This window comes from Mus musculus, chromosome 1 (genome assembly GCF_000001635.26).
Source record: "Mus musculus strain C57BL/6J chromosome 1, GRCm38.p6 C57BL/6J".
NCBI classification, from domain to species: Eukaryota; Metazoa; Chordata; class Mammalia; order Rodentia; family Muridae; genus Mus; species Mus musculus.
Genome location: NC_000067.6, coordinates 96,600,516 through 96,744,694, shown reverse-complemented (window position 1 = coordinate 96,744,694; position 144,179 = coordinate 96,600,516). Strand labels below are relative to the sequence as shown.

Here is a 144,179-nt window from a genome sequence, read left to right as displayed (position 1 = left end):
TGTGTAGATGTACCACATTTTCTGTATCCATTCCTCTGTTGAGGGGCATCTGGGTTCTTTCCAGCTTCTGGCTATTATAAATAAGGCTGCTATGAACATAGTGGAGTATGTGTCCTTCTTACCAGTTGGCGCATCTTCTGGATATATGCCCAGGAGAGGTATTGCTGGATCCTCCGGTAGTACTATGTCCAATTTTCTGAGGAACCGCCAGACGGATTTCCAGAGTGGTTGTACAAGCCTGCAATCCCACCAACAATGGAGGAGTGTTCCTCTTTCTCCACATCCTCGCCAGCATCTGCTGTCACCTGAATTTTTGATCTTAGACATTCTGACTGGTGTGAGGTGGAATCTCAGGGTTGTTTTGATTTGCATTTCCCTGATGATTAAGGATGTTGAACATTTTTTCAGGTGCTTCTCTGCCATTCGGTATTCCTCAGGTGAGAATTCTTTGTTCAGTTCTGAGCCCCATTTTTTAATGGGGTTATTTGATTTTCTGAAGTCCACCTTCTTGAGTTCTTTATATATGTTGGATATTAGTCCCCTATCTGATTTAGGATAGGTAAAGGTCCTTTCCCAATCTGTTGGTGGTCTCTTTGTCTTATTGACGGTGTCTTTTGCCTTGCAGAAACTTTGGAGTTTCATGAGGTCCCATTTGTCAATTCTTGATCTTACAGCACAAGCCATTGCTGTTCTGTTCAGGAATTTTTCCCCTGTGCCCATATCTTCAAGGCTTTTCCCCACTTTCTCCTCTATAAGTTTCAGTGTCTCTGGTTTTATGTGAAGTTCTTTGATCCATTTAGATTTGACCTTAGTACAAGGAGATAAATATGGATCGGTTCGCATTCTTCTACACGATAACAACCAGTTGTGCCAGCACCAATTGTTGAAAATGCTGTCTTTCTTCCACTGGATGGTTTTAGCTCCCTTGTCGAAGATCAAGTGACCATAGGTGTGTGGGTTCATTTCTGGGTCTTCAATTCTATTCCATTGGTCTACTTGTCTGTCTCTATACCAGTACCATGCAGTTTTTACCACAATTGCTCTGTAGTAAAGCTTTAGGTCAGGCATGGTGATTCCACCAGAGGTTCTTTTATCCTTGAGAAGAGTTTTTGCTATCCTAGGTTTTTTGTTATTCCAGATGAATTTGCAAATTGCTCCTTCGAATTCGTTGAAGAATTGAGTTGGAATTTTGATGGGGATTGCATTGAATCTGTAGATTGCTTTTGGCAAGATAGCCATTTTTACAATGTTGATCCTGCCAATCCATGAGCATGGGAGTTCTTTCCATCTTCTGAGATCTTCTTTAATTTCTTTCTTCAGAGACTTGAAGTTTTTATCATACAGATCTTTCACTTCCTTAGTTAGAGTCACACCGAGATATTTTATATTATTTGTGACTATTGAGAAGGGTGTTGTTTCCCTAATTTCTTTCTCAGCCTGTTTATTCTTTGTGTAGAGAAAGGCCATTGACTTGTTTGAGTTAATTTTATATCCAGCTACTTCACTGAAACTGTTTATCAGGTTTAGGAGTTCTCTGGTGGAATTTTTAGGGTCACTTATATATACTATCATATCATCTGCAAAAAGTGATATTTTGACTTCCTCCTTTCCAATTTGTATCCCCTTGATCTCCTTTTGTTGTCGAATTGCTCTGGCAATTCAAGTACTATGTTGAAAAGGTAGGGAGAAAGTGGGCAGCCTTGTCTAGTCCCTGATTTTAGTGGCATTGCTTCCAGCTTCTCTCCATTTACTTTGATGTTGGCTCCTGGTTTGCTGTAGATTGCTTTTATCATGTTTAGGTATGGGCCTTGAATTCCTGATCTTTCCAGAACTTTTATCATGAATGGGTGTTGGATCTTGTCAAATGCTTTTTCTGCATCTAACGAGATGATCATGTGGTTTTTGTCTTTGAGTTTGTTTATATAGTGGATTACATTGATGGATTTTCGTATATTAAACCATCCCTGCATCCCTGGAATAAAACCTACTTGGTCAGGATGGATGATTGCTTTAATGTGTTCTTGGATTCGGTTAGCGAGAATTTTATTGAGGATTTTTGCATCGATATTCATAAGAGAAATTGGTCTGAAGTTCTCTATCTTTGTTGGATCTTTCTGTGGTTTAGGTATCAGAGTAATAGTGGCTTCATAAAATGAGCTGGGTAGAGTACTTTCTACTTCTATCTTGTGAAAAAGTTTGTGCAGAACTGGAATTAGATCTTCTTTGAAGGTCTGATAGAACTCTGCACTAAACCCGTCTGGTCCTGGGCTTTTTTGGCTGGGAGACTATTTATAACTGCTTCTATTTCTTTAGGGGATATGGGACTGTTTAGAAGGTCAACTTGATCCTGATTCAACTTTGGTACCTGGTATCTGTCCAGAAATTTGTCCATTTCGTCCAGGTTTTCCAGTTTTGTTGAGTATAGCCTTTTGTAGAAGGATCTGATGGTGTTTTGGATTTCTTCAGGATCTGTTCTTATGTCTCCCTTTTCAGTTCTGATTTTGTTAATTAGGATTTTGTCTCTGTGCCCTCTAGTGAGTCTAGCTAAGGGTTTATCTATCTTGTTGATTTTCTCAAAGAACCAACTCCTCGTTTGGTTTATTCTTTGAATAGTTCTTCTTGTTTCCACTTGGTTGATTTCACCCCTGAGTTTGATTATTTCCTGCCGTCTACTCCTCTTGGGTGAATTTGCTTCCTTTTTTTCTAGAGCTTTTAGTTGTGTTGTCAAGCTGCTAGTATGTGCTCTCTCCCGATTCTTCATGGAGGCACTCAGAGCTATGAGTTTCCCTCTTAGAAATGCTTTCATTGTGTCCCAAAGGTTTGGGTACGTTGTGGCTTCATTTTCATTAAACTCTAAAAAGTCTTTAATTTCTTTCTTTTTTCCTTCCTTGACCAAGGTATCATTGAGAAGAGTGTTGCTCAGTTTCCATGTGAGTGTTGGCTTTCTGTTATTTTTTTGTTATTGAAGATCAGCCTTAGTCAATGGTGATCTGATAGGATACATGGGACATTTTCTATATTTTTGAATCTGTTGAGGCCTGTTTTGTGACCAATGTGGTCAATTTTGGAGAAGGTACCATGAGGTGCTGAGAAGAAGGTATATCCTTTTGTTTTAGGATAAAATGGTCTGTAGATATCTGTCAGATCCATTTGTTTCATTACTTCTGTTAGTTTCAGTGTGTCCCTGTTTAGTTTCTGTTTCCATGATCTGTCCATTGGTGAAAGTGGTGTGTTGAGGTCTCCCACTATTATTGTGTGAGGTGCAATGTGTGCTTTGAGCTTTACTATAGTTTCTTTAATGAATGTGGCTGCCCTTGTATTTGGAGCATAGATATTCAGAATTGAGAGTTCCTCTTGGAGGATTTTACCTTTGATGAGAACGAAGTGCCCCTCCTTGTCTTTTTTGATGACTTTGGGTTGGAAGTCAATCTTATCAGATATTAGGATGGCTACTCCAGCTTGTTTCTTCATACCATTTGCTTGGAAAATTGTTTTCCAGCCTTTTATTCTGAGGTAGTGTCTATCTTTTTCTCTGAGATGTGTCTCCTGTAAACAGCAAAATGTTGGGTCTTGTTTGTGTAGCCAGTTTGTTAGTCTATGTCTTTTTATTGGGGAGTTGAGACCATTGATGTTAAGAGATATTAAGGAAAAGTAATTGTTGCTTCCTGTTATTTTTGTTGTTAAAGTTGTTACCTCACTCAGGATGATATCCTCCAGATCCATCCATTTGCCTAAGAATTTTATATTCCTGGGCATATACCCAGAAGATGTTCCAACTTATAATAAGGACACATGCTCCATTATGTTCATAGCAGCCTTATTTATAGTAGCCTGAAGCTGGAAAGAACTCAGATGTCACTCAACAGAGGAATGGATACAGAAAATGTGGTACATTTACACAATGGAGTACTACCTAATCAACTCTTAATGGTATAATTAAACAATAATGTATCACGTTATATTAGTGCTCTGAGGCAAATACTAATAGAACTGTAAGAAGAAGCCTGTCTGACTTTTTGTCTTCTCTCTCTCTCTCTCTCTCTCTCTCTCTCATGTATAATCTATCAATCATCTATCTGTCATCTACTATCTATCTATGTGGGGAATTGCAGGCTGGTATCCACTTTAGCTGAGGTCTGAACCCTGATGGTCATAATTCACCTACATGACACGGTAGGCATTCCCTCATGCTCCTGGAACTCCTGCCCCTGCCTAAGGTAGCACCTCCCACAGCCTCCACAAGAGAAGCATTGTCAGTAGTCACTAAGCAATGGCCCAAGCTCCTGACCTTCAGGCTAAACTCCTGCCCAGTTACCTAGCAACAGTGAAGACCATAAAAAGGGGTGCTCAGCCCCCACCTTGCTCTCTTACTCCTTTGTCCTCTTACCACTCACTTCTCTCACTTCTCTCTCCTCTTCCCTTTCTCTTTGTCTTCTCCTCTCCTCTCTTCTTTCTCTTTCTCTCTAGCCTCACCCCACACCTTCTCTCTTTCCCCTGCATTTCTATAATAAAGCTCTTAAATCATAGACAGTTTCTGCTCCTTCAAGTTCCACTGCACACTCTGGTCAGTGTTGGGAACCTCTTCTCTTATTCCCGCTCTCCTTCAACCTTGGAGTGCTAGCAAGGTAGCTCCGGGAGGGGGGGGGGGTGCCAGGTCGTGGGCTGCCCCTTTTCCACCCCTACCGCATGGGTCAGGCATGCTCACCATGGGCCCTGTGGAAAAGCATCTGGCAGCTCTGCCTGTGTCCACCTGCCCAGAGTACAGGAACTCTGGCCAGAAGTTAGGCAACTTTTCCTCCCCTATTTTTCCCCAGGGCCCCCAGGCCCTCCAGGCCCCCCTTTATTTTGTTCCCAACATATTATCTATCTATCTATCTATCTATCTATCTATCTATCTATCTATCTATCTATCCATCTATCTATCTACCTGTCCTCTATTTATCATCCATTGATCTATTATATATTTTTCTATTTTCATCATTATCTCCCCTCCTGTGTGTATGAGCATGTATATTAGTGTGTGTATATGTGTTTGTGTGTGTGTGTGTGTGTGTGTGTGTGTGTGTGTGAGAGAGAGTGAGAGAGAGAGAGAGAGAGAGAAAGAGAGAGAGAGAGTCATTCAGGTGATAACCTGATATCAGTCCCGAGTCTCCACATAGTAGATGGAGAGAACTACTTTCTACAAGTTGTTCTCTGACCTCCACATGTGTATGAGTGTGTGGCCTGCCCCAAATAAAAAGCATGAGAAAAATATAAGTTTCTTGGCTAAAAATACTTTGTTATAGTAAGAGAAACATGTTGATATAGACTATATATTGACTTATATAAATGCATTTTTGTATCTATATACATACATGATTAATTATATATGCATATCATACATCATAATACATATGTACACACATACATATATCCTCTATGCTCTCTTACAATCTTCCCTGAGAGAGCATGGGAACATATTCATAACTACCAGCAAATAACAATGAGATGATATTAACTTCCAAACATCTATCACCACTAAAGGGACCTACAATTCCATTAAAAAAATGTAAGATTTGATATTGAGAATGCAGAAGATGTGGCTAGAGGCACAAAAGAAAGTGTTGAAGAAAAAGTGTTAAGTATGTTAAAAGAGTGTTCATGAGGTTTCCAAGGTGCATATCTGGAAAGTTTGAGCCTTAAATTCAGGAACTTTAACAATAATTATGATACACTGAATAAGCCATGTATTTTTATATTCAAGCAAAATGAATATTTGATTAGAAAAGGCATTTTAAGTCAGTATATTTGTCTTTACTGCCTTTTTTAATCTTGTCAACATAGTACTGAGTCATCTCTCTGAGAAGAGCAGTTGCTAGGCCCTACATCATGTGGCTGAGATTCCACAGAGTCTCTCTGTCTCAATGCCAAGCTGAAGTAATGGTACTCTTCCTTTTGAGACCTAGATCCTTAAAGGATCAAGCAGAATCAAGTGAATCTCTGTAAGTTTGAGAACAGACAGGTCTGTGTAATAAGTTTGGGGCCAGACTGGTCTATGTAGAGTGACTCTTTGTGTGTGTGTGTGTGTGTGTGTGTGTGTGTGTGTGTTTGAGAGAGAGAGAGAGGGAGAGGGAGAGAGAGCGAGAGAGAGAGAGAGAGAGAATGAGAATATGGGCAATTAGTATAAATACTGATTACTTTTTTAGAGCTGTTTTCATAAAGCTGGTTTGTTTTTAATTAACAAAAGAGGAATTTTATGCTAAGCACAGTGATTTATTTTCAAGTTACAACAATAAGCATGTGCAGATTAAAAAAGAAACTCTTTTAAGAAGAGATTATTTTGCCTAAAGAGATCATAACTGGAGACCTTAATACTAATAAAACGTCCCACAAAATGTGTTTATACATATTATTTGTCTTCACTTGGAACAGCAGGCTCAGGAAATACAATTGCTATAGTGAGTGTTTCTTCACAATAATCAGAAAGAGCCACATCATTGTAGCTAATGACAGCCCACCTTTTTGTCTGGATAGTGTAAGTGAATCAGATTAATGGTGCAAACCTGAGGAAAGAGAAATGGCTAATCAATGTTCTTGTGCATATCGAAATGCTTCCTGTTCTCCATGGTTTCAAATTTGTACACAATTAGCAAGCAGTTACTGTCTTAGTTACTTTATCACTGTTGTGACTAAACACCATGACCAAGGGAACTTAGAAAATAAAGTATTTAATTTGGGGTTCACAGTGTAATGGGGTACCTGAAGAGGAGAATGCTCAAGATCCCTGAATAAGTCATAGAGTCTTTATTTATGGCAGGCTAGGCTGTCTAAGGAAGAAGCAACATGCAACTCCAATCTTGAATTTGAGTTATTAAAGGCAAAAACAACAATTGTGACATGTATACAGAAAGGCATCTCTGGACACATGCATTCTGTAAGCAAGCATTGTTTACAGAATTGGAGAGACGGCAGTTAAGTGCTCAGGCAGTTATTACAACCTTGAGGTCAGGGACACACTGTAGAGAAATTTATGGCTGGTCCAGATACCAGTTTATTCTAGGAATTTATGATGACTTTATGGCTAGGCTATGTGAGTAGGCACTAGCATTACCCAAGATAGTTTTAACAATTAAAATATAGCCCACTTGAACAGGTGCAGAAGGATTGAGTCCATGACCATCAATGGCAGGAAACATGGCATCAGGCAAGCAGGCAGACATGACAATAGAGCAATGGCTATGAACTTAAACTTGATCTACAATCCAGAGACAGAAAGAGAGCTAACTGGGAATACCATGGGCTCTTGAAATTTCTAAACTCACCTACAGTGACATATAGTTTGTAACAAGACTACCCCTCCCAATACTTCCCAAATAGTTCCAACTAGAGACCAAGATTTCAGCTACATGAGCCTATAGCACCCATTTTCATTCAAACCACTATATTCAATAACCCAGGCCATTATAAGCTAGTGTCATATTATAATGCAAAACTTCTTTAGTCTAAATTTAAAGGTCTCCTGCTGGGAGCCATGGCTGAGGCCATGGCCTTGTGGATATTTTCTAGCTTACATAAACAATCTTGAGAGAACATTCGTGGTCATAACAGTTAAGAATGTTTGTGTGTAAAGAAGCCACTGTGACCGTTGGTTCAAGGATCTGAAGATTGCCACCTGACCTTCATAGAGCCCCTGGGCTCTTCCCCCCACCCTTGGAGCCTTCTCTTACTTATGCTTATATTGCCACTCCTGAATAAAGTTTTCAGAGCTTGATCAGTATGATTGACTTGCTCTCATTCTTTGTGTCTCTCTCTCTCTCTCCCTCTCCCTCTCCCTCTCCCTCTCCCTCTCCCTCTCCCTCTCCCTCTCCCTCTCCCTCTCCCTCTCTCTCCTGCCCTGGGTCCCCTGCTGATTATCCCTGCAGGTCGGGGCTGTCTCCAAAGATCCTCATAATCTCAACATTGTTTAAATTTCCCAAACCTCTTCTCAGACTCAAGGCATGTTCCTTATTGTAATCCCCTGCAAAATCAAAATAGAAATTACATACACCCAGTATTAAATGGAACAGAATAACAGAACATTACCATTGCAAATGTGAGGGGAGGAGTAGTGAGAAAATTCTGGACCAAAGCATTATTAAAACCCGCCAGGGTGAACTCCAAATCCTGTAGCTTTACATTCACTGTCAGAGGGTTAGGTGGGTCCATCATTCAAGATTGGCTGACTGCAACACACTTCTGTCTCTTGGGATCATTCCACTCCTCATCTGCAGCTCTCCTTGGTAGGTGGTGTGGATAGCCCTGTGGCTGATTATATTTGATGTTAATTCCATTCTCCTGTGAGAGGCTGCAAACAAGGAATGAGTCAGCACTCAGGTGATTTCCTGTAAACCTGCTTCACCCTTAATTTGTAAAATAAAGGAGAGGTGATGAGTGGGCAGATAAAGTGAAGGTGGAGAGAGAGAAGAAGGAGAAAATGGAAAAGGGAGAGGATGCAGAGGAGGAGGAAGAAGAAGAAAAACAGAGCAGACGCACATGGCCTGGAGAAACCGCAAGTTGTAAGGGTTCTCATAGATGGAGAAGATGGTAGTGTATTGGCAGATCTGGCCAATGTAGGCACACAACATGTATTCATATTAATTGTGCTGTGTTTTCATTGCTGGGGCATATTTAGGATGGAGAGATTTACCGCTACAGGTAGGTAGTCTGTTGTGGCATCTCCAACATCTATGGTTCTCTAGTGCAATCTGGTTTTCACTTTCACAGTTTCACATAATGGCCACCCAGGGCCTTTGTGCAGATAGTACCATCCCACATGCCTGGCCTTAATGGCTTTCCTTAATCTTGGATGAAGATTCCATACCACCTTTACTTCTGTATTCAGATGGCTGATGCTGCCAAGTTCTGCTGCCTCCTTAGGATATAACCTGGACCCCTGCTTGAATTACATTTGCATAAATTTGATTTACTATTTGTCTATAGGAAAATCATTCCATAGGCTTTTTCTTTTCACTAATTCCAGGATTAGCTGGGTGGGTTTTTCTCTGAGGGTATCACTCTTTCTATTATACTTAGCATCTAGCTTTTGTGTGAACATCTAGTATCTTAAGCATAAAACATGGCTCCAATATTGCATTTCCTGATGCTCTTTTCCTCATAAGTTTGTACATTTTATGTTTGTTTTTACATGACTGCTCTGAGGTATGGTTGAAGAATAGGTTTATTGTAGATATGAAAGAGAAAACAGGTAAAGGCTGGAAGTCTTTAGACTAAAAGTGGCCAACCCACTGAATCAGGCATCAAGAGGAGAAGGGTTATAGGAGAAGACAGAAGAAATAGAACTAGCCAGGTAGCAAGAGCCAAATTGAATCTGTGTCCAAAATGGCTGAGTTATATAGGGCTGGGGGGAAGAGATGCCCCCTGGCTGAGTTACATAGGGATCAGAGTCTAGGGGAAGAGAAGCCCTCTGGGCAAAAGAAGTTTAGGGTAGGGAATGTGGGTGAGAAGTACAGGAAGAGTCACAGGGGCCGAGTCAGACTTATCCCAGGTTTCTTTGAGACCTAATGGATCTGTTTAAGAGTAATCGCTAATATCCATGAGGCTTCCTAACCATAATAAAAGCAATATACAGCAAACCAGAAGCCAACATCAAACTAAATGGAGAGTGGCTTGAGATAATCCCACTAATATCAGGGACTAGACAAGGCTGCCCACTCTCTCCCTACCAATTCAATATAGTACTTGAAGTCCTAGCCAGAGCAATTAGAAAATGAAAGGAGATCAAAGGGGTACAAATTGGAAAGGAAGGAGTCAAAATATCACTATTTGCAGATGATATGATAGTATATGTAAGTGACCCCAAAAATTCCACCAGAGAACTCCTAAACCTGGTAATCAACTTCAGTGAGGTAGCTGGATATAAAATTAACTCAAACAAATCAGTGGCATTTCTCTATACAAAGGATAAACAGGCTGAGAAGGAAATTAGGGAAACAACACCCTTCACAATAGTCACAAATAATATAAAATATATTGGTGTGACTCTAACTAAGCAAGTGAAAGATCTGTATGATGAGAACTTCAAGTCTCTGAAGAACGAAATCAAAAAGGATCTCAGAAGAGGCTATCTTGAAATCACCCTGGCCAATGAAATTAGTGCAAAACTTTTCAATTTACTCTCCAGCAGATTAGTAGAACAAAGGGGAAACTAGCCGGTCTGCAAAATATCACAAAATTGATTCTCTTTCAGTTTCTAATATTGTTTCCCTCTGAAATTGCTTCAGCCAGGCATCCATAGTCACTACTCCTCTCAGCTTGTCTTCCAAGCTCCTACTAGAATGACCAGCTAAGCACCTACATTCAACCACTTTGCTAGTCCAAAGCCACAAAGTCTTCCATATTCCTCTAAAACCAGAATGGACTGGTTGGTTAAAGCAATCGTCTAGTCCCTGAAATTAAATTCTATCTTAGTTACTTTTCTATAGCTATGATAAAACACCATGCTAAAAATAACTTATAAAAGATTTGGGGGGTCACAGCATCTTTTAGTTTGGGTTTTATTGCTGTGAAGAGACACCACAACTAAGCACTCTTATGATGGCAAACATTTAATTGGTGCTCACTTATGATTTCAGAGGTTCAGTCCATTATTATTATCATGGTGGGAAGCATGACAGCAGGCAGGCAGATGTTGTGTTAGCAGAGCAGAGAGTTCTACAACTTGATCCAAAGGCAGCCAGGAAAAAAACTTTTCTTCTGCAAGTAGCCAAAAGGAGAGACTCTTCGACACTGGGTGGAACTTAAGCATAGGATCTTCAAAGCCCAACACCAGCGACACACTTCTCCCAACAAGGCTGCAATTACTCCAATAGACCACACTTCTTAATAGTGCCACTTCTTGCATGTTCAGACCACCACACAGTTCCACAATGTTAGAGGGTTAGATAGTGAATTGTGGACGCCCGACTCGCCAGCAAGGAAGACGCCACAACAGGATTCTTCTGCACACGTTTATTGGAAGAGCATGATAGCGAAGGCGAAAGACCCAGAGCCCCAAAACTGGCGCTGCTTATAAGCACTCAGCCCCCATCTACTCACGGCAGGCCACGCCACCTCACCAGGCACGCAGCTTCTTCCAATCAGGGCGGCAGGGGCATGTCTCCACCAAATATGGACTTGTTTATTCCGCCAACATCATGGTGCACCTGCGCAGCTCTCACGATGGTCGTGGCTTATTTTCAGGTGTATGAGGAAGTCAGGTGCAAGTCATAAGACTTAGCTGCAGTCCCGGGCACCATCTTGGGACTGCTGCCACACCCGCTCCTCACAGTGAATCAGACAGGCATGGTGATGGAGCAGCATCTGGAACTTCCATCTATGTGCTCCACAAGAAAGAAATGGATAAGTAGTTAACTGGGAATGGCATGATATTTTGCGTTTCCAAGTCATCCTTCAGTGAAGTACATCCTCCTGCCATCGACACCTCTAATTCTTCCATAACCAACTCTAACTGAGAATCAAACATTCAAATATACAAGCTTATGGGTATCATTCCCATTCAAACCACCGCAGATGCTCAAATTAGTTTAAAATGAAGATTGGTCTTTATTATTTAATTATATATTATATATAAATTATATATAATTTTGTTTTATCATTTAATATTTAATAAATATCTTTGCATATAATGGACTTGGATCAAATTTGGCCAAGGCTCCTCTCCTCTCCTCTCCTCTCCTCTCCTCTCCTCTCCTCTCCTCTCCTCTCCTCTCCTCTCCTCTCCTCTCCTCTCCTCTCCATTCCTCTCCTCTCCTCTCCTCTCCTCTCCTCTCCTCTCCTCTCCTCTCCTCTCCTCTCCTCTCCTCTCCTCTCCTCTCCCCTCCCCTATCTCCTCCCCTCCCCTCCCCTCCCCTCCCCTCCCCTCCCCTCCCCTCTCTCTGTCAGTGTGAGAGAGAGGGGGTAAGGCACCTGTGTACATGCATGTCAGGCACCTTTCATATCATTTTCCACTTTGTTTTTGAAACAGTGTTTGTCACTAAATCTAGAGTTTCCAATTCATCTAGACTGGGTGGCAAATGAGCTTCAGGGGACTATCTCCTTGTCTGGGCTCCATGCCAGCTCTGAGATTATGTGGTGTTACATTTTTCTGAAAGTATCTTTTGATCCAAAGAGGCTGAACTTTGCTGTAAAGTTAGTAATCTGCCTAAAGACTTTTTCATCCTATGTATTAAACCGGTTATCCTACTGTGTACTCAGCTTTTTAAATTTCACTTGACTTTAAGGAAACAATGTAAGCAACCTGACAACACATTTTATTTCCCACATAATCAACTTTTAATTACAAAGCTAAATGCATTGTGTTAATCTTAAATAATGTACCCTTCTATTTATCTACATGCATTGTGATAATCATTTTTTGAAATCAGCTAACAGTATGGAAACAACTTTAAACAAAAGAAATATCTGTCATAAATCTTAAGAATGACATGTGGAAAAGATCAATAAAATTTATTTGCTGCTTTTTATTATTCTGGATCAGCTGGGGTCACTCAAATAACTTCTTTGTTACAAAACTGCTAAAGAGTTCTATAAACAATCTCTCTTTTCCATATCATATTTTCTGTGCCATTAAATAAATATAAAGACCTTTGTTATGTTACAGACAGACCCAACTCAAAGACTCATGCACACACACACACACACACACACACACACACACACACCAGTCAGATTATATCTAGGCCAGTAACCATAAGCTATAGACAGAAGGTACAGAACAAAGTAGAAAATTCAAATCTGTGCTCACTCTTAGTAAAAGTAATCCAAGAGGAAATTGCTGTTTTCTCTCTGTAGTGTGACATTGACACACCCTCTGAGGTTTAGTATATCAACCAACACACAGTTATAAGTACATCTTGATTTTCTTAATGGTTTCATTTCAAACTAATTTATTTGTGTTTTTGAAAACACCCTTTTGTAGTTTGTCATGGTCATATCCATCCTCCACTTCTTTTTTTACAGTTCCCCTAGACTCCCTCTAACATGTTGATCATCTCTCTCCAGCACAAAACTTTTTTGTTTGCTTGTTTACTCAGTTGTTATTTCAGGTGCAAGAATTTTTTCATTAATTATTTAATTTATTTACATTTAAAATATTGTCCTCCTTCCTGGTACCCCTTCCTGCAGCCTGCCACCCTATCTCCTTCCCCTAAAGCTAAACTATTAAGCTCATTTAGTGTTGCCCATTTATGCATGGCTATGAAGCATTCAACGAGACATAAACAAATGTCTCAGGGTTTTATTGCTATGAAGAGACACTATGACCACAGCAACTCTTACAAAGGAAATCATGGAATTGGCCTTGTCTTAAGGTTCCGAGGTTTAGTCCATTGTCATCAAGGGAAACATGGTGCTCGAGAAAGCTGAGAGTCTACAACTGGATCTGAAGACAGCAGAAAATGACTGAGACACAGTTCCTCCAACAAGGCCACACCTGTTTTATATTGATAGTTTTCTACTTCAAATTTATGTGACTTACAAACAAGTGTTTATTTGATTCTAATCTGGTAAGCCAAGTTACAACTATTTTTAAATTAGAAAGGTCCTTACTTTGATGAGTTCTAGCAATAATCATGGCCTTCTTCTTAATAGGATAGTACTATAGGATAAATCACTCAAAGAAACTTTGGATTAAATTTAATGCCACACAAGATTGTGACAATTAAATTTCTAAGCTTCGATCTCTTATCACATAAAGACAGCATTCGGAGATCATGAAATTCAGACTTAAGATAGTTAAATAACCTAGAAAATGGCTTATGTTTGCTACAGAGATGCATGATAAAAGGTAAAAGACTCAGATTATACTAAATATTGCTAAGCTAAGAATCATCTGTCTCTGAATACTGTCTTTAGGTGATCAAACCTCACCTCTTAATAGTACCAATCCTTATGGGCTATGGGGACCATTTTTGTTCAAACAACCATAGCAACTGTTGACAACACCAAAGCAAAGTAACTTTCCTCTCTCAAAAGCTATAAACTCTCATCACTTCTCAGCAAGGGAATCCTCTTTCTGAACATTTTCACTGTCTTGATCTCATGGAAATCTTTTTTTAGGTGACAACAGCTGTTGTGTATATTCCTGCATGTGGTAGCTACATCATGTCCATAGGTCCTGTTTTCTACGCTTCCCATCTTCTGGCTCTTATATTCTTTCATTCCCATTTCCTTGATGTTCCCAGAGCTTGAGGGCATGGGTTGATATGTCTTACTTATTGTTGGACATTTACTTCCTTATTCTAAGCATTTTGAATAATCATGAGTGTCTGCAGTAACCACTGGCCTCTGCAACAACACACTTCTTTTACTAAGGATAAGAACATCTCAGGTCTGTGGATATAAACACAAATATTTAGAGGGTAGTTTGATGACGTAATTATTTAGAAAAACAGCATCAAATCAAGAGATCCTCTTTTAGGGGATGTGGCTTCTCTGTGGTTATGACTAAGTACCAGGATATATTTATTTCCATATAGCAGACCTCAGCTATAATCAAGAAAGCAACTGTTATCCCCATAAACTATGTAAACTCTACTGCATATGTGATAATATCTTTCTTGTAAGGTCATTAATGTAGCATGCAATATCCAGTACTGTTTAAGAACACTGAATTTTCATCTCCAGTGCTATGAAAAATAGTCATTGGGAAGAGAATGTCCTGATTCGTTCATAATGCTTTATCTATATCCTGTAGGCAAAGGGTGATGTCTTCAACAACAGGGTCTTACCATGTAATTAGGCCAATAACAGTGGTCCTGGTTTTGGGTGCCTCTGAGTCCTCGCAGGCAAACAGTTCCTAAGAAGGTAACCTATGCCTGGCCTTGAGATTTTCCTTTAATAACTCATATCTTCTGGGAGCTGCATTGTTCACTAATATGGTGTACCTTTATTCAAACTCCGGTTTTGTTAGTTTTTAAAATTATGTTCTACATAGTATACGAGGGTTTCATAAGGATTTATCATACCTATTTGTTTTAGTTAACCTATCCCTTACCTCTCATTTCTTTCCATCCCATGATCCCCATTCTTGTTTAAATATTTACCTCAGAGTATTATTTTTCTCTCTATTCTTTTATATCATGCGTTTCTACTATTCCAATTGAATGTTCAATTTTGTCAGAAAATTACATGTCCCTATGTTGGCTACTCTAGCACACTTCATTTTGATTAACCCTTTCCCTGCTTCCTCATTTTCTTATCTTTTAACACCACAGCCTGACTGAACATTGTCTCTTGTATTACTCCAACTCTATTTTAAATCTAGCCTATTATCTACTATCTTTACTCCTTAAATGAATCCGTCACCCCCTGGACTGTGGCTAGTTTCACAATTTCTACGTGTGACCCTGAGTAAATAACCCAAATAGAAGATTAGAGATAGCATGCGACATTTTGGAGCTTGGGTGATCTCATTATGCATATTTTCCAAATTCCACCCATTTACTGAAAACTTCATAATCTCATTTTCTTTGCATCTGAGTAATAGTCTAATCTGCTTATGTATGACATGTCCATTAATCATTCATAAGTTGACAGATGTCTGGGTTGATTCCATTTCCTAACTACTCTGAATAGAATGACAATGAACATACCTGGATATCTATGTAAAATGATATCATTTCCTTTGGATATATGTCCAGTGGTATAGCTGAGTCACTTGGAAAATCTATTTGTATGCATTGTGATAAACTTCCAGACTGATTTCCTAAGTGGCTGCACTCCTATAATAATTAGAGAGGAGTGCTTCTTTCATCATATGCATGCCAGAATTGTTGCCATTTTTTCCCCTGTGATATGCATTTTGATTGGGATGAAATGTAATTTTAAAGTAGTTTTAATCTTCATTTTCTTAATAGCTAAGAATATTGGGTACTTAAAAAGTGTCTGCTGGCCACTCATATTTATTCTTTTGCAAACTTTCTGTCCAGATCTGTAGATCTTTTAATTGAGTTGTTTTCTCAGTGTTTGAGTTGTTGGTTCTTTGTGTGTTCTCAACACTAATACTATGACAAATATTCAGTTGACCAAATTTTTCTCCCATTCTGTTGGCTGCTCCCTTGCCTGATTGACATCCTCACCAGAGAATATAAGTGAAAGCATTTTTAGTATATCATGTCTTAAGTTAAAGTCCTTGATCCAATTGCTGCTGAATTTTCAGCAGATATAGATTTCAAGATTTAGCTTCATTTTCTACATGATGAAACATATTTTACCACCATAATTTATTGTAGTTGTATTTTTCAAATGTATATTTTGGCATCCTTTTCAAAGATTATGTTGGCTTCACTTTTTATATGTGTGTTGGTGATTCATGTTTAGGTCTTCATTCTTGTGGGAGAGACATGTTACCCATGGGGTTATCTTTCTAGTCCCTGCTTCTGGACTGTAATTTGACAGATGTTTATATACTTGGAAGACAATAATTGAATATTTTCCAATGAAATAAAATAGCTAATGCATATTATGAAGCTAGTTAACAACTACAATCAAGAACAATGAAAGCACAAATAGAGATGATGCTTTCTTAATTTTTACTGGACTACAACTGATACTGACTTAGGTATGTTAAAGGTAAGTTTAAAAATCCAAGAACTTTTCTCTAAGATTAGTTTACATAGTATTTGAACTCAGAATTATATTCTTTTATCAGTTCCATTCTGGGGCTGAAGAGATAGCTCCTTGTGTAAGAAAACATGCTGTTCTAAGAGAAGACCAAAGTTTATTTTCAGAACCCATGTTTGGTGGTTTCCAACTGCCTGCAAATTGACCTCTGATATCCTGTTATAGCTTAGTAGATTACTCCCATATACGTTTTCATACACACATAGACATACAATTAAATAAAAGTAATGAAATAATTAAAGATGACTTTTTTATTTTTGAAGATTATAATCTTCATTATTGTTCCTTTCCATTTCCTTGATCTCCCAAGTCTCTTATGTACTGGTCTTGCTTTCTTTCAAATTTGTGACCTCTATTTCTGTAATTGTTGCTACATCTATAAATACAACCCCTTCCACTGTATAGTGTTACTTGTAAATATGTGTTCAAGAATGACTAACTGGACAACTAATTGATATGATCTTCTCTGAGAAAGATGGTTTCTTGCACTCACAGTGTTTGTTAGTTATCTATATTTCTTTGTCTAGCATTAAGGCTTTCTGAACACTTCCCTCCACTTCATTATGTCTATTGCTGTTGTCCATGTTGAAGTCATGCTTAGGGAGGCATGTTGGTGAAACTTTATGGCTGTAGTTTGACATTTTTTTTTTTTTTCAGATGACACTGCTGCTCTTTTTTTTTTCCTGTTTTTCTTTTTATTAGATATTTTCATTATTGAAATTTCAAATTTTATCCCCCTTTCTGGTTTCACCTCCCCAAGCCCCCTATCCCTTCTCCCCTTACCCTGCTCACCAACTCCTCACTCCCACTACCTGGCCCTGGCATTCCCCTATACTGGGGCATAGAGCCTTCACAGGACCAAAGCCTTCTCCTCCCATTGATGACCTACTAGTCCATCCTCTGCTACATATGCAGCTGGAGCCATGTCTCCCACCATGTGTTTTTATTTGTTGGTGGTTAAGTCCCTGGGAGCTCTGGGAATACTGGTTAGTTCATATTGTTGTTCCTCCTATGGGGCTGCAAACTCCTTCAGCTCCTTGAGTCCTTTCTCTGACTCCTTCATTGGGAACCCTGTGCTCCATTCAATGGATGGCTGTGAGCATCCACTTCTGTATTTGTCAGGCACTGGCAGAGCCTCTCAGGGGACAGCTATATTAGGCTCCTATCAGCAAGCTCTTGTTGGCATCCACAATTATGTCTGGTTTTGGTGGTTGTTTATGGGATGGATCCCTAGGTGTGGCAGTCTCTGGATGGTCATTCCTCCAGTCTCTGCTTCACACTTTGTCTCTGTAACTCCTTCCATGGGTATTTTGTTCCTCTTTATAAGAAGGATCAAAGTACCCACATTTTGGTCTTCCTTCTTCTTGAGTTTCATGTGTATTGTGAATTGTATCTTGGGAATTCTGTGCATCTGGGCTAATATCTACTTATCCGTGAGTGCATATCATGTGTGTTCTTTTGTGGTTGAGTTATCTCAAGATTATTTCCTCCAGATCCATCCATTTGTCTAAGAATTTCATAAATTCATTGGTTTTAATAGCTGCATAGTACTCCTTTGTGTAAATGTACCACATTTTCTATATAGAGAAGAAAGTGGGAAAAATTCCTGAACAGAACAACAATGGCTTGTACTCTAAGATCAAGAATTAACAAATGGGACCTCATAAAATTGCAAAGCTTCCAAAAGGCAAGGGACACTCAATAAGACAAAAAGGGAATTAACAGATTGGGAATAATTAGTATAATTAGTATATGTATATATGTGTGTGTGTGTGTGTGTGTGTTCTCTATTTAAGCTAAATTAAAATGAAAGTCAAAGAAAGACAAAGAAATAAGTTATTGACTGCCCAGAATGCTGGCTACAGAACTAGGGAGTGTGGGCCCTGCACCTTGCCTGGACATCACGATAGAGCTGGCTCTGGTGGTGAAGGCATGGGTGAGCCTGTCCCAAGGACAAGGGTAAAGGGAAACTGGTCCTACCGCTCCTCTGCTGTAAGGTGGAATGAGCACAGTGATGCCCTTCTCATGTTCTGCCCCTTGCAATCTGTGGTACTCAGGAGAGCTGGGCCCAAGTTCAGGTAAGTGGAAGAGGTATCCCTGCCATTCACTGTAACACTCTGGAGAACAGGTATGGTATTTCTTCTGGGTAAACAGTGGAGCTGGCTCTGATGGCAAAGGCATAAAGGAGCAAGTCCCAATGGTGTGAAAAAAGGAGAGCTGGTTCACCCACCTACCATCTGTAGCACTTGTGAAAGTGGGACCAGTGCCTCAACTGAGTAGCACAGTGGAACTGACACTGGAGGCATGGATGCGAGTGACTTGCCTCAAGGGCATGACAGCCAGAGAATTGACACTGCCTCCTGCCTTTGGTGGCATTGGATGGCCTAGATTGAGCAGTGCTAGAGATCTTGCCCTGGTAGTGTGTGTTGGGAGAGACTGATGGGCTGGCCAGCTCAGATACCACCGAGGCCCAGATTCAGGGCTCAGAGTTGGCCCACTCCAACACCTAGCTCATCTGTGAACTGTTGGGGCATATGAAAGGGCAGCTAGTGCTGATCTGAAGCTGCAGGACCGCCCTGACAGAAGGAAACAACAGGATAAACCAGGTGGAGTTCTGGTGTGGATCCAATATTGATGGTGTCACAGAAACCAGCTACCTCAAGCCAGACAAATGACTCATTGCAATGAACATTTCCAAGTGAAGCTATATGGACAGAAGGATATACTGTAGGACACAATGTGATATTCTGTAGCTTCTAGGGCAGGACGCTTTCTATGCTTTATTTTGTTTTGTTCATTGTTTGTTTCTTTGCTGTGTGTGTGTGTGTGTGTGTGTGTGTGTGTGTGTGTGTGTGTGTTTTATTTGGTTGGGGATGGAAGTTGCAAGGGCAAAGAATGGATAAGAGGGGATGGAAAGATGAATAGGACTGAGGTGCATGATGTGAAACTCACAAAGAATGAATAAAGTGTTTTGTTTTATTTCTAAAAGAGATGGAGAAAAAGCAACAAAGTAAGAATTCCAATTAGAAGAACTGTTTTCTCCCTTTGACCAGAGATACTATGGAGTCCTTAAGAGAACAGTCAATTAATTGTCTTCAGCTAATAGATATGTCTGAAAACCAACATTATAGAAAGTGGGAAGAATATATTATTGGAGAAATTTCTGTAAGGCTACTAATCATATTTCATTTATTTCATATAATGATGCAGGTAGATTTGTACCTTGTTGGCTCATTATTTTATTTATCTTTTTGTGGACATCAGGTTTTATTAAACATCTTTAGGATATAACCTTATCTCTAATCCACCTTTTATGATCATGCTAATTATGTAAAACTGAGTCCACTCTTTATAAGATGCAAGAGACACCATCCCTCTATTATTTCAATATTACTTTACTTCTATATTTAGATCTCTGTCAATCACTCAAATTCTTGATTTCGGTCTACAGGATAATATTGTGAAGTTGGCATGAGTGGCACCTCTTACTTGGTATTTTGACACTTTTCTGAAAATCCAAAGTTATTCATACATGAATGAAGTAATTAAAATGGAGTGGTAATTATTATTATACTATTTTTATTGTTATATTTACATAGATTAAAGGTTTTATGTATAAGAATTCTTTAACATGCATACTCTGTAATTACCTTGCATATAATGAACTGTAATTTATACTAGCCTTATGTTTGAATTTCTTATATTTTAATTATTCTCTTGAATATTACATCCCAACCACAGATTCCCCTCCCACCTCTCCTCTCAATCCCTCCTCCCAATATCCTCCCTCCCCATCCTGTCAAATTCCCTTCAGTGGACTATCCGTGATAGCCTGGAACTGAGAAGTGGTGGAAGCATGCCTACAACCATGGATTTCCTTATCCTGAGAGCATTAGCAGTTTGCCTGCTCCCCTGAGGGATGATAATGGCCCAGGATTATGGAGAAAGTGTTGCAGGAACTTCAACCCCAGATACCTCCAACTTAAGGACAACAGTAGTTGGCTACTTCCCTCCTCCTAGCTCAACACCATGAAGCCCAATGGTGTGAAAAACGGAGAGCTGGTTCACCCACCTACCATCTGTAGCACTTGTGAAAGTGGGACCAGTACCTCACCATCTTCCCTAGCAGTATTTTATCACCTTGACAGCTGTTAGGTCTAACTCTTTGTTAGGCCTTATAGGTTCCTACTTTTACAGTCCCTGAGTTTGTAAATGAAGCATCTTCCAACACCCCTGACCAGGCCAATGGTACATGGCCACAGAAACCTTATCTTCAGAGACTCTGGCCACCTCTCCAGCGGCATAAATACCCATTTCCCCCCTAAAAAACCAAACCAGGTCCCCAAACCTGTTTCTGTATGTGATCTTTCCCCATTTACTCATCACCCACCGAGGTCATGCGCTGAACCCATCTGTGGCCAGCTATACTTCACTCCCTCCAGTCTACATTGTTGCTCAATTGCTACCCCTAGAGAGAAGCAGGTTTGGGGTAGCACTCCCCCATTTGCTCTGGCATCAAGAGTCCTCAGCAGATAGGCTTCTTTTGGTGAAAGCATGCCCCTGTGAATGTAGTAATGAATAAGGTCCTAAGTGCAGGGTTATCATGGCTGGTTGTCACTGGATCTGAAATATCTCAGGCTGGGCTACCTTTCCATATGCCCTTAAAAGGTTCTGTCCCTTGGTTCCTGCTGCTCCTGAATATGCAAATGAATCATCCTGAATGGTCTTTCCCCAGCCAGTAACATATGATCATATAGCCCAACAGGCTATTCTCCCTACAGTATAAATTCCCCTTGCACCCTCCTAAGAAATGAGCTGTTTTCTGACACAGTCTCCCTGGTGTTCTTTCCTGGCATATTCAGCACCACTCAGGATTCTTAGGTTCCCCTTCAGACCCTGCCATGCCTGGGCCCATTTTCTCCCCAGGACTGGGCTAGTGCTTAACAGTCTGATCATCTCAGAAAACAGCTGAACTTAAACGTCCAGCACTTGAAAAAAGAGCAGGCCTCCTAGGTATATTAACCAAACATGGCATATCAAGTTGCAATAACATTTCAATCTCCTTTAATATTAAGACGGGAAAAGGCAACCCAGTAAGAGGACAAGGGTCTGAAAAGCAGGCAAAAGTATCAAAAACAGCCCCTTCTCCCTCTGGTAGGAGTCTCACTAAAACATCAAACTGCACAATTATAGCATATATGCAGAGGTCAGACCCTTGCAGGCTTCCTGATTGTTAATTCAATCTCAGTGAGTTCATATAGGTCCAGGTTTGTTGAGTCTATTTGTTTTATTGTGGTGGTTTTGACCCCTCTGGTTCCTGCTCCTCTTCATCAGAATTCCCAGAACTCTACCTAATGTTTGGCTGTGCATCTCTGCATGTTTCCATCAGATACTGGATGCAGCCTCTCTGATGAAAATTGGGTTAGGCACCAATCTATGAGTATAGCAGTATATTACTAGACATCATTTCATTGATTTATTTTTAAAAGAAAGTAGTACAGAAAACAAGTTACCACTTGTCTAAGGACTAAACATTTCTTGATTCTTTTATTTTACATAAGCTGTAGGATACTTTCACATTAAGCAAAAACAAAGGCTGATAATGGTAAATGTAGAAAATGAAATCGAACTCCATTTTGTCTGAAGAAAATAAAACCATTTGTCACACACATTCTTATACCAAAAAAAGTATAGCTGGCTCCCAAATGTACTTCCTATCAAGAAGAAATATGACGGATTTAAGTGAGAGTATGAGTCTGTGGCCCTTCAGTCACTCAGTCTGAGATTGTGAGAAGACGGTTGAGAAAAGAAAACAGAAATTGACAGACGGCAATGAGGGAGCTTGTGTGTGTGTGTGTGTGTGTGTGTGTGTGTTTGTGTGTGTGTGTGTGTGTGTTTGTGCAGTCTCCAGCATTGAATTTCTATTTGCCTGTTATGTGCTCTGATTATCACGTGCTTCTCTTTATCACTCCACTCTATTACAACTAAACATGGTACTTCTACTTGACCAGATGAAGTAGTTATATGCAAGTGTGTAGTAGACCACACTAATCTTATTCCGGGGCATTTTCTATCTATCTAAGATGAATAACTAGGCACATGCCTAAAAATTAGAAACAGAAATTTGTATAAAATATTTATTTAATAGAATAGGTTGTTAAGTCAATTTTCTTTTGCATCTTTTGAAACATATATCTTTAACCATTACTAGAGGTGATATAATATTTGTATTGTGTAAAATGTCATGCTCCTGAATTAAGAGCTACTATGTTTATCTGAGCTATACAATACAATGTGTTTGGAAAAATAATTTTTCTGTGCTTTGCCCCCCCCCAATTATCTTCTGTCTTCATTATTTCTTAATACAGACAGTCCTCAGCTCCTCTTCTGTGAGCCTTTTAGCAGAAGGCATTAGAATCTAAATCACCTATTTTTTGTCTCCCTAGAGCCTGTAGCAAGAATTTCATTACTCCTATAGATGGTTATTAACTAGGATTAGTACTTAAATATTGTAGAATTATTATGAGTTTCATTGGAACAAACTTAAGTAATACTGAAATTTAGCCTTTCCTTTAAAGGAAGGGGTATATATCAGTGTCCTGTGTGTTCATTTTCCTCCAGTTTCAGTCTCTCAAGTGCTGGGATTAAGGACATGTACCACCACACCTAACTCAGACTTTTCATTCTTAATCACTTTACATTTCATTAATATCTGTGTTTCTTTCCTGTTATTCATGATTCTTACATTCACATGTTTGAAATAGAGTGAAGTGGTACACTGTATACTGTGGGGCAATGGGCTGCACACAGACAACCTGGTGTCCAGTCGAACGTGGGTCTTGAACCCCAGTAGGACCAGCTATAAGTCACATAGGAGCAGCACCAAGCCTTCCCACATGCAAATAAGGTTTCCCCAAACTCTCAGTCCAAGCCAATGAGAGGTACCTGCTGTTGAACCCTTAATCACCCCCAGAACTGTATATAAAATCTATCCAGGGAATTAAAGGTGAGCGAGAACTACTCCTTCGTCTGAGATTTTTGTTCCAAGAGCTGTATGTAACACTTGGAAAGAGATCTTCTCTCCCGAAGAGCCACCTGAGGTCCCGCCACACTCCTCATTGAATAGGGCTTGGAGATACCAAGCAACCTGGAAGGCATGGCAGAGACTTTGTCTCCCTGTCTGCACTCGCTTCCCTTCGCTGGAACCCTCACTCCAGGCCTGAACAGAGATCCCCGTGGAAAACCTCTGGTACCCAGGCCCACAGTGTACCATCTATTAATTTCTCATTTGTTGTAAGTCATTGTGAGTGGTAAGTTCATGGTGAGAATATTGATCCCATGGAAATTGGGCAATGCTATTTATTATTCAATAGTTCTAGCACAGACTACACGTAGTGTTTAAAAAGCCAATTTTCTTTAAGACGGAAAGCTGTTTGCTTTATCAACATAAAGGTTAGAAACAGATATTTTATATTCTTACAATTTTTATTGCTTCAGATTTGGAAAAAAGTATTTGATGAGGAAGCAGTGTAAAGTCCTTCAAACATTGTTAGGGTATTTGAATGACCTATTCTTCTAGTCTAAGCTGCTTTCTCACAGATATCAAGCTGGCACTGACCAGCAAGTCGGTTTCCTTGCAGGGGTGCCAGTGCAGGCTGCTGAGAAAGGAAAGTAATGAATAGTTTTACTCAGACATGAACTCTGTCTGTTGTAATAAAGAACAGCACAGCAAAATAGTCCACAGAGGCACAAATGTTTTTAGAGCAACTAAGTTGTTTCTGATTGGATTTCAGGTCTGTTCCACAGGAGGGAATGCACATCAACTCCTGTAAATATGACCAAGAACTCATGGCATGGAGGCTTATAGGCCCCAGGCATGAACCTCCTATGACCACTTGTCTGAATGGACTTAGTATCAAACAGCCCTCTGAAGACCTCTGCAAGTTAGTGAAGCTTTCAGACCTCAACAGAGAAGCTTCCTTGTGCAGTGGATGGTGGCTAATACAGAAACTCCTAACCAGTCAAAGTTCAGAGAATGAGTGTCTGTTGAGTACTCAGCCCTGCATGGAATGTCTATACTGCAAAGCTCCCACTTATGCTTAGTGAACACCTAGGAAGAGGGCAGTGAAAGGTTAGAAAACACAGAGGTCAGAGAGGACCAGGGCAAAACAAAGCAGGACTGACGTCCTCATGAATTCAGCTGTGCTTGACTGCACAAAACCTTAACAAAATCAAGGCAGTAAATATTTCAGCATGGGGAGAGGAGTTCAGAAGCCTATCTGAACTTCTAGTGGGAGCTGATGGCAGCTAGGGGAGGAAGAGTGAATTTTCTTTAGAGGTATGGTTCCTAGTAGAACAACCATAATCTTGTCAATGGCTCCTCAGCCATGCACGGAGAGCAGTACAAATTTGAAGCAGTAGGGCATAAGCACACAAGCACACAAGCACACAAGCACACAAACACAAATACACACACACAGAGTGTCAAACACACAACATAAAATTGGGTGGATAGGTTAATAGGGGGCTGGTTAGATCTGGGAGGAGTTCAGAAAAGACTAAGCGTTAATGTGATAAAAATACATTGTATGTACAAATGAAATCCTCAAAAATTAATAAAAATGTTTTAGAAAGTAGTCAATAAAATAGTTTTAGTGACATTCTCCTATATTCATAGATAGCTCAATTGTCATTGGGCAGGGGCATCTTCCAGCACCTGATGGGAGCAGATGCAGAGACACAACAGCCAAACCTAAGGTGAAGCCACAGGAACTTCTCAAAAGAGAGGAAGACTTGTCAGAGCCAGAGAAGTCAGGGACACCCCAGAATCCACAGAATCAACTAAGTAGGGCTCATAGGGGCTGAAAGAGGCTGAAATGACAATCACGGACCTTATTTGGTTCTGAGCTAGGAGCTTTGCATATAAGTAATTCAGGTGACAGCAGATGCTGGCGAGGATGTGGAGAAAGAGGAACACTCCTCCATTGTTGGTCGGATTGCAGGCTTGTACAACCACTCTGGAAATCCGTCTGGCGGTTCCTCAGAAAATTGGACATAGTACTACCAGAGGATCCAGCAATACCTCTCCTGGGCATATATCCAGAAGATGCCCCAAATGGTAAGAAGGACACATGCTCCACTATGTTCATAGCAGCCTTATTTATAATAGCCAGAAGCTGGAAAGAACCCAGATGCCCCTCAACAGAGGAATGGATACAGAAAATGTGGTACATCTATACAATGGAGTACTACTCAGCTATTAAAAAGAATGAATTTATGAAATTCCTAGCCAAATGGATGGACCTGGAGGGCATCATCCTGAGTGAGGTAACACATTCACAAAGGAACTCACACAATATGTACTCACTGATAAGTGGATATTAGCCCAAAACCTAGGATACCCAAGATATAAGATACAATTTCCTAAACACATGAAACTCAAGAAAAATGAAGACTGAAGTGTGGACACTATGCCCCTCCTTAGAAATGGGAACAAAACACCCTTGGAAGGAGTTACAGAGACAAAGTTTGGAGCTGAGATGAAAGGATGGACCATGTAGAGACTGCCTTATCCAGGGATCCACCCCATAATCAGCATCCAAACGCTGACACCATTGCATACACTAGCAAGATTTTATCGAAAGGACCCAGATGTAGCTGTCTCTTGTGAGACTATGCCGGGGCCTAGCAAACACAGAAGTGGATGCCCACAGTCAGCTAATGGATGGATCACAGGGCTCCCAATGGAGGAGCTAGAGAAAGTACCCAAGGAGCTAAAGGGATCTGCAACCCTATAGGTGGGTCAACATTATGAACTAACCAGTACCCCGGAGCTCTTGACTCTAGCTGCATATGTATCAAAAGATGGCCTAGTCGGCCATCACTGGAAAGAGATGCCCATTGGACACACAAACTTTATATGCCCCAGAACAGGGGAACGCCAGGGCCAAAAAGGGGGAGTGGGCGGTTAGGGGAGTGGGGGTGGGTGGGTATGGGGGACTTTTGGTATAGCATTGGAAATGTAAATGAGCTAAATACCTAATAAAAAATGGAAAGAAAAAAAAAAGTAATGTTTGGTGTTCTTGTGGGACTCATAAGAGTGGGTATGGGAGCATTCGTGACTCTTCTCTGCACTTGGAAACTTTTCACTCTTACTGGGTTACCACATCCAGCCTTAATGAGAATGTTTGTGCCTAGTTCTTATTGTAATATGTTAATTTGTGTTTTGTTGATATTCTTGGAATGCCTGCTCTTTCTATTTTGAAGGACAAAGGAGGAAGAGTGGCTCTTGGGGAGAGACGATGTTGGGCAGAACTGGGAGAAGTGGAGGTAGCAGAAGCTGCAGTTGGGATTTAATGAATGAAAAAAAAGAAAGAAAGAAAGAAAGAAAGAAGAAAAGAAAAGGAAGAAAAAAAGAAAAATAGCTTTGCATAGACAAAGCAGAATTAATTAATTTTCTCCTGCTATAATGAATCTAATGAGATCTTTCTTCAAAATTCTACTGAGATTTTAGGGTTTATTATAAATTACTCTAGGCCACAGCATTTCAGATGAAGTTATTCATTTTCAAAGAATCTCCAAAATATCTATTGTGTGATATTTTCTGGAGACATAATTATTTAACTATACTTGAATTCTTAGCTCTTTAATAAAATACCTTTATACCTAGTACTTTCAGTTAAAATTGAATATGCGGGTAGATGTATATTTTACTCAATGTGAAACCTTCTAAACCTTGTAATCATCACCCTGGTATTTTTCTACCATCTCCACAACTTTGTCATATGAAACAGATACAGAGCAAATGACTACATTTAAACTGATCATTTTTTCCCTACAACTTGTATTGATAGTACTTGCATTTAAAACCCAGCTTCAAAATGAGCTACGGAGATAATAGCTCAACAAGTATGTAGAGTGCACAGGTAAGTGTACCTCTCAGCCCAGCCAATGAAGCTTCTTTTGCAGCAAACAGACTATCACAAAAATCATCAACTGCTCAAATGCCGAGAACAACTGATCTACGAGTGCTTAGCCCCAACTGATACCTTTTAAATACAACTTCTATATGTCTAAGACACAGAGAACACTGTAGAAGAATGGACAAAAAGACTGTAAGAACCAGAAGGCCAGGTCATCTTCTGCTATCTGTTTCCATCTTCCAGTCTTCTATATATAACAAGGGACTTGCATCTATGAAATCCTAACAACATGGTCTCCTAAACAAGACATGCAGAATTAATTACCTGTAGCCTTCAGGGCAGGGCTTAGGGCAGCACCTTGTGAGATTTCTTATATTCACATTAAACAACAGTACCTAATATAGATGTAGAGAAATCTCACAAGGCCTTGCCCTAGAGGAAGTTCTAAAAGCAATTAATGGCTGCTATGAGAGGAAGAATCACTCTTCTCCAGAGGCAAGTGTCATGATAGGCTACCTAGTCTCAAGTGGAAATCTCTCAAGACATATAACATATACACAACACTAAATAAACTTATTTTGTTAGACGTACACATATGCACACATACACAATCAGATATATGTAAAAATAATAGTTAAAGAAGAGGAGGTCAGGAATATGAGAGAAAGAGAGGAGGGTAGAGGCTGAGGTGAAACCAATAAAATACATTACTCATGCATGAAATTAAAAAAATTGTGGAAGAAAAGAAAACATTTCAAGTAACAAAGAAACAAAACTAAACAAAAAGTAGAGATAAAATACTTGTCCTGGGAAGCAGTTTAGAGAGGTAGTCTTCAATGTGAAGAGTTGGCACTGAATGTTGCATCATTAAATTGCTTTGCACAGGAATTATGTTAACACAATTTTAAAGCAATTTTCCATTAGGAAACCAATTTCCACTTAAGTGAGGAAATCAAGCCCCAGCTTGATTGTTATAGAGAGAAGGATTAGGCTGTCAAATCAGATGGATCTTTGTGAACGTGGTATTTTTGCTCAGCCAAATACTGAAATTATTGGAGTGTAAAAGATCCCCACAATAATAAAGTTGTATTCTCAAAGAAGCATCAAAGGAGACTTGGCTTTCCTCTTTTGTCAAAATAGAGTTTGCAATGATTGTCTTAATCCGCTTTAGAAAACACTATCTAAGAGCATCTAATTCACCCTGTCAACTTGAAAATTACCTTTTGATTATACTGAATGAACAACAACCACTTATTGTCTATGTTGGCTTGTATAGATTGTCTTTCATACTGCATGTCCACACCTTTCAGTATTACATGGGTTTATCTCCACAGTCTTAGATGTAGAGAAATGATACTTTGATTTGATACTTTCATAGTTTGATTTGATACTTTCATAGTTTGTAGATAATTTGAGGAAAACAGTTGTACTCAGAAGGTATGGTTTTGTTCTTGGATTGTTTTCATAAACACAGCTCACTTCTCAAGCCTCTTATTTCCTATATTAGTCTTTAGCTCTGTGGCAAAGTAAATATTCAATACCTGTCTGCAAAGTTGGTGAATGGCTTTTGGTCTATGAAGTTTAAAATTTTCCTATTTGTGAACTGTACAGATGAGAACATAATAATTTAATGTCTGAATATAACAGTTCATTGAAATTGAAGTATTCAGTGGTTAGGTAGGTAATTTGAAAGGAGTATGGTAATGGGACTATTACCTGACTTCCTAGATAAGGAAATTTTGTATTACCAGTATGAGGTGTTTTGTATTTAGATGACATAGTGTGGCAATTCTTAAAGCCTAGAGAGTTTAACTAAACATCGAGGGCATGGAAATACATTGAGGTTAATAACACTGATATATGTATATATTATGTCACTGACATATGTGTATATATGACTCTGTGATATTGTTACTAGCACTCAAATATCATAAGACAAATCTATATTATATTAAATTGTTATCTTGAGTGCTGTGGGATAAAAGCCCATGCCCCTTCAGCTCCAGAATATCTCGCAGTAGGGCCTTTGGTGTTAATTAGACTATAAAGTAGGGCCCTTATGGAACAAATTAATGCCCTCATTAAAGGAGGCTGAAACATGAGGTCCATTTGACATGAGAGAGATAGCCACTTATAAATTAGAAAGTAGAGCTTTGTCTGTCTAATCTAAAACATTTGTTTCAGAGCAGCCAGAACTAGCAAAGACTAGAATGAGCTCCTTGCAGGCCTTCTGCAGGTTCACTTGGAATCTCACATGTCTGGTACCTGTACTTCAGAAACCGTGTTTCACTATAGACTCAGCGCCAGCAGTTTGGTATAACTTTAAAAGTGAAGTGCACTGAAGACAGGGCTCTGGTTCTCAAATATCCAGCTTTCCTGCCATGCCTATAGAATTGTTAGCATTCAATACATGATTGTGTCAGAGACAGATATTTTACCTTCTCTATGGTGCTGGTTATTTCATGCCCCCTTTCTCAGTCCGTTTCTGTTTCTCTCTGTCTCTCCATTTCTCTCTCTCCCCAACCAAACCCCTGATGTCTGTCTGTGTGTGTGTGTGTGTGTGTGTGTGTGTGTGTGTGAGTAACAGCAGCCATATCTACCTCTAGGAATGATTGTATAGATTATAGATGCCACATTTTATTCCTTTGAGCTCAGTAAGAAACATCATTTCTTTTTCCTTTGCAGGGATTTTCAAGATTGAATTCTTAGTACAGTATAAAGCCTAGGAAGCAAAACCTACAATTTTAAAAATGAATAAGTATAAGCATCAAAATAATCTTTGTATGGTTGAGTAGGTAAATTTTCAAAGAAATATATTATCATAATAAAAAGCAAGAGTTAGAGATCAGGAAACTTCAGCTGTAATACCAGAACTGCTGATTGCTAGTAATTTGACTCTTTAGACTGAGTTTGTTCATCAGGACAATAAAACTCTTAGAAAACTAAAGACCACTGCAGTCACACATTGTATAATTCTTCCATGTCCTTCACCACTCTGGTGTTTAAAAGAGGGAACTGTCCACCTTTAGTATTGTACTTGCTTTAATATGTATTTTGCCAATACTTTAGAAATGAAGTATAGTGTATGCATACCTTCCTACAGCCACAATACTTTATATCAACTTACTCTTGATAGTGTTATGCCCAAAGTACCACATATATCAAAGGGACGGGCCTCTCTGTAACTCTTGACATATTTTACACTATCACAGCAATGCATTTTCAATTACTTATGCCAAAACTAAGGTGTTAGCCTAGGCTTTAAAGAGTCCTTGGTTTGCTTAAGTGAAATGGTGTTTTCTGTACCTTTAAGCATGTATTAGAAAATAATATATATTTTACAATAAATTTGTGGGTAGATGACCCCAGTCAGTAATGAGATGTGTCTCTTTCTGAAGGTCATTGAAATCAGGAACCTAACTGTGTCTCTTTAAGTACAATTAATTAAAAGCTTTTAAAGGTTTTTGTTTCTCAGTAGCAAAGGCAGACCAATGCTTGGCACTGTATAGATGCTGCAGTGGTTTATTGTAATACACAGCAGAACATTAATGAACCTTGCTAATGATTACTAATTAAAGGATATACTGAAGTATGAATGCTTTATGAACTGTAGTTTGAATTGCACACTCTCAGTGCCAGTACATGTGCTATTCCTATAGTAACATTGTTTCTCCTGAAGTGATTAATAAACTTTGCTGGTACCTAGTTAGTCAAATACAAATATGTCTGTTTTATTATGAAAGAATAACTTATGATCTTGGCAAGAAGTATTTATTGTTCTTTGAGTAGCAACCTCAAGTGCATGTTCTCAATAATCAATGAAAACAGTTAAGCACTGAAGTGTAGCTGCAGTGAAATGTATGCAACAACTTAGCAAATCCTGAAAACATTATGTACACAAATGAAGGAAATTCTATGTTGTGCCTTGTCAGTGGATGTAAATAAGGATTGTAGTCTGTAAAAGGACGGAAGCAATGGGGAATGGATTATTTCAAGGGGGCAGGAACTAGAATTTTCAGGGGGTTAGCAGCGATTTGCATCTCCTTTTGTATCCTTGATGTAGAGATGCATTGTAATTGTCAAAACTCAATGATTGTTCAATTTATTTTATAGAAATTGCACTTTAATATAATGTGAACAGAGCATCCTGAAGGTTTACATTCATGATCAAAAACAATTGATAGACATTATGTTAAAATGATACGAACATCAGTGTTTAGGATGAGATCTTAAAGAACTCCTTGTACCATATTCCTAATGATTTGATGAAAACAAACAATACCATCTGGGAAACCAATGTTATCCAGATCACAATCATTGCTACCTAAAAATAAAAAAGCATGGAGAGAATACGTCAATGGTTCAGTACAATGGCTGCTCTTCCAGAGGACAATGCTTCAACCATTCCCAGCAATCCAGAGTACCACACAGATATACATGCATAAAAATATTAATTTACATAAAATAGAATCCTTTAAAAAGATAAACAAATGAAGTACCACTTTTTATTATTTTTTAGTACCTGCCATCACTCACAGAACTATTCCTCTCTAGAAACGGCATCAGGCTCAATAAATGTCATTAGCATTGTTACTTTGCCAAAAATTGGTGATTTTCTAAATTTTGTTTCCTTAAAAAATTTGTTTGGTGCAATGGAATATCATGGTGGTATGTTTTATTATCATATACCTTGAGTGCTAGATTTTGAAGTAATCTGAACAATGTATTTTCTTTTGAGTTTCTGAGAATTTTTTGGGCATTTTACTTATTTACATTTCAAATGTTATCCCTTTTTCTGGTTTCCCCCCTGAAAAGCCCCTATCCCATCCCCTTCTCCCCTGTGTCTATGTGGGTGCTCCTCCTCTCACCCACCCACTCCCACATCACCACATTAGCATTCCCCTACACTGGGGCATAGAGCCTCAACAGGACCAAGGGCCTCCCCTCACATTGAAGCCAGATAAGGCCATCCTCTGATACATATGCAGCTGGACCCATGGGTCTCTCCATGTGTACTCTTTGGTTGGTAGTTTAATCCCTGGGAGTTTTTGGGTGGTCTGGTGGCTAGTATTGTTGTTCTTCCTATGGGGTTACAAACCATTTCAGCTCTTTCATTCCTTCCACTAATTACTCCATTGGGGCCTCTGTGCTCAGTCTGATGGTTGGCTGTGAGCACCCATCCACATTTGTAGTGGTCAAGCTCTGGCAGAGTCTCTCAGGGGAATTGACAAGCTTTGTGATTCTAGCAAAGAGTTGTATTTTCTACAAAAAATAACCCAAATAGTAAAGTGTTGGATTGAAGTTTCATAACTATACAAAATACACTGCTGAGTGAAACTTATCAAATGGTGCATGACAAGAACTGTTTGCAACAAGAAAAAACCTCCAGTTTTAAACTTTAGCAAAAGCTGGTATTCATAAACACAAAACTTCAAAAACACAAAAACTTCATGCACATGTATACTATAAATGGCATAACTTTTGTTGAACTGATTCTATGAAAAGACCCCATAAAATAATTTGTTTAACCCTTAAGCTCCCAATTAAATTCTTCTGGCTTTTCAACAGCTTATATTAATCAAATTTTCTATTTTAATGTTCATTACTTGAAGTGTTTCATGCTCAGGCATGCTTTAAATGTCCATATAAAGATAATAAATTTGTTGTTGGTATTAGTATGATAGATAAAAAAAATCAGGGTCTCCTTAGGTCAGACTGGTGATGGAGACTTCCCACTTATAAATCTTAGCAGTAGTATTGCACAGATATTTTTGTAAAACTTCTGTTTTGTTAAGGTGTCTTAAGAAGAATTAACAACAAAACATTGCTTGATCTAAAACAGGTAGAATGTCTCAGTGTACAGTGGCAGAGAGGGACACTGCTGTCCTTAGTATGTGTTTTGTTGATTTGTCTTCTTCCTGTCCCTGATAATTCCATAACACCATTATCCCTATCTTAAGTCTTACTAAACAATTGGAATTTATTATGATCCTAACATCCCAAGTTCAGGGATAAGCAGCAAACACAAGAATCAGTTGTGGGGAGTTTAAAAACTCCTTGTGAAGGATTTAACTTAGCATATATACACAGGAATTTGCTCAGCTAGTGGAAAATTGTGAATATAACTAATGTCTATAATACCTCCTATACTATGCCAAAAAGATACTAATATGCTTGGAATAGAGTAAGTTTTTCTCATGGATTTTTCTGTCTTCCATCCTAGAAAATCATTCATTTGCCATTTACTTGTAAAAATCAAATGCAATGACTCCTCTAGGCATATATTTTTGCAACCCACTTTTTTGTTTTGTTTTGTTTGTTTGTTTGTTTGTTTTGAGACAGGGCTTTTCTGTATAGCCCTGTCTGTCCTGGAACTCATTCTGTGGACCAGAACTCAGAAATCCACCTGCCTCTGCTTCCTAAGTGCTGGGATTAAAGGCATGCACCACCACTGCCCAGTTTCAATCCACTTTTAATAAGTGTTCAATCCATCCTCTTGCTCATCACTCAGCAGAGGTAGTAGAAGAGAAAAGATTTTAGGACATGGGGGAAGTGGACCTGTCCGGCAATAGTTCTTTTGGGGAAAGCTTGATCTTTTTTAGCAGCAGTCCAATCTCAGAGCAAACACCAAATACAATTCAGCACCTGCAAAACAATCCTCTAGGCAAGCAGACACCAGGCATGAACCAGCAGCAACAGTCCAGTCCTTTCAGCAAGCAGACACCATGTAGCTGTAGTTCAAGCCTGAAGAAACCGCCATGTTGGCCAACAGGCCTTAGGCAAGGCCCCAGAAGAAACAAGCTACTGCAGAAATCTCAAAAGTAGATCTTGGGAGGGATTCTTTCAATGTCAGTTTTACCACAAGTTGAGCTCAACAACTATGCAAAGCAAACCAATACATGTATGCCATTAGTGAAGAATAGTGAGGCTGAGCAAACCAAACCAATGCTCAATGCTCATCTCCCACTGTCTGTAGGGTATATTTATATTCCTTCATCAAGTGTCTGCTATACCCAAACATTCTTTCACCTGTGTTTTCTTCAGGAAAACAGTCTTTCACGTGTGTGCTTTAGTAAGATATCCTTTCACCTCTGTGCCCCAGCAACACATCATTTGGCATAACTAACATTCCAAACAACTAGAACTTTCCACTTCAGATTCCAATGTTGTAAGAGCAAATAGGTAAAAAGGTAAAAAGCAAATACTTTAAAATCCAATTTAGAATAATGAGATTTTAAAAAATATTTTTAATTTTTATAGAACCATCTTTTTATTTCAGTTTTTGGATATCTTTCATGTGTCATACTTGTGTATCAAAAACTTAATTTTTCTATTTGAAGAGCTTCTGTGACTAGATCTGTGGATGGCAGGTGTGTATGACATTTGAAGTCAAGGACTTGATGGAGATTCACACTCACTGTGAGGTTCAAGCCAATCCATTCCTCAAATGAGTATGTGTTGTGATTACAATCTCTACAACTGATGACATCCTGATTTTGTTATTCTTATGGAGGAAGAAATTACATGGTATGTCCCCAAGAAGCAGGGGTCAGAGTGAAATTAAAAAAAAAAAGAAAGAAATATGAAGGGAAAGAGGAAGGGAGACCAAGAGTAAGGAAGGGAGAAAATGAGGATGTCTAGAAATTCATCTGGCAACATGAACTGGATCCTAAAATCAATATGCTCATAAATATCATAAGGATATATCACATTATTAATGCATCAACCAAAGGTTTTGCTATTATTTACAATACCATAGGCAGTAAATAACAGACATATTGTTTTTGGGTGAATACAGAGTACTTATATTTTATCACAGTGCTCAATACTATACAGAACAGCTCTAGTTCTGATTCATTTGTGCCAAGGCTTCCTATATGTGACTTGCCTTAACATGGAATATATCATTTATTTTAATTATTTTATGCTTCATAGTTAATACCATTTGATCTTTGACCAAAGACCTTTGGTTAAAGATTCTCAAGGTCTAAATTAATGCCTTTCATAAAGTCACATAGCAACTGGGAATTTTCAAGGTCTAGGTTGCTATTAATGGATTCAGCGTATTCATGGGGGAAGTTTTTCATTATAGTAACTTTTCCCCTTAGAATTTCTTTACTTCAGCCCTGTCTTGGAAATCTGATCAGAGTTTAGAAAATCTCAAGAGTATGGAAGGAAAACCATGAGTTGCTGAATGAAATTACTGAGGCCAAACACTTTATGTTTGTTGTGTGAAAATATGTGAAATCAAATGTGAACAATCTCAGAGTTAACCATTTGGAGTACTGGATACTATGATGAAGCCAGTGAGTCCTTGATGAATTTATTTCTAGAGTCTAGAGGAAAACGTGTCATGATTTAGTGACCACTATTATCCAGCCATATTATATCAATATGTTCTGAATTTTATTTAGAATGTTTTTACATATTGGGGTGCACACAAGTTATTTATATGTCTATGTGTTTAGGGAACATTTCTTCAAATAAAATGCTTGCAGTAACAAAGACTTTGTGGGGTATCAGTGAAGCAAACCTTTTCATACTGGAATTCAATGATAATAATATCAGAATGTGTTAAATTTGAGTGCTCTCTGAGTTTTTTTCATTTTTTTCTTTTATTGAAAATAGTGTTCTTTCTCATATACAGTATGTCCTGATTGCAGTTTCCTCTCCTTCTACTTCTGCAAGTTCCTTCTCTCTGCTTCTCCCCTCCAAATCTACTCCCTTTCTGTCTCTCATTAGAAAAGAACAGGTTACTAACAGAAAAGAATAAAACATGACAAAACAGAATATAATAAGATAAAGTAAAAACTGTCACGTTGAGGTTGGACAAAACAACTCATCAGGAGGAAACCAGTCCCAAGAGCAGTCACAAGAATCAAGAGACCTTCTGTCTCTGACAGTTCATATGAGTCTTGCTTAGATGATTCAATGGGCCCTGTTCAACACTTAAGTAGTTTTATATTTTCCTTACTGTCAGTATTCTTTGTTTACCTGAAATCCAACAAGAAGATCCAGTGCTATATGAGATTAGAGAGTGATAAATACCATTTAAAACGATCACACCTGATACTTATACACTTATTCCTAAAATTGTTACAAGTATAGCTGCTTATGCTGGCAGATCCTATGGTTACATCATGGAGAAGCTGGAATAGAAGTTGTGTGAGCTTGAAGCTAACTTGTGTTGTATAATAATACTTTGTATCAAAACAAAATGGAACAGAACAAAACAAACCTACAGCCAGATAAACAACTCATGAACAAAAAGATTGCATAAATGCTTACATAAATCATGATAAGAAAGATTCTAATTTGATTATAGTTTATAATGGAAAAACACATTGCTTTAATTAATTGAACAACTGAGTGAAGATGGGATAAAATATATACTTATTTTTCAAGTAATGAGCATCAAAGCCTTATTATGATATAAATACTTCATTTAGACTTATACTAGAATGAGGTTATTTATATGCTATTACAATTTAGGTAATAAATGTTTGAGTTTTTATAGAGTTATATTGGTGGCTGTAGATTGATAATACTTTTTTCAGAGGGAAAGCTAAAGCTGAAACATTTTTTTCATGGTTCTAGTTTTAATTATGTGAGGCAATGGTAATTTTATGAAAGTAGTATAAGAAATTAAATTTGGTTTTGTATTTTCTATTTAAAAGCTTTTGATACAGAGTGTTCTGGATTCTCTTCCAAGCATAGTGACACTTTTAGGACAGAGAGGCAGAGAACATGCTCTACATGTGGTTTGCAGCTCCTGATGATTCACATGTTACCTTTATATTTCCATTGACCATTAATTTAAAATTTCAACACTAATTAGCAAAAGATAAAACCATTTAATCAAAATATCTTTATGCTATAACTCTCATTTATCATTTCATTTTATCCTATACCAAGGTAATTAATCTGATACACCTTGGTTATATTCAACAAGAGGAAAATATTTTATCCACAAATATCTGAAAATATCACAGATATTTTATTTTTTTATTTTTTTATAATTTTTATTAGGTTTTTTTCCTCATTTACGTTTCCAATGCTATCCCAAAAGTCCCCCATACCCTCATCCCCCCACTCCCCTACACACCCACTCCCACTTTTTTTGCCCTGGCGTTCCCCTATACTGGGGCATATAAAGTTTGCATGTCCAATGGGCCTATCTTTTCAGTGATGGCCAACTAGGCCATCTTTTGATACATATGCAGCTAGAGACAAGAGCTCTGGGGTACTGGTTAGTTCATAATGTTGTTCCACTTACAGGGTTGCAGATCCCTTTAGTTCCTTGGGTACTTTCTCTAGCTCCTCCATTGGGAGCCCTGTGATCCATCCAATAGCTGAGGGTGAGCATCCACTTATGTGTTTGCTAGGCCCTGGCATAGTCTCACAAGAGACAGCTATATCAGGGTCCTTTCAGCAAAATCTTGCTAGTGTATGCAATGGTGTCAGTGTTTGTAGGATGATTATGGGATGGATCTCTGGATATGGCAGTCTCTAGATGGTCCATCCTTTTGTCTCAGCTCCAAACTTTGTCCTTCCATGGATGTTTTATTCCTAATTCTAAGAAAGGGCAAAGTGTCCACACTTTGATCTTCATCTTCTTGAGTTTCATGTGTTTTACAAATTGTAACTTATATCTTGGGTAATCTAAGTTTCTGGGCTAATATCCACTTATCAGTGAGTACATATCATTTGAGTTCTTTTGTGATTGGGTTACCTCACTCGGCATAATGCCCTCCAGGTCCAAATATTTGCCTAGGAATTTCATAAATTCATTCCTTTTAATAGCTGAGTAGTACTTCATTGTGTAAATGTACCACAATTTTTGTATCCATTCCTCTGTTGAGGGGCATCTCGGTACTTTCTAGCTTCTGGCTATTATAGATAAGGCTGCTATGAACATAGTGGAGCATGTGTCTTTCTTACTAGTTGGAACATCTTCTGGATATATGCCTAGGAGAGGTATTGCTGGATCCTCTGGTAGTACTATGTCCAATTGTCTGAGGAATCGCCAGACTGATTTCCAGAGTGGTTGTACAAGCTTACAATCCCACCAACAATGGAGGAGTGTTCCTCTTTCTCCACATCCTCACCAGCATCTGCTGTCACCTGAATTTTTGATATTAGCCATTCTGATGGTGTGAGGTGGAATCTCAGGGTTGCTTTGATTTGCATTTCCCTGATGATTAAGGATGCTGAACATTTTTTCAGGTGCTTCTCAGCCATTTGGTATTCCTCAGGTGAGAATTCTTTGTTTACCTCTGAGCCCCATTTTTTAATGGGGTTATTTGATTTTTCTGGAGTCCACCTTCTTGAGTTCTTCATATATATTGGATATTAGTCCCCTATCTGATTTACAATAGGTAAAGATGCTTTCCAATCTTTTGGTGGCCTTTTTGTCTTATTGACGGTGTCTTTTTGACTTGCAGAAGCTTTGCAATTTTTTTAGGTCCCATTTATCAATTCTTGATCTTACAGTACAAGTCATTGCTGTTCTATTCAGGAATTTTTCCCCTGTTCCCATATCTTCGAGGCTTTTCCGTACTTTCTCCTCAATAAGTTTCAGTGTCTCTGGTTTTATGTGGAGTTCCTTAATCCACTTAGATTTGACCTTAGTGCAAGGAGATTGGAATGGATCAACTCGCATTCTTCTACATGATAGCCACCAGTTGTGCCAGCACAATTTTCTGAAGATGCTGTCTTTTTTCCACTGGATGGTTTTTGCTCCCTTGTCAAAGATCAAGTGAACATAGGTGTGTGGGTTCATTTCTGGGTCTACAATTCTTTTTTTTTTAAATATTTTTTATAACATATTTTTCTCAATTACATTTCCAATGCTATCCCAAAAGTTCCCCATACCCTCATCCCCCCACTCCCCTTCCCAACCACTCCCACTTTTTTGCCCTGGCGTTCCCCTATAATGGGGCATATAAAGTTTGCATGTCCAATGGGCCTCTCTTTTCAGTGATGGCCAACTAGGCAATCTTTTGATACATATGCAGCTAGAGACAAGAGCTCTGGGGTACTGGTTAGTTCATAATGTTGTTGCACCTACAGGGTTGCAGATCTCTTTAGCTCCTTGGGTACTTTCTCTAGCCCCTCCATTGGGAGCCCTGTGATCCATCCAATAGCTGATGGTGAGCATCCACTTATGTGTTTGCTAGGCCCCGGCATAGTCTCACAAGAGACAGCTATATCAGGGTCCTTTCAGCAAAATCTTGCTAGTGTATACAATGGTGTCAGTGTTTGGAGGATGATTATGGGATGGATCCCTGGATATAGCAGTCTCTAGATGGTCCATCCTTTTGTCTCAGCTCCAAACTTTGTCTCTGTAATTCCTTCCATGGGTGTTTTGTTCCCAATTCAATGAAGGAGCACAGTGTCCACACTTTGGTCTTCATTCTTCTTGAGTTTCATGCGTTTAGCAAATTGTATCTTATATCTTGGGTATCCTAAGTTTTGGACTAATATCCACTTATCGGTGAGTACATATTGTGTGAGTTCCTTTGTGATTGTATTACCTCACTCAGGATGATGCCCTCCAGGTCCATCCATTTGGCTAGGAATTTCATAAATTCATTCTTTTTAATAGCTGAATAGTACTCCATTGTGTAAATGTACCACATTTTTTGTATCCATTCCTCTGTTGAGGGGCATCTGGGTTCTTTCCAGCTTCTGACTATTATAAATGAGACTGCTATGAACATAGTGGAGCATGTGTCCTTACCAGTTGGGACATCTTTTGGATATATGCCCTGGAGAGGTATTGCTGGATCCTCTGGTAGTATTGTCTTCAATTTTCTAAGGAACCTCCAAACTGATTTCCAGAGTGGTCATACAAGCTTGTAATCCCACCAACAATGGAGGAGTGTTTCTCTTTCTCCACATCCTCACCAGCATCTGCTGTCACCTGAGTTTTTGATATTAGCCATTATGACTGGTTTCAGATGGATTCTCAGGGTTGTTTTGATTTTCACTTCCCTGATGATTAAGGATGTTGAACATTTTTTCAGGTGCTTCTCTGCCATTCGGTATTCCTCATGTGAGAATTCTTTGTTCAGTTCTGAGCCCCATTTTTTAATGGGGTTATTTGATTTTCTGGAGTCCACCTTCTTCAGTTCTTTATATATATTGGATATTAGTCCCCTATCTGATTTAGGATAGGTAAAGAACCTTTCCCAATCTGTTGGTGGTCTTTTTGTCTTATTGACAGTGTCTTTTGCCTTGCATAAGCTTTGCAGTTTCATGAGGTCCCATTTGTCAATTCACAATCTTACAGCACAAGCCATTGCTGTTCTATTCAGGAATTTTTCCCCTGTGCCCATATCTTCAAGACTTTTCCCCACTTTCTCGTCTATAAGTTTCAGTGTCTCTGGTATTATGTGAAGTACCTTAATGCTCTTAGATTTGACCTTAGTTCAAGGAGATAGGAATGGATGGATTCGCATTCTTCTACAGGATAACAACCAGTTGTGCCAGCACCAATTGTTGAAAATGCTGTCTTTCTTCCACTGGATGGTTTTAGCACTGTTGTCGAAGATCAAGTGACCATAGGTGTGTGGGTTCATTTCTGGGTCTTCAATTCTATTCCATTGGTCTACTTGTCTGTCATTATACCAGTTCCATCCAGTTTTTATCACAATTGCTCTGTAGTTAAGCTTTAGATCAGGCATGGTGATTCCACCAGTGGTTCTTTATCCTTGAGAATAGTTTTTGCTATCCTAGGTTTTTTGTTATTCCAGATGAATTTGCAGATTGACCTTTTGTATTTCGTTGAAGAATTGTGTTGGAATTTTGATGGGGATTGCATTGAATCTTTAGATTATTTTTGGCAAGATAGCCATTTTTACTATATTGATCCTGCCAATCCATCAGCATGGGAGATCTTTCCATCTTCTGAGATCTTCTTTAATTTCTTTCTTCAGAGACTTGAAGTTCTTATCATACAGATCTTTCACTTCCTTAGTTAGAATCACGCCAAAATATTTTATATTGTTTGTGACTATTGAGAAGGGTGTTGTTTCCCTAATTTCTTCCTCAGCCTGTTTATTCTTTGTGTACAGAAAGACCATTGACTTGTTTGATCTAATTTTATATCCAGCTACTTCATTGAAGCTCTTTATCAGGCTTAGGAGTTCTCTGGTGGAATTTTTAGGGTCACTTATATATACTATCATATCATCTCCAAAAAGTGATACTTTGACTTCTTTCTTTCCAATTTGTAGCCCCTTGATATCCTTTTGTTGTCCAATAGCTCTGGCTCGGACTTCAAGTATAATGTTGAATAGGTAGGGAGAAAGTGGTCAGCCTTGTCTAGTCCCTTATTTTAGTGGGATTGCTTCCAGCTTCTCACCATTTACTTTGATGTTGTCTACTGGTTTCCTGTAGATTGCCTTTATCATGTTTAGGTATCTGCCTTGAATTCCTGATCTTTCCAAGACTTTTATCATGAATGGATGTTGGATTTTGTCAAATGCTTTCTCCACAGCTAAAAAGATGATCATTGTCTTTGAGTTTGTTTATATAATGGATTCCATTGATGGATTTCCATATATTAAACCATCCCTGCATCCCTGGAATAAAACCTACTTGCTCAGGATGGATGATTGTTTTAATGTCTTCTTGGATTTTGTTAGCGAGAATTTTATTGAGTATTTTTACATCGATATTCATAAGGGAAATTGGTCTGAAATTCTCTATGTTTGTTGGATCTTTCTGTGGTTTAGATATCAGAGTACTTGTGGCTTCATAGAATGAGTTGGGTAGAGTAACTTCTACCTCTATTTTGTTGAATAGTTTGTGCAGAATTGGCATTAGATCTTTGAATGTCTGATAGAACTCTGCACTAAGCCCATCTGGTCCTGGGCTTTTTTTGTTTGGGGGACTATTAACGACTGATTCTATTTCTTTAGGGGATATGGGACTGTTTAGATCATTAACTTGATCTTGATTTAACTTTGGTACCTGGTATCTGTATAGAAATTTTTCCATTTCGTCCAGGTTTTCCAGTTTTGTTGAGTATAGCCTTTTGTAGAAGGATCTGATGGTGTTTTGGATTTCTTCAGGATCTGTTGTTATGTCTCCCTTTTCATTTCTGATTTTGTTAATTAGGATGATGTCCCTGTGCCCTGTAGAGAGTCTGGCTAATGGTTTATCTATCTTGTTGATCTTCTCAAATAACCAGCTCCTCGTTTGGTTGATTCTTTGAATAGTTCTTCTTGTTTCCACTTGGTTGATTTCGCCCATGAGTTTGATTATTTCCTGCCGTCTACTCCTCTTCGGTGAATTTGCATCCTTTTTTTCTAGAGCTTTTAGGTGTATTGTCAAGCTGCTAGTGTGTGCTCTCTCTAGTTTCTTTTTGGAAGCCCTCGGAGCTGTGAGTTTCCCTCCTAGAAATGGTTTCATTGTGTATCATTAGTTTTGGTATGTTGTGGCTTCATTTTCATTAAACTCTAAAAAGTCTTTAATTTCTTTCTTTATTCCTTTCTTGACCAAGGTATCATTGAGAAGAATGTTGTTCAGTTTCCACATAAATTTTGGCTTTCCATGATTTATGTTGTTACTGAAGATCAGCCTTAGTCCATGGTGGTCTGATAGGATGCATGGGACAATTTCAATATTTTTGTATCTGTTGAGGCCTGTTGGAGAAGGTACCATGAGGTGCTGAGAAGAAGGTATATCCTTTTGTTTTAGTATAAAATGTTCTGTAGATATCTGCTAGATCCATTTGTTTCATAACTTCTGTTAGTTTCACTGTGTCACTGTTTAGTTTCTGTTTCTATGATCTGTCCATTGATGAAAGTGGTGTGTTGAAGTCTCCCAATATTATTGTGTGAGGTGCAATGTGTGCTTATGTTTTACTAAAGTTTCTCTAATGAATGTGGCTGCCCTTGTATTTGGAGCATAGATATTCAGAATTGAGAGTTCCTCTTGGAGCATTTTACCTTTGATGAGTATGAAGTGTCACGCCTTGTCTTTTTTGATAACTTTGGGTTGGAAGTCGATTTTATCCGATATTAGAATGGCTACTCCAGCTTGTTTCTTCAGATCATTTGCTTCGAAAATTGTTTTCCAGCCTTTCCCTCTGAGGTGGTGTCTTTCTTTTTCCCTGAGATGGGTTTCCTGTAAGCAGCAGAATATTGGGTCCTGTTTGTGTAGCCAGTCTGTTAGTCTATGTCTTTTTATTGGGGAATTGAGTCCATTGATATTAAGAGATATTAAGGAAAAGTAATTGTTGCTTCCTTTTATTTTTGTTGTTAGAGTTGGCATTCTATTCTTGTGGCTGTCTTCTTTTTGGTTTGTTGAGGGATTACTTTCTTGCTTGTTCTAGGGCGTGATTTCTGTCCTTTTATTGCTTCTTTTCTGTTATTATCCTTTGATGGGCTGGATTCGTGGAAAGATATTGTGTGAATTTGGTTTTGTCGTGGAATATTTTGGTTTCTCCATCTACGGTAATTGAGAATTTGGCTGGGTATAGTAGCCTGGGCTGGCATTTGTGTTCTCTTATTGTCTGTATAACATCTGTCCATGACTTTCTGGCTTTCATAGTCTGTGGTGAAAAGTCTGGTGTAACTCTGCTAGGCCTGCGTTTATATGTTACTTGACCTTTTTCCCTTACTGCTTTTAATATTCTATCTTTATTTACTGCATTTGTTGTTCTCATTATTATGTGTCTGGAGCAATTTCTTTTTTGGTCCAGTCTATTTGGAGTTCTGTAGGCTTCTTGTATGTTCTTGGGCATGTCTTCCTATAGGTTTGGGAAGTTTTCTTGTATAATTTTGTTGAAGATATTTGCTGGCCCTTTAAGTTGAAAATCTTCATTCTCATCCACTCCTATTATCCGTAGGTTTGGTCTTCTCATTGTGTCCTGGATTTCCTGGATGTTTTGAGTTAGGATCTTTTTGCATTTTGTATTTTCTTTGATTGTTGTGCCGATGTTCTCTATGGAATCTTCTGCACCTGTGATTCTCTCTTCCATCTCGTGTATTCTGTTGCTGATGCTCACATCTATGGTTCCAGATTTCTTTCCTAGGGTTTCTATCTCCAGCGTTGCCTCACTTTGGGTTTTCTTTATTGTGTCTACTTTCCATTTTAGGTCTTGGATGGTTTTATTCAATTTCATCTCCTGTTTGGTCGTGTTTTTCTGCAATTATTTAAGGGATTTTTGTGCTTCCTCTTTAAGGTCTTCTACCTGTTTAGCAGTGTTCTCCTGTATTTCTTTAAGTGAGTTTTAAAAGTCCTTCTTTATGTCCTCTACCATCATCATGAGATCTGCTTTTAAATCTGGGTCTATCTTTTCGGGTGTGTTGGGGTGCCCAGGACTGAGTGGGGTAGGAGTGCTGCGTTTTGATGATGGTGAGTGGTCTTGTTTTGTGTTAGTAAGATTTTTAGGTTTGCCTTTCGCCATCTGGTAATCTCTGGAGTTAGTTGTTATAGTTGTCTTTGGTTAGAGCTTGTTACTCAGGTGATTATGTTAGCCTCTATCAGTAGACCTGGGAGACTAGGTCTCTCCTGAGTTTCAGTGTTCAGAGTACTCTCTGCAGGAAAGCTCTCCTCTTGCAGGTAAGGTGCTCAGATATCTGGTGTTGGAATTTGCCTCCTGGCAGAAGTTGTGATCCACTCACCAGAGGTCCTAAGATCCGGTGGAGAGTCCTGTGAGGACCTTGGGGGTTTCTAAAGACTCCGTGCCCAAGTTGCCCCGGTGCTGGTGTGAACTGGAAGGGACTTGTGACCCTGGTCAGGCCGGGTTTTCTGCTTCCCTAATAAATGCAGTCTCAGGTCTCGTGAGATTGGATTGGAGCAGAAGCTGTGTTCCACTCACCAGATGTCTTCAGATCCTGTGGTAGGTCCTGTGGGTACCTTGCAGGTGTCTGCAGACTCCATGCCTAAAATACCCAGGTGCTGGTGTGGACTGGAAGGGACAGTATATTTTCTTTATAATTTTTTCTCAAATAAATTTACAGAGACTATAATTAAAAAGAAAATATTACATGAACTATAGATGCCATATCACATGATAGAACTGCTTTCTGATCCCCATGGTGTATTAGAATCCACAAGATGTGCTTGTGATTTTTTTTGTTGTTGCTTTTGATATTTGAGAGAGCTTTTTACTTCAAGCTTATCTTTAAAAGTCACTAGTAGCCCTGGCTAGCTTTCAATAGCCAGCAATCCTTCATCATCAGCCTCTCAAATGTCCTGTTCCCTCTGAAAACTAGATGTCTGGTAATTAAGATGTAAGAACACCATTTTCTTGGACTCACTCATTTTTTTTGGAGGAAGAATGGAAATTCTAATTCTATATTATGGTATATTTCTTTAATAAGCTAAATCTTCCTTCACTTTTAATTTAGTTCCTGTTAATTTTCTTTTATGAAGCATATACAAATCATATATGCATCATATACATATACATCATATATATGTACAGGCTAGTACTTTCAATGATGTACTTAAATAAGTTACTGAACTGTCAAGCAAAAAATGTATTTTATACATTTCCTTCGGTTATTAATATATTTGCAGTACTAGCAAAGTTTATAGAACAAAATGCACAATAACAATGCCTTCCTCCTTGAATGTCATTCATTATTTTTTCATTTTTTTTTAACTTTTTTATTTTTAGAGACACAGTACTCACTTACAGTACTGGCCTGGAACTTACAATATAGACCAGGTTGGTCTTGAACTCACAAAGATCCAACTATCTATGCTCAAGATTACTGTTATTGAGATCATGTGCCACCATGTCTAGTCTGTCACTCAAAATTCTTATGTAAAGATTGCAGAATATTTATAATCCTTAAGTCCTTCGGATGGTCTATGAAATAATTTTGGATATCTTGTCTTATGATCAGCCTGAATAACACCTTCTAGAACCATGAAAGCTAGCTGCAGGGAGAAAGTTTCCAAGATGGTTTCTGTCTCATTTTCTCCATGTCCTGTTGCCAATGTGTGTAGTATCTATATCAGTCTGGTCTTTACAGTATGTACATCCTGTCCATCTCATTAGTATTGCTGCAGACAGTGACTGTCACTGAGGAAAATCATTGATATGTTCAAATTAAGTAGGAATAGGGACAGGGTGATTGAGGAGAAGAGGGAGTAAGGAGTGGGTTACCAAACCTAAGGAGCATGAAAATACCTCATGGAAACCTAGTAACTAATGGGCTGGTTTCAAAATATAATTAAAAAAACAAGGAACACAAAGACAGTTCAAAAGTTAAGAGCACTTGCTATTCTTATGGAGGATATGGTTTTGATTCACAGAGCCCATGTCAGGAGGATCATAACTATCTGCATTTCTAGCTCCAAAGATTTGACACCTATGATCTCCAAGGGCAGGCACCTGCACTCACATTTACACACTAGCATGCGTACACACACACACACACACACACACACACAGCTACACATAATTAAAAATAATATTTGATTCTTTAACAACAATTTATAATGACTTATTCTGCAGGAATGGGCAGTTTTGTTCCCTCAGGTCTTTGTTTAATTATAATCACAGTGGAGGGTATGCAAAACTTCCTGAAGAGTTATTGGTTACGGAGGCCCAAGATGTCTCCAAAACAACACAGGCTATTTCTATTGTCCTTTGTTATCAACCATAACCTTATCTTAATAATAATAATAATAATAATAATCTTCTTCTTCTTCTTCTTCTTCTTCTTCTTCTTCTTCTTCTTCTTCTTCTTTTTCTTCTTCTTCTTCCTCCTCCTCCTCCTCTCTTCATAATCAAAATAAACTAAAAGCCATTAGATAGATGTAGTAGTATTATCAGAATTTTTGACCAAGTTCTATGGGGCAAATGGTTGCAAAAGATTTTTACAACTAAATCATAAAAAAATAGGACCCTAGTCATATAAAACCCACCAATTTCTAGTACACTGCCAATTGGGGGATAAAAAGTAATGGATTTTCCAAATATAAAATGAATCAGAATTTTTACTATGTATGATTAATAATGTCCATTGTACAATAAAATTAAAGTATATTTAAGAAACTACAAAATTTGTTAAAGTGTGAGAAAAAGTAGGTCAAAACCAAACTCTGAAATGGTCTGCATTTGAAATTAATAATCAGAAATTATAAAATGGCTATTTAAAAACTGCTCAATGATTTGAATTAGAAATGGGGTATGGAGTTAATGGATGGAATCTAAAGCAGCAATAAAATTATAGCAAATAGACTACGAAGAAAAGCAGCAGTTGTAAAAGTATGATAAACGGATCTAAAAAGTTACAGGATTAGCTTAATAGGATATTGAAGATAGAAGCAAACTAGCCAGTCAATTTGAAGTCAGATGGAGAGGGTTTTTTTTTAATCACAAATAAAAAGGGAAACTTTGATATTAAAATATAGGGGTGAAGGCTCTAAGCTGGAACCAGCTTGACATCTTTATGTTCACTGAGCTGAGTAAAGATGTTCCTGCTCATAGTGAAGGATCAGGTCCAACTGCCTGACTGTCTGTCCTAGAACCAGTCTGGGTTGTTTAGAGATCTTCATGGGACCTTCTTGGTCAACAACTCAACCAAATGTTAGCCAGTACTACCACCAGAAGCCCTGCCTGGCTATAAAAGATGACCAGTTCAGACTCTATCCCCATTACTAAGAGTCTTCTCTAGAATCACCCTCATACATTCTAGAAAGTTTCCACTGCAGTAGATTTCCACATCTCCCACTCCCAATTCTAGTTGTCTCTCTCTTAACTGTCTTTCTCCATTCCTCCCCCAACACATTCCTCCCACTTCTATCTCCACCCACTCCCAGTCTAGCCTCAGAATATATTCTGTTTTTCCTTCCCAGGAAGTTGTTCCATGATTCCCACATGGTTGCTATCCCCCTGCTTTTCTAACCTCCCTGTGTCTATGGATTAGAGCGTAATTATCATTTACTTAACCACTAATATTCACTACTTTATTTTTCTTTTTTATTGGTTATTTTATTTATTTATATTTCAAAGGTTATTACCCCTTTCCAGTTGCATGCTGAAAATCCTCAATCCCATCCCCTTTCCCCCTGCTTCTATGAGGGTGCTCCCCCAACTCCTGCCTCACCATCCTAGCATTTCTCTATACTGGAGCATTGAGCCTCCACAGGAACAAGGATCTCTCCTCCCATTGATGCCCAACAAGGCCATCCTCTGCTACCTATGTGGCTGAAGCCATGTGTCCCTCCATGTGTACTCTTTGGTTGGTGGTTTAGTCCCTGGAAGCTTTAGAGGGTCTGTTTCATAGATATTGTTGTTATTCACTTATAAATGAATATGGAGAACATTTGCCTTTCTGAGTCCATGTTACCTCACTCAGTCAGAATGATTTTTTTCTAGTTACTTCAATTTGCCTGTAAACTCACAGTATAATTTTTAATCACAGAATAATATTCCATTGTATAAATAAATGTACCATAGTCTTTATCCACTATTCAGTTGAGGGATATCTATATTTTTCCAGTATCTGTTTACAGTGAATAAAGCTACCACAAACAGTTGAGCAAGTGTCCTTGTGATAGGATGGAGCATGGTACATTCTAGTCTCATTGGTGTTAGAAGGAACTCTGCAGGCTATGGAAAGAGAAACCTGGACACCAACCCAGCTACAAAACCCTCCACCTTCAATCTGTCCCACCTGAAAAATATTTTGAGGCAATGGTAGCACAGAATATGTGGGAGTGATCAAAAATATTTGGTTTAACTGGAGCCCATGTCATAATAGGAACCACATGTCTTACACTGCTTAGATGACCAGGAACTTGAGGCTGGATATCCCAAATACCTAGAGTAGAATTAAACATGATAGGAAAAAAAAATCAATGAAATGGTGGCAACATATTTTGAATAACAGAAAGGGATCAGAATGCATTTTGAGGCCTGGATATGAAATATCCCCCCATAGCTCATGTGTTTGAACAATTGATCCTCAGGCAGTGGTGCTATTTAAAAGGTTGTGAATTGTTTTGGAAGTGGAACCTTGGTGGAAGAAGTGAGTCAATTTGTATCAGACCTTGAGGTTTCTTAGCCCCGCCTTTCCTGTTCACTCTGTTTCCTAAGTGTGGAACAACATGCCCTGGTCCTATCACTCTGCTTTCCAAATCACAATGCACTGGGTTCCCATGAACTGTAAGCCAAAACAGTCCTCTCTTCCCTTAGCTGACTTCTTGTCAGGCATTTTATTATTTTTTTTCCATTTTTTATTAGGTATTTAGCTCATTTACATTTCCAATGCTATACCAAAAGTCCCCCATACCCACCCACCCCAACTCCCCTACCCACCCACTCCCCCTTTTTGGCTCTGGCGTTCCCCTGTACTGGGGCAATAAAGTTTGCGTGTCCAATCAGGCATTTTATAATAGCAATGAGGAAAGAAATCAATACTACACTGTGTAAAATGTTAAAGGTGGTTCTTCATATGAAAGAGAATGATATTATATAATAACCTGGCTTCACTGGGTTAATTGAAACAAATCCATCCATATAAAAGTAGAATGTTGATTTTCATAATTTGTTTGGAAGACAAATAACAAGCTGGCATTTATAACATTATATGTGGAAATAAAAGCCAGGACTGAAACTGTATCACATAAGTGCCTGTGTTATTCATCTTCACAGTTAAGATGAAAAGTATGTCATGAAGACAGGACCATCAAGTAGAAATTAATGAAATGAAGATGTTATATAAACCTTGCTGAGAAAACTGATACAATACTGGACAACAGTTCGTTCTTCCAGAGAGAAATGAAAGAGGATACATGGAGAATATACAAGTGGAGGGTGCATTACACAATAGTAGACACAAACCCTCATCATATAGTTACTCAAACTTTACATAGGAGGTTGTCAGGGTAGACATAAGGCAAAGTACAAATACTATAAAGGATGTTCTTTCACATATAAAGACACAATAGATTGAAATTACAAATACTATAAAAGATGTTCTTTCACATATAAAGACACAATAGATTGAAATTGAGGGTAGAGAATATGCAGTTCAGGGCACACATTTGGGTAAGTCAGAGTCGCTGAATTACCATTAGGACAAATTGACTACAAATGATAACCGATCACATGTCACAATGAAAAAAGGTACAATTTATTAAGGAGATTAAAAAAGTTCTGTATTAACTGATGTTATCTTCAAAGACTATAGATTTAAAAATCGCAAGAATAAAGGAGACTGAGTAGAAAGTAATAACATAATGTTTATCTTGCAAAAGAACCATAGTGGAAATCTAATTGAAGTTTTTCTACATCAAAAAATTAAGAACAAATGAGCACAATACTTCAAGATATCTCTAAGAACTTTGTAGAAGTTATGTGATGTCCACAATATCAGACTTTGAGATGCTTCATAAACATATGGTACTTTTACATTTCCCTTGTTCCTTGCTCTGGAGGCTTGAAGGTTAACATTCAGGATGTTTTCTCTCTGAGTAGTTCACATGGAGATAATGAGGCCAATGCAATGAAGATTTTCCTTATTGTTCCTCAGGCAGCCTGTCTCATTTGGAAGATTTACTTATTTGTTTTTATCACTAAATCCTATTTAGTTCTAACAAAAGTACATTCTAAATGTGTTTGCTTGGAATACTCGTTTTTCTTGTAAGATCATAAGGCGATAATCATGCTGACAGGAAATTTTAGGTTTGCTGCTAAGAGCTTTGATTCAGGGAGACAATGAGCATTTAATTCTAGAAGAAATTGGAAAATAAAATAGCCTAGTGCATTTAAGATATTTTTGGATGTCCTACTGTTGTTGTGCTATCATAGATAGGCATGCCCTCACCGCAAGGTGAGTTCTCAGAGGGTTTTTCTATGCATTGAGAAGTAGATGGAGCTCTTGTTTGGCTGTAAAAATTTCTAAGTGCTTTTTTGCAAATTCCAAAACCATTTTCTAAAGAGCTTTTAGTAACCAAACACTGATTTAAAGGTTAGAAGGAGTGACTGTTATTATGCTCATTTTGAGCCTCTCTAAAAGTACAGCTAAGGGTACCTAATTTGTGGGTGTAAATCATGAAGAATGACTAACGACTCTGCTCTTCAACATCCCTGATTGGAAGCAGGCCTGTAACATTGACAGATGCCTGATTTTACCACAGTGGAACAAAGTCATAACTCATATATTCTGTCAAAATTACGTTCCAGCTGCTAATTGTTTTCTTTTTCATGTGATTATATGACTGATCTTATGTGTAGCAGAATTGGTGAGAATATTTAAGAAGCAATAGATCTAATCGCTATTCAGTGGCAATATTACATTTCCCTAGACACATAATGACTACACATTAAAATTGTGTTGCTAACTTTGATTTTACTTTCAAACTAAATTGAAAAAGAAACTTAAAGAAAGCTGCAGAACTTTTTGTTTTTATTATTATTTTATTTATTTACATTCCAAATGTTGCCCCCTTCTGGGTCCCCCTTTCTGGAGTTCTCCCCATAAATCCCTCACCCCCCCACCTCTGAGAGGGTGTTCTCTTACCTGCCCACCCATCCCCACCTCACTCCCACCAGCACTCCTCTTTCATGGGGAACCCGGTTTCCACAGGATTAAGCATATTCTCTCCCACTGAAGCCAGGCAAGGTAGTCCTCTGCTACACATGTTCCAGGGGCCATGTTTGCTCATTGGATTTTGGTTTAGTCTCTGGGAGCTCTGAGTGGTCCAGGTTAGTTGACACTGCTGGTCTTCTTATAGGCTCGCCATCCCCTTCAGCTCTTTCAATCCTTCCCCTAACTCTTCCATAGGGGTTTCCAATCTCAATCCAATGGTTGGCTGTAAGTATCTGCATTTGTCTCAGTCAGTTGCTGGTAGAGCCTCTCCAAGACACCCTTTCCAGGCTCCTGTGTACATACACAATATGGTCTCAGTAATCGTATCGGGATTTGGTCTTCATGCATCAGATGAATCCCAAGTTGGGCTAGTTGGGTGGCCTTTCTTTCAGTCTCTGCACTATTTTTGTCCCTGCATTTCCATTATTCAGGAACAATTCTGGGTTAAAAGTTTTGAAGATGGGTGGGTAGGCCCCTGCCTCAACTAAGACTCTGTATATCTATTGGAAGTGGTCTCTTCAGATTCCATGTCCCCAGTGTTGGACACTTCAGCTAATGTCATCCCTATTGAATCCTGGTAGCTTCTTACATCCCAGGTCTCTGGGACTTTCTAGTAGTTCCCTCTACTGCATATTTGTTTGTTTGATTTTTGAGACAGTGTTTCTCTATGTAGGCCTGGCTGTCCTAGAACTTGCTTTGTAGACCAGGTAGGCCTTGAATGTTCATAGAGATCTGCCTAACTCTGCCTTCTGAGTTCTGGTATTAAAGGTATGTACAACCACACCTGCCAATAACAACAACAACAACAAAATCAAAAGTGTCTAGTACATAAGCAATTCTAATCTATCTTTAAAGCCCAATCTCTTATTTTATTATTCCTCTGTTGCCAAATAAACTAAAATGCTCCTTTCTTTTTATAAATATTTCTTTATTCCTTTATTTTTCTTTGTGCCTGTGTGGTCTATATGCATCACATGCATTCAGAAACATGCATTGGCCAAAGAGGCTTCTAGATCTAGAACTACTAGAAGTGGTCATGCACCTTCTGATATGCATGTTGGAACTGAACCTGAGTTCTTTGTAAGTACAGAAATACGCTATCTCGCTGTACATATTCTTTTTTTTTGACTTTCATCCAACTAATACACAGACTTGAGGTAAGGCATATCAATTTTATCAACCTTACAGTCCTTAAGTAACTTGGCATTCATGCTTTCTGTTCCTTTTAGAAAAGAGAAGAGGACATGCATTGGCTGAGGAAATGAATTGAGAACAAAATTGCTCACAGAATGGACTTGAACACACCAGATGACTGAGGCTTTCCTAACTATAGGACTTGCATATATGACATGCACAGTGACACTGGAGAAAGAGTGTAAGGAAAGATATCAGTAAGTACTGAGATAATTGTTTAGGAGGGAAGGTCACAGAGACAACTTAGGCATTCTTGGTCCCATGACCAAGAAAAAAAAAATCATGGTCTTGTGCCATAACAGTCAAATGAGTTAGCAGCAGCAATGGAATTTGAGCAACCAATGAAGCAGCAGAGCAGGGGGGTAAACATCAGAGTAGGCTCTATTCTCTTGCTGCTCATATCTATAAAGTGCAAGCAAGAAAAAAAATGTTGTTGTTGTTGTCAAGGAATCGCCCCACAAATGACTCAGACACCAACAAGTATTTTTTTATTGAATGCCATGCTTCAAGAATGATCATTTAAGGACCCAGGTCAGATTTGGGAGCTGACTATGATGTTGAGTCAAGATCTGATAGGGCTTTTTTAAATCTGAGATCTACAAATATCTGTGCCAAGTTTATTCTACCAATCAGGATTTAGATAGGGGGATTTCCTTAGGAATATGTCTTTGATGTACATTTATCTTGTTGCCATTGCTTGGGGTACTCAACAGTGGCAGGGGACTTGTCTTTTTTAACATTCATATCTTAATTTTCAAACATGATGGGAGATATGTCTAACATTCAAATCTAAACTTACCAACTAGGGTGTCAGTTACCTTGTACATGTCTCTTCCTGCCAAGTCAGTTCCCAGGGAGGTCTTGGGACTCAAACTTTACTTGAATTTTCCTACATACAATGGAAGTCTCATTCCAAATAGTAATGTATATATGTACAGTTGTCTCTCTTATGTTGGGGTCCATTGCAGGGACCTCTTGTTACAAGGATGTTTTGTGCTTTGGTGTTCTTGGAACCCAATCACAACAGTAGACAGTTAGAACAGCTTTGTATAGTTAGAAGGTTGGATCTGAACCAACTATCCAGTGATGCTTCCTGCACCTGTGTATAAACTTTTTTGGCAATTGCTTTTATAAGAGGTCCCTGCAGTGGACCCCAACATAAGAGAGAAAACTGTACATATATATATAAAACTATAACTATAACTATATATATATATATATATATATATAAAACAGTAACAATGTATGGGACAGTTTCTTTTTAATATTAGTAACATCCTAAAATGTAAGGCTAGCCAGTCACAGTTACTGTAACATTTACCTGGATAGTTCCATTTCATCTAGGCCTTAATATTTTACCTATGCCTTATCAGTTTGATACTGAGGAACATTCCATTGAATATTATGTGAATATTTTATGATCTGACTAAATTATAGCGAAAGTATAACAAGGTATTCATTTTTTTGGTAGTAGATTGCACTATTTTGACCAGATGTCATTGTCTTCCATCTATCTGTCTTACCTCTATCATATATTCTTGTAGGGAATGCAGAGGATATTTGAATACTGTTTTCAGACCAGGCCAGTTTTTTTCTGTCTACAACAGAAGCATATTTAGGAGGAAATGGTGCACGTGATTGTGGCATTGCTTTATTGTCTTTGTTTCTTGCCTTTGTGAAAGATTGATCAATATCAAGAAGAAAGGGGTTACCTTTTTACCTAATTCCTGAAAGGAGAAGGCACAACAGGGCCTATGTTTTCTCTCCACCTCAGAGTTGTATCTAGTTTGCAGCCCCATGAGAAACAAATTTCATGGTCATGAAGCTCAAAGCTTCATGTGACTGGAGTCAAAGCGGAGAAAGCCAGAAAGCCAGACAATAATCAAATCAGTTCTAGAGAATTAGCAAATCTCCTTCAGAGAAATCAGATTATAATGAGAAACTATGAGCAATCTTTTAAAATGAGAAAAATCATAAGGATTCTCATCTCAGGGAAGATAAAAGGGTAACAAGGTTTGGATGGCATGATGGAGAACCATTAATAAATCACGCACTGCCTCCTGCATTGAAAAAAGAAATAGAATTTACAGTGTGTGTGTGTGTGTGTGTGTGTGTGTGTGTGTGTGTGTGTGTGTGTAGTGAGGGTAGTGAGGGGAGAGGTAGATGCTACATGTATTCCTCATCTTTTCATCTTATATTTTGAGACAGAGTTGCTCACTAAATCTGGCCTTGGAAACTGGTTATGCTGGCAGGCCTTCAATCCCCAGAGATGCTCTCCTTTCACATTCTCCTTAATGTTATGACATAGGTAGTCCCCTGCTTCACGTTTTCTAACTATGATGGGTGTGAATAATCAAAGCAAAACCAGGATGTGTACTTGTAATCAAACTCAGGTTCTCACGCTTATGCAGCAGGTACTTTTCTGATGGAGCCAACATTCCAGTTCCATACAGTGGCTACTTTTATTAAATTTACAATCTATTAAATGGAGTACAGGGCTACAACTGGAAGTTCTCTCATAAATATGCAGAAGTATCAAAGGAAATACAGATGAGAACAGAATCAAATTTGTCTGAGGACTTTTGGAAGGCTTCATTAGGAAGGTAATATCTGGTCTGGGTTTTCAAAGAAGAGTAATAAACTGGCAGGAGAAAGGATGGTGGAAATGTATTCTAGACACACATAAGAATATAGATTATTTAGAACAAACTATAGACCCATTTGGCTGGAGTATTAAATGTTAGGAATGGTTGGTCAGATTAGATGAAAATGATCTGCCAAAGGTGAAATCAAGGAGAGATTTTTATGTCAAACCAAATAACTTGGCATTTACTCCAGGCAATAAAATTTCATTGGGATGGTTTTTAATCAGGCCAGACAGATGATCCGATTTTCATTTTAGAAATATCACTTTGATAGTTCTTAAAGGGTCAGTGGTAAAGAGCCAAGGTTAGGATGGTTGGGGGGGGGGAGATACTGGTTAGGAAGTTCTTCATGAAGTTTTCAGAATCATTCAGGATAATGGGTGTGGGATCACATTTTAGATGCAATTTAAATTTTAAAGGGAGGATGGTGTAATTCAAATCGGAGAAACATGCTCTAGAAAATTGTTTAGATCCACTGTGTTTGCAACACACAGTCCAACAGAAATAAACCTTTTATTTGACCCTAGCTTTGGATAGACTCTTTGTTCTTCCAGTGAACATCGGATAAAAAGATGCCTTAAGCATCTGAAACACTTTGAATATTGCTTCTGGTGCTATGCTCACACAGGGAAAACTCCACTTGAATTTAGAACAAATGAGAATCACAGTTTTATTTTTCTTGTGTTTGCAATGGAGGGTTTGTTCATTGAGAGTCTCAAAGTTTACTTCCTTTCCCAACTCTTACATTTTGTTGAATTCTGTTTATTATGTTTCTCTAAAGTTCAGTGAGGTCAGTACATATTGGACAAGATCCTGCCACTTGTAATGTAGCCTGCAACATTCTAGCATTAAATTATTGCCTTAGAGGTCAGGGCATCAAAGATATAAGGGAAAAGTCAAGATTCCATCAACTTACACAGGTTCTGCTCATGAGAGGAAACAGTTCATAGACAAAGAGACATATACAGCATGGGAGACAGAGTTTGCCAATTATGTTTCTAAAATGGTATTAAGATGTTGAACATACATGAAACCCAAACATCTCTGTAGTTTAAAAATCTTGTTCAACTTCACAAAATATCACAAGAGAAATTTCTCAAGAAAGATACATTAGTAAACAACAGGAAGATGAAAGTCTTCAATATGAGATAATTAGAGATATTGAATTCAAAACTGAGATGATATAGAATCTTATGCTGAAAACAATATATATTACCAAACATAGAGTAAATGCTGGGTGCTGCTAAGGAGACAGATGCATTCCTATCCATTGTTGGTGAAAATATAGATTAGTTCATCTATAATGGAACACACTTCAGATGTTTCTGAAGAAACTATAAATAGAATCATCATATGACTCAGTAATCTTGGTACTGCGCATATATCCACAGGGGAGAAAAAAGTGAAATTTTGACATATCTGCATTTCAAGCTTGTTTTACCATTTGGAATATGTGAGTCCAATAAATGGCGAATAAATGAAGAAAATATGATGCCTATGATGTGTGTGTGTGTGTGTGTAACAGATGATACTCCGTATGAAATGATAAAAATCTTGCCTTTTGTGAATAGATTTTGAGGAAGTCATAGAAAGTGAATAAAACAAGACACTGAAATATTTAAAAGAGAGAAACCGAGGGAAGAGTTAAATTGATGTGGAGGAGAGGTGCGCAGGATAGAAGAATGAACATAGGTAGGGATAAATAACACTAAATACCCCTTTAAAAGGCTATATGGAAACTTACTGCTGTAGACTCTTAAACACACACACACACACACACACACACACACACACACACACACACACACACAAATTTAACTGGAGTTAGACAATAATGGGACAATAATGTCTGGGCATTGACACCACAAGGTAACAAAGAGCAACCCAGGTACCAGGAATGGGTATTTTATTTTGAAGTTATGGACTAATGATATTTCATAGGACCCCACCATTACAGTCAATGCTACTGATTACCCTTCAGAACTTGATGGTAAGAACTTATTAGCAAAGATACCATGAATTTGAGTCACAGATCATGTGGATATCATGTAAGTAATAACCTTTCCTACTGTCTAGCTTTCATAATATTGGATGGGATGTGTCTGCCTCATAGGAAAAGAATAGTCACCAACATTACTCAGCTGTGAGTCTTGCAAGCTCCAATAATAACCTGTCTTATGAGACATACCACTGCAACTGTGACATGAATGCTGTGGGAGAAACCACTCTCTGACTGGATTTAAGTCACATTACAGAAGATAAAACACATACCTGGCACCGTTAACAATTCAAGAACATCTTGATAGACAGAGCATAGGCCCTATAAGATAATCTATTACTATTATTCTGTTAAATAAATAAAATATCAAACTGACTCCTAATGACTTATTATACCTATAGATAAAAGCATCTCTCAACCATCATCAAGGAAGCTTTTATTTGCAGGAGATTGTGATTAATATAGAGAATCACATTGGGCTAAAGAGGAGAGAATAAATGATTGCAAAATATCCAACCCTATATGGAACATGTGAACTGGACTCCTTTCATGCAAGGCTCAGAGACCATTGTGGAAGAGGGGAAGGAAGAATGTAAAAGTTAGAGAGCAGTGTCTACAAAGAACAAGCATCTTCAGGACACAACAGGCAACTGCATACATGAATTCATAGTACTTGAGACAGCACAAACAAAAGCCTTTGCAAGTGCAAGACTGACTGAATCCCAGCATCGAGATTTTATGAGGACATTAAATCCACTTCTAGCAAGAGAGCTATTGGGAATAATTAGTGGTTAGGAGACAGAAACATTTTCTCTAAGAGTGTAGCCTCTGATAACTTTACTCTGCTCCAGAAGAAGGCCACGTATCCAAGAATCCATGAACAATGGAAACAAGATTTGATGTGTCCAGTTTAAAACTAGAGAAATGGAGCTGGAAGCAGAACTAGATCTTGGAGAGTTGCCAGTGAATATGATCAAGATATATTCTACAAAATTCTCAAAGAAAAAATATAAATACACAAATATAAATATGCATAACACACACACACACGAAAATGTCTCGATGGCTGAATGTCTGAATCTTTTTTTTTAAAAGACAGTTATGTTTAACACACTTTGGAGTTCAATTCTTCTGTAAATCATTATCCTTCATTTTCTGCCAACACATTTCTATGAACCTCTGTTTTCACTGGACAGATTTCTGCTCTTTTCAAATCGTTGGTAAAATTTAGGGGATTTGGAAACAATATACTTGAAGGCCATTCACAATAAAGTACAGTTGAAAATATGCCACAAATAATTTTGTTTTTTGAATTTGATTGCAATTCACTGGTACTTGCCCATAAAGAGCAAGTTGCTATTTCTTTTCTCTTAAGAATCTGAGGATTAATGAAGGAACAGCCAAGAGTGAACAGGCCTACGTAGGGTAAAGAAAAATCTCATATACTATGGGAGAAAATTATTCATTTATTTTTAAAATAGATAGCAATTTGGAATAGTGTTTTCTCAGCTTTATTACAACCGTTGGTAAAATGTGGGTATTACAAAGGCAACATGACAGTGAAGTTTCCTTAAACATACACTTGAAGTTTTAAGTCAAATCATAATTGCTTTATTATGAAAAACAATATAGAACAAAAGACATGTTTTAAGAGAATGCAAAATATGCAAATGTATCACATGTCAGACATCTCAAAACACTAGGACTATAATAACAATCTATCTGATTGCAGGAAAAACTTTTCAGTTTTAAATATTCTTTTATAAGTACTTTTGACAGCTAATTTATTAATTTATTTACATGCAGCTAAGGAAAGTAACATTTATTAGAAATAATGAAAAATTGTATTGAGGTACATTGCAAAATAAAAGTAACCTGCTTTCCAGTGGTTTAATTAGGCTTCTTACTTTTCAATAGTAAATTAAGCAAGAGGACAGCCTTTATTGTAGCTCTTCAGTGATGTCTAATGTCTAAATTTGTTGACCCGTGAGAAAAAAACCATAGTAAGACAATGCTCATTTCTATTCTAGAAGATGTCAAAATTTGGCAAGATAAGTATGGATTTGATTCTCTGCCGGATATGGTGATAAGTGTGGTTTGAAACATTTATTTTAATTAAAATATCACAAATGAATTGAGTTGCTTAAAATACTAGTTGCATGTAGGTAGATGAATAATTTTTAACCCTATTGACCATCAGGAACACATGAATGTAAATCACTAAAACATAAACATTCCTTAACTGATTAAGAATGCCTACTACATAAAAAAGAGTGCCTATTATCAAGGAGATGAGAGCTAATGAGTTCTGTCTAAGATATGGAGAAAATATGTTACAAATTTTTTGGTGAGAAAGAAAATTAGTGCAGTAATTGCAGAAAGTCATATATAGATGCCTCAAAAACCTTCACAATATAGAGCTACCACACAGCCCACCACAGCACTCCTCGGCATATGCTAAAAGGAAATTAAACCAATATATTGAACACACATCTATTCTCATCTTTATGGCAGTACTAGTCATAAATGTGATGATACAGCATTGAACTAAGCTCCACTGATACCAAAAGACATGTAACTAATTAGGGTTGACATATTGCCTAGGGATATAATGGTGCCAGGCTATCCAGCAGGGCACAGTTCTGGAATCCTTTAGGAAAGGGTTGATCTCTTAAGCATTGATCCAGTTGTGCTCACTCTACCCACTACCTTCTCTGGTACTCATTGCACTGCACAGCAGTCAAGTTTAAGTACAAATACTGCTTTCTTGGAAATTGTTGCTGAATCTAGTCCTCATGAAGATTCTCCTTTTCATGGCAATTAAGTCTGATAATCTCCAGTACAATTTTTGCAGTCTCTAGTCTCTCCTGTGGTCTTTCTCGTACTCTCAGACGTGACTTTGATTTACAGGTGTTTCATTCTTTCCATCCATTCACTAATGATTATTCTAGTAGCTTCTACTTTCACTAATATATAGCAGAAATCTGTGTTATTCTACTGCCATTCCATCTGCTTCAGAGTTTTTGTATGCTCTGAAACAAGCCAGAATGTGGCTAAGTTCTTTCAATATATAAAAATACAATTTACTAAACATAATTGGTTTCATCTTTATTCCATCTAATGGGCTCTTTTGTAGGGTCAGGTTTCACTGGTCTCTTAAGAATTGGCATCCAAACTTTCCAACTCTTTTTACAGGATTATTTTCTCCTGACTGTGTTTTCAGAAAAACACCACTATTTTCTTTAGCTTTCAGAAGATGTGTTATCCTCCACAGCCCACCACATCTTTTGAAGAATTTTGTATTGTTTGTCATTATCATAAATCTACATCATATTACATATTTGTATTGTTTGTCATTATCATAAATCTACAATACATTAGAAAGCATAAACAATTTTCATTAAAGCTATGTTAATATGCAACAAATTGTTCTATGTAGAGCACTTGTGAGTAATTTTACTTAAAATCTATAGTAGTGTGTACTTGGGAAGTAGGGCAATTCTCAGTGAATGCTGGGAATGTTTGAGTACCTGATCCTGTGTGCTATAGGGAACCAAGTATCTGAAGGGGAGTTTCATACAAGAATCTGTCCTCCTGGAAATAACATATTCCTTGGTTCTCTTCTCTTCTATCTCAAGTGGATAGTATACTTGTGAAAATAGTTCCTCCTAAAAGCTATGTTCTTTAAAATTAAGATACATGAGACAATGTGAAGAGCATGATCTTTGGATTATAGGGCAAGGCCTTATCCTGAACAGGAACATCTTCCTTCTTCGGTTTTACAGCAATAAATAGGGCTAGCAATACCTATGTGTCAAATTATTTTAAATATAAAAGCAAGAATATATAAGAAGCAAAGTTATTGCATGAAGAAAAGCATTGGAATTCACAGCAGGTTTCTTACCAAAGATAGCCAGAAGAGTTCTGTCAAAAAGAAGCAAATCATTTGAATGTTTTCCTTAAACAAAGAAGAAAGTTGGAGAGTATGTTCTTTCAAAGTGTGTCAAAATTTATCTAGGTGCATGCAGATCTCAGTTCTCCTCCTCCTCTTCCTCCTCTCCCTCCTCCTTCTCCTCCTCCTCTTCATCCTCTTCCTCCTCTTCCTCCTCTCCCTCCTCCTTCTCCTCCTCCTCCTCCTCCTCCTTCTCCTTATTTGGTCTTTCCAGGCAGGGTTCTCTGTAAAAAGCCCTAGCTGTCCTGGAACTCACTCTCTAGAACTCCACCTGCCTCTGCCTCCCAAGTGCTGAGATTAAAGGCATACACCACCACTGCCCAGCCAGAGTTCAGTTCTTATAGGTATGTGCTTCCTTGCTTGCTCACATAAGATGAAAAATGATTTTAAAATAAGCAAATTATAACAGAATGGCTAATTCTATCTCCATTTTATTTAAGGAAAGTAGAAAATGTAGATGTTTTTCATTTTAATTTCTTGTCATCTTCTATTTAAAAAATATTATTTTTAATGGGGTTATTTGAATTTCTGGAGTCCACCTTCTTGAGTTCTTTATATATATTGATATTAGTCCCCTATCTGCTTTAGAATAAGTAAAGATCCTTTCCTAATCTGTTGGTGGCCTTTTTGTCTTATTGACGGTGTCTTTTGCCTTGCAGAAGCTTTGCAGTTTCATGAGGTCCCATTTGTCAATTCTCGATCTTACAGCACAAGCCATTGCTGTTCTATTCAGGAATTTCCCCCCTGTGCCCATATCTTTGAGGCTTTTCCCCACTTTCTCCTCTATAAGTTTCACTGTCTCTGGTTTTATGTGGAGTTCCTTGATCCACTTAGATTTGACCTTAATACAGAGCTAAACAAAGAATTCTCACCTGAGGAATACTGAATGGCTGAGAAGCACCTGAAAAAACGTTAAGCATCCTTAATCATCAGAGAAATGCAAATCAAAACAACCCTGAGATTCCATCTCACACCAGTCAGAAGGGCTAAGATCAAAAATTCAGGTGACAGCAGATGTTGGCGAGGATGTGGAGAAAGAGGAACACTCCTCCATTGTTGGTGGGACTGCAAGCTTGTACAACCACTCTGGAAATCAGTCTGGTGGTTCCTCTGAAAATTGGATATAGTACTACTAGAGGATCCTGCAATACCTCTCCTGGGCATATATCCAGAAGATGTCCCAACGGGTGAGAAGGACACATGCTCCACTATGTTCATAGCAGCCTTATTTATTTATTTATTTATTTATTTATTTATTTATTTATTTATTTATTTTTTAAGTTCCATAGCTAAGATTCTTGTTAACTATTTAATTTTACAGGTTTTAGTCCTTTTTTTTCCATTTTTTATTAGGTATTTAGCTCATTTACATTTCCAATGCTATACCAAAAGTCCCCCATACCCACCCACCCCCACTCCCCTACCCACCCACTCCCCCTTTTTGGCCCTGGTGTTCCCCTGTACTGGGGCATATAAAGTTTGCGTGTCCAGTGGGCCTCTCTTTCCAGTGATGGCCAACTAGGCCATCTTTTGATACATATGCAGCTAGAGTCAAGAGCTCTGGGGTACTGGTTAGTTCATAATGTTGTTCCACCTATAGGGTTACAGATCCCTTTAGCTCCTTGGGTACTTTCTCTAGCTCCTCCATTGGGAGCCCTGTGATCCATCCATTAGCTGACTGTGAGCATCCACTTCTGTGTTTGCTAGGCCCCGGCATAGTCTCACAAGAGACAGCTACATCTGGGTCCTTTCAATAAAATCTTGCTAGTGTATGCAATGGTGTCAGCGTTTGGATGCTGATTATGGGGTGGATCCCTGGATATGGCAGTCTCTACATGGTCCATCCTTTCATCTCAGCTCCAAACTTTGTCTCTGTAACTCCTTCCATGGGTGTTTTGTTCCCAATTCTAAGGAGGGGCATAGTGTCCACACTTCAGTCTTCATTCTTCTTGAGTTTCATGTGTTTAGCAAATTGTATCTTATATCTTGGGTATCCCAGGTTTGGGGCTAATATCCACTTATCAGTGAGTACATATTGTGTGAGTTCCTTTGTGAATGTGTTACCTCACTCAGGATGATGCCCTCCAGGTCCATCCATTTGGCTAGGAATTTCATAAATTCATTCCTTTTAATAGCTGAGTAGTACTCCATTGTGTAGATGTACCACATTTTCTGTATCCATACCTCTGTTGAGGGGCATCTGGGTTCTTTCCAGCTTCTGGCTATTATAAATAAGGCTGCTATGAACATAGAGGAGCATGTGTCCTTCTTACCAGTTGGGGCATCTTCTGGATATATGCCCAGGAGAGATATTTCTTACACGTGTTCGCAACCGGCCAGGAAAGACACAACAAGCCAGAATCTTCTGCGGCAAAGCTTTATTGCTTACTCAGGAGCAAGAGAGGAAGAGCGCGGCAGAGAGCGGCAGAGAGGAAGAGAGAGAGAGACACAGAGAGAGAGGCAGAGAGAGGGGCAGAGAGGGAGAAAGGCAGAGAGCAGAGGAAAAGACTAAGAGGAAGAGACGGAGAGAGGAGAGACGAAGAAAGAAGAGGGGGAGTGCCAGAACCCCGTCCCTTTTAAGGAGAATTATCCTCCACCTAGGACGTGTCACTCCCTGATTGGCTGCAGCCCATTGGCCCAGTTGTCATCATGAGAAAGGCAGAGCACATGGCGGGAAAACTGCCCCTGCACATGTGCAGATTATTTACTACTTAGAACACAGCTGTCAGCGCCATCTTGTAATGGCAAATGTGAGTGCGGCTCCCCACAGTTATTGCTGGATCCTCCGGTAGTACTATGTCCAGTTTTCTGAGGAACCGCCAGACTGATTTCCAGAGTGGTTGTACAAGCCTGTAATCCCACCAACAATGGAGGAGTGTTCCTCTTTCTCCACATCCTCGCCAGCATCTGCTGTCACTTGAATTTTTCATCTTAGCCATTCTGACTGGTGTGAGGTGGAATCTCAGGGTTGTTTTGATTTGCATTTCCCTGATGATTAAGGATGTTGAACATGTTTTCAGGTGCTTCTCTGCCATTCGGTATTCCTCGGGTGAGAATTCTTTGTTCAGTTCTGAGCCCCATTTTTTAATGGGGTTATTTGATTTTCTGAAGTCCACCTTCTTGTGTTCTTTATATATGTTGGATATTAGTCCCCTATCTGATTTAGGATAGGTAAACATCCTTTCCCAATCTGTTGGTGGCCTTTTTGTCTTATTGACGGTGTCTTTTGCCTTGCAGAAACTTTGGAGTTTCATTAGGTCCCATTTGTCAATTCTTGATCTTACAGCACAAGCCATTGCTGTTCTGTTCAGGAATTTTTCCCCTGTGCCCATATCTTCAAGGCTTTTCCCCATTTTCTCCTCTATAAGTTTCAGTGTCTCTGGTTTTATGAATAACCAGAAGCTGGAAAGAACCCAGATGCCCCTCAACAGAGGAATGGATACAAAAAATATGGTACATTTCACAATGGAGTACTACTCAGCTATTAAAAGGAATGAATTTATGAAATTCCTAGGCAAACGGTTGGACCTGGAGGGCATCATCCTGAGTGAGGTAACTCAATTACAAAAGAACTCAAATGATATGTACTCACTGATAAGTGGATATTAGCCCAGAAACTTAGTATACCCGAGATATAAGAGACAATTTGTAAAACACATGAAACTGAAGAATAACGAAGACCAAAGTGTGGACACTTTGCCCCTTCTTAGAATTGGAAACAATCACCCATGGAAGGAGATACAGAGACAAAGTTTGGAGCTGAGACAAAAGGATGGACCATCTAGAGACTGCCATATCCAGGGATCCATCCCATAATTAGCCTCCAAATGTTGACACCATTGCACACACTAGCAAGATTTTGCTGAAAGGACCCTGATATAGCTGTCTCTTGTGAGACTATGCCAGGGCCTAGCAAACACATAAGTGGATGCTCACAGTCAGCTATTGGATGAATCACAGGGCCCCCAATGGAGGAGCTAGAGAAAGTATCCAAGGAGCTAAAGAGTTCTGCAACTCTGTAGGTGCAACAACATTATGAACTAACCAGTACCCCGGAGCTCTTGACTCTAGCTGCATATGTATCAAAAAATGGCCTAGTTGGCCATCACTGGAAAGAGAGGCCCATTGGACAGGCAAACTTTATATGTCCCAGTACAGGGGAACGCCAGGGCCAAAAAGTAGGAATGGGTGGGTAGGGGAGTGGGGGGGAGGGTATGGGGGACTTTTGGGATAGCATTGGAAATGTAATTGAGGAAAATACGTAATAAAAATATATTTAAAAATATTATTTAATTTTTCGACTCCAGTTTTTATCCTCCTCCCATATCACCTCTTTCCCAACCCCGATCTCAAAAGGGATGTACCCATCTGCCCACACCCCAGCCTACCAGACCTCTTAACTCCCTTGGGCCTCCAGTCTTCCCAAGCAAATGAAAGCATTAAAAATCTTCACTGTTTTTGAATTTTTCATTCTAGAGTTTAGCATTTTATTTTGAATACAGTTGATAGTTTTTAATTATGTCACTTCTTATCCAGTTTGATATAAATGCAACTTGACAGTGGTTAACTTATATATTCTTTCCCTTAATATCTCTGTACTTGGCCGGAGACAATCCCAAGTTTTAAAAAAAATCTTTGGATACATGGTCATTCTATGGTGACATCACAGAAAACGTTTCTCTTCACTGGAATTTAACAAGAGTAATGTTCCCATTTTTGTAGCCATTTTTGCTTAAATGTTCACATCATAGAGGGACAAAGTAAGATGCTTAGACTGGAAGCATTGTTTTAGCTTCCAAGCTAATTGGGGCAATTCTAAGGAAAGGTCTTTGTAGTAGCTGATGCACAGCAGGTAGAGTCTGAGTACATTGTTACATAGGGCATTTGTAGGTGATGGGGGAGATAGCTGTAATATTGGTCTGCATGTTGCTATACTTGCTCTTTCCTGTATCTACTGGGCATCCAAGTGAAAGACTCACTCAAACCACACCATATCAAGAAGAAATGGGTGCCTTTATTAACCTTTATTTAATGGGTACAGGTATTGTGCTATCATTTACTTCTATCTTGTGATGAACAGCACTGTCTATTAGATATTTTATACTTAACTGTCAAAGAACCATTGGGATTGCAACTACCTGATAACCACGTTTAATTGTTGGACAAGGGACCATGTAACAGGCAGCTTCAGGTTTCATCCTGTAGTTCAATCCTGACTGCTTTGTTTCCTTAATTAATTGGTGTTTCTAACTCTTCCGGTCTGTATCACCTCTCTTGTTCTCTAAATTGCTTCTTCTCACACTAGAAAGAGACTTCAGACTTTTATCGCCTATTGAATAGCCTACTACATGAGGTTTTAGTATCATATTGACAGAGGACTTTTCCATGTGTGGTTTCAGTTATGAATTCAGCAGCTGCTTTATAGAAAGGATAAGATACATTCATTGTTCTAATGCTGTCTCAAAATATAACTAGCTATCCTTTGAGATGTCACATTCCTACAAATAAACAAATCTGTTATGAAACCTGTATTCCTTTTTTATATCTGAAAAATTAAAAAGAATGGAGCTATACACAGAAACACGAATTCTTTGCATGACCTTCTCTTTGCTCATCATGTTAATGTTTAATGCTGGAATCATTATACTGAGGACATTTGATACCTGCCTGAGAAATGTCTCACTAAAAAGACCTGAGCATTTGCTTCAGTTGTTCCTGCTGGAATCAATTTGAGATACAAAATTTTAAACTAGTACACCATAAATTTCTACTTTAATAAAAAATGGGAAGCCGGGTAGTGGTGGCACACGCCTTTAATCCCAGCACTTGGGAGGCAGAGGCAGGTGGATTTCTGAGTTCGAGGCCAGCCTATTCTACAGAGGGAGTTCCAGGACAACCAGGGCTATACAGAGAAACCCTGTCTTGAAAAACCAATAGATAGATAGATAGATAGATAGATAGATAGATAGATAGATAGATAAAATGGGAATGTTTCCATTCATTTTACTTCAACATTTTATAAACCTATATAAATTTTGATAACATTTGAAACTTATTGGATGCTATGGGAAACTAAGTTAAGTCATTTTTGTAACAAGAATGCCCAAGATAAAAACAAACTAATATATTTATACTAGAAAATAATGGTTATATTTGGGAAAAGCTATATATTTTTAGAATCATAGTATTATATTGTCTATGGTAATAAAATTAAAAGACCATTTCATATTTTTACAGTTATCAAAACATATGCCAGGTTACTTTGACAAGTTAGTAGTATGAACTTATAAGAATTTTACAAAGATAGGAACACAGGTATAACTGACTTCAAACCTCAACATGTTTAATTTATCAGAAACCTGTTTCTAAATATAAAACAATAATAACAATTCTCAGAGAAAGTGTTTCTGGCAAATAAGACCCTCCTAAAGAAATCTTTTGCACATTTAAACTCCTTTTAATATATTTTTAAAAATGTGCAATGAAATATTTTACACATCAATGGATGTTAAGACTTGAAAAGCTAAGTTACTATGAGCAATTATCGAGAAATGAACATTCAAAATATAGTAAATAGTGAATAGTGCACACATTTCCATTCTGTGTGTATATTTTCCTTTCAATATCTGGATCATTGGTAGCTGCCTTGTGGATGTCCACACTGTGCATCAGGGCAGTGGTGTAAATAGACTTTAAGCCTCAGAAATGCAGATTTATAACCATGTTTAACTGAGTTCATTCGCTTTTCATTTCTCAGTAGATAACACTGACATTTTCTCAACTAGAGCTCAAGACAACTTGAATTTCCTTAAATGAGATATGTAGTGTCAGTTGTTAGTTTATAAATTTTTGTAATTTGATGGCAAAATTACTTTAACCCTGATTGGCAGTTTCCATTACAGATGTAGATTATTTAAATGATTTCTACGTGATGGAATAAAAGATAGGAAAATATAAAGTGGCCTTCACATTTAGCTGTCCCCTGTGCAATTTTTGTCACTGAACTGATGGATAAAAAATATTATCTTTTTACCAAAGTGGAATAATTTAGTGGATCTTACATTTGTATATAAAGTCTAAATATAATATGTGAAATAGTTAAAACATATTTTTATATTATTTTTATTACGTATTTTCCTCAATTACATTTCCAGTGCTATCCCAAAAGTCCCACATACCCTCCCCCCCCCCCACTCCCCTACCCACCCATTCTCATTTTTTGGCCCTGGCGTTCCCCTGTACTGGGGCATATAAAGTTTGCCTGTCCAATGGGCCTCTCTTTCCAGTGATGGCCAACTAGGCCATCTTTTTTTTTCCATTTTTTATTAGGTATTTAGCTCATTTACATTTCCAATGCTATACCAAAAATCCCAAATACCCACCCACCCCCACTCCCCTACCCACCCACTCCCCCTTTTTGGTCCTGGTGTTCCCCTGTACTGGGGCAAATAAAGTTTGCAAGTCCAATGGGCCTCTCTTTGCAGTGATGGCCAACTAGGCCATCTTTTGATAAATGTGCAGCTAGAGACAAGAGCTCTGGGGTACTGCTTAGATCATATTGTTGTTCCACCTATAGGGTTGCAGTTCCCTTTAGTTCGTTGGGTGCTTTCTCTAGTTCCTCCATTGGGGGCCCTGTGGTCCATTCAATAGCTGACTGTGAGCATCCACTTCTGTGTTTGCTAGGCCCTGGCATAGTCTCACAAGAGACAGCTATATCTGGGTCGTTGCAGCAAAATCTTGCTAGTGTATGCAATGGTGTCAGCATTTGGAAGCTGATCATGGGATGGATCTCTGGATATGGCAATCACTAGATGGTCCATCATTTCGTCACACTTCCAAATTTTGTCTCTGTAACTCCTTCCATGGGTGTTTTGTTTCCTATTCTAAGAAGGGGCAAAGAGTCCACACTTTGGTCTTCGTTCTCTTGAGTTTAATGTTTTTAGCAAATTATATCTTATATCTTGGGTATCCTAAGTTTCTGGGCTAATATCCACTTATCAGTGAGTACATATTGTGAGAGTTCCTTTGTGATTGGGTTACCTCACTCAGGATGATGCCCTCCAGGTCCATCCATTTGGCTAGGAATTTCATAAATTCATTCTTTTTAATAGCTGAGTAGTACTCCATTGTGTAGATGTACCACATTTTCTGTATCCATTCCTCTGTTGAGGGGCATCTGGGTTCTTTCCAGCTTCTGGCTATTATAAATAAGGCTGCTATGAACATAGTGAAGCATGTGTCCTTCTTACCAGTTGGGGCATCTTCTGGATATATGCCCAGGAGAGGTATTGCTGGATCTTCCGGTAGTACTATGTCCAATTTTCTGAGGAACCGCCAGACTGATTTCCAGAGTGGTTGTACAAGCTTGCAATCCCACCAACAATGGAGGAGTGTTCCTCTTTCTCCACATCCTCGCCAGCATCTGCTGTCACCTCAATTTTTCATCTTAGCCATTCTGACTGGTGTGAGGTGGAATCTCAGGGTTGTTTTGATTTGCATTTCCCTGATTATTAAGGATGTTGAACATGTTTTCAGGTGCTTCTCTGCCATTCGGTATTCCTCGGGTGAGAAATCTTTGTTCAGTTCTGAGCCCCATTTTTTTAATGGGTTTATTTGATTTTTCTGAAGTTCACCTTCTTGAGTTCTTTATATATATTGGATATTAGTCCCCTGTCTGATTTGGGATAGGTAAAGATCCTTTCCCAAAATGTTGGTGGTTTTTTTTGTCTTATTGACGGTGTCTTTTGCCTTGCAGAAACTTTGCAATTTTATGAGGTCCATTTATCGATTCTCGATCTTACAGCACAAGCCATTCCTGTTCTATTCAGGAATTTTTCCCCTGTATCCATGTCTTCGAGGCTTTTCCCTACTTTCTCCTCTATGAGTTTCAGTGTCTCTGGTTTTATGTGGAGATCCTTAATCCACTTAGATTTGACCTTAGTACAAGGAGATAGTACTGGATCAATTCGAAATCTTCTACATGATAACAGCCAGTTGTGCCAGCACCATTTGTCGAAAATGCTGTCTTTTTTTCCACTGGATGGTTTTACCTCCCTTGTCAAAGATCAGGTGACCATAGGTGTGTGGGTTCATCTCTGGGTCTTCAATTCTGTTCCATTGGTCTACTTGTCTGTCACTATACCAGTACCATGCAGTTTTTATCACAATTGCTCTGTAGTAAACTTTAGGTCAGGCATGGTGATTCCACCAGTAGTACTTTTATCTTTGAGAAGAGTTTTTGCTATCCTAGGTTTTTTGTTATTCCAGATGAATTTGCAGATTGCCTTTTCTATTTCGTTGAAGAATTGAGTTGGAATTTTGATGGGGATTGCATTGAATCTTTAGATTGCTTTTGGCAAGATAGCCATTTTTACAATGTTGATCCTGGAAATTCATGAGCATGGGAGATCTTTCCATCTTCTGAGATCTTCTTTAATTTCTTTCTTCAGAGACTTGAAGTGTTTATTATACAGATCTTTCACTTCCTTAGTTAGAGTCACGCCAAGATATTTTATATTATTTGTGACTATTGAGAAGGGTGTTGTTTCCCTAATTTCTTTCTCAGCCTGTTTGTCCTTTGTGTACAGAAAGACCATTGACTTGTTTGAGTTAATTTTATATCCAGCTACTTCACTGAAGCTGTTTATCAGGCTTAGGAGTTCTCTGGTGGTTTTTTTTAGGGTCATGTATATATACTATCATATCATCTGCAAAAAGTGATAATTTGACTTCTTCCTTTCCAATTGGTATCTCCTTGATCTCCTTCTGTTTTCTAATTGCTCTGGCTAGGACTTCAAGTACAATGTTGAATAGGTAGGGAGAGAGTGGTCAGCCTTGTCTAGTCCCATATTTTAGTGGGATTGCTTCAAGCTTCTCACCATTTACTTTGATGCTAGCTACTGGTTTGCTGTAGATTGCTTTTATCATGTTTAGGTATGGGCCTTGAATTCCTGATCTTTTCAAGACTTTTATCATGAATGGGTGTTGGATTTTTTCAAATGTTTTCTCAGCATCTAACGAGATGATCATGTGGTTTTTGTCTGTGAGTTTGTTTATATACTGGATTACGTTGATGGATTTCTGTATATTGAACCATCCCTGCATCCCTGGGATGAAAGCTACTTGGTCAGGATGGATGATTGTTTTGATGTGTTCTTGGATTCGGTTAGCAAGAACTTTATTGAGGATTTTTGCATCAATATTCATAAGGGATATTGGTCTGAAGTTCTCTATCTTTGTGGGGTCTTTTTGTGGTTTAGGTATCAGAGTAATTGTGGCTTCATAGAATGAGTTGGGTAGAGTACCTTCTGTTTCTATTTTGTGGAATAGTTTGTGACGAACTGGGATTAGATCTTCTTTGAAAGTCTGATAGAACTCTGCACTAAAGCCATCTGGTCCTGGGCTTTTTTTGTTTGGGAGACTATTAATGACTGCTTCTATTTCTTTGGGGGATATCGGGCTGTTTAGATCATTAACCTGGTCTTGATTCAACTTTGGACCTGGTATCTGTCTAGAAACTTCTCCATTTCATCCAGGTTCTCCAGTTTTGTTGAGTATAGCCTTTTGTAGAAGGATCTGATGGTGTTTTGGATTTCTTCGGGATCTGTTGTTATGTCTCCCTTTTCATTTCTGATTTTGTTAATTAGAATGCTTTCCCTGTGCCTTCTAGTGAGTCTGGCTAAGGGTTTGTCTATCTTGTTGATTTTCTCAATGAACCAGCTACTTGATTTGTTGATTCTCTGAATAGTTCTTCTTGTTTCCACTTGGTTGATTTCACCCCTGAGTTTGATTATTTCCTGCTGTCTACTCCTCCTGGGTGAATTGGTTTCCTTTTGTTCTAGAGCTTTTAGGTGTGTTGTCAAGCTGCTAATGTATGCTCTCTCTAGTTTCTTTTTGGAGGCACTCAGAGCTATGAGTTTTCCTCTTAGAAATGCTTTCATTGTGTCCCATAAGTTTGGGTATGAAGTGGCTTCATTTTCATTGAACTCTAAGAAGTCCTTAATTTCTTTCTTTATTCCTTCCTTGACCAAGGTATCGTTGAGAAGAGTGTTGTTCAGTTTCCACGTGAATGTTGGCTTTCTATTATTTATTTTGTTATTGAAGATCAGCCTTAGTGCATGGTGATCTGATAGGATGCATGGGACAATTTCAATATTTTTGAATCTGTTGAGGCCTGTTTTGTGACCTATTATGTGGTCAATTTTGGAGGAGGTACCATGAGGTGCTGAGAAGAAGGTATATCCTTTTGTTTTAGGATAAAGTGTTCTGTAGATATCTGTCAGATCCATTTGTTTCATAACTTCTGTTAGTTTCACTGTGTTCCTGTTTAGTTTCTGTTTCCATGATCTGTCCATTGGTGAAAGTGGTGTGTTGAAATCTCCCACTATTATTGTGTGAGGTGCAATGTGTGCTTTGAGATTTACTAAAGTTTCTTTAATGAATGTGGCTGCCCTTGTATTTGGAGCATAGATATTCAGAATTGATAGTTCCTCTTGGAGGATTTTACCTTTGATGAGAATGAAGTGCTCCTCCTTGTCTTTTTTGATGACTTTGGGTTGGAAGTCAATCTTATCAGATATTAGGATGGCTACTCCAGCTTCTTTCTTCAGACCATGTGCTTGGAAAATTGTTTTCCAGCCTTTCATTCTGAGATAGTGTCTATCTTTTTCTCTGAGATGAGGTTACTGTAAGCAGCAAAATTTTGGGTCTTGTTTGTGTAGCCAGTTTGTTAGTCTATGTCTTTTTATTGGGGAGTTGAGACCATTGATATTAAGAGATATTAAGATAAAGTAATTGTTGCTTCCTGTTATTTTTGTTGTTAAAGTTGGCATTCTGTTCTTGTGGCTGTCTTCTTTTAGGTTTGTTGAGGGATTACCTTCTTGTTTTTTTCTAGGGCATTGTTCCCGTTCTTGTATTGGTTTTTTTCTGTTATTATCCTTTGAAGGGCTGGATTCGTGGAGAGATAATGGGTGAATTTGGTTTTGTCATGGAATACTTTGGTTTCTCCATCTATGGTAATTGAGAGTTTGGCTGGGTATAGTAGCCTGGGCTGGAATTTGTGTTCTCTTAGTGTTGGTATAACATCTGTCCAGGCTCTTCTGGTTTTCATAGTCTCTGGTGAAAAATCTGGTGTAATTCTGATAGGCTTGCCTTTATATGTTACTTGACCTTTTTCCCTTACTGCTTTTAGTATTCTATCTTTATTTAGTGCATTTGTTCTGATTATTATGTGTCGGGAGGAATTTCTTTTCTGGTCCAGTCTATTTGGAGTTCTGTAGGCTTCTTATATGTTCATGGGCATCTCTTTCTTTAGATTTGGGAAGTTTTCTTCCATAATTTTGTTGAAGATATTTGCTGGTCCTTTGAGTTGAAAATCTTCATTCTCATCCACTCCTATTATCCGTAGGTTTGGTCTTTTCATTGTGTCCTGGATTTCCTGGATAGTTTGAGTTAGGATCTTTTTGCATTTTCCATTTTCTTTGATTGTTGTGCCGATGTTCTCTATGGAATCTTCTGCACCTGAGATTCTCTCTTCCATCTCGTGTATTCTGTTGCTGATGCTCAAATCTATGGTTCCAGATTTCTTTCTTAGGGTTTCTATCTCCAGCGTTGCCTCACTTTGGGTTTTCTTTATTGTCTCTACTTCCCTTTTTAGGTCTAGTATGGTTTTGTTCATTTTCATCACCTGTTTGTATGTTTTTTCCTCTTTTTCTGTAAGGACTTCTACCTGTTTGATTGTGTTTTCCTGTTTTTCTTTAAGGACTTGTAACTCTTTAGCAGTGTTCTCCTGTATTTCTTTAAGTGAGTTATTAAAGTCCTTCTTGATGTCCTCTACCATCATCATGAGATATGCTTTTAAATCTGGGTCTAGGTTTTCGGGTGTGTTGGGGTGCCCTGGACTGGGCAAAGTGGGAGTGCTGGGTTCTGATGATGGTGAGTGGTCTTGGTTCCCGTTAGTAAGATTCCTAAGTTTACCTTTCGCCATCTGGTAATCTCTGGAGTTAGTTGTTATAGTTGACTCTGTTTAGAGATTGTTTTTCTGGTGATTCTGTTACAGACTATCAGCAGACCTGGGAGACAGATTCTCTCCTCTGAGTTTCAGTGCTCAGAGCACTCTCTGCTGGCAAGCTCTCTTACAGGGAAGGTGTGCAGATATCTTTTGTTTGGACCTCCTCCTGGCCAAAGAAGAAGGCCAAAACAGGACCTTTCTCAGAAGCTGTGTTGCTTTGGCAGGTGGCAGAAGCTGTCAGCTTCTGTGGTGCAGACTCTCACCTATGCAGACTAAATTCCTAAGTTTGGTGGAGTCCCGGAACCAAGGTGGCGACCGCTGCTCCTGAGGCTGAGGCCTTCCGAGCCATGCAGACACCTGTCCTCTGCTCCAGATGGTGGCCGGCTGTCTGCGGCCCGCAAAGGGTGCTGCCTCAGCGGCTCTGTGCCTCTGCCTGTCCCAGAAGCTGTCCGGTTCTGTGGTGCACCCTCTCACCTGTTCAGACTAATTTCCTAAGTTAGGTGGAGTCCCAGAACCCCTCCTAGGCCATTTTTTTGATACATATGCAGCTAGAGTCAAGAGCTCCGGGGTACTGGTTAGTTCATAATGTTGTTGCACCTACAGGGCTGCAGATCTCTTTAGCTCCTAGGATACTTTCTCTAGCTCCTCCATTGGGGGCCCTGTGATCCATCCAATAGCTGACTGTGAGCATCCACTTATGTGTTTGCTCGGCCCTGGCCTAGTCTCACAAGAGACAGGTATATCAGGGTCCTTTCAGCAAAATCTTGCTAGTGTATCCAATGGTGTCATCATTTGGAGGCTAATTATGGGATAGATCCCTGGATATGGCAGTCTCTAGATGGTCCATCCTTTTGTCTCAGCTCCAAACTATGTCTCTGTATCTCCTTCCATGGGTGATTGTTTCCAATTCTAAGAAGGGGCAAAGTGTCCACACTTTGGTTTTTTTTCTTCTTCAGTTTCATGTGTTTTACAAATTGTCTCTTATATCTCAGGTATACTAAGTTTCTGGGCTAATATCCACTTATCAGTGAGAACATATCATTTGAGTTCTTTTGTGACTGTGTTACCTCACTCAGGATGATGCCAACCAGGTCCAACCATTTGCCTAGCAATTTCATAAATTCATTCCTTTTAATAGCTGAGTAGTACTCCATTGTGTAAATGTACCACATTTTCTGTATCCATTCCTCTGTTGAGGGGCATCTGGGTTATTTCCAGCTTCTGGCTATTATAAATAAGGCTGCTATGAACATAGAGGAGCATGTGTCCTTCTCACCAATTGGGGCATCTTCTGGATATATGCCCAGGAGAAGTATTGCAGGATCCTCCAGTAGTACTATATCCAATTTTCCGAGGAACCACCAGACTGATTTCCAGAGTGGTTGTACAAGCTTGCAACCCCACCAACAATGAAGGAGTGTTCCTTTTTCTCCACATCCTCTCCAGCATCTGCTGTCACCTGAATTTTTGATATTAGCCATTCTGACTGGTGTGAGGTGGAATCTCAGGGTTGTTTTGATTTGCATTTCCCTGATGATTAAGGATTCTGAGCATTTTTTCAGGTGCTTCTCAGCCATTCGGTATTCCTCAGTTGAGAATTCTTTGTTTAGCTCTGAGTCCCATTTTTTAATGGGGTTTTTTGATTTTCTGGAGTCCACCTTCTTGAGTTCTTTATATATATTGGATATTAGTCCCCTATCTGATTTAGGATAGGTAAAGATACTTTCCCAATCTGTTGGTGGCCTTTTTTCTTATTGACGGTGTCTTTTGACTTGCAGAAGCTTTGCAGTTTCATGAAGTCCTATTTGTCAATTCTCAATCTTACAGCACAAGCCATTGGTGTTCTATTCAGGAAATTTTCTCCTGTGCCCATATCCTCGAGGCTTTCCCCCACTTTCTCCTCTATAAGCTTCAGTGTCTCTGGTTTTATGTGGTGTACCTTGATCCACTTAGGTTTGACCTTAGTACTAGGAGATAGGAATGGATCAATTCGCATTCTTCCACATGATAACCACCAATTGTGCCAGCACCATTTGTTGAAAATGCTGTCTTTCTTCCACTGGATGGTTTTAGCTCCCTTGTCAATGATCAAGTGGCCATAGGTGTGTGTGTTCATTTCTGTGTCTTCAATTCTATTCCATTGGTCTACTTGTCTGTCACTATACCAGTACCATGCAGTTTTTATCACAATTGCTCTGTAGTAAACTTTAGGTCAGGCATGGTGATTCCACCAGTAGTACTTTTATCTTTGAGAAGAGTTTTTGCTATCCTAGGTTTTTTGTTATTCCAGATGAATTTGCAGATTGCCCTTTCTAATTCGTTGAAGAATTGAGTTGGAATTTTGATGGGGATTGCATTGAATCTTTAGATTGCTTTTGGCAAGATAGCCATTTTTCCAATGATGATCCTGGAAATTCATGAGCATGGGAGATCTTTCCATCTTCTGAGATCTTCTTTAATTTCTTTCTTCAGAGACTTGAAGTTTTTATCATACAGATCTTTCACTTCCTTATTTAGAGTCACGCCAAGATATTTTATATTGTTTGTGACTATTGAGAATGCTGTTGTTTTCCTAATTTCTTTCTCAGCCTGTTTATTCTTTGCGTAGAGAAAGGCCATTGACTTGTTTGAGTTAATTTTATATCCAGCTACTTCACTGAAGCTGTTTATCAGGTTTAGGAGTTCTCTGGTGGAATTTTTAAGGTCACTTATATATACTATCATATCATCTGCAAAAACTGATATTTTGACTTCATCTTTTCAAATTTGTATCTCCTTGATCTCCTTTTGTTTTCGAATTGCTCTGGCTAGAACTTCAAGTACTATGTTGAAGAGGTAGGGCGAAAGTGGGCATCCTTGTCTAGTCCCTGATTTTAGTGGGATTGCTTCCAGCTTCTCATCATTTACTTTGTTGTAGGCTACTGGTTTGCTGTAGATTGCTTTTATCATGTTTAAGTATGGGCCTTGAATTCCTGATCTTTCCAAGACTTTTATCATGAATGGGTTTTGAATCTTGTCAAATGCTTTCTCAGCATCTCAAGAGATGATCATGTAATTTTTGTCATTGAGTTTGTTTATATAATGGATTACGTTGTTGGATTTTCGTATATTAAACCATCCCTGCATTTCTGGAATAAAACCGACTTGGTCAGGATGGATGATTGTTTTGATGTGTTCTTGGATTCGGTTAGCGAGAATTTTATTGAGGTTTTTTTTTTTTTTTTTTTGCATTGATATTCATAAGGGAAATTGGTCTGAAGTTCTCTATCTTTGTTGTATCTTCCTGTGGTTTAGGTATCAGAGTAATTGTGGCTACATAGAATGAGTTGAGTAGATTACCTTCTACTTCTATTTTGTGAAATAGTTTGTGCAGAACTGGAATTAGATGTTCTTTGAAGGTCTGATAGAACTCTGCACTAAACTCATCTGGTCCTGGGCTCTTTTTGGGTGGGAGACTATTAATGACTGCTTCTATTTCTTTAGGGGATATGGTACTGTTTAGATCGTTAACTTGATCCTGATTTAACTTTGTTACCTGGTAACTGTTTAGAAATTTGTCCATTTCGTCCAGGTTTTCCAGTTTTGTTGAGTATAGCCTCTTGTAGAAGGATCTGATGCTGTTTTGGATTTCTTCAGGATCTGTTGTTTTGTCTCCCTTTTCATTTTTGATTTTGTTAATTAGGATGATGTCCCTGTGCCCTCTATTGAGTCTAGCTATGGGTTTATCTATCTTGTTGATTTTCTCAAAGAACCAAATCCTCGTTTGGTTAATTCTTTGAATAATTCTTCTTGTTTCTACTTGGTTGATTTCGCCCCTGAGTTTGATTATTTCCTGCTGTCTACGCCTCTTGGGTGAATTTTTTTCCTTTTTTTCTAGAGCATTTAGATGTGTTGTCAAGCTGCTAGTGTGTGCTCTCTTTAGTTTCTTTTTGGAGGCATTTGAGCTATGAGTTTCCCTCTTAGAAATGCTTTCATTGTGTCCCATATGTTTGGGTATGTTGTAGCTTCATTTTCATAAAACTCTAAAAAGTCTTTAATTTCTTTCTTTATTCCTTTCTTGACCAAGGTATTATTGGGAAGAGTGTTGTTCAGTTTCCATGTGAATGTTGGCTTTCCATTATTTATGTTGTTATTGAAGATCAGCCTCAGTCCATGGTGGTCTGATAGGATGCATGGTACAATTTCAATACTTTTGTATCTGTTGAGGCCTGTTTTGTGACCAATTATATGTTCAATTTTTGAGAAGGTTCTGTGAGGTGCTGAGAAAAAGGTATAGCCTTTTGTTTTAGGATAAAATGTTCTGTAGATATCTGTTAAGTCCATTTGTTTCATAACTTCTGTTAGTTTCACTGTGTCCCTGTTTAGTTTCTGTTTCCATGTTCTGTCCGTTGATGAAAGTGGTGTGTTGATGTCTCCCACTATTTTTGTGTGAGGTGCAATGTGTGCTTTGAGCTTTACTAAAGTGTCTTTAATGAATGTGGCTTTCCTTGCATTTGGAGCACAGATATTCAGAATTGAGAGTTCCTCTTGGAGGATTTTACCTTTGATGAGTATGAAGTGTCCCTCCTTGTCTTTTTTGATAACTTTGGGTTGGAAGTCGATTTTATTCGATATTAGAATGGCTACTCCAGCTTGTTTCTTCAGACCATTTGCTTGGAAAATTGTTTTCAAGCCTTTCACTCTGAGGTAGTGTCTGTCTTTTTCCCTGAGATGGGTTTCCTGTAAGCAGCAGAATGTTGTGTCCTGTTTGTGTAGCCAGACTGTTAGTCTATGTCTTTTTATTGAGGAATTGAGTCCATTGATATTAAGAGATATTAAGGAAAAGTAATTGTTGCTTCCTTTTATTTTTGTTGTTAGAGTTGGCATTCTGTTCTTGTGGCTGTCTTCTTTTTTGTTTGTTGAGGAATTACATTCTTGCTTTTTCTAGGGCGTGATTTCCGTCCTTGTATTGGTTTTTTTCTGTTATTATCCTTTGTAGGGCTGGATTCATGGAAAGATAATGTGTGAATTTGATTTTGTTGTGGAATACTTCGGTTTCTCCATCTATGGTAATTGAGAGTTTGGCTGGGTATAGTAGCCTGGGCTGGCATTTGTGTTCTCTTAGTGTCTGTATAACATCTGTCCAGGCTCTTTTGGCTTTCATAGTCTTTGGTGAAAAGTCTGGTGTAATTCTGATAGGCCTGCCTTTATATGCTACTTGACCTTTCTCCCTTACTGCTTTCAATATTCCCTCTTTATTTAGTGCATTTGTTGTTCTGATTATTATGTGTCGGGAGGAATTTCTTTTCTGGTTCAGTCTATTTGGAGTTCTGTAGGCTTCTTGTATGTTCATGGGCATGTCAATCTTTAGGTTTGGGAAGTTTTTATCTATAATTTTGTTGAAGATATTTGCTGGCCCTTTAAGTTGAAAATCTTCATTCTCATTAACTCCTACTATCCGTAGTTTTGGTCTTCTCATTGTGTCCTGGATTTCCTGGATGTTTTGAGTTAGGATCTTTTTGCGTTTTGTATTTTCTTTGATTGTTGTGCCAATGTTCTCTATGGAATCTTCTGTACCCGAGATTCTCTCTTCCATATCTTGTATTCTGTTGCTGATGCTCATATCTATGGTTCCAGATTTCTTTCCTAGGGTTTTTATCTCCAGCGTTGCCTCACTTTAGGTTTTCTTTATTGTGTCTACTTCCCTTTTTATGTCTTGGATGGTTTTATTCAATTCCATCACCTGTTTGGTTGTGTTTTCCTGCAATTCTTTAAGGTATTTTTGTGTTTCCTCTTTAAGGTCTTCTACCTGTTTAGCTGTGTTCTCCTGTATTTCTTCAAGTGAGTTATTAAAGTTCTTCTTGACGTCCTCTACCATCATCATGAGATATGCTTTTAAATCTGGGTCTTGCTTTTTGGGTGTGTTGGGGTGCCAAGGACTAGGTGGGGTGGGAGTGCTGCGTCTGATGATGGTGAGTGGTCTTGATTTCTGTTAGTAGGATTCTTACATTTGCCTTTCGCCTTCTGGTAATCTCTGAAGCTAGTTGTTATAGTTGACTCTGGTTAGAGCATTTTCCTCAGGTGACTCTGTTAGCCTCTATCAGCAGACCAGGGAGACTAGCTCTCTCCTTAGTTTCAGTGGTCAGAGTATTCTCTGCAGGCAAACTCTCTTCTTGCAGAGAAGGTGCCCAGGTATCTGGTGTTCAAATCTGCCTCCAGGCAGAAGTTGTGTTCCACTCAGCAGAGGTCTTATGATCCTGTGGAGGGTCCTATGCCGACATTGGCTGTGTCCGGAAACTCTGCGCACAAGGAACACAGGTGCTGGAGTGGACCAGAAGGGACTTGTTCCCCTGATCAGTCCGGGTTATCTGCTTCCCTAGTTAATGCAGTCTCAGGTCCCCCGGGATTGGATTGGAGCAGACACTGTGTTCTACTCACCAGAGGTCTTAGGATCCCATGGGGGATCCTGTGTGGGTCCTTGCGGGTGTCTGGAGATTCCGTGGCCAAGGCACCCCAGTGCTGGAGTGGACCGGAAGGGACTTGTCATTAAAACATATTTATGTTGGCAATTTCCAAATTAACTTATTATGACTCTAAAAGGTGAAAAATAATGGCATCTTTCCCCCTATTCTATTGACATGTTGATCTAATAAGAATTGAGTTTTAGTAGTGGAACAATAACTCCCTCTTAGGAAGAATGACTTGCCATTTCCTACAACTGATATTCATAGCGAATAATACACATGTTATTTACTTTCTTATCTATTTAGCATCAGTTTTTCAATGTGGGAAATGTGTGTACATGTTTGTGTGTACATGTATGAATATGTGTACATGTGTGTTGTGACTGGGAGTTGATATCAGGTGTCTCCTCTATCAAGTCTCATTGATTGTTGGGCTCACAGATTGGGTAGAGTGGTTGCCCAATAAGCTCCAGGGACTACTCTACTTCTGTCACCTACTTGGTACCAATAAACTGAGTTTTCTCCACAGCTGCAAGGATTCAGATCATTTTGCTTGTGGAGTCAGCATTTTACCAACAGAGCCATCTCAGAAGCTCTCTTGTGTTCATTTTAATTTACATTACTAGTGTTAACTAGTCAATTATGAAGTATAACTAGTCAATTATGAAGTATAACTAGTCAATTATGAAGTATAACTGAAGTCACAATTTCCCTGAACTCTTAGTTACTTTGTATGTTTGTTTCCCCACCGTATACCACTAGGTTCATATGTATATAATTTTGGGGAAACATATTTGTGATTCATTTTTTACTTATGTTTTGTTTATTTCAATATGACATGATTCTCCTAGACTCCAAATGCATGGCTTTAGGGCTAAGAGGTAAGCTTTCCAAGTCCCTTCTTTGGTGCCTTTATGCTGTTTAGTACCTTGAAGTGTGAAAGAGCCAAGTCTTTTTCGACCAACATGATGCCCTAAATGACCTTGGTAGCCTCTCTGGATGAAAGGAGGATACCTTTTCAAGGCTTTTATTATGTGGTCTTGCCTCTGCTTTTTCAACCTCATGTCCAGTGTCTTTTCCTATGTCTCTAAACACTCCCATCATGTCTACTAACTTGTAGTAATACCTTGAATTCTTAAAGATTTGGTATATTTATTTCCTTTCTTTTCCATTTCTTTTTTGGGGGAGGAAGGGGGAATATATATGTTTTAACTGCTTATAAAATTTTGTAAATAGTCCATCATTTCAGATGTTGCTATATATGGAACATATGCCTGTTTTCATTAGTAGTTACTCAGTCAAACTGAGCTACCTTTCAGCCTGCTTGTGACATCATTAATGCTTCTGTTTTGTTGTTTACTTGAAAGCAAATATGAATCTGGATACAATTTTGAGAATGATCAAGAGGGAACAGAGGAGAAAAGTATCAAACTCTAAATTAATAATAAGTATGTTAATTTTCAAGTGAATTTATTATTTCTAGCTTGTTTAAGTCTTTTTGATGTTTTCCAGAAAAATACAACCCTAATAATAGCTTTCTATGACATATATATCATGCATTTTATACATACACACATATATTGTTTGTATCAGAACTTGGCATTAATTAGGTAAAGGGTCTTCATTAGGAAAGGGTCTCTAAAATATGTTTAAGTAAATCCATTAAAATCAACATGAGCCAACTCTGGGTGCTGCTTAGAGAATAGAAGTCGTTGTTCTTTAAGGGTGGGCTAAAACCCTGTATGTAGGAATAAACTTTGTTGCTTTGTGAATTGAATTTATTCGTCTTGAGATGCAGTTTTGAAATAAAAAGTTGAGTGTGAAATTAACATTTCTTTTATAACATTTATAATGTTTGTGGTTTAATTAGTGTTTTGGGTATTTCTAACAGAATCTTTAGTGTCCATTGTGCTAGAGAGTAAGTTAACCATCAGATTTTCTGGGAAATGCTTTCATTCTGACAAATAACCTTCCCCAAGATAATAGGACGTATATCTGTATTATTCTTACATCAAATGCCTTTTCAGTATTTGAAAGTGTATGTGTCAGAACAAAATAAGATAAAAGGTTTTTCAAATATTTTTTCTTTTCTTTTATAACACCTATAATTTCTCCCTGTTTCATATGAAAAGGTCATTAACTGCTACAGCTTTAAAAGCAATGCTATATGTCCAGATTACTAAAGAGTTTTGAGGGTATAAATAAAAGATTTCTTTGAAATGTATCATTATCCTATTGATACTGACTGGTGTATGTGGCTTCTTTCTTATAATAACTAAGATCACCTGTGTGACAGCAGGATCGCTTGTTGAATTTAAAAAAGCATTCTATTATGAATATTCAGAACAATATGGGTACAAAAAGAAATGGACCGAATTGATGAACTTGTGTCAACATTGAGCCCCGCAGGGCTTTTCGGCAAGACTTTTCTCATTGAGTACTTATAGCAAGTAGTCTATCTAGAAAATAAAATACATTTCCGAGAAGTTTTCCCTCACTTCGCACCTTAAGCCTGTTTGCTAACCTTAGGAGCAGCTGCTCTTGACAACAGGTAATTGGCAGTTTCCTGTGACTCAGAAGGGCATTCTGTGAAGAAGAAGGATGGCTTCTGTGCATTAAAGCCAGGGAGCTCTTCTCTCTTAGTGGAAACCAAAATATAGGCTTCGAGGAGAGAGCTGTTGTTGTAGCAAGTGATGGATGAAGGAAGGAAAACATTACCGCCCATGCTTTCAGCTTCTGTTCCTAAATCAACCCGGGAGAAAACTGATGAGTGCAACTGTTTTCTTTTTCATTTCCGAACTTTGGCATGAGTTTCAGAAAAGAGTTACATTCATTGAGTCTTGCTGGGATGGCGAACAAGCTTAGAGAAAACTCTTATAAAAATTAACAAAGGAGAAAGCCATATGAAGAACAAGGATGCTCTTGCATTGCTACACCTTGCAAAGCTTTGCAGGTCTTCAACAGTCTTCACTGTTCTTCACTTCACGGAGAGAAACACGCCAAAGAACTTCTCCTGGTATTCCAGCTGACTCTTGCTGCTTACACTGACTTGTGCCAGTTTGGCAGATCCTTGCGATTTCTGCTGGTCAGAACCACTGCTACTGATTTGTGCTTGGTCTGTGCTATTCGATTGGACTGCTTAGGTATCCTGACAACAAAGAGTAAAATCGCCCCCCAAGGAACTACTTCTAAACAGGTTCACAACCCACTTTTCCTATTAACCTCATGTCTTAGTCAGGGTTTCTACTCCTACACAAACATCATGACCAAGAAGCAAGTTGGGGAGGAAAGGGTTTATTCAGCTTACACTTCCACACTGCTGTTCATCACCAAGGAAGTCAGGACTGGAACTCAAGCAGGTCAGGAAGCAGGAGCTGATGCAGAGACCATGGAGGGATGTTCTTTACTGGCTTGCCTCCCCTGGCTTGCTCAGCCTGCTCGCTTATAGAACCCAAGACTGCCAGCCCAGATATGGTCCCACCCACAAGGGGACTTCCCCCTTGATCACTAATTGAGAAAATGCCTTACAGCTGGATCTCGTGGAGGCATTTCCTCAACTGAAGCTCCTTTCTCTGTGATAACTCCAGCTGTGTCAAGTTGACACAAAACTAGCCAGTACACCTCCTTAGTCTCCTACCTCCAGTTAGTGGACTAGAAGGGAGGTTGAAGTGTTCAAAATCACTAAATAAAGTAGGCTTTAAAAAAATAAATCTATGCCTATATTATTACAAATATCCATCCTGAGTTTGGACTGTACACTGACTTCAAAATTAAGCTAAATTCAAGAAGCTACATGATATTGCTGTAAGTTTGTGCCACTTGAATGCAGTTTTCATGTCCAGATCTTATGAGACTCTAGGCAGAATGTAGATTTTCTGTTCACATCCTAAAAGACTTGATAGATAACAGCTCCAGCTGCCTGGTTATTTGTATTCTCCTGCCTCTGTATCTTACAGGACATGTACTTTTTTCCCTTGAATTCTGTTTTGAATAGAAGTTTTCTTAAACTTCCTTCTGGTCTCTCCTTAGTTCGTTGTCTGGTAGAGTGTTATTATGGAACAATCCTAACATGTGGCTACCTCTCCCAAGGACCAAGGCAACTTTCCTCGTCTCAACTTATGGTTAATATATATATATATATTAAAAATATATTAATATATATAAATACATATTAATATATATTAATATATATTAATATATAAATATATATTAATATATATACACACACATATATATTATATATATAATTATAGCTGTCTACAGTGTAGAAAAAAATTTAAATATTTTGTTTTGCATTTTGGATTCAGGATATAGGTGGATGGATATATGGGAGGATCATATATATAAGAATTGTTGAACTGCATGTAATTTAGAAAACACAGGTACATGAAACCACTCTTCCTATCTTCCTTTTGCTACAAGCTGAATACAGATTTGCAAAGACCGAGGGCATCTGGTTCCCACCTTGCATTGCAGAGAACAAAAGTTATCTACCAATGACATTAGACTCATATTGGCAAGTGGACACAGTGAAATTTAGTTAAGCAACTTTACTGACTTGCTTCATGTTGCTACCCATGGAGATACCACATCTTTGTCTTTTTGTCTTGCAAATTCTCTAAGAAATTATAGTTCTTTTAAGATGCTGTGCAAATTAGAATGTAAAGGCATTTCTTTTAGAACTACTTTTTATCCAGTGATTCCTATGCAGAGATACAAATTTCACAACCATAAATTTGTTTGAATTTTACACCTTAATCTTCCTTTTGTTGCAGACATCCATTCCAACTAATTACTTGGGAAAACTGAAAGACAATTGTTCTCCTCTCCCATAGCTTTATATTTTAGAATTTAAATGTTTTCTACTCAGCTCTCTTTTTTCTGAAAATTGTCATTCTTTCTTAATTTCACATTTAGAATTTAATTAACTATATATCAAGTCTGTATACTATCTTATATTTCCTTATTTGGAGGGGTTTTTGATTAAGAAGATCAAAAACAAAGGTCTGAAATATAAGGCTGGCAGTGAGCTGTGTGTTTTCCTGGTTCCTATAAGATAGAGAAGCCACACAAAAGTTTGAAGATAGAAAGTTTAATAGAAATATGTGCACATAAATATATAGCTGCAATATCTGAATTATCTAATGAGTAGTTAGTAAGAACTAAAAAATGAAACGAAAGAGGAATGTATAAAATCAACAAGTTTGAAGCTGAGTTGGAGTACCCAGTACAAAGTACACATAAGCCACAAGAGGAGACCCAGGTCCTGATGTGGAGAAGATATCCTTGGCTGCCAGGTGACAGAGGTCATATTGTGGTTCCACATATCCAAAACTTGACTGGCATCTACTATGGTAGTTCTGGATGCTATTACAAAAAGGTGTGGTCCAGATTTAGGGTGGGTCTTCTGACCTCAAATGATCAGAATTTACACTGCATTTTTCTTCCTCTTGTGATGCAATTAATTAAAAATCCCTAATAGGTGTGCCCATCTGCTTGGGTTTTTTTGTTTGTTTGTTTGTTTTGAGAGAGAGAATTTATCTCATTCTTATCATTCTTATCTTTAATTATTTAAGATACATTGGGCACCATAGCAGAATAGCCACACAGAAAATAGATTCATAAACACAATCACATTATCACATACTCATGCTTACATTCTATTATGTAAGAAGATGAAATTGAATATTTTAGTTAATTCAAAATGTAGTCAAGTTGACAAGAATAGCTTTCATAGTATATATCACATTGTCTTACCCACCATTTGATAGATTCTCAATACTACAGCATATGGCATCAAAATATCAAATGTCTCCAACAAAGAAAATCCCAGGTCAGGATAATTTTATGGATGTTTCAAGAAAGTGTCTAATGAATGAATTATAACCTTTAATTTTTTTCCCAAAGAGTAGAGAACATAACATTGGGCCACTATCAATGTTATTATAAACAGAAAAGAGAAGATAAGGAACCTGCCATTTAAGACAAGAGCATACAGATTGATCACCCAGTACCAAATTGTCAACCCTGAAAGCACACATACAAGTAACACGGAGGAACACATTTTGTTTTATATATATTCAACTATACATTATATTCCAAAGTATGGCCTTGCATGTTATTGTATGTAAGCATAGAGAAAGAGAGAGTACTATATATTGCATGCAATATATATTACATGCATATTTTCAAATCTAGTTAAAGATGAATATTGAACAGTGTTGTAGATTGCAATGATAGCAGACATAGTTTGTTTCAAATCTCCAGCAAAGGGGTCTTGTGCTAAACCTCACCATATCTTAGTGTTCCTTTGTCCTATCACTGTTCTAACTGGAAACTCTCCTCATGCCACATTATATATACTATTAACTGCAGCACACAATGCTCCATTTTGCATGTGAAGCAATCACAACAGGATTGAGAATGCCAATACCTTGCCTTGAGTGACTAAGATATCCTAACTTCTCAGAGATAGTGACTTTGTAAAAATTTTATTAGGCCCTTTACTTATTTTTCATTATAATATAGTTAGATTAGTCAACCCTTTCCTCTTTACCATATACCCATCCATATTCTCTTTCATTAATTGTTACATGCATATGTGTCTATGTATGTACATATATATTATTAAAAAGAACCTGCTCAGCTCATACAATGTTAATTCTATGTATGTTTCCAGAGCTGGAAGAATGGTATTGAATAACTAAATAGTGAGTTACTCTATAGGAAGACTGTTTCTTAAAATCTTAATATTTCTCAGTTGCCTGTGGATTTTTGTGTAGGGGTAAAGCTTTATGACTTTGTCCCATTTAGCGTGCCTATTGATGTTCTTGTTCATCATGTGTTTAGGGCATGTTCCTCGTCAGGGAGCACATGCTGAGTATGAGTAACACCTGCATATCCTTCAGAACATAGCTTGTAATTGGAGGACTATTGTAAGAAATGGAAAGAGTGCTAACAAGAGTTCAGTGTAGGCCATTCCACATTCTCTCCTTGTCCTTATCCTACCTCATGGGAAGTTCTAACTAACCATTTCCTCCAGAGTTTGAGAGAGGTTTCAGGTCCAGACTGTTTTTCAGGACCTCAGAGAGTGAGATTTCCTAAATCCTTCTTCTTTAAATGTATGTATTTACATTTGAAATGTTGCCCTCATTTCTGGTCCCCCTTCTTTATCCCACCCATTTCCCTTTTCCTCTGAAAGAGTCTGGTGGGGTGGGATGGAGGTGTGGACATTCTCGTGAAGACGGGGGCAGGGAGGTGAAGAGAAAGTATGGGATGTGGAACAGTTGGAGGATGAACAAGGAGGGGAATAAAGATGGAGTGTTTAAAAAGCAGAAAAATAAATAAATTTTTAAAAAGTTGATTAAAATAAAAACTATTGTCACACTTATACAACAGAGAAATACACCCAGTTGGGTGTTTTTAAAAACTCAAATGTTGTAGCATATTTTCTTTTATCAGCTGTTTTCAAACCTTGATCTTTAAAACTTTTGGGCAGTAGTTGTATGTAGTATCCTAAGTGAGAATGCTCTATGTGATTTGTGGGACATACAGAAAATATATGGGTCTTCTGATAAAATTCAATGATGTATTATTTTAAGCCTTGACATTGCCTTTGTGTGAATTTATATCAATAAATACCACTGTTAGTTTACATGCTTGGTTTTATATATACTTATAAAATTTTAATCACAATTCTTGATCTGCGCCAACCCCTTGAGTGTGTGTGTGTGTGTGTGTGTGTGTGTGTGTGTGTGTGCGTGTGTGTGTGTGTGTGTGTGCATGTGCACATGCTCATGCTTTGGGAACAGAGTAATCTACTTTTATTGCCAAAGGTTAATGATACTCTGGGACCAAACTCAATGTAAACACAACTATAATGAAAAATAGAAGACAGTAAAATAAAATTAATGACAAGAACCTTCACCTCTTTGCAGATTTGCCTGGTTCATCATTCTAAACTAATACATGTTACTGGTTATGACCATTAATATGATATATTGGCATCTGCCCACTGGCTATTATATTGAGAACAGAAACCTAATGTCACATGGCTTTAGATGTTTCTGTCTGAAGCTGATATGCTTCCAATGGACTTTCAGACAAGAAAACATAAAAGAAAATGATGAGTTTCAGTTTATGGTATAATCCATGAGAATGTTCAAAAGAAAAATGTCTCAACAGTAGAAACCACTTCATTTTGTCTACATCAATAAAAGGTTCATATACCCCCAATATAAGAATTTTTCATGAATACACACACACACACACACACACACACACACACACACACACACACAGAGTCATTGGAAATAAGTAACTTTTAAATTAGATTTGAGACATAATATACTATAATTTTCAAATATGATTAAAGAAAAATAATTTGTCTTAAATGTACACAATATTGTAAAAAGCAACAGTTGGAGTTTTCATATTTAATAAGGACCTACATTTATACCTAGGATTTGATGCTATGCAATGTAAAAATAAGTCACCAAATTAATCAAACTGCTAAAGAATAACGTTTCTTCTTTCTTTATGGCTTGAAACAAATGATATGTTATGGAGAAATAAAATGTTCAAGCTCTAAAAGAATGTGGAAATTTGTGATTGGAATTTGACTTTGTAAGAAGTTTGAAAGATTCTATTGGTTCTGATGTGTATTGAAGAATATTTCAGGGATTTTGTTCATGTTCAAATAGAAAATATCATACAAATAGATCCTCTAATGAAAAATGGGACATTGGTAAGTTTTACTGGAGATGTAAAATGCACTATCCATGTTTTTTTTCTAATGCTAATAACCATTCACAGCATAGTGCTCAAATACATATGTCCCTAAAGTCCACATGGCATGATCACCACATCTGTGCGATTTTTTATTACTGTTGATATCATCTACCAATATCATACATCCATCATAACAAATGAAATACCTTATGATCACTGAAAGTCCATATTTTGCATTATGCTTCAATCTTGGTGTAACTTCTACAGATTTATACAAATATGCAATGACACTGATTCTGCATTATATTTAAGAGAATAATTTTACTGCCCTAAGAACACTTTGTGATCTAGTATTGCTTCCTCTCTCCTTAACATTCATATCTCCTAATCTTTGTAGCTTCTATAGTTTTGCTTTTTTTATGGCTTACAGCCGGAATTATATTTCGTGGACCCTGTAGTTCATAATGAATTCTTTCATGTACTATTATGCACTTTTGTTCCTCCTGTATTTGAATGACTCAATATAGCATTGTATTTTTTTCACCAAATATTATTATGCTATCTGGGTCTATAAAGTATATTAACTAAACACATCAACTAACCATGCCTGTGTTAATTCCAAAGTTTAGTAGCTATGAACAATGATAATATGGACTTTTATATGAATGTTTCTGTATTTACATAAGTTGTCAATCAAGTTATAACCGATATCTTGCACTATTGTCCAGCCAAGAATGTGGGTAAAACCATAAATACTAGGGTAGGTAATAGAACAAATTACTATTATTTTCTAAGTAGCAAATTATTATTATTTGCTAGGTGGATATAGTGTTGACTTAATAATGAGTTATCCTTATACTCACAAAGCAATATGTCTCTCAAAAATCAGATGGTTCTATTTGTACTTTATAGTGATTAACAAGAGACTCACATATGTCAAGGTAAGAGAAAAAGATACTATATAATGTTTAGTACTAAATGGAAAGTATATACTGCCCCTCCTCCTCTCTAGGCGTGGGGATCACCATGGAATGGGAACAAAAAGATTGTAAGGGTAATATTTGATGAACGCAGGGAAACAGTACCTTTTGGGCAAAATAGGCAGAGACACATATGGACTCCAGTGATTGTTAAAGCATGCACCTATGGAAGCTAAGCCTAGACCAAATCCCAGTACAGAGAAGGGAACTGGGCACAAAGACCCATCTCTACTTGAGGAGCTCTTTAGCATTTGACAGATGCTAGTAGAGAAAAAGAGTAACTTTTCTTTTTCCTATCTTTTGTTTTCCTTTCTTTTCTTTCATTTACTTTTCTCTTTTTTCCTTTCCTTTCCTTTCCTTTCCTTTCCTTTCCTTTCCTTTCCTTTCCTTTCCTTTCCTTTCCTTTCCTTTCCTCTCCTCTCCTCTCCTCTCCTCTCCTCTCCTCTCCTCTCCTCTCCTCTCCTCTCCTCTCCTCTCCTCTCCTCTCCTCTCCTCTCCTCTCCCTCCCTCCCTCCCCCCCTCTCTCTCTCTCTCTCTCTCTTTCTTTCTTTCTTTCTTTCTTTCTTTCTTTCTTTCTTTCTTTCTTTCTTTCTTTCTTTCTCTTTCTTTCTTTCTTTCTTTCTTTCTTTCTTTCTTTCTTTCTTTCTTTCTTTCTTTCTTTCTTTTAGAAAGGGTTTCTCTGTGTAGCCCTGGCTGTCTTAGAACTCACTGTGTAGACCAAGCTAGCCTCAAACTGCCTGTTTCTGCTTCCTGAGGGCTGAGATTAAAGGTGCACATCACAACACCTGGTAAGAATAAGTTTTCTTTAAGTATAGCTTGATGTATTGATCATGCTCCAATGGAAGACCACAGGACCAACAGTATTTGGGCAATGCTAACTAAACTTGATGTAGCAGGGAAAGACACAAAGTTAGGTTGTTAAGGGAACAGGAATGGGCTTAGGAAAAGAAGGTAAAGGAGGTATGAATATGATCAAAACAGACTATCTGAAACTCATAGGCTCCAGGGCTAAGCCTACTACAAATATTTGCTAATTAAATGGTGTAATGCATACTGCCCTCTAGTTCTATACAAATACAACTCTCAGACTTGATCAGAGTGTGTGTGTGTGTGTGTGTGCGCAGTAGATAGTAGATAGTGAATAACACAGAACCTGAAAAGTAGTAAAAACAGAGAATATGTGTGCTCTATAGTACTCCTTTCTACAATCTAGTGACAATCAATGATCAATGGGAGGAAATATTGTAAGAGCCAGAAGTTGTGAGGAACTTAGTGAGACAGAGTCTTCTGGACAAGAATAACTGACTAAACTCATAATGTCACAGCATTTGTGTTTGCCTTCACTTTGTGACCTATGCAAGATCAAGTCAGTCAAGGTTCTATCATGAGATACAGAGGAATGTATACATGCATTACACACACACACACACACACACACACACACACACACACACACACATTTTTTTATGGTGTCTATGCGTGTATTATGTTGAAAGTTGATGACTTGTAGGACAGGATGAGTCTGTTTCTTTTAAATGTTTTGCTCTTGGTAGATAAGCCAATTATTGTTTCACTGGATGTCAAAGAGCACATATTAGGCTCAGTGGTTTATTAAAAAAAGAAGACAAAGATTTGGCAGAGACAAATGTAAGCATGGAACTGAGAGTAGGTAGGGTAAAGAATAGAAGTTAATATGAATAAAATATATTTCATAATTTTAAAAAGAATTAATAAAATATTTTACTAAAAGACATATGTATTAACAGAATTTATATGTATTTGCATATTTAATTGGTTTAATAACATAAATTGGAAGGGTATGTGTAAACGTATTCATTTTGAAAGTTAGTGCTCAAGGAAATAAATCATTCTTCCATACCTCATATTGACTAAACTCCTTTGCTAATGGTATTTAATATTTCCATAGATCTGCTTTTTATCTATTATTTATCAATATCCACATTACCTTGACTATTGTCACTTAGTAGTAAGTTTAAATATTGTTTTTTAATTTCAATCCTTTAAATTTATTTTTCTCTTTAAGTGCTGTGTTAATTATGGAGGGAATATTATGGTAAAATATTGCTCTTGGAACATTTTTCTTCCTGAGTTGCTTCATCCAGCCTTGATATAAGGGTATGTGCCTAGTCTGAGGTAATGACTTACTTGACATGTAAATAAAAGACTGGGCTTTTAATTTGCAAGAAGTGAGGTATCTAGAGAGATATTAGAATAGCAAGAGAAAGGTGTCTTGAGAAGGATATATAGAGAAATCAATCTAGAAACCTGTCATGAGCGGAACATAGGGCATCAGCTTGTAACCCATGATTTAATTTTAAGTAGTTTGTTTCACAGCTCCTATACACCCCTTCTCTCAGAACCCTTTTCTAAACTTAGGTTGGTCCTTGGCAGACTGCCTTCTCTTCTCTGAGATTTAGGGTATCAGATTGAGGTCCTAGATACATTTGGATTTGAGTTTTGTAGAGAGGGATGGAAGTGAATCTATTCAATTCTTCAAGCAGAAATCAAGGAAAGCATAACTTGCAGATTAGTCTCAAGAATATCATGGGATAACTCTAACTAAATAAGTGAAAGACTTGTATAATATACAACTTTAAGATATTGAAGAAAGAAATTGAAGCAAGTAAAAGAAGTTAGAAACGTTGTCCACAATTATGATAATCAAGTTCTACTCCTAGATGAGGAGTTGTCACTACTCAATAGGAAGAGTTATTTTCCTATTGAAAATAGGCAATACACACTCCAGTGGATAGCTACAGATCAAGTATTTTGTCAGTACTAATTGGATTTGACATTTTAGAAAAAGACACAAACTTGTGTGTGTATGGAATGAATAAAAGATCAAGAGAGAGTTTGGGAAAGAGAATGAAAATAATGAATGAAATTATCAACAAATTAATAAAAACATTTTAAAGCATAATATTTATGTTAACAAATTGACCTGTATCATTTGTTAAAGATACTTTATTTCTTTTTTCTAGTGTGTATTTTTGCCTTGCTTTTCCAAATCAGAAGTCCACAGGCTTATGAAATTATGTCCGGGTCTTCAACTCTGTTCTGTGGTTCAATTTTTTTTTCTTTTATGCCAATGTCATGCTGTTTTTATTATGATAGATCATTAATACAAGTATAAATCTAAGACAGTGATACCTCTAATCTTTTATTTTTCAGAATTGCTTTGGTTATTCTAATTCTTTTATAGTTCCATATAAAATTTATATTAAATTTCAATTTCTGTGAAGAGTTGTGTTGGTATTTTGATGGTCATGCTTGTTTTTTAATTTTTGAGATTATAATGTTTTTACATTTTGCCTTTTTCTCTTCCTCACTGTAAGCCCACATATATCTCTTATTGTTCTACAAATTCAGGGCCTCTTTTTTTAAATTGTTATTACTTTGATATGTATGTATGTATGTGTAAAAATATATGTGTAGTATATATGTATATATATTCATAAATACAATGTGTACAATCTGTATAAGGATACATGAATTTGGGTTTTCAAGGCTGACAATTTAGTATTGGAGAGGCATTTCTGAATGCTCTTTCCTGGGGAATTTTTCCCACTCAGCAGTTCTTAATTGCCTGTACTTCTTTATGTAGAACTGAGGTCTCATTAAATATACACTGTCCATTTTAGCATGTCTATTAATGTTTTCTGCACTTTCTTTGTATCTTCTGAACAAAAGGTATAGGAATAGTATTATATATTTATCAGTTAGGACTTGGTTGCACAACTGAATTTGATTTTTTAAAAATGTTCTCTACCTTCTGCAAAGAGAAGTTTCCTTGCTGAGGGGTGTTAACTCTACTTAACTAAGGGTTTAAGGACTGATATTTAGAATATAGTTAGGAATTATGCTAGCTTAAAAAGTGATGGTTATAGGTTCTTCTCTATGATCCATTACTTCACTATCCCTAAGTAGTTGGTAAGTATGTTTTTCAGGGTTCTTGAGAGGAACAGAACTATATTTTGGCTCACAAAATTAGGAAGTTTAAGGGAATGAATTATTTTAACATAAGGCATGTCTTGGTCCAACATTTCCCATGACAGGATAATCATACATGATGCATTTATTTTCCCCATCACTTTCCTCTGCCTTCTTTCATTGCATTTTTATGTTCATATGAAACCTTGACATGAATATTTCATAAGGTCATCTAGAATCCCATGAATATATTCTACTAGATAACTATCAGTACCTACAAAATACTTCTTTCTTAATAATTTGAATGAATGATCAAAATTAACTCTTACTGAGAAAATTTTGGCTTTGTGCCCTTCACTGCCTTTCAAGTTTAGTCAAGAGATTAGAAGGATTTATAAGCTTATGTTATAAGTTCTGTTCTTCTATGGGAAAGTGGCTGAGTGCTACAAGTATAACCTTCTGCCCCAGCCAAATGAAATGGGAAGGAAGAAGGCAATTTCCCTTCAAACAGGGGCACATATTTTATCACACACAGAAACACTAGTTACTAAAATCAAATAGAATAAAGTAAAAAAAAATACAAAAAGGGGAAATAAACAAACAAACAAAATAGTATGATAAATAAATGCAGAAACTTAAATTTACCTTTCTAGTTCAGATTTGGATAACATGACTAAAATCAAAGTAATTGACAAAGAGTTTGAGCTCTTGCATCACCTACTGGAATGACTCATAGATGCTAGATAGCATGTTTCCCCTTCAGTTAAGCTTTAAGGTTTTTGATTTAAGTTTTTTTTTTAATTTAATGAGTTAGTTTGTATCTGCATGTTCATGTGTGTGCAGATACACATAAGAGCTGTAGAGGCTGGAAGTCAACCTCAGATGTGATTCTTTCACTGCTACCTATCTGTTTTTAAGCTAGGTTAGCTTGCCAGTGAGCCCCTGGGCTCAGTGTTTTTCTCCCAGGCACTGCACTGTCAGATGGGCCCCACAATCCTTGGCTTTTCATGTGGATACTACAGATTATATACTTTCACCTTCAAGCTTGTGAAGCAAGGACTATAACAACTATACAATCTATCCTGCCTCTGAATTCAAACACATACATAGGCTCTTAAATATACACTTACATACACATAAACACACATAGGAAAAGATGTGTAAAAGTTGATATGAATTAGAGACAGGGGAGAAGGAATGGGATGAGGAACTTTCGGAGGGTGAACCAGGAGGGGGATAACAACTGGATTTTTTAAAAATATTAAAGAATAATAAGAAAAATTGATGTTAATTTCTAAAGAACATATAGGCCTACTTCATATGAACATGTTACACATATTGAAAGTCAAGGTGAGCGAGTCTTCTTAATGCCAAGGAACTGCAACTGTGAGTTTGACCTTTAATCACATCCCAGGGAGAGAGAAATATGATCTCAAAAATTTTGTATGTATATGTCATGTGTCCAATGTGTATGTACATGTGGAGGGGTGTATACACAGCCATGCATGTTCTAGGAGACCAGAGAAGGATGATGTTAAGTGTCCTGCATTGTCATTTACCTTATTCCTGTGAGACTAGGTCTCTCACTGAACCTGGAGCTAAGATAGTGACAAATAAGTGTCAGGAAATCTTGGTTCTTTCTTGCCATGGAGCTTGAATTATGAATGCATGAGGTGACACTTAGCTCTTTTAGAAAAGGTAGGTGGAGGCTTGGTGCAATGGCTTAGTTGTTAAGAGCATTGGCTGCTCTTCCAGAGGTTCTGAGTTCACTTCCCAAAATCATGTGGTGGCTCACAAACAAATGTGATCTGATGTGCACTTCTGGCATGTAACTGTACATGCAGATCTAGCACTCATATAAAATAAATAAATAAATCTTTTGAAAAACATAAATGTAGTGGATTTGAATTCAAGACATTATGTTTGCACCATCACTTTAGACCAGTATCATTTTGTCTTTCAGTTAACATTTCCTGGCATCTTAAAATGTATCTACTTACCATATTAAATACTATTTTTCTTTGTTGTAACCATTACAGATAACAATACTTTGAAATCATTTATAAATACCATCAATGTTACATTCATTGGCTGTTCACTTAAAAACACACCTGTTTACACATTTCTGGGTTCTAGAACAAGGGAGTTTTAATGACTTCTTCTTTTGTATTATGTTTTGAATAAGATTGTTCCAAGGAACAAACTTACTTTCAGGACAACTTAAAGGGTCATTCATTTTAAATCCCCTTGAGCAATCCTCAAGTCTCACCTTTTAAACCTGTAACAAGCCATAAATGGAAGCTGTCATCATAGACCTTGCTGTAGTGACAGTACTCTTGGTTTTACTATGTCAACTAAAAAAACCAAGAAGCATGAACCCTTCTTTCTTCCTTCCTTTTTCATTCCACCTTTCTTCTTAATTCTTCCTTCATTTCTTTTTTGGTATTCAGGTGCTCTATTTATAGTTGAAAATCAAGTGTTACTTAGACATCATAGGTGAACAAACTTTTTGTTTTGTTATAGTTTAATTTTATTATGTCAAATTTCTTCATAGTAAATCAATCAAACTCTTTTTTTTTTCCTAGAACATTATTGCTTTATTAGTCCTATTTCTAAAGTTGTAAGTCATTCCTAGGGAACTTTCCCAGTCAGGTGTTCTTCTGTGGTTGGTCAGATGCATCTGACCTGTGGGTGCCCAAACTCATCAGTCTGTATGTTCTTCTGCTTGGTCAATTCTTAGGGCTGACTGAGGTGAAGAAATGCCCCACTCCCACTCCCCATGTAGATTTCTACAGATTTCAGTCAGTAGCTCAGGCCAGCCTTGAACTCACTCTGTACCTGTCTGGCAGGCCTTGACCTTGGATCCTTCTGCCTCAGCCTCCTGTGTATCAGGCCTTGAGGCAGAAACCTCTTCCACAGTTCTCTGTCTCTTCCCAGTCTTGCGGTTACCTGGCAGCTGCATTCACACATGGCCTATATGCAAAACTTGAATTAGCTCTAAACAAGAGTTTTCAGTAAATGACTAAAGCTCCTGTAGAAGAAGCCACTGACCATGCAGAGGATACATCGGAAGCAGCAACAACAACAAAAATAGATGATGTTTAATGTATGAGAAATGCCTTAAAGAAAGTGTCCGTGGTGCTCATGGTCCAGGGGGGCTGCTTAGCACTGGCTTCTCAGTGACATGAACTTGAAGACTTCTGGTAGGCTTCATGGCTAGATATTTTTTTGTTTGTTTGTTTGTTTGTTCCATTTAGGTTTCTATTTTGAAAAAAGGATCCTGGAGAGTTTCTTGTGGCCCCTGATGCTCTGTGGAACCAAGGGTACTGGGATAGGCAACTGACTTCCTCAGGGCTATTGGTGCCCAGACAGCATTTGGGGCAGGATCCCTGAGAGTGGTTACTGTGACAGGTTTTGGGGGTGGGAGCAGATGCTGTGTGCACAATGCAGGCTGCAGCAACAGCCTCAGTTCAGCTTCTTGTTGTCTGTGTTATGCACAGAAGCTAAAAAGTCGACAATGAGCTTGGCTGTCTTCCTCGGTCTCTCCATCACTACTGAATGGCCACAGTTTTCCAGAACCTCTACCTGGGAGTTAGTGATTGACTTGGCTAATATGTCTGCCCAGGACACATCAAGCACCTGGTCTTGTTTCCCCCAAATGATCTGTGTCGGGACCTTGATCTTGTCCATATTCTCATGCAGAGAGTATCTGGATTTCTCGTTGACGATCTCCAAAAACAATTTCCGGTAGAAGCTGTTATGAGGGATGCGAACATCAACAAGACCTTGAAGGATCTGCTGGGGCAACTTGAAGCGGACATAGGAGCAGAGCTGCAGCATCTCACTCATCTCTTCCGGGATGGATGGGATCAAGGGAATCTTCTGAATGGCAGCTGACTCCTCCAGCTCTTTGAGCCGTTGTACAAAAGGATTGTCAGTTGAATACTGCAGGCCTTCTCTAGGGGCTGCTCCTTCTGTCCTCAAACTTTACTGTTAAAGGAGCAAACGATTTCAGAGCCGGTGCAGCAGGACACACGAGAGAGACGGGCTGCAGACATCAGATGGGTAGTAAGCAGCATATACTCCATTTACGTGGCCACTCATGGAGGTGCCTATAAGGTGAAAGGGCTTTTTGTTCAGCTTAAGGCATTCTATAAACTTCATGTCCAGTCAAGTCCACACAGACCAAGTGCAGGTTCTTCGGAAGGAACTGAAAACCAGTCAATATGTGATCTACCTCAAACTTTTAATAAGCAGAAGTCATCCTTTTAAAATTATCAATGATAAAGCATAAACCGTTTCATGATTTAACAAAATTTATATTTATCTTTTCTTTAAATTTTGCTCTCTCAACTTTCTGTGCATGACTGATTTGAATTTCTGAATCATAGCTAAATACTCAGTTTGAAACGGGTGCAATTTTCACTGTCAAGACTTATGTTGGGTAATATTGCTCCAAAGACAGAAGCCTGGCTCTCTTCGGTCAACCAAAACTTGTCAAAACCAAATCATTTTCAGCCACTAACTATAGACTTTGAATCTAGCTACATGGACACATGAAATAATTATCTGGGACTTCTGCTGCTTCTCACAAGTAATAGAGGTTAGGGACTTACAAACTATAAAGCAGATAGAAATAGAATAGTACCATACAGCTGAGATGTAACAATTATTTTTATTCTGCTAATTCTTTACCCAGGAGTTGAAGAATGAGCTTTTGAATCTACAATGTAGTTCTGTAATCTACCTCTGTTTTTATTTTTTGTTGCTGCAAGTTAATACATGTCAACTTCGCGAAAGGATGGACCATCTAGATACTGCCATGTCCAGGGATCCATCCCATATTCAGCTTCCCAACGCTGACACCATTGCATACACTAGAAAGATTTTGCTGAAAGGACCCAGATATAGCTGTCTCTGGTGAGACTATGCCGGGGCCTAGCAAACACAGAAGTGGATGCTCACAGTCAGCTATTGGATGGATCACAGGTCTCCCAATGGAGGAGCTAGAGAAAGTACCCAAGGAGCTAAAGGGATCTGCAACCCTGTAGGTGGAACAACATTATGAACTAACCAGTACCCTGGAGCTCTTGACTCTAGCTGCATAGGTATCAAAAGATGGCCTAGTAGGCCATCACTGCAAAGAGAGGCCCATTGGACTTGCAAACTTTATATGCCCCAGTACAGGGGAACGCCAGGGCCAAAAAAAAAAAAAAAATGGGAATGGGTGGGTAGGGAAGTGGGGGGGAGGGTATGGGGGGCTTTTGGGATAACATTGGAAATGTAATTGAGGAAAATACCTAATAAAAAATATTAAAAAAAATACATGTCAACTTCATAACATCTGCTTTGTGCCAGGCACTGGTGGAACACACATTTAATTCCAGCACTTGGGAGGCATAGGCAAGAAGATTTCTGAGTTCAAGGCCAGTCTGGTCTACAGAGTGAGTTCCAGGATAGCCAGGACTACACAGAGAAACCCTGTCTCGAAAAAACCAATATCTATCTATCTATCTATCTATCTATCTATCTATCTATCTATCTATCTATCTATCTATGCTTTGTATTGGGATGGTTTCTGTTTTCTTCTGTGTGGAGTCATGGGATAGAGCTTTGTTTTTATTTGAAAGATCATGATGCTAGTTGCTTTGTATCGCTAAATTCTGTAATTAACAAAATGCTTTTGGAGAGACTGGAATAGAGGAGTGATCTTATTCTATACTTGCCCTTATTTTTATAATTTTTATGAGAATGAACAATGCTTTGTTCAAGGAAGTTTGTCACTGTGAGTGGGTTTTGATGTTTTAAAAGACCCTCACCAGGACCAGTGTTTCTTTTTCTCTACCAGTTGGCAGGGAATTAATATGCAAAGCTCTTAGCAACTGCTAAAATGTATGCCTGCTTAGTTTTTTTGCCATGATGATCATTGCTTATAACTCTAGACTGTGTAAGCAAGCCATTGATTAAATGCTTTCTTTTACAAGTTGCCTTGGTCATGGTGTCTTTTCACAGCAATAGACTAAGAATTTTGACCATGCTAACCTCTGTTCCTAACTCATCCCATAGTCACCTCCTTCCACACCAACTCAACTTGTGTTTTCTTTCATCTTAGTCTCTTGCATTATTTATGCCTCCTCTTCCAATGAAATATCTGAACATTTGGAGGAAGAGTTGTGATACAGATATCTCATTTTCAACCAAACATTTAGTAGTTTCTTATTCTTTGCACATCAATCATTTGGAGGTATCAGTGGTAACCTCCATCTACTGCAAAAGGAAGCATTCCTGGTGAAGTTTGATATATATGTGTGTGTGTGTGTGGTGTGTACATATACAGATGTTTATACACACATCTATACGTATACATATATATGTATATTAGTGTTAATACTTGTTTATAAATACATATACACATATATGTATATATGTGCATATATACATATAGATATATGTGTGTATGTGTATGTATACACAAAAACTCATACAAACACACACAGGCATATATGATTAGAAGTCAATTTAATATTCTGTCTCATTAGCAGAATTATAATATTGAATTTTCTGTTAGTGCCTATGATAACTGATCTGGTGACAGGTGCTTTGTCCCATTAATCTTACTGAGTATGACTGTTAATCTGTTTTTCCTAGTAGTAACAAACTCTTCTACATATGTTTAAGGCTATATATTCCAATTATTTCCATTTTCCTATTTGACCTTCAGTCCCTGTACATTCAGCCATCATTTCCATAGTTTTATCTGTGATAAAGTCCCAAGTCTTTGAAACTGGATATTTATCTCTTGAAGTGACCAATCTGGAGGCCAAGATTTTGGAGAAATAAGGGTGACATCTTCTTCAGTGTTGATCCTTCCTTCCATTTTAATATTATTTATAAGTACCTTTAGTTTTGGCCTTTGATCCTCTATAAGTTTGCTGAAGATATTAATTTTCTGGCTACTTTCCAGTTTTTGATTTATCTATGGAATCTGTTTTGACCTTGCTATCTGGTCTTATAATGGCTGTTTTCAGAGCATTACTGTTTGCTTGTGGAAGAGAATTTTGCTGTTTAGGAATTTGTCCTGGGAGAGATACCCTGAGAGTATTTTGTGATGGGATTACCTCATTTGTCTGTTGTTGGTTCACTAATCCAACATCAACCTTTACCACATTTTAAAAATATATTCTAGAGGCATAGGTTGCTGCGGGAAGCGGGTGCGGCCGCAGGCCCCGTGAAACCCACTTGTTTACTGCCTTGCCTGAGCATGTGTAGTGAGGCTGTATGCATGGGCTGTCTGCCAGGCTGGATTGTTCCTCATGATAGGCACCTGTCAGCCTATCTGTGAACAATCTGAGCTCGTGCTTGGACCTTGTGTGAATTCTGATTGGATGAGGTGGGGTGGAGCTAATAGGAGGTGAGTCGGCCTGAGTTGTAATAGGAGAAGAGTTTAGCCCTTGCTTCGAGAAGGATGGAGTAGTAGAAGCTGCTGTAGAAGTAGTAGAAGAGAAGCTATTGTAATAGGAGTAGTTTTAGTCCTTGTCGTGAGTAGAAGTAGAGTAAGAAAAGCTGTTGTAATAGGAGTAGTTTAGCCCTTGCCCTAAGAAGAAGCTGTTGGGGAAGAGAGCTGTAAAAGAAAAAGCCTGAAGTAAAGCTGCTGTGTGAACCCAACTTGGTGTCTGTGTCATTCATGTCACCGCCCACTCAGAGGACCCGGACAGGTTGCATTTTAGAATTAATATTGTTGCTTTGCAACCTCTTTTAAAATGACCCTGCTCACCATAATTAAGACATTTGAGAGTTTGGATTGTCTCAACGCCGTTAGTGGTGGCTTCTTCTCTTAAGTGCATATTAGCTGAATGAGGTCTAATATCATCTGTATGTCTAATTTATTTATGTATTGATGCTGACCTTTCGCTCAATGGTCTGATCACTTCTTTGAATTCAAGAGTTAAAGAGTCCATTAATGTCATTCCTCAAGTTGTTTTGGGTCATGGTGTTTTATCACAGCAATAATATTCCTAACTAGTATACTATACAACGAGGCATAGTATACCTCTTGTTGTGTGGATCTTGTCTAATTAGAAGACTGTTGATTACTGCCAATGTATATGAACTAATGCTATAACTGTAGGGATATAGTCTCATGCTGAAAATTTATGTGGTTCATAAGTGTCATAGCAGGGTAGGATTGTTAGTTGCTTCCCTCCTTTGGAAGCTTGTATGGAACCTTGTACCATGAAAGTCAGTTCTCACTATTGAGGTCAGTTCCACCCTGGGGTCTCTCAGCTCTCTTTCTGAAATGCATATCTTATTCAGCAATAGAGGCTTAGCTTCCTATTATTGAGAGTAACAGAGGGCAATAGTAATAGTCTGAATGGTGTTTTGGGAGTTCCTTAGATAGATCTGGCTAACACCTCAAAAAAGTACTTCTCGTGTCTACTGTCAACTTTTTGTTTTGTAGTGTTTGGCTTTTGTAAGGATCATCATCAACCTAGATGAGAGCAATTTATTAAACCTGTATATGAACATTTATGCACCCATTAATATTTTACCCATCTATTGCGTCCTGCTCGACCGGCAAGAAAGACGCAACAAACCAGAATCTTCCGCAGCAAAAGCTTTATTGCTTGCTTCTCAGGAAGATCCCGAACCGGGAAAATGGCGCTGCTTTTATAACCCGCAGCGTGACGTTTCAGCACCTGATATGGCGTGACAGCTCCTGATTCGTTGCTTGCCCATCACCCCACTATTACACCCCGAGAATGGGAGTGACTAGGAGTGAATTCACTCTCGCACCTGCGTACAAGGCTTGTTTACTAGTTAGGCACAGCGGAGGCCCGCGCCATCTTATAATGGCGATTGCTCGCAGCACATACTGGCTCTCCACACCCATCTCTCTCCTTGTCCTATCTTTACCTTTCTCTCTCTTCCCTAAGAAGTGCCCTCTTTCAAATTTCCTATATTTGATCATTTGAGTCCTTATATTCTTCTTTACCATTATTTCACTATTTAAAAAAAAAACAAAAATACTATATGTGTATATTAGAGATGATATCATATTTTTACATTCGAAGTTTCCTAGTTTATAACCAACTTTTCCCCCAAAGCATCAAGATGATAGATGTTGAAATGTAAACACTAAAATAATAATGGGTCACATGTTTTATTATAAAATTAATACACCAGTCATCTTCTGAGGTACAATTTTCCAGACAATGCTACATGACAGATCTAGGAAGTAATGTGTACATTGTGTCAGATGAGATTATCATGAACCTTTCATCTTAATATGGGTAAAAGCAAATAAAGAGGACTTCCAAGACATCTCAAGACAACTTTCAAATGTACAGAGCCACCTGACATTTGAATTGAAAATGAATGCTCATTGTATTGAAAAGGACAGCAAGCAATGGCATCTAGAATGAGTGTTATATGTTTAAATACTAATTTAAAATATTTTACTTTCAGTGAAGCTGTAAATAAATCTCTCTCAATATGTGTTTGATATTCCCAACAAACAAAACCAAATTCTTGCACATGCACTGAAATACATAATTGCATTTTAAATGAAAAGACTAGCAGTTTTCTATAACTTAAAATAGAAAAAGTCTTGGCTGGGCTCCAAGTAAAGACAAAGACATAGAACATATAAACAAGCAAGAGGTAACTTGAAATATTAGTTAGCTCTCTTCTAGAAGAGCCTTGAGACAACATTCTAATATAATATAAGACAATGCTCAAGCCCTGGAACATGACACAAGTTTCTCTTCTGTAAAAAGATAAACTAAAATTTAGAGGCATAAATAGAATTTTAAGTAAGATGTTCACACCAATATTCAAAATTCAGTTGATTGATCTTCACAGCTGTATTAATTGAATTGTCTATGAAGGTTTACTTTTCAAAGAATATCATTAGAAAACAAATCCTAACAAAGTTTTGAGAAAATACATTTGTGTGTGTATATGAGTGAAGTACGGGTTAAAACAAAGTACAAAACCAGGATAGGTGAATGGTTTCCTGCTTAGTGGAGATGTTAGTGTATCTTCTGACATAAAATACTATCAATATTTTGAGTCAGAGTTGAACTTCATTCTAAGAATCTTAGAACTACTGAAAGTGCACATTTGGAATCTGAGCTATTCTTTTAAAAACTATTTAATGAAATGAGATGGACCATTGCATGTTTGCTTTATTACACAGATATATTTTTGCCACGTTGGATTTTACTTTTCTGAATTTTATGACCTAAATAAAGAAGTTGTACTTTAAACAATTATATAAAAATAAAACTAGTGTCATAACAATAGATTTTGGTACAGGGAATGAGAGTAAAAATTGTTTTAATGATAACAAATGACCCATGAAATGATATAATTGCTATATCTATTGTCAAGGGTAAATATGATAAAATATCAACTGTAAAACAAAACTGAGTGTTTATATTCTGACAAAATTTCTTTACAAAAAAGTAACAACTATTCTACTCCTGGCCTCAATGAGCATTGTTGTCTTAGATTATGCATATATGAGATCATGCTGTCCATCTGTGTCTATTTTATCTCATTCAATATAACGTCCTTCTCCCACATTGTTACACACAGACTACTGTTTATAAAGTTTAATAATAATGGAATAGCATATATATGTGTGTGTATAATTTGTCTATTCATAAGTTGAAGAATTCTTATTTTATACCTTGGCTACTATGAATAATGCTTTAAGGAATTTGAGAGTTCAAATATCTCTTTGACATAGTTTTTAATTCTTTTCGTTTTACCTTAATCCTAGATTTTTTTTTAATTTACATCTTAGGAAACCTACATATGCTTTTCTACAATGACTGTATAAATTCAAATTCTCACTTTGTATATGACACTTGAGGTCTTCAAGAACGACATTCACCACACAAGAAATTACACTAAATTTTATGATCTAAACTCAGATTTACATAATATTGCTTTGCTGGTTTAAGTATTCAAGGACTCTGTTTTCTCTTTCTTTCTTTCTTTCTTTCTTTTTTATTTTGACCCCTCTCAACTCAAATGTTCATAGGAATTTGTCAATTTTGAGGTACATTTTACTGTCGAAGGCTTTACCGGATAAGAACTTCAAATCTAGATGATATGTGCCAAATCCCTTTCTATTTCATTAAACTTTATTATATATGGCCTTCACGGAATTCAATAAATGGGCAGAGACTTTAAGAACTGAAAGAAAGAGAAGTAGACATATGATAGTTTGAATGAGAAAGACATTCATTGGCCCATATATTTGAATACTTGGTCTATTTGTGAGAGAAATGTTATAGAAGGATTAAGATGTATGGCCTTCTTGAAGGTTTGCAACTGAAGATGGCTTCAAGTTCTCTCTCTCACTCCCCTTTCCCCTTCCTCTTCCCCTTCCCCTCTCCCCATCCACTCTCTCTTCTCCTCCTTTTCCCCTTCCCCCTTCCCCTTCCCCCTTTTCCACTCCCCTCCCCCCTTCCCTTTTCTTCCTCCCCTTCTCCCCACTCCCCCTTCTCCCCACTTGCCTTTCCCCCTTCCCCTCTTCCCACTACCCCTTCCCCCTCCTCCTCCCCTTCCCCATTTCCTTTTCCCCTTTTCCTCTCCCACTCCCCTCTACCCCTCCTCCTCCCCATCTCCACTCCTCTCCCCTCCTCTTCCCCTTCACTCCCCCTCCCCTCCTCTTCCCCTTCATTCACAGTTCGTAGTTAACTCCAGAAAGTCTTGGAGAACCATTTGTTCGGCCTCTTGGCAGGTGGCAGCCAGTGTAACATCAAAGGAAACTAGTTGAGTGGAGAAGCAGCATGGCAGGTGGCCCTGCCTCAGTGGCATATGGTCTGAAACAGCCTGCCTAGGCTGAAGGAGGTCACACCTATTTTTCTCAATTACAAAAATTCCTGGGGTGTTTGAACCTGCTTCAACCTTACCAGGTCTTCTGTCTGTTGGCATGGTCCCCTTGCCCCACATACATATATTATCATATATCTGAAATATCTAAAATCTTAGTGAATATAAAAATATCATCACAAGTATGTCCCATAACATATATTCATGTAAAATTATTTTCTGAAAAATGAACAACTGGTTTTCAAATTGGAATGAACAATTCAGTTAGATGCTAGTCTTCTTGAACAAAGGGCAAAGATGTTGCAGATGAGAAATGAAATATTCACTGATCTACAAAGGAATGCATTATAATTACAGTAAATATCTTAGAAAAAAAACCTCAATTGAGTCTCATGTATATTTTCAGACATCAGCTTGGCATCTATGAATAATCCCCATGGGTTTCGATACTCATTTTCATGTTAAATAAGAGAAAGTTTATATTTTAGTTTTCCAGATAAGATGCTTAAATGTTCTGTTCTAAACAGGACAGAAAGATACAAGTAAGTATCCAGACAACTGGGTTCATTGTGGATGGTACCTTTCCAAGCTCATCAAGCTCCTTCACTAGATCTCTCTGGTAACTGAAAAACTGGACAATTGCATCTCCTTGTTCTTGTAACCTACTCTTATAGTTTCAGATGAAATATAGAACTAGCGATATCAGTTACTCAAAATTCACACCTACTACCTGCTGTATACATGAAGATGTCTTCAAAATAAATGTTTCTGTCATTAAATCTCCAGCTGAGACTGGGTCTCAAGGTTACAGTGTGGATGATTGATCCCTGGAGGCCAAAAATACATTGCTTCATTTCTAAGGGAAACAATTCTAGATAATTTCCAAAATAAATTTTTGACATTCTCTCAATTGGCAGAATAGTATAAAACACAAATTGATTGGATATATGACATTTTGTAATGTAGAAAGCAAATCAAAGAAATATAATGTGCAATGACCAGCACAGAGGTTCAGAGTGGGAAAGACCAATATAAAAATATGTGTGCCTGAAGGTGTGCTTTATGGTCTCTAACTTTGAAGCTAGCCAAAGAATAACATTCCTCTAATATAACTCTGATCTGTGTATTACAAAGAAATGGAGTGATGGGCATTTGAAGAAAACACTCGAGAAAACCCACATTTAAAGAAATGGTTCTGAGATCAGTAGCACTGTAACTCAATGTTTCTGAAGAAGACTGTGTACTTCCTTATAAGATGTATGAAGCACCTTTCTATAATTGTTAGTAGATTTTTATTAAGGCTATTCCTTCCTATTTTCCATTTTAAAAAAAATCTTTAAATTGTGAGTAGTAACACATCTGTTATCAGCACCAGAAGCTGTAAGGCATATGCTAAATTTTTATAGGATATGAAAAAATGCATATTATAATTGCTTAGTCCATAAAATTGCTATGCTGCTTATTTTATACACTATGCACAAATATTCAGTAGTTTTCTTAAAAGTTTGTTCAATGGTTTTTATAGGTAGACATATTATGCCTTGTATAGTGAAAGGAGCTTTGCTAAAGAGACAGGGCATCAGAGAATATCCTGAGTTGTTAAGTCAACTCAATGTATTTATCCAAGTCCTCAAGGTAAAGAAGATGTTTTAATCCACAGAAATGGGATGGGAGAAGAAAGAGCTGCAATTTAAACTATTACAGTAACATTTCCTATTTGTGGGTTTTAGAAAGGTGAAAGAGAAAATCTAAGATGTGTAGGCAGGTTTGGGATGACAGGGAAAACATCAACTGGTTAACAGTCAGAAAGCAGGGATCTCAGCTCTACCATCCAAAGTCAGACTGTTAACCCGGGGAAATAGGGAGTGAACCTTCCCCCTGGATCTGCAGAAAGAATACCACACTGCCAATAGACTTAGATTCACTGCATGAAACCCGTGTCAGGTCTGACCTTCAGAAATATGAAAGTTAAGTCTGCATTGGTTAAACCACTTATTGCACTAAGAAAAACAGCAATAGAAAATGAACACCACTTTAGCCCTGGCCAACTGAGGGGCAGGACATTATTGCATCAATGATCTTTTCTTACTGAAATCTTGCATCCATTCGAGGGTATTGCAAATTTAATCCTTCCAATGGAACAGCCAGTATTGACACTGTAGTCATTGTGTTTGATTCACCTGCTAATAACAGAAAATAGGTGCTCTGAAGATGTGGTATTTACTTTTGCTCTCAAAGGATTTCATATAAATATACTGAACTTTACATTCAAAGGTTTGCTCATTTTGTCAAGAAGAAATGTCCTTATTACACTGAGCACAATGGAACCTTGAACAGTACTGTCACCATTATAGAAAATGCAATTTTACATTTCATACACATCAGAATTCCAGTCACAGCATTTCACATGAAACTGTGATGATAAATCTTTGAAGAGACTTTCTTAACCCATAATTTTGGACAGTCTGGGAATCAGAACTGTTGTAAAAAATAATGCATCGCTACTACCATGAATAAAGGAAATAAAAACAGCTATTTTTCTAACTCATGTAAAATCTTTGCAATATATCTATTATTACAATAATTATAGGTAAAGCTTTTTATCTTTATTTTGTGAACCTAGTTTTTAAAGTGTACAATCATATATACTTTCAGGGTTTTAGTAATAAAAATTTAGTAATTAAATTTTTTAATTATATATAGTTATTTAACATGTGCTTTGTGCATGCGTGTGTGTGTGTGTGTGTATGTGCGCGCACACTGCATGCACATGGATGTTAGAAGACACCTTGTGAACTGCACATTTCTCCTTCTACCCTGTAAGTTTCAAGGATCAGGCACAGGTCATCGGGCTTGTTTGGAGGTGAGTCTCACTGCACTTTCAAACTCTATTTTCAACTTTTTTTTACTTTTAGAGACAGTGCTTTGCAGACTGAAACTTTTTCTGCATTTATTCTTCGATGGTTTTGTGGGTTTACTTGTCATAAGCCTGAGTCATCACAGAGAAAGGAGCCTCAGCTGAGGAACTGCCTCCATGAGATCCAGCTAAAAGGCATTTTCTCAATTAGTGATCAATGGGGGAGAGCCTAGCCCATCATGAGTGGTGTCATCCCTGGACTGGTAGTCCTGGGTTCTATAAGAAAGCAAGCTGAATAAGCAAGGGGGAGCAATCCAGTAAAAGACAGCACCCTTCCATGACCTCTGAATCAGCTCCTGCCTCCAGGTTCCTGCCCTGTGTGAGTTCCAGTCCTGACTTCCTTTGGTGATGAACAGCAATGTGGAAGTATAAGCTGAATAAACCTTTCCACCAGACTTACTTCTTGGTCAAGGTGCTTCATTACAGCAATAGAAACCCTAAGATAGCATTCCAGGTGGACCTCAAATTCTGAGTTCTACCTCCACCTCTGCAGTACTGGGATGGAAGGTATGGTTGTTAAATCTTGAACTTTTAATTGCACATGTGCTATGTACAAATTCAGTTTCCTTTATTCATTGAGAAAATGGCTAAGGTCTATCTTTAACAGTATACGATACATTGTTTAGATAATATATTAAGCTAACATTTATTGTAGAAGGAAGTCATTTGTACTGTCCAAATGTTAATTTTCAAATTTTATATATATATACATGTATATATGTATATGATAGTAATGTCGTTCCTTGACATTTCTAATTATATATATATATAAAACAAATATCTATGCTAATTATATTAATTGTTCTTCATTATGTAAAATATTGGTATCAGGAACTTTTATACATTAACATATAAATGTTGTTTTTCTGCTTTCTATAAAATTTCATCAAAATACCTTGTCTCTTGTGAAGAGTTGTGCATGCTATGCTTAGATCAGAATGCAATGTGGTCTATTTAAATTAAATAAAAAATTATTTGCTGGTGTTGTGCAGTGAAGTGATATGGAGTCAGGACACTAGAAAGTACAAATTTTGAGAATCAGTGAAGTAAAGTGACGGCTAGGCAGTCAGACAAATATAAGTTGTTAGACAATATTCTTTGACCTAACATTTCATTTTTCCAAGCTTATTCTTGGGCTTTTAGATTCCATTTCAAAAACAATCCAAGTCCTGTTATTTAGTGAAGCCAGGAATGAATGTTCTAGTTTCTGTTAGTCATGAAAATATTGAAGTTTTCTATACCACTTTTATCTTCAATCCTTCTACATCTCCATTTCTTTCTCTTCATGGTACATTTAGATAATATTTTATAATGTAGGAAGAGTAAGACACATCCACAAATAAACTCTCACATCTTTGAATATAGGCCTGGTTTCTCTACAGTTATTTTATCATTAACAATAATAGTGTTACATAGTTCACATCAGTGTTACAGTGTACACATTGATACCTTTTATATAGTTACGAATATTCATATCATTCAAAAAACAGTAAAGTGGATAAAGGAAAGTGTGTGATGGGCAAGCCAAAGCTAGGGTAATATAATTTTACAAAAGTCAACCAAATCCCGATTTTAAAGTTAACTGCTAAAGCCACAAAAGTGAAATAATTATGTAATTATGTAGACAAAAGTAAAACATATTTTAAGTAAGTAATATAGTAATGATACAGAAAAACATATGAGCCAAAGGCAAATCAAAATGCTATTCCAGTTAACTTATGATTTTCCAATATATTTTAAAATATAACACATGACTTTTTATGTCAATCAATTTAATTATACCTGTAAGAACCCAGAAACATCTTAGAATATCCAGTGTCCAGTACTGGAAAAAAGTGAATACTAAGAATGACTTTTTGATGCCACTTTGTGCATTTTTTAAAAAAGTAAAAGTTCCCTTTCACTTGTTCTATGCACAAAGAATAGAAGTCCTTGGCACCTGATTTTGTCTATCTTACTTTTTTTTTTTTTTTATGAAGTTTGTTCCACTGATTATTTATTAGTGGCAAGGGAATCTAGGTACTATTAAATGAATGTCACATATAGTTAATACAGAGATACACAAGTAGCCAAAATGCTGAGAGGAAGTGATGATGGAGTGCTTTTCTCCAGCGGAAACAGTCACAGTACTGAATCCAAGGTTCACAGAGAAAGTATGGAAAGCATGCATGTAAGGACTGAGGATGGGGAGATGTGCAAAGTAAAACATGTCTTCTGAACAAAATATAGCTGCTCCACACAGGGTCACATTACAGCGAAGTAATCTACTACTTGGAAGATTGGTAGATAGAGTGCATCAGTATTTTATCATGAGGGATGGCAACAGCACATAAGGTCTCAGGTTGCTAAAAAATAACTTAAGCATGTTGGGAGAAGATTGCCATTATCTTCCATGGTGTAGCTACCAATACGTTGTTGATGTTCCTAGAATAACTTTTTAAGCTTACATAAACACAAGCTACAAACACAGTGGGCTATAGAGAAAAGGAAGATATAAGAACAAGATGGGGATTTGTTGATCAGAAAGATGTTAGACAGATTAGAAGCAGAGACCACTGGAGGATTCAAAGAACTAACATTAACAAATGTATAGAATTGTTGGCCAATAAAAATGGAAAAATGCTATTTCCAGGTAGCAATTACAAAAATATTCTAGCATTTTATCACTATATTTCTGAAGATAGAAATATCTGGAAATAGGTTCTTGTGTCTTAGCAAGACTAAAATGAGTAAAGCAAAACAAAATGAAGTACCTTACAAATCTGTTTTCCCTAAAAGCAATGTATAGTGACCAAAGATTTGGAGAAGTAAAATCTTGTATTTTCTCTTTGACTCAGAATGGATGAATGAGACACACAGTATTCTTTGATTTTACAACAAAGATCAAACTAAAACTTTAGAAATAGATTATTAGAAGCCATAAGAGGTAGGTCTTGCACAGACAGCTCTTTTGGGAATAAGGCCAGTACCTGTAATGAATGCATGGGATCTAAATGGCTTTCATGGCCTTTGTGAGAGCTTCTTGAATCACATATTTTTCTTCCAGACAGGGTTTCTCTGTATAGCCCTGGCTGTCCTGGAACTCACTCTGTAGACCAGGCTGGACTCGAACTCAGAAATTCACCTGCCTCTGCCTCCCAAGTGCTGGGATTAAAGGCTTGCGCCACCACTGCCCGGCCTTGAATCACATTTTATTTTCACTTTAAATCTCAATCCTCCTGCATTTCCATATCAAATTGAAATACAACACAGAAATCAACTAAACCTTTAGTTTATATTTTAGTTTTGATAAAGCATCTTTAAATAAAACATAATTATAATAGTTTTATTTTTAGTTACTCTCAAAAATGGAGCAACTATAAGCTCAGTTCACAAGATTTTCAAGATAGGTGAGAGGTCCAAATTGGATAAAACTTGAGGTGTGTTTAATCTAAAGGTGAGGAGCAAGTTCCAAATGCAGGTATTAAGGAATTGCTCATTTAGGGAGTTAGATATCATTTTCTTTTCCTAATCTTAGTATGAAGTATTGGGATAACTCTTCTTCACATTAAGAAAAGGTGTGAAGGTATAAATGTGTGAAGGTAAATGTGTGTCTTTGAATTTTCTTTTTTTTTTCTTTTTATTCGTTTTTTTTTTTTTTCAGTCCAGACTTAACCCCCCTCTCACTGTTTCACATCCCACACCTATCCCTACCCCCATCTCCAAGAGGATGTCCCCACCTCAGCCCCACCCCAACAGATCTCCCCACTCCCTGGGCCCTCAATTCTCTAAAGGGTTAGATACATCTTCTCTGACTGAGTCCAGACCCAGAAGTCCTCTGCTGTATATGGTTGGGGGCTTCATATCAGTTGATATGCCAACTTCATATCAGTTGAACTGCCTGGTTGGTGGCTCAGTGTCTGAGAGATCCCAGGGTTCCAGGTAGCTTGAGACTGCTGGTCTTCCTATGGGGTTGCCCTCCGCCTCAGCTTTTTCTAGATTTTAACTAATTCAACCACAGGGGTCACCAGCTTCTGTCCATTGGTTGGATATAAATTGGATATTGCCGTTGTCCTTGGTTATCTACTAAAACTTGAAGAAAAAGTTCTGTAGTTGAAGAGTACACATTTTAGAAATATGTTTCAGAGCAATCATCATGTTTGAACTTATCTGGATAACCCTACCATAAGGCCTGTCTATTATTGAATGGAAGGTTTTATGTAAGCTGAGGAGAGAGGGGGAGGCAACTATCCATGGCTGGAAGGGTTATAGACTCTAGAAAATAATTTATTACTACCATTTCCTAAACTAATATAGTTTCCAGCTATATTTCAAATACATACTTCCATGCTTACAGATAAGAGTAGTTTTCACCCCTCATAAATGAAACCTCTTTTTGTAACAGATAGAGATTGCTACAGAGAAACACAACTGGTCAAATGGAGAGAATAAGAGGTTGTAGTACATCTAACCCCAACTAATACTTTTCTAAGCAACTACTATACCTAACGCTCAGGGAACATGACAAAAGGTTCAAAAGCTTGAAAGATCCAGAAGACCAGAATGATATCTGTGAGATATTATCTTCTACACATGAAAAGGAAAATGTACCCAAGAACTCTCAATGACTTGGTTACTTGAACAAGATCAGTATATGTAGGAAGCCGCCCTCACATTTGCCGTTGCAAGATGGCGCTGACAGCTGTGTTCTAAGTGGTAAACATAATCTGCACACGTGCAGGGGCAGTTTTCCCGCCATGTGTTCTGCCTTTCTCGTGATGACAACTGGGCCGATGGGCTGCAGCCAATCAGGGAGTAATACGTCCTAGGCGGAGGATAATTCTCCTTAAAAGGGACGGGGTTTTGCCATTCTTTCTCTTGCTTTCTTGTTCTTGTTCTTTTTCTTGCTTTCTTGCTCTCTCTTGCTCTTGCTCTTGCTCTCTTGCGCTCTGGCTCCTAAAGATGTAAGCAATAGAGCTCTTGCTCTCTTGCTTTCTGGCTCCTGAAGATGTAAGCAATAAAGCTTTTGCTGCAGAAGATTCCGGTTTGTTATGTTCTTCCTGGCCGGTCGCGAGAACGCATGTAAGAGGTATAATCATAACAGAAGTTGACATGCCAAGATAGATGGGAGGAATTCTATGCAGAATTTCATAGATAGAGAACTATGGATGGTTCAATGGTTTTGAAGACAGTGAAAATTAGTTTCCTGCAAGGACAAACTTTCATGTAAATCATCTAATTCCAAGTGGCCAGCCCTGATAATGTTAATGATAATTGGACTCAAATGGTTTTGTGTATGAGTGTGTGTGAGTGAAAAATGTGAGGTGAAGGGGTAAAAAGAAAAGGAAAGGTTGATAAGGAAGGAGGGGGAGAGAGAGAAAGATTTGGAAGAAGGAATGTGGGTGGAAATGATGTAGAGGTAGATTCAGCTCTGTGGTGGTCTTATTAGTTACTGGAAGGTGGCTGGGCTTTTACTACCAGGCACTGATTTCCCTCTTCTCAAGTAGGCCCTACATCCAATAATTAGACAGCCATAGTCACAACTTGTGAATGCTATTCTTCCCATATTTATAGCTATCATGCTCATAATTGTCGGGGTTCATAGATGTTGCATATGAGTAGGACTATTAATTGCTTCCCTTCCTTGTCACCTTCAATTCAATTTTCTGGTACCATGGAAGCAAGACCATGAGGCATTTCGGTTAGATATATTCTAATAATCTTAATTCTGTTTCCTAAGTGTCAGGGTCTTTAGCAACATAGGTTATACATCAAACTCCCAGAGACAACCAAGGGTAAAATCAGTAGTCTAAATTGTTCTCAGAGTCACATACACTATCTTGACCAACCATTAAACAGGGCATTTTAATATCTGGTACAGTGTGTCTTAGTATTTGGTTCTTGTGGGGTGCATTGTCAGTTAAAGTGCATATCAATAGATATATGAATGTAGAAAGGAGAAAATTGCATGAGGTTCCACTAGTAGACAAAGAACTATAGTCAACTACTGACTGCCAGAAGAGGGAGAATATGTCTGAGGGATGAGGCTCTTTGTAGTGTGTCTAATACAAAACTGTAAATTGTGTAACTATATGCATACAAACAATAAAAATAGACCTAGCAGACTATATTTATGTATTTATAAATATGTATGCATTCATGTGTGCATGTATGTTAGTGTGTATGTTTATGTGTGTGAATAATAACCAAATTAAAAGACAATCCATTTAAGTTGGAGCATGAAAAGGGTAGGAAAGGGGTATAGGAGAAGTAGGAATGGAGTGTGGGAGGAAGAGGAAGAGTATATAGGAGACTTTGAAGGAGAAGGTACCTGGGAAGGACTGGAATAAGGACTTAGAAGATAGAAAGTGATGTCATTTTTAATAAAAATGTATTGAGTGGTCATACTTTTATATTTTTATACTATGATACATAACTAGCCTAAACTGAATGTGATAATAACTATTCACAATAAGAATAATATCACATACATTATAATAATAGGTTAAGCCTCAAATGCAATATTGCATGCACTTTAATTGCAATATCACTGTGCATTATTTGAACAGTAGGCAGAAATTTTTCATTTCTGACACTGATACAAATCTCTATTTTTAAATTACTTGACCAACATATATTGGAAATTACTTTTAATGGTGACAACCTCAAGTTAAAATACTGATATATAATTTTCTTACTTGGATTTGAACTTTACTTCAGGAACAAGTTTGAAAATTTTCCATCAATTTTAAGCTTCATACTGCTTCATCAGCACTCAATTTCATGCCAGCAATCACCTTGACTCTATGAAATGAAAGAATGAAACAGGTATTAAAAATGTGCTTCTGTCTCAAAATTGCTGTTATGTGAAGTGTTTACTAATTAATAGAAAATTTTGTATCAATGAAAGGGTTACCATTTGAAAATTGTTTCACTGAAAACATTTTTTTTTTCGGTCTCAAATTTGCTATTAGAGGTTTCATATCAACAAGAAGGTTCCCCTAAGGAAGTCTAACACCACTATTAATAAAGCATGCAATTTTACTTAAAATACCAAGAGTGTTCTAGATGCATAATATATATGGATAGCTTTTACTCTTCAAGGAGAATACTACCATATAACATCTACACAAATGAGATTATATCACTAAAACTCACAAATGTCATGGTCAGAACATGCTAATAGCTTTATTTCTCTTAAGCTTTTGTCTATGAAAGGACAATATATTTTCATGCAAATAATGATAACCTCAAGGTCTGAAGCACACAGTTTAGAATAAAGTACAAGAATTGAGGGAAATTTTTTTTTCTGTTTTAGCAAAATATTTTAATTGATTACATAAGAAGATCACACAGTTCACTCCAATAACCCCCACACCCTAGTCCTCTCAGGCCTGCCTAACTTGTGGCCTCCTCCTCCAAAACGGGGATTTTTAAAAGGTCAATTTGTGTTCTCCATATACTCAAGGAATCATCCTCAAATTTCTGGGGGCCAGCCCCTAATGAAAAATGACTCCTTTCCCACTCAGTTCTGTCAGAAGTCATCTACTGTGGAAAGCTACACTTCTGTATCCTTATCACAATTTTTTATTAGATATTTTATTTATTTACATTTCAAATGTTATCCCCTTTGCTGGTTTTCCCCTTGAAAAACCCTATCCCTTACCCCCTTCCCCTGCTCACCAACCCACCCACTCCCATTCCTGACTTTGGCATTCCCCTATACTGGGGCATAGAACCTTCATAGGACCAAGGGCCTCTCCTCCCATTGATGACCAACTAGGCCATTCTCTGCTACATATGCAACTAGAGCCATGAGTACCACCATGTGTTTTCTTTGATTGGTGGTTTAGTCCCAGAGAGCTCTGGGGTTGGGGGGGGGGGTACTGTTTCTGTATTTGTCAGGCACTGGCAGAGCCTCTCAGGAGACAGCTCTATCAGGCTCCTGTCAGCTAATTCTTTTTGGTATATGCAATAGTGTCTGGGTTTGGTGGTTGTATATGGGTAAGATACCAAGGTGGGGCAGTCTCTGGATGGTCATTCCTTCAGTCTCTGTTCCACACTGTGTCTCTGTAACTCCTTCCATGGTTATTTTGTTTCCCCTTCTAATAAGGATCAAACTATCAACACTTTGGTCTTTCTTCTTGATGAGTTTTATTTGTTTTGAGAATTGTATCTTGGGTATCACAATTTTTAAGGGTTCTCGTCCATGGTTTCCTGCCTAGGTTGTTATTCTTTGGGGACAGGCAGGGTGATGACATTGGGACTAGGGCCATCAGAGAAGACTTCAATGTCTCTTACTGAGCTGTGAGTCTTGCAGTCACTGATACCACAGCAAAAGTAGTTTCCTTGTTTTGTACAGTCAGCAGGAACACGGATCACAGACCACAGATATTTATCTGCCCTACCATGTCATTACAAACCATGAACCACAGCATGGTCTTCAGTGGCAGAATGGGGCCACAGATAAGCAGCAGTGTCCTTAGCAGCAGCCCAGCCTGTAGACATTAACATAGCTTTAGGTGCCAGCACAGACCACTGACATCAACATGACTTTCAGTGGTAACATGGGTTATGGATATCACCTTGGCTCCAGGCTACAGCAAGTATATTTTTAATCTTTAAAAAAAATCTCATTTTCCCTTATGAGATGAAAATAAATTCTTCCTTTACCAGTGTCAACACCTAACAGAATTAGTTGGTGATAAACTCTGCTGCAGGATTAGTTTTATTTTTCCATACACCTTGTTTCACCTCTGGAAATGTTCCTTGGGTGTTCGTGAGAAAGTGTGAAGCATTCTACCTATAAAGAAAAACTTAAAATACGCAGCAATGCTTGAGATGCAACTATATTGCTACGCTCTCAGGTCGAGTCAGCTGGATAAGCCGAAAGGCTTAAAAGTCACTCATGAGGCAAAAGAGTTTCAAGGAAGCTCTCCTCCTGGAGTCTAGCGTTCTCTACCCATACATTAATTTTTCATTCCCGCGTTCCATTACTGGGTTAGTCTAGTGTATGGATCCACGTGCTCTCTTTCAGTATTTTCCTATTATAAGTGCTTTTTAAAATTGAATTCGGACATAGCTAAAGCCTTCCGCCAGTGTTCCAACAGTCCTAGAATGTCCTTGACCAAGATCAAGGGCTTGGAATTCAGTAAGATTGTAAAATCTAAGTCACTCCCTTACACAGGAATTTACCATCACTAAGGAAGAAGGAAGTTTCAGACCAAAGGAGAAACTAGAAACAATAGCAGAGTTACACCCATACACACATATTTACAATGGCCTAAGGGGAAGGTGGACTATACAAGAGACTAAAATAGGAACTATGGCAAGGGTGCGAAGCCCTTGACCCTGGTTTCTAAGATTAGTGAATCTTAGGTGGAGCCCTTGTTGATCCCAGCTGTTATCAATGTATTCTCTCCCAGGTGGTTCCCATTAGACCTTTTGTGTTTGTATTCCTCTGTGTTATGTAAGATTCCGGTTACCTCAATTGTGCCTTGCGAATATGTCACCCAACTTCCTTATTGTCCTCTGCATAAAAAGTCTGATGCTCGATTCGAAAATTACACTCAGATTCCACACAACCTCTCCTGTGTGTGTCTGTTTGTCATTCATCCACGCTTTGCACCCGTTCCATGCAGACACAGGGACCAAGCACTACATTTAGTAGATGTACAGAGAACTTGTCTTTAAAATCGCCTTTACTTTGTGGTGGTGGTGTTTTAGCATTGACCAGTGGCAGGAACTGCCTATGTGTCCTTACTGTCTTAGCAGACAGGCCTCCTTTATTTAATTTGTAACTGTTGTAAAAAAGGGAGGGCTGTAAGTTTAATTTTTTTTCAAACCTTATTTTTAATGGTGGCTCTTAAACATCTTCAATCACCCTTATAGCCCACCACCCACCATAGGATGTGAGAAAGAAAGGATACTGGGGTGGTGATGGGGAGGGGGTGAAAAGATACTTGGAAGTAGACCTGTTTAGAAAGGTTCTTTGGAGAAACTCCTGTCTGTGTTGTCTGGAAATCCGCAGTTCCATTCACAGGTTAGCAGCACCGGCTCTATCCACTTGCAAACATTCAGCAGGAACAGTGGTAGGACCTAATACAAACAGCGAGGTCTAGGCCTTGCTCCAGTCAGCAGGAGGGACCTGGAGGAATGCCAGGAGAAGTTCTAGGCAGAGGCTCTCTCAGGGAAGTGAAGATCAGCAAAGACATGAGACCGTCCAGGGAGTCCTGTTTATACACTCTAAACATCAAGTGTCCTCCATGGGTCTTGCTTTAGCATGGGCCTTGCCTCTGCATATGCTGACATCACTCTGCCAATCAGCCTGAGTCCCCAGAAGCAGCAAAAAAGCTGAGGCACACCAGCAGAAGGTTTTGGAGATCAATACATGTGTGCTGTTAGCAAAGAATCCTTCATCATGTGTCCTTTCACATGCTTTCCTTAGTAGAACATCCTTTCTTTCATGTCTGCTTCAACTAAATGTTCCTTCATAAGTCTGCTTTAGCCTTTCACCTGTGTCCTCATTAATGCAACAATCCTTCATGTGTTTTCCCCTGAAAAATACCATCCAACCAACTTTTCAAAGATCCCTTATGTTTCTACTTGAGGGGGGGGGGATCTCTAGTTTTCTGAGTTGGAAATATAATAACATTATCTTTTTTTTTTTTAACTAGTAGATTCTAGAAGATGGAATTTGAAGAGTCCCACGGTAGAGATCCTAGCATAAATCTGTCTAGAGACATTTTCTTTCAATATGAACGGTGGTGTCTGTCAGACGATATTAGTTTTGAGGAGGTAAAGCTTTGGCCCTGTGTAATATCATTTGGTGGCAAGCTACATTTTAGAACAGAAGAATTTAATTTTACTTTGTACTTCAGGCTTTCTATTCTTTGCTTGGACATTTATAGGTGTGTTATTTACAGCGTAATTTCATTCATTGGCCATTTATGTGACGCTTCTAATTTCCATCAGACTCAAACGATACCATGAGACTATCTAGATTACATCGTGTCACCTGATATCTTTTTTTTTCCTGTTTACTGACAAGACACAGATTTTTTTTTTAAGCCTAAATTCCCCTTTCATACTGAAAGCCTTACAAACTGTCAGATTTTTCACAATATTAAATTTCACTTCAAAAACTTCTTTCTGCTTGTCAAGTTAAAATGAAAGACATGTGATGGTACTTCAGAGACTATGAATAATGTTTAATAAAAGCACATTTCAAAACGTGACATTCTTTTATGCCAGCTTTTGTGAAATGTTTACCTGCAGAAGTGTAAACGTTATTGGCTGTATTTCTGGGAGTAGTTTTCTAAGTAAAGAAAGTGGAACTATCATATTGCAAAGGGAGTTGAGACAGACTAACTGTATTAAATGTTCATATAATAAAAGTGGGGGATTCAGCAGTGAGTTAGCTATAAAATGAAAAGTTATTTCAACTGGCAGTTGAATCTTACATTAGCAAGATTCTCTGTGTGTCCAGTTGCGTATCTAGAACTCTCATTGCTACATATGACAATGTCTTACCCTTAATGTTGGATTGACATGGGCAGGTTGATTCTTATTCTTATACTTCCTAGATAGTATATTTTCTTTCCATCAAAGGATAAGCACGTGGTTTTCATCTTACAGGAATTAGGACATAATTAAGTTTCGTTTATGATTAATTATTTTTAGTAAATTCAGATTTTTTCCTGCAAGTTTGGTATTCGTGATCTCTAAATATTTATTTTTGATTAGTATATTTGCTTTCTTAGTAATCAATACACTATTTATGTGGCATGTCTTTTAGTCATGATGGGTGTACAATTAAATGAGTAAGGAAATTTCTGTTAATTATGCCATAAATACAGTCCAGCTTTAGAACATTTTATATACAATTTCACTGGGTCTGAGGCTTCCTGTTTATACCACTAAAATTCATGTAACCTGAGAGTCATTGTAGTTTGAGGGAAGTCTAAATATTTTGCTAATCTTTATAAAAAATCTACTGCAAATGGCATCATTTCTATAACATATTTTCCAAATATTTTATATAAAAATTACAGAACACTTTTAATTGTATTTTTATAAATCAAGTACCAGTATTATTTCTTTTTTATTAAATATTTTCTTTACTTACATTTCAAATGCTATCCCGAAATTTGTCTACACCCTCCCCTCTGCCCTGCTCCCCTACCCACCCACTCCCACTTCTTAGCCCTGGTGTTTTTCTTTACTATTATAGATGGAGTCTCAAGTAGCTGAAGCTGGTCTTGAACTCCTTATATACATGAAAGTGAACTTGAACATCTATCCTTTTGGGTGTGCCTGCAGAGTACTGGTATGAAGGGTGTGCTGTAACTGAATTATTTTATGTTTTGCTGGGTAACTAATTCAGAGTCTCATGCATGCAGGATAAGAAATTGACTATATTGCCAATCTTTATAGTTGTTTTGAAAGAGACAAGGCTTCATCATGTAGCCCAGGTTGCACTGGAACACTTTGTCTTCCTTAGACTTCATACTGATAATATTAGAAGTCTGGCGCACCACTTGGCTCTTCTGTAATTTATTTTAATTTCTGAATAGTATTTGTTTTTTTTTTCCACATTATTTTCCTCTAATCACACATTACATGCCTTTAGATTGTCTATAGTCTGACATCTTACAAAGAAATATATGACATTTACATTCATTTATTGGCTTGGACATTGAAAAGTTTTCCTTGGATGCACTTCATACAGTGGACTGCTAAGCTTGTAATCTTTGAGTCATTTTGGGTATGATATAAGGACATTATCTTCAGACAGAAGCCATTTTTCTTGCTCTACTTCCCTTTCATTTTCCCCTTTCCTTTCATCTTTGTGGATAAACAAATGAAAATGCTCAATTTGGGGATCATGGTTACAGTGGATTATAATCTGTGTAGGAAGCACAGCAGCAATCAAGCAAGGTTGGAGTTGGACCAAATGCTGAGAGTTTACATCTGCAAGTAGAAGACAGAGAAAGCTACTAGGAATGGCCCAACTTTTTGAAACCTAAAAGCCCCCATCATATCATCTCCAAAGAGATCACACCTAATCTTTCCCAAATAGTTCTATTAACTGTGGACCAAGTGGTGAAATATTTGAGCCCATGGTTGGGGGGGGGGCATTCTCATTCAAATTACCACAATCCTTATGGATGAGTTTGGGCATATTTCTTAAAGGTAATCATAAAACATAGGTTCATTTCTGCACTCAGGATTATGGCAGATACTAGATACCTTGTTTGCTAAGCTACTAGGCTCTAGAATACTTTAAAACAAGTAGTTCAGGGGCTGGTGAGATGGCTCAGTGGGTAAGAGCACCCAACTGCTCTTCCGAAGGTCCAGAGTTCAAATCCCAGCAACCACATGGTGGCTCACAACCATCCATAACAAGATCTGACTCCCTCTTCTGGAGTGTCTGAAGACAGCTACAGTGTATTTATATATAATAATAAATAAATCTTAAAAAACAAAAACAAACAAACAAAAAACCAGGTAGTTCAGTTCTACAAACACTTTTTCTAAATGTTTATGTAGTCATTCCTTCACTTTCCTATATATATTCTAGAATAAGCCTTTTACTTTATACAGTAAACTGTTGGTATGTTAGTAGAGACTACATATAAACGAAAAATAAATTTGATGGTTTTGAGCATAGTGACAATATTGACTCTTTCAATAAATGAGCATACAGTATTGGCTTTAGTTTAGAATTTAATGTTCTCCACATTTTGTGATTATTAGTACAAATCTTTGATTTCTTTAATTAAATTTTTTCAGATGTTTGTTTTTCTTTATTTATCTGATGTCATCACGACTTCATAGTGCTTTACTCTCATACCATATAGTTTTCTGCTAGTATTTCAAGATAAATAGGTTTCGAATTACATTTTAGTCTATGAGTTTGTTAAGTTCATTTTCTTTAATCATACCATTTTATTCTTCAGCATCTTCTGTAGTCACAATCACATCATCTATGAACAAAGAAGAATTAACTTTTATCTATGGTCTCTGAATGGCTTGAAGTTATCAGTTTTTGTATACTTTATTTCAGTAGTTGGGACAATGTCAGGTGAATGATGTGGCCAGCTTTGCCTTTGGCCATATATAGAACTATAATGGTGCCTTTTGTTCATTGTTTTTTGGGAGGATTGACCCATTGGGTGTTTAAAATAAAAATGATAATTCATTTATCATATTGAAATATATGGTTTTGACCATTAAACAAGGAGTTTAAGTATGATGTAGTTCACATTTACACAACAAGACATTTTAGAATAGAAGCAACTGAAGAAAAGACCATCTAGATACTGCCCCACCTAGTGATCCATCCTGTCTGCAGACACCAAACCATGACACTTTTGCTAATGCCAAGACGTGCTTGCTGACAGGAGCCTGGTATAGCTGTCTCCTGAGAGGCTTTGCCAAAGCCTGATAAATACAGAGGTGGATGCTCACAGCCAAACATCAGACTGAGCATGGGCACCCTAATAGAGAAGTTAGAGCAAGGACTGAAGGAGCTGAGGGCTCCCCATAGGAAGAACAAAAATATCAACCACCCAGACCCCTGAGAGCTCCCAGGGACTAAACCACAAACCAAAATGTATACATGGGAGGACCCATGGCTCCAACTGGATATATAGCAGAGGATTGCCTGGCATCAATGGGAGGGGAGCCCCTTGTTCCTGAGGAAGCTGGATGACCCAGGGTAGAGTCATGCTAAGGTGCTGAGGAGAAAATGAGTGAGTGGGGGAGCACCCTTATAGAAGCAGGGACTAGATGGAGAGAGGATAGGTTGTTTGTGGATAAGAAACTGGGAAGAGGGATAACATTTGAAATGTAAATAAATAAAATAACCGTTAAAAACATGGAAAAGAAAGGAATAGAAGTAACATTTACCCCAGTGTTGAAAACAAAAGTTTTATTTAAGATAAATGATTTTAATTGAAAATAGATTCTTTATACAATATATTCTTGTTACATTTTCCATCCCCACACTCCTCCCAGATCTTCTCCACTTCCCCATGACCCAAGTCAACACCTTTCCTTTTCCTCTCTCATTAGAAAGCAAATAGTCACCTAGTAATGATGATAATAATAAATAACAACAATTAAAGGAAAACCAACAAGCTAAAGTACTACAACAACAGCAACAGCAAAAGAGACAAAGAAAAAGCACAAGAAACATACAGACACTCACATACACAGAAAACCCATAAAAGGAGTCAGAAAACATAATATGTAAGCAAAATAAATTAATAAAGTAGAACAAATAGATGAAAAAGCATTATAAAAGACAGTCCTCCATAAAATATCCTAAATAAAATAAAAAGTCCTCAATAAAAAAAATGAAAAATAAATAAAATATCAATGAACTCAATTTGTGTTGTACATCTATTGCTAGCCATTGGGTCTACCTTTAAATATGGTATATATACCCAATGAAACTCTGTTGTAGAAAACTAATTTTTTTTTTCTTTTCAAGGGATTATCAATTGGAGATGGCTTTCAGGTTAGTGACGAATGTTTATGTAGCACTTTTCTTGGTAATAGGACCCTGTCAGGCTTAAACCTGTGCAGGTCTGTGGATGTTGCTACAGTTTCATTGAGTTCACATGAACAACAATTCTGTTGTGGCTAGAAGGCCTTGTTTTCTTGGTGTCCTACATTGCCTCTGGCTCTTACAATCTCTTTGCATCCTTTTTTTTTTTTTTTTTTTTTCGGGATTTCTTGATCCCTGAATGGAAGGGTTTGATCTCTTTGCATCCTTTTTTGCTGGGTTTCCTGAGCCTTGAAGGAAAGGATTTGATGGAGACATCCCATTTAATATGGGATGTTCCAAGGTCTCTCAGTCTTACATGACCAGCCTGTCTAAAGAGTAAGATAAATGGCTTTATTTTGCAAAGTAACTATCATAAGAGATAATAGACAGGCTTAATAGAATGCAGAATATTCAAGGCACTAGGATTATCAAAATGAACCCCAAAGCTGGTAAAACACAGCAAGTGGCCTTGAATTCAATAAACTGGAAAAGAATATTCTTTTTTTTTTATCTTTTTTTTAAAAAATTAGGTATTTTCCTCGTTTACATTTTCAATGCTATCCCAAAGGTCCCCCATACCCACTCCCCCAATCCCCTACCCACCCACTCCCCCTTTTTGGCCCTGGCGTTCCCCTGTACTGGGGCATCTAAAGTTGGCAAGTCCAATGGGCCTCTCTTTGCAGTGATGGCCGACTAGGCCATCTTTTGATGCATATGCAGCTAGAGACAAGAGCTCCGGGGTACTGGTTAGTTCATATTGTTGTTCCACCTATAGGGTTGCAGTTCCCTTTAGCTCTTTGGGTAATATCTCTAGCTCCTGCATTGGGGGCCATGTGACCCATCCAATAGCTGACTGTGATCATTCACTTCTGTATTTGCTAGGCCCCGGCATAGTCTCACAAGAGAGAGCTATATCTGGTCCTTTCAGCAAAATTTTGCTAGTGTGTGCAATGGTGTCAGCGTTTGGAAGCTGATTATTGGATGGATCCCTGCATATGGCAATCACTAGATGGTCCATCTTTTTGTCACAGCTCCAAATTTTGTCTCTGTAACTCCTTCCAGGGGTGTTTTGCTCCCATTTCTAGGAAGGGGTAAAGTGTCCACACTTTGGTCTTCCTTCTTCTTGAATTTTATGCGTTTAGCAAGTTGTATCTTATATCTTGGGTATCCTAAGTTTCTGGGCTAATATCCACTTATCAGTGAGTACATATTGTGCGAGTTCCTTTGTGATTGGGTTACCTCACTCAGGATGATGCCCTCAAGGTCCATCCATTTGCCTAGGAATTTCATAAATTCATTTTTTTAATAGCTGAGTAGTATTCCATTGCGTAAATGTACCACATTTTCTGTATCCATTCCTCTGTTGAGGGGCATCTGGGTTCTTTCCAGCTTCTGGCTATTATAAACAAGGCTGCTATGAACATAGTGGAGCATGTGTCCTTCTTACCGGTTGGGACATCTTCTGGATATATGCCCAGGAGAGGTATTGCAGGATCCTCCACTAGTACTATGTCCAATTTTCTGAGGAACCACCAGACTGATTTCCAGAGTGGTTGTACAAGCTTGCAATCCCACCAACAATGGAGGAGTGTTCCCCTTTCTCCACATCCTAGCCAGCATCTGCTGTCACCTGAATTTTTGATCTTAGCCATTCTGACTGGAGTGAAGTGGAATCTCAGGGTTGTTTTGATTTGCCTTTCCCTGATGATTAAGGATGTTGAACATTTTTTCAGGTGCTTCTCAGCCATTCGGTATTCCTCAGGTGAGAATTCTTTGTTCAGCTCTGAGCCCCATTTTTTAATGGGGTTATTTGATTTTCTGGAGTCCACCTTCTTGAGTTCTTTATATATATATATTGGATATTAGTCCCCTATCCAATTTGGGATAGGTAAAGATCCTTTCCCAATCTGTTGGTGGCCTTTTTGTCTTATTGACGGTGTCTTTTGCTTTGCAGAAGCTTTGCAATTTTATGAGGTCCCATTTATCGATTCTCGATCTTACAGCACAAGCCATTGCTGTTCTATTCAGGAATTTTTCCCCCGTACCCATGTCTTTGAGGCTTTTCCCTACTTTCTCCTCTATAAGTTTCAGCGTCTCTGGTTTTATGTGGAGTTCCTTAATCCACTTAGATTTGAAAAATATGGAATGCTTCACTAATTTGTGTGTCATCCTTGCGCAGGGGCCATGCTAATCTTCTCTGTATCGTTCCAATTTTAGTATATGTGCTGCCGAAGCGAGCACGAAAAGAATATTCTTATGATACCTGAAAATTTATGCTCCACAATTTCATATGGATGGAAAGAGTTACAGGACTGAACAAAGAAGTGATATGATAATGGTCCAAATCTCTTTGGGAAAGGGCAAATACATAATTAATTCATTGCTAGAGAATGTATCAAATAGAGACAAACTTAGTTGCTTTTAAACACATTGCAATTAATGGAGTTTTATATATCCCAATGAAGAGTATAAACAAATAAAGATAGACTATTTTAGGAGTGAATCAAATATGGTTGTACTGTCTTTCAAGAGTAAAAAAAATGACCAGAGTTGAAATTTTGGTATTCACATTTATTTGACCACAAATAGAAAGGCCCTAGTTGCTAAAGAAATGCACACATGTATTAAGAGCATGCTACCATCTCCACTACAAAAGAGAAAACTGTATATCACCAAGGCCAAGACCACCCTAGGGCTCAGACTTTCTGTTTCTTCCTGACAACTCAAGCTGTGACCACATGGAAAAATGTAAGAAGTTTGAGGAACGGGAACTGGGTATTACAGGAACTAGATATTCCACTTAATAAAATGAAGTGTGGATTTTTTGAATATAAATAGTAAAAGACCATTGAATAGTACTGTGTAGATAAGATAGAGGTAGTATGAACTATATTTACCAACTATACTTAGTAAAACAAACAAACAAAAAACTAAATGGATTTTTTTTTAGGAAAAGAGAAATTTATTTTAAAAACTGGTTTTACTAAAATATGTATTCTCAGGAAAGATTCTTGATATTCATCTTCCTACCACCTTGAAAAATCCTTCCTATGTAAGTGCCAAAGTGTAATTTTTCAGCATGTACTATTATTAAATATTCACCTAAAAATTTTTAAAGGGCAGAAAATTTAACTATGCTTATATAATATTCTGCAATCAGATATTGAGGCATCATCAGGCAGGTTCTAAAATCACATAAGGCTTACTAATTAAATAAAGACAGGCAAAACCTCTGTGCCAGAGCTAACAGAAACTGAGCAATTAAGAAATTAACTAAGGAATAGTGTTAACAAAGTGGTTTTCCTTAAAGTAACTTCTCATAACCATGTGACTCTTCCAATTTCAGAAGAAATGTTATCTCGTCAGTTTAATTGCAGAGTGTTGCTATGGTGCATGCCCCTGCCTTTCGAGGCCCTCCCAGGACTAGTTCCATTCTCACAGTTTACATAACAGCTCAGCCTGATACACGGGGCTCTCAATCCTCATCACGGAAGCTTCTTTTTCAGTATAAGAGTATTACAGAAATTCACAACTGAACAAAAGGCAAAGAACAAGTGACTTTGGGGTGCCAACCCCCAACAGCTACATTTACAACACAACTTCTACAGATAAGTTTCAGGAAAAATCACAGAAGGGGGAACAGAAAGCTACCTGCTGAGGGATAGTGCCTTCTCAATCTGACAGCAAAGTATCATGAATCCATCAAATCCCAACAATGTAGTTACCTATACAAGACTTAAATAAGTAGTAACAATACCCACTGATATGTCAACTAAAATGAGGGAAATTTCACAAAGCCCCACCTTTTGATAAAGAGCTACAGGTAATCAATTACCCTTGAGAGGGGGAGAGTCAGTTTACCCAGAGATAGGTCCTCTGATGGCTTATCCAACCCAAGTTGTTAGCCCTAAACACATGGACATATGGGGAATATCAAGTGGATTCATCAGGGCACACACACACACACACACACACACACACACACACACACACAAAGAGTGTATGTAACAAAAATAACTAAAGAAGATGGGAGATGAGGTAGTAAAAATTATGTAAACGCAGTAGTCATGTATAACATGGTCAATAAAAAAATTTATATTGAACACATAAAAGGAAAAAGAAGCTAAAATTCTAACTAACTCTAAATTTACAATTTTCACCACTATAGCTCTGTGCTCCCAGGGTAAGGAGCAAGCCAGAGCCTTGATGAATCACTGCCTGGGGTGCCACTAAAGCAGCAAGTAACTGGTGGAGAAATGGGAGAGAAAGAGAAGCAGAAGGATTTGGACACAATAAAGACAGGCAGAACTGGAGACCCAAGGTTAGTAAGGAAGAGACGAATGTGAGTAGCCAGTGATGACATCTGGAACCATGGTTGGGTCCCAGTTTGTGGCATTCATGGACTGGCAGCAGGAATCCCTTACCACCAAAACCAGACAGATGTTCCTAGTCTGGGCTCTCTCAGGAGACATGTTGATTCCTGGAGACTACAGAACTAGCTCTACATCTGGCCTGGGCATTGTGGCATACCTGGCTCTAGAGCATGAAAGTGATAGAACTGACCTTATCCCCAGTCACATGTATGACTCAGGATCATGGCCCCCCCCTCAACTTGCATATCACCCAGGAAGTACAGACGAGGTAGCCGTAGCCCTTGCTGGGAGTTGCAGGTGTCCCAGCCCCACCACCATAAGCATAGGAGAGCTGTCCCACCACCTGTCTGCTTTGTGGTGGCATTGGCAAGGAAGAAATGTCTCACATGTCCATCACCCCTTGCAAGGTACAGCAGGCAGAAGAGCTGGCTCCAAGTCACTCAGAGCAGGAAAGATGCCTCTGCTCCTAACATGCTGTAGCAATCTGGAGAGCCGGCCCTCATCTCTCCTGTGCACTACAGCACAGCTGGGCCTAATAACATGGGCAGGGATAGACCAGCCCTGAGGGCAAGAGAAGAGGAGAGCCTGCTCTGCTCCTTGCTGTCTGCAGCACTGAACACTCCAAGCTAAGACAGGGCCAGAGAGCCTGTCCAGTTGGTGTGGGTGCAGGAGAGATGGTGGGTCGACCAGCTCAGATACCTAACATGAGCAGATTCAAGGCTTTGAATTGGTCTACCCCAACATCTACCCCATTGAAGACCTGAAGAAATGTATAAAGGGGCCAGTCCTACAGATCCAAATCTACAGGATCTTCATGACACAGAACAACTGAATATTTGAGGAGTCCCGTGAAGTTCCAATATTGGTAGTGTAGCAGAACTCAGAGGCCTTGAACCAGATCAAAGACTTGTTAGAATGAACCTTTGCAAGAAAACAAGGGTATATTGTGGAACACACTATAACACACTACAGGTTCTACAACTAGGTGCATTGTTTGTTTCCATTTTCTCCTTTTTGAGGGGGTTTGCAAGGGTAAAGGGAGGTATCTTAATCAGGGTTTCTATTCCTGCATAAAACATCATGACCAAGAAGCAAGTTGGGGAGGGAAGGCCTGATTCAGCTTATACTTTCACATTGCTGTTCATCACCAAGGAAGTCAGGAAAGGAACTCAAGCAGGTCAGAAAGCAGGAGCTGATGCAGAGGCCATGGAGAGATGTTACTTATTGGCTTGCTTCCCCTGTCTTGCTCAATTGCTTTCTTATAAAACCCAGGACTACCAGCCCAGGGATGGCACTACCCACAATGGGTTCTCCCAGCTTTGATCACTAATTGAGACAATACTTTTCTTTACTTGGAGCTTGCTCAGGAAACCAGGCTGGCCAGAGATCTGCTTGGTTCTATTTTTGGGGATTAAAGGCATGTCTGTATTCCAGCCAGAATATCCATGTTTCTACATGGGTCTGAGGGGATGAAGAGGTAAGTGTGAAGGTGTCCATGATATGAAATTCACAGAGAACCAATAAATATTTTTAAAAGAAGTCAATATCATTTGTATCGTTCATATGCAAACATTTAGTCCTGACTATAGTTTTGTGTTTGTGTTTTTCATAAATCAAAAGCCTATCATAGTATCCCATCAGAGTATCTTAGTCTATAATCAGTAATGCATAAATCATTTTCCAAGGGTAGATCTGATTACAGACTAAGATACTCTGATGGGATACTATGATAAAAAAAATTCTCATGCTGGTTAAAAATCCTTGTGCTTCGTATCAACATGATTAGGCTGCCTTTTTGCCTTTCTAACAGTTCATGGAGATGAAAAACGGTCTTTAATAAGTGGAAGGTTCATTAATAAAAGATATCCTGGATGGAGCTTGCAGTTAGGACTCTCTGCTTGCCTGACTCAGTCAGATCTCTATGTCCTCAGACTCAGCATGCAGGCACCACGAGGAAGCAGAATTAAACTCATCAAATTTCAATTTTTATCTTGTTCCATTTTAGGAAATGTATTGAAATATTAGGAACTCCACAGTACTCAAAGAAAATTGGTTTTAAATCAGCTCAGTGAACAGTCTACCTTTGTATAAAATGTATTGACGTTTACTAAATGTGTGTTTCTATTATGAAAATATTATTAAAAATGCTCCAGGTTTTTGTTAAATGTTCCCAAATGTAAGTTAGTTTATATCTAAAATGCTGTTGATTACAAATATTTCATTCCCATAAAGTGGAAATAACACCAATCTTTGGAAATAAACAGAATCATAACAGTAATATCACCAATATTTTAAAGAGTAATATGTATATCTTTAATCCAAAAAATTAACAGTACAGATGAAACACAGAAACTTATAGACAGACATTTAGAGAACAACTTACTCTCTCATCATTAAGTAGGTCCCTACTCCTTACACCCTTTAACCTGGCTTGGAAAGAGGATTTACTAGGTAGGTAATTTTTTTTTTTATGAATTTAGAAAAGTCAGACATATGGGGTATATTTAAATACTTTTGAATGTGGAAATTTAGATCAGCTCTTTCAGATGTTCTGTAGAATGGCCTTATGTTTTTCTTTCATGTCCCTTTGTGTCTTCCATGTTTTCTCTCCACCTCCTTGGGCTTGATGGAGTAGAGCCTGACATATGAAGAATAACATGTATCCTGAAGACAATAGCTTATCCAGAAGGAAGCCATCTGACCCATGTATCACAGGAGGGTGCTCAACAAAGGGATGTACTCACCACCAAGACCAGAATTGGCATGTAATCTATGAGATAATTTAAGTTTTATTCTAATCCACTGCATTGGAGTAAGTTTTAATCAATGAATCTTTCTCTCTTTTTTCTAAGAATTACTCATAGTAAAAGAGTCTACTTTTTATAAAAATAAACAAAACATTCCATCATATGTTAACAAATTCTTATTTGTCATAGTCTGATATAATTGGTAAAGTGGATAAAATCTATTTTCTTTACTTTAGCTGAAAGCTGAGAGAGCTGAAAGATTCGAGGTTTAAGGTTAAGGATACAAAGATGTATGATTCCAGACTAATGAGATTGCTCAGTTGGTATCGTCACTTTACCAGATAAACCTGACAACATTGAGTTCAATTCATTGATATTTATTTCATTCCCACTGTCTTTGACACTAACACTGATCTCTGAAAACAGTCTCAAACCCATGTAAAAATGGATGGGAATAATCAACTCGACAAAGTTGTCTTTTGACCTCTGAATGATTATCACTGTATTGCTGCTGCTGGTGGCTGTTTAGGAATTTATCCAGCTCTGTCTATGAGATAGACAAAGAATGAAGAATCTGGAAGATACTGAAGACAGAGATCAAGCAAAATGATAGAAATAGTTTTACTGAAGCAAGGAAGGCACACCTTTCTGGATGGGAGCCCAAGGATAGAAGTCTTGTCAAAAAGAATGTGGGCTGGGTAATAAGTTCCCTGGACTGGCTTCTTTCTCCCATTGGTCCTATAATATACCCACCTCTGTGCCTTTCTTTGGTCTCTATGGCAATGTATCTGGGAGAAAGAGACTACCCTACAGTTGCTTTCTCTGGCTACCTATGTGTCCTTCAATTTCTCTATCCCTAAGTGTAAGTATCTCAAACACACACCATAATATCATACATCCATACTACTAATAACACATTTAAATATTTTAACCATGTTTTCATCTACTTTAATAAAAAATAAATTTAATATAATTATGTAGAGAAATACCTATTTGGAATCATCTTAATGGAACCTGTAATCAGGGTTACGTTGTATCATCCACTTCTCCATTCACCTCCCACATTTCCTCATCACCCTTTGAACACTTTTTGTTGTAGTATGGACTTCTATTTCAGTATAACAGCATGGACAAAGCTATCCAGAACATGCAATGTATGGTACTATGAATACAAAATAAATGTTGGTTCAACAATGACTGAAATTTGATATCTTTTAAACAAAAACTTAAGTAGAATAACATTTTACATGTTGAACTCATTTATTAATCAGTATCATGCTTAATAATTCATATTACGATTTTAATTCCCAACTTAGGTAAATCTTTTCCAAGTCTTGACATATGAAAAAATATATATCATTTACTGTTTGTTTCTCTGTGACTTTGTGATGTACAGTCATATTTTACTCTCTCTTCCTTTTAATTTTAAATAATCCTTTGGTTTCTAGTTTCATATCTTTGTCATGTCTGAAATGTCAAGCTTAAAAATATAGACATGTGAAAATTCACACATAATGTGTCAATCACAGAGTGACTTTTCAATGCTTGTACATCAGACTGACCAAGTTTAGATCCTTCTGCTGGTTCAAACCCTTCAGTGATATTTACTGTTTGCAATATAAGAGACTGGTGTCCTCTAGATAAATTGAGATGAAATATTTTATTAGTTCATCTATGAAGTGATTCCAATTTCACTACAAAACATTTTCCTTGCAGCAAAATACCACGTTAAAATTATAACCTATTCTGAGGTCTATGAAGTAAAGTTACTAAAATTTGGCTCATGAAGATTTCCATGAAGAAGCACATCCTAATAACTTTATGAAAGTTACAAGCCAATTACCTACAAGACTAAAAACAATTATGTTTCATAATTTGGGAATATAAATTTTAAGATTTCAATGAAGGAACATAGCCTAATAACTTTATGAAAGTTGCAAGCCAATTACCTGCAAAACTAAAAACAATTATGTTTGATAACATAGGAAAATAAATTTTAAGAAATATGAAATTGTTTTCAAGTTCATCTCATAACCATCCAAGGTCTATTATACTGCTTTCCATTACAGAACACTAATTAGCTGCACAAAACCCATCACGTTTTCTGTGCAAGGTGCCATCGCTGGAATTTCAACTTTCAATTTCTTTGTGTCTATCCTTTGATTATGCTAAATTGCTTTATGAATTACTCTTGAAAATTTATTTCTTGAAATTAGTTGAATAGTTTCTGTAAACACATTCAGTTAGAGGGGAAAATAGTGTTGGTAAACTATTAAAAATTAAGGAAAACATATATTTTCTACTATATATAGTCTTAAGATGTTTTTTACCTTAATATTTTTAGTATGTTCTGGTGTTTTTCATTCCACAAGAGCTTCCTTTCGGTCTGGTGAGAAGTAAAGAGGTTTGCCCTCAAGTCCCATACCCATACCTCTATACCTTACAGTTAATTTCTTAACAGTATATTGCTCTCTAAGTGTGATAATCTTGTATTAAAGAACAGAATCATCTTAAAAATTTACAAGAGATAATTTTAGTGAAAGGATGGTGGAACAAGAAAATAAATAAAGAAATAAATATGAACAGTGTATCATATGGCCCCAAAGAAGTTATGGGAAAGAAGTTGTGGTTAGAAGGATTATCTGTTTTATGTACTGGATTAGTTCATTAGCATGTTTCCTGTGATTGATGATCAACTCAACTCTTTCATGTATTCATTTATTTTGTATTTTTTTAAACACACATTCAGTTAGAGGGGAAATTAGTGTTGGTAGAACATTAAAAATTAAAGGAAAATACACATTTTCTATTTTTTATAGGTTTAAAATCCCTTTTTATCCCAATATTTTTAGTCTGTTCTGGTGTTTTTCATTTCACAAGAGCTTCCATTAGGCATGAGATGAAAAGTCTTTCAAAAACATATAACTTTATCCATAATTTTAGGAGTAAATTATAAATAGGTTTTTGAAGAATAAAAAATATCCATGTATTCTCAGCTCATGTGTACTCAGATGCTTGCAAGTAAAAGTGAAGCTGCACAAATGGGAAATGTAGAGTATACAAAAAACATTCACCTTCTCCAACATAGCACATATCTGAAAATAGAGTCTTAATCTATAATCACATGTTCAAGAATGGTCCTTTCTGAATAATCAATTGAATTAAAGCACTTACTATATGTAAGACTTAGTATAATAAATGCTATTTGAGTTTGCTTAATTTAAAAAAAATTCTAAATCTAATTTTAAAATTATTTTATGTGTGTTAGTGCTTTGTCTGCATGTATGTTTGTGCACCATGTATGTGTCAGTTGACCTTTGAGGATGGAATGACAGATGTATGTGAGTCACTATGTGGATGATTGGGCTTGATTGGGGGAACTTTGAAAGAGAAGAGTGTGCTGTTAATCCATGAGCAATTAGTCTAGAGCATGGTTAATCTTTTCTATTGAAAGAAAGCAAGACTATATTTTCACGAAAATTGAAAGCAGTCCATTTAGGAATGCCAGTTTAGAATGAGTGTTAAATATTAAAAATGATCATCCTTAAATATAAGAAAAGAAGTATTTAGATAAGAGTTGATGGTAAATCCTGGATCAATTTTATTTGCTAATATGCTGGAAACATGTTAAATTTTTTAAAATAAATAGCAAATCTACAGGAGTTTGGACTCAATAAATATTTTCTTTTATTTGACCTTTGAGGATTGTATGATAATTGTATAGTCACAAGACAGATAGTATACAATCATTTATATGAAATCTTTAAATTGTTCAGCACAAATTTCAGAGTGGAAGAAGGTTGACAGAAGCTGAGGGAGAGTGGAGTGTTGAATAATTAATTGGCATAAAATTTTAACTAAGAATGATTAATAAGTTCTTGAGATTTCATTGTAACAATTAACAGGAATCCCTGGATAGTTTTTAAACTTCAATATATATTCATACTCCTCTCTCTCTGTCTCTCTCTCCCTCCCTCTACCTCCCTCCCTCTACCTCCCTCCCTCTCCATCCCTCTCCCTCCCTCCCTCTCCCCTTCTCTCTAGCACACACACACACACACACACACACACACACACACAGACATACAAAGTCACACAGACACATTCATACATATTAATTTTTTATTAGGTAACTAAATATTTTTAAAGATGAATACTCATTTGTATACAACAGGTTATATAGCATAATAATCATCTCTCAACTATTGGATGGATCACAGGGCCCCTAATGGAGGAGCTACAGAAAGTATCCAAGAAGCTAAAGAGATCTGCAACCCCGTAGGTGCAACAACATTATGGACTAACCAGTACCCCGGAGCTCTTGACTCTAGCTGCATATGTATCAAAATATGGCCTAGTCAGCCGTCACTGGAAAGAGAGGCCCATTGGACTTGCAAACTTTATATGCCCCAGTACAGGGGAACGCCAGGGCCAAAAAGGGGGAGTGGGTGGGTAGGGGCGTGGGGGGGGGAGGGTGTAGGGGACTTTTGGGATAGCATTGGAAATGTAATTGAGGAAAATACGTAATTAAATTTAGAAAAAAAAGAAATCAAAGTTTCTATACGGCATAAAGAAAATAAAAAAAAATAACATGATGATGTTTTCAGAGTACCTATTTCATAAGAAAAATAAACAGATCCCCAGACATGAGTAGGAGATTCTGAGCACTGAAGCCTGTGCATGCTTTCTCCTGTAAGTTCGATTTTTAGTCCAATTGCTGGTCAATCTCTAGGGAAATTCCAAATGGTGTTTTGTTTGATTGATTTGGCTATTTGAAATGTTGGATATGGTTAATATAGAGATATTACAATTGAGGAAATAAAACTGAATATGTTCTCATGAACTTCTTCCTGAATCATATATCTGAGTCAATTTAAGTACTTTTAGAAATGAGGATATATCCTTTAGTTTCTGTGTTTGGCATCAGATGTCTTCAGTTGCTCATATTCACTGGATGGAAACCAACCCTTTCTATTTGTCTATAAAAGTATGGATAATAACAAATTTCTAAAAACAGATGTCTGCCTCTGTCTTGACCTTTGGAAACATATTTACTCATTAGGAATGTTTTGCATTTGATCAGAACAACTTTACTTCTTTTGGGATAGTAGTGAAATTGTAATGTGATCTCCATATATTTATCCTTTACTTGAAATAACCTTGGAAAGTAGCCTTTTCTTGTCTTACTCTGTGGCCTTGTTCTTTGAAAAGATTTTTTTTTTCCATTCTTTAAAAATGATTGAAACATGGATTTTTCCATTTAAATTCAAACACCAGGAAGTATGGCTTACTAGTGAAATTCACAGCACAGAATCATTCTCTGTCACATTTAGCCGAACTCTGTACCTAAAATTGAGTTGTGCTTTCTTGTGCATAAAGTGTTGGAAAAGACACTAAACTAGAAGTTTTGAATTTTTTAATTTCAGTGCAATGTATTTTGTGAAATACAATATGCTTTTATAGTTTCCTTGGAGAACTATTTCTGCCAACTAATGGAACATGGGTGATTACTCTCTCTCTCTCTCTCTCTCTCTCTCTCTCTCTCTCTCTCTCGGGACTAAGACGACTACAAGGCATTTCCTAACTACTGAAATCTGTGCTGTCAAGTATAAGGATAATCAGATACACTTATTTGACTGCTCAACCACTAACATACATACTCAGATCATTCTCATGAATTTTTGTGTTATCAAGAGAGATGGCAAAATACTAAGAAAGAGAAAAGACACATTTCATGTTCTCTCCATTCCCATTATCAAAATTCTTCATGAACCAGCCATACTTTGCTGCAGAATGTTTGCATGCTGGGCCAGCCAAAAATAAACACTGACTATGGGGTGAAAAACACTGTCTCCTAGGTCAAAATGTAGTTAACCACCTTTGAGCTCTTTTCTCATGGGCACCTCAAAGTTGCCATTCTGGGTTTATCTTTGCCAAGAACACTTTGAATGTGACTATTACTAAGTCAGTGTAACAATAATCCTCAATCTGTGATACTTCCCTTTCTTCTCAACTCATACCTTGACATACAAGTCATTAGTTTGTGTAGTAGTCAGGGTTCTTTAGAGGAACTGAACTGATAGAATGAATGCATATGGTACTTGTTAGAGTGACTTATGAGCTATGGCCCTACCAGTCCAGAAATGGCTGTCTACCAGTTGAGCTTTATAAATCCAGTAGATTTTTTAGCTCGCAAAGCTGAATGTCTTAACTGGTCTTCAGTATACACTGGAATCCTGAAGAAGTAGGCTATAATGCCAGTGAAAAACTGTACTAGACAGACAGAGCCAGGGCAAGCAGGCAAAAAGAGAGAGCTTCTTTTTTCCACATTCCTTCTAAAGGCTACAAGTAAAAGGTATTGTTCATATTAAAGAAGGATCATCCTACTTTGAAAAGTCCAGATACAAATGGGACTTTTCATTTCAAATGACTTGAGAAAATTGTTTCTAACAGGTGTACCCAGGAGTTTGGATTTGGTTAATTGCAGATGAGGTTTAGTTGATACACACAGAGTAGGCATCACAGCCTGCATGTACGTATGTGGACCTTTTGCAAGTCTGATATCCTCAGACAATAGGAAATGGTGTCAAATTATTTGGAACTCGAGTTACAGAATGTTGTGTGAACCACCACGTAGGTGTGGGAACAGAACCCTGGTTTTTCTGTAAGAGCAATAAGTGCTCTTTACCACTAAGACATCTCTCTAGCTCCACTACATAAGACTTTAGAGCAGTGGTCCTCAACCTTCCTTATGCTGTAACCCCTTAATACAATTCCTCATGTTTGGTAAACTTCAACCATAAAATTATTTTGTTGTTACTTCCTAGCTATAATTTTGCTACTACTACAAATCCACTATGAATATAAATATCTAATATGAATGATATCTGGTATGAGATCTCAACTGCTTTACCCACTGCTTTAGAGGGACTATATACATATAAGACACAACCATTTCCTAATTCTGTTTCTGTTTATTCCTCTTCTTTCTTCACTGTCTCCATAGATCATAAATAATATATCTACAAACAACAATTATGTCACACATGTACTTCTAATGACTTCCCCCTTCACTAACAACTTAGCACTAGGTTTGTTTTGGTTCATATTTGATCATAAGTGAGATATCAGTTCTTTCTTCCACTACAGAGTGTATCCATCAGTTGACTTGAGAAAAAGATAGAAAAATTAAATATTCTTCCCTTACTCCTAATTTGAGCTTATAAGTATTTTTGTCATGAAAATAGTAATGGAGCACTCATATTATCTCAGTGGGGTTAGAACATAGTAGGCAGGATGCAGATGGGGGTGGTTATTCTCATTACCAATAACAAAGAGCATGAAAAATTACAAAACAAACAAACAAACAAACAAAACAAAACAGCAAAAAAGAAAATTAAAAACAACAACAATAATCAGAGAACAGAAAGCAATAGGAAAAAAAAAAAAACAAAATCTCAATTAATGAGACCAGAAAAAAAGAAATCAAAAAACAAAAGCCAACAAACATTGTCTCTAGATTTCTGGCCAGAAAGAAAACACCTTGGGTTCTCTTTGCTTTAGAGAGATATCTAAATCATTATTTTTCATAATAATGTATTTATAATGCCCATTTGCCTGTGATAGTGTCAGGAGCCATGCAGGGAAAGCAAAGCCTATCAGGTCACTTCCTTGAGATAGTTTCACTGTGGAACTGCTACAAATGAGCCATTGGAGGCACGGCACAAAGGAGGATGTCTCAGGATTGATTCTTGCTATTGATACACCTTTCCTATCATTATTACATTAATATAACAATCCCTGGGCATTGGCCCACTCTATTGGGCAGATTTTCTGCAGATCAATGAAGATATACTCTCTTGTAGTGATGTTATATAGATATGATTTCTTAGTTCTTAATGATAATAAAATAATTCCTCAGTTTAAATAATTGCTGAGTCCTTCATAATAAGGCTTGCAATTAAGGCCATCTGTAATATGAACATTGCAAATGAGAACTCTGCCAGTCTCCATGTGTCATCAGTTCATGACATGGAGATAGAAACTGGATATTGATACAGATTTACAATTTAGGAACATATTCCTTTAGGTCTTAGTACCATTATCTAAAGTTTGTAAAAGGAATGAGTGATTTATTGTTAGGTACAAGGACAGAAGATAAAATATTGACTGGGTTTACCTATGCAAAATTTTAATACTAATTTGTCTCTTGACATACTGTGTTAACTTAGACAAAAGAATTATAGTTTTAAAATTCCAATGAACTATACAAATAATGAATGGGTAGTTAGATAATTACTCCAAATAGAAACACAGGTAAACATCTCTGCTCTAAGTTCTTGTTCAATTTATGATTTGAATTTATGTTTGAACTTGTGAACTGTTGGACTACAATGTGATCTATTCTCCTGAAAATGTACAGACAACTAGGAACAAGGTCATTAAATAGGCAGAAGGAGAATAGAATAGAAGTATTACAGAGATGAGTTGGGCAGATGAGGAGAGACAAAGAGTAGAGCAAAATTAAGTAGATTTGCAAGAGGAATATTGAATAGAAGCAGAGTAGAAGCAATATAGAAACAGCATAACATAGCAGAGTATAATAGGCACTGAGGAGAAAAGAGATGAGTCTAAGAAGAGAAGGAGCTGCAGAGAGCAGGAAACAGCTGTCCGGCTTTTCGTGAAATAATACAGGTTTCTAAAATTGGTTTAGTAATAAAAGGGTAGAAGCTTTTTCTTTCTCTAGCAGTAAAGGTTGAAGCTTAGTTTTTCATTCAGAATGAATGAGTTCTTTCTCTGCTGATGCTTGCTCTATGGAGCCTGCTCGTGAGGGTATTTGTTTCATCCACCAAAGAAGGAAAAAATGCCTATATAACTATATGTGTGCCTATAAATGCCTATATACATTATGTGTATGTCCATGTATGTGTGTATGGGTATGTATGTGTGTATGTACATACATATGAGACAAGTAACTGAGCCTTACAGGAGTGTATGGAATTATGTATGAATATGTGTGAATGGATGAGTGTATGAATGGATAAGTGTTTATGCATATCTGCTTGTGTAAAAGCTTTTCCTTTTGTGACCATGACTCCTTTCTCCTGGTTCAATAAAAGTTAGGTGCTCCAAATCTCCCTCCTACCTGGCCAAAAAGAGGAGAGGCTTCTGGGCAAGAGAAAAAGGATGCCTCACAATTCTTTATGTAACCTCCCACTGTTAAGCAACAGGTGTTAATTCACTTTGAGGCCTGCAGCTTCTGGTTTTAGAGTAACTGGTACATGTTAGGTAGAAATAGATTAAACAGCTTTTACTATCATAAGACCAATTCATGCACCTGCCAATGTTCCACCCAGCACTCAGAGAGGACCCTGTGCTCTGAGCAAGGCTCCCTGCAAATAGTACTTTGCCATCTGACATAGTTACTGTTATATTGCTGTGAAGAGAGACATCATGACCAAGGTAATTTATAGAAGAAATCATGTATTGGGGGTTTTAGTTGAGAGAGACAGAGAGAGAGAGAGAGAGAGAGAGAGAGAGAGAGAGAGAGAGTTTTTATTCTTTTTTTATATGTTGACCTTGTTTATATCTTCTTCAACTTCTCTCAGATATTTCCTCCTATGTTGCCCACTCAATTTTCTGATCTCTCTCTCTCTCTCTCTCTCTCTCTCTCTCTCTCTCTCTCCCTCCCTCTCTCCAAAAAGAAAAGGTACCAAATTCAAATCAACAATGACAAACAAGACAGAAAATGCCCAAACAAAATGAAACAAAAAGCCCCTGGAAAATCCTCACAGAATGTATTTTTTGATAGCTAAGTACTCCTGGGCATGGGGACTCCTCCTGAGTGTGGTTGATAAACCCAGTAACCCTCTTTGAAGCATGATGCCCTAAGTTCTTTCTTTCTGAAGTTAATGAATATGTGTTCACTTCTCTGAATCCCTGATTGCCATATCTGTGTGACAACCAAGCATAGAATGAAAACTTTTGATTACACCTGAACACTTACAAACATTTTGGCTCCAAACAACAAAATGTAACTAATACATAAAATTTATTTTTATAAAGTTATATAGGTTGACAGTGTGCATTAAGATATAAATAAGTTATATACAAATACTACTCTATTTTCAGTAAGGGACTTGAACATGTCAAGAGGTTGTAGTCTCACTGAGTCATGAAACAAATTTTCCACAGATGAAGGGGAACGATTGCATAGTTTTACTATTTCAAGAGTGTTTGGATTTCAGATACATATGCATGGCTTGCCAAATCCTGTTTTTAAACCCAGCACACGTAAAATGGACTCTGTAATATCTTAAGGTTTTATCTTAACCATTGAATAAATGTGTGATTACTCTGGTTTTCCAACTACTACTTTTTCTCTCCCAAAACTCTCATTTCCCTCATCAGTTTCTTTGCTATTCAGAATACTCTTCAGTTTTTTTTTTAACCTAATATGCTGCCCAATTTCCTCAAATAATAACACAAAATAGCAAAGTTGTGTTCACCATGGCAGAGTAGTTTTTATAATTCCACTAAGAGAAAATATGACAACTATCTTTTTATTTTGTAAGGTTGCAACAGAAATATAATTGCACCACTTTCTCTCCTCTCTTTCCTCCCACTAGCCCCTTATATTACTTCAACTCACTCACAGCTGCCCCTCCTCAAGTTGATAGCCTATTTTTAAAATTTGTATTGCTTTTTCCTCTTCTTTTTCTTCTTGTTCTTTCTTCCTTTCTTCCTTTCTTCCTTTCTTCCTTCCTTCCTTCCTTCCTTCCTTCCTTCCTTCCTTCCTTTCTTTCTTTCTTTCTTTCTTTCTTTCTTTCTTTCTTTCTTTCTTTCTCTCTACTTCTTCTTCTTCTTCTTCTTCTTCTTCTTCTTCTTCTTCTTCTTCTTCTTCTTCTTCTGCTGCTGCTGCTGCTGCTGCTGCTGCTGGTAGTGATTTGTGTGTGTGTGTGTGTGAGAGAGAGACAGAGACAGAGACAGAGAGACCGAGAGACAGAGAGAGAGAGAGAGAATATATGAAATGCAATGTTCTTTTTAGAGGATTAATCACTCTGTATTGAACAACCAAATGGGGGCTTATTTCTGGGAGAGGATAATTCTTCACCCAGCAACCATTAGGTGCTTTGTAGATCTTTGTCTGAGATTCAGATTTTCCTTCCTTCCAGGTTAACATGTCCATTGGTGTTGATACAGTCCTAGTTCTGTTTACACAGCCACTTCTAAAAGGAATTATTTTTACAACAGACTTTCTGGTCTTTTACAGTTGTTCTTGCTGTTCTTCCATGAATTTCCCTGAGCCATAATGCAGGGGTTGTGATGTAGATTACCTTTTGGGCTGGTCTTCCTACAATGTTGATCTGTTCATTGTGTCCAGGTATGGTTTTCTGTGATGGTCTACATTTGCTGTAAAAAGGTTTTTCTTTGATCAGGGTTAGTGGCTATCCTTATCTGTGATATAATAAGATTTAGACTGTAAGGATTGATGTTTGTCTAACATAGCAGCAGCAGGTTCTTTTCTAAGGTACATGACCTTAGCTCCAGGAAGCTAGCTACATTTTCAGTACCAAGAATGATTTCTTTCCAGTGGAGTTGCTCTTTATCCATATATATGTATATATATGCGCATATCTTGCTATACTGTTCATGGTTGTGGCTCATAGGTGTTGCTGATGGGTAGGACTATTGATTGTTTCCC

The 144,179-nt window shown here is 37.8% G+C and overlaps 1 long non-coding RNA gene, 1 other non-coding gene and 1 pseudogene across 2 annotated transcripts; 1 reads left to right on the top strand and 2 right to left on the bottom strand.

Annotated features, from left to right (window-relative positions):
- The first annotated feature begins 82,121 nt into the window (after positions 1-82,121).
- 4930533P14Rik (RIKEN cDNA 4930533P14 gene) lies at positions 82,122-132,638 on the top strand. Its single transcript, NR_040478.1, has 3 exons — positions 82,122-82,276; positions 129,524-129,676; positions 132,364-132,638. It is a non-coding gene; the product is annotated as an RIKEN cDNA 4930533P14 gene (long non-coding RNA).
- Positions 98,326-99,268, bottom strand: Gm1833 (predicted gene 1833; annotated as a pseudogene).
- Positions 127,490-127,596, bottom strand: Gm26245. Its single transcript, XR_003949338.1, has one exon. It is a non-coding gene; the product is annotated as a U6 spliceosomal RNA (small nuclear RNA).
- Positions 132,639-144,179: the final 11,541 nt, after the last annotated feature.